General features: G+C 41.8%; 1 protein-coding gene across 4 annotated transcripts; it reads left to right on the top strand.

The window, feature by feature from the left end:
• The first annotated feature begins 6,986 nt into the window (after nt 1-6,986).
• On the top strand, nt 6,987-94,877 carry LOC149311635 (scm-like with four MBT domains protein 2). 4 transcript variants are annotated; one of them, XM_089527512.1, is made up of 21 exons: nt 6,987-7,094; nt 10,918-11,076; nt 16,433-16,527; nt 18,650-18,890; nt 39,567-39,655; nt 46,212-46,458; nt 55,561-55,658; nt 61,655-61,756; nt 62,389-62,536; nt 65,186-65,268; nt 67,193-67,319; nt 71,455-71,568; nt 74,029-74,071; nt 75,411-75,481; nt 76,876-77,015; nt 80,630-80,739; nt 84,433-84,608; nt 85,418-85,599; nt 87,032-87,280; nt 92,114-92,242; nt 93,017-94,877. In XM_089527512.1, the coding sequence occupies exons 2-21, from the start codon at nt 10,971-10,973 to the stop codon at nt 93,155-93,157; spliced, it is 2,691 nt and encodes an 896-aa protein (XP_089383638.1). In that variant the 5' UTR covers nt 6,987-7,094; nt 10,918-10,970; the 3' UTR covers nt 93,158-94,877. The 4 variants fall into 4 exon arrangements, with proteins under 4 accessions (XP_089383638.1, XP_089383642.1, XP_089383641.1 ...); XM_089527516.1 differs by lacking the exons at nt 92,114-92,242; nt 93,017-94,877 and having other exon boundaries at nt 85,418-85,606; nt 87,032-87,109; XM_089527515.1 differs by lacking the exons at nt 92,114-92,242; nt 93,017-94,877 and having other exon boundaries at nt 86,988-87,089.
• Nucleotides 94,878-127,941: the final 33,064 nt, after the last annotated feature.

The raw sequence follows: 127,941 nt of genomic DNA, 5'->3' as shown, positions 1-127,941 counted from the left end.
GGAGTGAGGTGAAGCTCAGTAGGAGAAGAAAGGAGAGCCCCCCCCCAATTTTTTAAAATTAAAATTTGAAATTTAATTTTTTAAAAATGATTTTTAAAAAAATATATATTTATATAAATTTTCTTTAAAAACATTTTATTTTAACCAAATCTTCACTACGTGCACGTGAATACATTTAGGTTTTTGCACATGATGTCGTAATTGGAAGGCATTGTTTTAATTGTGCTATTTGCTTATGTCACAAACGGTTAGCATGACATTCAGTGGTATATGGGGATTACGAGTGACGAGTGACATTCATGCAAAAAGCATGACTAAGGATTCTGTATGGTGGGAAATGGGAGGAAGAGATCAATGGGAGGGTCACCAGGAGTGACCGCACCGGGTGACACCAACCCTGCTTTGGAGACCTGGGTTCAGATCCCATTTCGGCTTTGTAAACCCATTGGGTGATCTTGGGCAAGTCACACTCTCTCAGCTTCAGAGGATAACAATGGTAAACCCCCTCTGAAGCAACTTGCCAAGAAACTCTGTGATAGGTTTGCTTCAGGGTCACCATTTAGTTAGAAACAACTTGAAGGCACACAACAACAATACAAAGGGACAAGCTGCATTTGCAACTTAAATATGAAATCAAATGAATGAAAAATGGGCCTTAGGTTGCTTAGAAACAACAGCGTGATTCAGTTGCTTCAGAGGCAGTGCAAGCCAATAGGAAGATGGCTTCCCACCATTCTGCTCAGATTTATAACTCAAAGGGCTATGATCCTAAGACCATTTTTATGAAATAGGGATAGCAGATTGAAACTTCACAACTTGGTGAAGATGATTCTACATTCAAGTGCATTTTCAGAACTTCTTAAATTATATGATTCTCCCGAGTGGATAATGCAGGGAGGTGAGATCAAAGGGACCACGTTTCTTTTTTAATATATATAGTATGTGGCTACAGAATACATATCTCTTTTTCAACAATGGAGTTTATCACACGTGAGGAATTTCTCTTAATTTTGAATGAAAAGAAAGTGGGGCCAGAACAAATTCACGTGAATTCACTAGTTTAGCGAAATTACGTGAATGCTCATTGCATTCAAACTGGCTCCCCATTGCCCAAAAATAGCATGCCATTGCCTGAATTTGCATGTGGCAGTCTATCACGCAATAAGCTGAAACCCCATGATTGTGCTCAGTCTGACTTCCCATTGCCTGAATTTACGTGTAGTGGGTTATCACGCAATAACATTAAAGCCCATGATTGTGTTCAGATTGCCATTGGATTATACTTCCAATTTCCCTTGTCTGATAAACTCCAATGTGCGGGAGATGGAAAACTCTTTCAGAGCATAATTGGAATGGAGCATTGTGGAGGAGGGCATGCCTGGCTGCCTAGTATAGTGGAGCTTCCCATAGCTGCATCTGCAATGCAGAATTAATGCACTTTGACACCGCTTTAACTGCCAGGGCTCAGTGCTATGGAATCCCACGATTTGTAGTTTTGTGAGATATTTAGCCTTCTCTGCCTGAAGGCTAAATGTGGTGCCACAACAAACCACAAATCCGAGGATTCCATAGCATTGGGCCACGGTAGTTAAAACTGTGTCAAGGGGCATTAATTCTGCACTGCAGATGCAGTCTTCAGTAGCAACCTTGTGCTGCTTGTCTCACTTCTTCTGCTTTAAAGGCAGACCTTTCTGCCCAGCAGGTGGTGCTGTGATGTCAACATATCAAAAGTGCATCCCATTTGTCACTATCATACAGCTTGAGCATTTGCAGAATGAATAGAGAGGAGTTGCAAACTTGGAGAAAGTTGCTTTTGCACTACAACTCCCAGAGTCCCCCCACCAACTGTCCAAAAATCAGCTGTTACCAAATTCTGAAATGTCACTGGTGTGCTCTGGCTGAAATTTGGAATGAGGCACAACCTGAAAGTACAGTGAATCCTTATGGAACATCGACTATACTCTTTGCCTACTGCTACCACCCTTGTTGTTGTTATTGTTGTTGTATGCCTTCAAGTTATTTCCGACTTATGACAACCTTAACAAAGGGTTTTCTTGGCATGTTTCATCAGAGGGGGTTTGCCATGGCCATCCTCTGAGGCTGAGAGAGTATGACTGGCCTAGGGTCTCCCAGTGGGTTTCTGTGGCAGAGCCTGGATTCAGACCTTGGTCTCCAGAATCAGAGTCCAGTGCTCATAGCACTATACCATGCTGGCTCTCGCTGCCAACCTTAGGAGACACTGAACAGCAAGATCTGCTCTCTCTCTTTTTATCTCTCTTTCTCTCATTTTCTGTGCATGTGTGTGTGCGTGTGCATGTGTGCGTGCGTGTGATAGAGAGAGAGAGAGAGTTGTGGGAGGTCAATGACCACGTGCCGGTGTTCGGGAAATGTTCCAGAAGATTTACAAGTTTATTTCAGCCATATCATCTGTCATAGTCCAAGGCGCCAGTGGAAAAAAGGTTAAGAGCTCCCAAGGCATTCCTCTCTTGGAAAGTTAAAAAGACCTAGCAATAAAAACCAGTTCAATTCATTTTCTTCCCATGAATGAACAAGCACCTGGCTGCTCTTGCTTCTTAGCCACTGGCCAGAGAACCCAGGAGGAACAGAGAACACATGCCTGGGATGCAACGCAGAGCATGAGCAAGTTATTTTCTTACACTACAGTTCCCAGAATCCCCTTTGCAATTGATGTTGTTGTTAACTGCCCTTGAGTTGATCTCGACCCATGGCGACCCTGTGGATGAGACATCTCCAAGACTCCCTGTCCTTCACTGCTCTGCTCAGTTCCTGCAAACTCATACCCATGACCTCTCTAATAGTCCGTCCATCTAGCATGAGGCCCTCCTCCCTTTCTACTTCCCTCCATCTTTCCTAGCATTGTTTTTCCAGTGAGTCCTACCTTCTCATGATGTGTCCAAAGTATGCCAGTTTACGTTTTGTTATCTTGGCTTCCAAAGAGATTTCTAGCTTGATCTGCTCCAGGATCCCTTGGTTTGTCTTCTTGGCCATCCATGGGATCTTCAGCACTCTTCTCCAGCACCACATCTCAAATAAATTGATTTTATTTCTATCTTCTTTCTTAATTGTCCAACTCACACATCCAGCGTGGTAATAGGGAAACCAATAGCTTGTATGATTCTAACTTTTGTCCTGAGTTGTGTATCTTTGCATTTTAGGATTTTTTCTAGCTCTTTTATAGCTGCCCTCCCCATTCTTAACCTTCTTCTAATTTCCTGGTTGCAGTCCCTGTCTCTATCAATATCAAAGAACTCTTCTACTATTTCAATGTCTTCATAGTCTAGCTTGAATTTGTGTAGGTTCTCCATGGTCATAAGTTTTGTTTTCTTTATGTTCAACAATAGGCCTGCCTTTGCATTTTCTTCTTTGATCTTAGGAGTTTATCACACTGGGTCTAATTTCGGCATTAAAGAGAGATTAAAGCACATTTAAAGCATCCCACAAATAAAACAAACAAACAAACAAATATAAATAAATAAATGGCTAGTAATTGCTCAAATGATGATCACATGCAATTGCGCAAATAAAGTGATGTCGGAAATGCATTGTTGCTGAAATCCCAAAAGTAAAAAGATGTGTGTTAATGCTTCTTTGTTACCACTTTAATGGCGGGCTTTGTGCGATGTTTCTAGGATATTCATGGGATAAATTCTCAATCTCCTTCGTGTGATAAACACCTTAGCAATAGTGTTCCAGTCCTTTGAGGTTTTCGGCTAGTATTATGGTGTCCTCTGTGTATCTAATATTGTTAATATTCCTTCCTCCTATTTTTACTCTTCCTTCTTCTGTAACCAAGCTAGCTAGCATAGCCAAAAAGTAAATCATCCAAGCTCTGCTTCTCCCAGGCTCCATGCATGATGGACACTCAGAAATGTCATAGATCATAGAAATGTCATAGATCATAGACATGTCATAGAAATGTCATATCAAGATGTGCTTGATATGTTTGCTGTTGTTGTTGCTATGTGCGCCCAAGTCATTTCCAACTTATGGAAATCTAAGGTGAACGTATCATAGAGTTTTCTTGGTAGGCTTTCTTCAGAGGGGGTTTGCCAGAGCCATCCTCTGAGGCTGAGAGAGTATGACTTGCCCAAGCTCACCTAGTAGGTTTCCATGGCTGAGCCAGGATTCGAATCCGGTTCTCCCATTGTCCAAGTCAACGTTAAGGCCACTACCCCATTCTGGCCCTTAGGTTCACTGCTAGTGTACTGACTGGCTGGGAAGGATTTCCAGTGAGTGTAAAGCCTTCCCTTTGAATAAAAATGTGGCTGTTGCTTTACAGATGTTACACAATTTAGTGTAATATTGATTCGTGTTATTTATAGCATTTTCCTCCAGCCTCGTAGTGACACATTGGACCTGCTTACATAGAAAACCAGGGAAAAAAAATCTGTTCCTGCCTGCGGGCTTACAATCTGAAAAAAGACAAGATTCAGAAAAGAAAATAGAGAAAGGAAGGTTCACTCTGTGTGGGGGACAAACAAGTAGTCTTTTCATGGATGCTTGGGTTTCCAGTGGCACCAGGACTTGCTGACAAAGTAGGCTAAAGGTCTCACAAAACCACAAATCCCAGAATTCCACAGCATTGAGCCATGACAATGTAGAGATGAAGCAGTTTGACATCACTTCAAGTGCTGTAGCGCCATCCCCTATGGAATCTTGGGATTGGTAGGCCTACAAGGGCTTTAGCCATCCCTGCCAAAGAGTGCTAGTGCTTCACCAAACTACAGATCCCAGAGTTCTGTGAGGTGGATCTGCGGCAGTTCAAGTGCAGTCAAACGGGATTATTTCTGCAGTGCAGATGCACAGTGGGGAATATGGAGGGAAACCCTGCTACCAAGGCATCATGGCCCCAAAATTGCAATTTACTCAGTGCCATTGAGTAAATCCCAATTTTAGCTCAGCAGGTCTGTTGTTGTTTTTGTTTTTGTTTTTGTTGTGTGCCTTCAAGTCATTTCTGACTTATGGCAACCCCAGGGTGACCTGATGTCCTGCAAAAGAAGACAAGGCCCCCAAAATGTAGGACATTCAAGAAAATGTAGGACATAAAAGCTGAAAACACTCATATAAATGTAAATCCATGCTTCTTAGTCATGCTCAAAATGTCCTCCATTCTGAGCAGGAGTAAGAATGATGGGTTTACATTTATACAAGTGTATTTAGCTTTTCTTTTTAGAACGCCCTACATTTTTCTTGCAGGTCCAACATTTTGCACTTCCTTGTCCTCCTAAACATCCCCCTAGACAGAAGGTTGAAATGTAGGACATGTCCTGGAAAAGGAGGGCATTTGGTCACCCTGGGTGACCCTAAGACAAATCTTTCATGGCTTTTTCTTGGCCAGATTTGTTCATAGGAGGTTTGCCACTGAGGCTGAGAGAGTGTGATTTGCCCATGGTCACCCAATGGTTTCCATGGCAGAGCAAGGATTCAAACCCTGGTCTCCAGAGTTGTAGTCCGGTGCTCAAACCACTATGCCACACTGGTGGTCCTTCACCAAACTGCAAATCCCAGGATTCTGGAGGATGGAGCTGTGGCAGTTCAAGCGGTGTCAAACTGCATTATTTCTACAGTGCAGATGCAGCCTAAGTGGGGAGCTCTGGAGAAACCCTCCTCCTGAGCTTTCATGGCCCCAAAACCATTTTCTGTGGTTTGAGCGCTGGGCTATGGCTGCATCTGCACTGCAGAAATAATGCAGTCTGACACTGCTTTAACTGCCATGGCTCCATCCTATGGGCTCTTGGGATTTGTAGTTTGTTGTGGCACCAGACCTCTCTGACCAATATCTCCCAAAACTACAAATCCCACTAGTCCATTCCTTTGAACCACAGCACTGAAAATGGTGTCAAAGTGCATTATTTCTGTAGATGTAGCCCAGGACTCTGGAGAGCAGGGTTTGAATCCTGGCTCAGCCATGGAAACCCACTGGGTGACTTTGGGCAAGTCACACTCTCTCAGCCTCAAAGGCAAACCTCCTCTGAACAAATCTGGCCAAGAAAACCCTGCCATAGGTTTGCCTTAGGGTTTCCCTAAGTCAGAAAGGCCTGGAAGGCACAACAACACACACAAACCCCAGTTTTAACACACTGGCCGAACACACACTGCAGAAATAATCCAGTGTTAGGAAACCCCTGGGAATTGTAGTTTCATGTGCCCCCAGAGCTATCAGAGAAGGCTCAATGTCTCAATGCAAATTCATGCTTCTTGGGTCCAAAGCACACTGCAGAAACAATCCAATTTGAGATCACTTTGACTATCATGGCTCCATGCTATGGGACTCTGGGATGTATAGTTTGTTAATAATAATAATAATAATAATAATAATAAATTTTTATTTATATACCGCCCTGTGGCGAACCAATCCGGGCAGTTTACAACATTAAAATAACATACAGCATAAAAACAATCTATTCCCCCCCCTAAAAAGTTATTAAACTACATATCTAATTTAAAACCACTGTTGCGTTACCAGAGCACTCAAGGGTCTAATCCACACTGCAGAAACAATCCAGTTTGAGACCACTTTTAACTGCCCTGGCTCAAGACTAGGGAATCCCGGGAACTGTAGTTTTGGGAGACATTGAGCCTTCTTTGTGCAAAGAGTTCTGGTGCCACCATAAAACTACAGCTCCCAGGATCCCCTAGCCTTGAGCCAGTTTAAGTGTTCTCAAACTGGATTGTTTCTGCAGTGTGTTTTGGATCACAGTCCTGAGGCTGATTTCCAAGTAAAAACACCCAGATCTTTGCTAGGAAGAGTTGCAATTTTATTTTATTTTTGCAAAAGCAGAGGAGGAATTTTGGGGGGGGAGGAAATAATAAACAATAATAAAGAATAAAATAGTAACATACTAAAGTAATAATAAAGGGTTGCAAGAGGCAATTCACACACACACACACACACATCCTAGAGGCCACCCAAAAAAGTGACTTAAAAAGTGGGAGGCATGCGCAGTGCGCGGATGCCATATTGGAATGCGAGGAGTAAAGGAGGCAGCGGAGAAGAGGGACGAAAGCGGTTCTGGTTCGGAAGAGGAGAAGAAGGGTGGCAAAGGGAGGCAGAGGGGAAAAACTTCAGGCAGGTAAGACCTTCCACATCCAGCCCTTTGGGCTGAAATGCACCTTTATCGGGGATTTTAAATCCATTTTTTGCTTTCTTGCAGAGGGAGGCAAAGGAAAAAGGCATCCTCTGCCAAGATTTGGGGGGATTTTTGTGCAATGTTTCGTTGGGCAGTGAACTGACCGGGTCTCTTGCAAGGAATCCATTGCACAGAAGGGGGAAAGAAGACACCCCCCAAACCGGGAGAATTGCTGACATTCTCTTTTCTGAAATGCTGGAGATACATATGTATAGATGTATTTCCGGATTTGGAAACATTTGCAACTCTGTATCGTGCGATCGCTTGGAAAGGGAACCCAGTTTGAAGGCTGCTGGCATGGCTTTCTGGTTTTCTCTGCAGCTAGGAACAAATATGTGTGTGTGTGTGTGTGTGTGTGTGTGTGTGTGTGTGTATAATGATTTTATTATACACACAGACACACATATATATTACATATATATATATATATATATGGTTTTTGTGCATGGGTCAAACGGTGTTTTCCTGGGAGCCTCGGAAAGCCCAGGGGTCACACTCTCTCAGCCACTTTTGGAGGATTTCTTTGCAATCCAGGCTAAAAGGAGGCTCTGTAGCAAGTTGTTGCAAAGTGGCTTTAGGTTGTTTTTGTTTTCTGGGCTCTGCCCAGCAACTGCATCCACACTGCAGAGCTAATCTGGTTTGCAGTGCTTTAATTGCCATGGCTCTATGCTCTGGAATCCTGGGAACTGTAGTTCTACAGCTACAGAATTCCAGAGCATAGAGCCATGGTAGTTAAAGCTCTGTCAAACCAGAGTAGTTCAGTGTGGATGCATTTGATCCTGCTTTTGTGTGCGTTTCCTCTGGAGCAAGTTTTCCCTTCGGATCTCAGCTTTTCAGGGCAGTTTTGGATTGCAATCCACTGCATGTCTCTCAGAATCGCATCTACACTGTCGAAATAATGCAGTTTGACACCACTTGAACTCCCACGGCTCCCTCCGACAGGAGCTTGGGGTCTGGGGTTTGGTTGAGGCGCCAGCCCTCTTTGGCAGAGAAGGCTAAAGCCCTTGTGAAAACTACAGATCCCAGGATGCCACAGGACGGCGTTACAGCCCTAAAAGTGGTGTCAAACCGTATCATTTCTGCAGTGTAGATGCACCCCTCTTTGCTGTAGCAGGCTGACACGGGTGCGTGAGTTCCCTCTTTTCCGAGTCGGCACACGCGAGTCAAGAGTCTGCTATTCACATGTCTTGGTTTTTCAAGCTTGGCTCGGAGCCAGATCAATAAACGGACGGTTTTCTCTGTTACTTTTCCAAAAAAGAGTTAGTCCCTTTGAGATGATGGTCCCATCCTCTGCCATGACCTTATGAGAATAAGAATTAACTGGGTCTTTTGAGACAAAGACTTCGACAGGGAGAAATGTAAGGTACTGCACTTAGGGCGGAAAAAATGAAATGCACAGATATAGGATGGGGGACACCTGGCTGAATGAGACTACATGTGAAAGGGATCTGGGAGTCCAAGTAGACCACAAGTTGAACATGAGTCAACAGTGCGATGCGGCAGCTAAAAAGGCCAATGCAATTCTAGGCTGCATCAACAGAAGTATAGTATCTAGATCAAGGGAAGTATTAGTCCCACTCTGTTCTGGTTTGGTCAGCCCCCACCTGGAATACTGTGTCCAGTTCTGGGCACCACAATTTAAAAAGGATGTTGACAAACTGGAACTATGTGTCTAAAGGAGAGCGACGAAAATGGTGAAGGGTCTGGAAGCCATGTCCTATGAGGAACGACTTAGGGAGCTGGGGATGTTTAGCCTGGAGAAGAGAAGGTTAAGAGGTGATATGATAGCCCTGTTTAATTTGAAGGGATGTCATATTGAGGAGGGAGCAAGCTTGTTTTCTGCTGCTCCAGAGACTAGGACCCAGAGCAATGGATACAAGCTCCAGGAAAAGAGATTCCAGCTCGACATTAGGAGGACCTTCCTGACAGTAAGGGCTGTTCGACAGTGGAACAAACTCCCTCGGAGTGTAGTGGAGTCTCCTTCCTTGGAGGTCTTTAAGCAGAGGCTGGATGGCCATCTGTTGGGGATGCTTTGATTGTGATTTCCTGCATGGCAGAATGGGGTTGGACTGGATGGCCCTTGCAGTCTCTTCCAACTCTATGATTCTATGAATTCCAGAAGACATTCTAATATAGCTCTAAACGAGAAGTTCATTGATTCATCTGTTGACTTTCCCAAACTTTCAAGTGAACGAGTTCCCTCCCCCCTCCCCCTCCTCGTTCCTTTTCATGGCTTTAGTTCCTTTTCTCTAACTGGGGCTGCATCCGCACCGCAGCAATGATTCAGCTTGACACCGCTTTAACCGCCATTGCTCAGTGCTGTGAAACGGTTGGAACTGTCGTCCTGTGAAAAATTTAGCCTTCTCTGGCTGCATCCACACTGCAGAAACAGCCCGGTTTGACACCGCTTTCACTGCCATGGCACAGTGCTGTGGGATTCTAGGAACTGTAGTTTGTTGTGGCCCCAGAGCTCTCTGACAGGCCAGGCTAAAGATACAAACTACAAATCCCCAGATTGCAAAGGATGGCGCCCTGACGGTTAAAGTGGGCTCAAACTGCTTTACTGCTGCAGTGTGGATACACCCTGAGGAGGAGGCAAGCGGTGGGCCTAAACCCAGCAACGGACTGGTCGGAAGGAGGTTAAAACCGAGAGAGAGACTTCATCTGGGTTTCCCTGAGTTTAGGGAAGAGGAGACTTGCACGCCAAGTAAAGATAAAGGCACCCAAAATGATCGATAATCCAATCCATCTATTAATCTGTTCCTTCCTTTCTTATTTCTTTCCTTCGTCCTACCCTCGCTTCCTTCCTTCCTTCCTCTTCCCTCCTTCTTTCTTTCCCTACCCCTCTTTCTCCCGTCCTTCCTTCAACCCTTCTTTCCTCCCTCCCCTCCTCCCTCCCCTCCTTCCTTTCTTCCTTCCATTCTTTCTTTCTTTACTCTCTCTCTCCCTCCCTTCTTCCCTCCCCCTTTTCTCTCTCTCTTCCTTCTTTCTGCTCACCCTCATTTTTCTTCTTGAAATCCTGTGCTTGGAAAAGTTATTTTTAGACTTCAGTTTCCAGAACCCCCAGTCATAATTTCTGCCTGTCCGCTGGGGGATTCTGGGAGTTGTTGTCCAAAAAAGTATCTTTTCTAGGCTCTATCCAAACCCCTTGCCATGCAGGAATACACAGTCAAAGTACTCCCAACAGATGGCCATCCAGCCTCTGCTTAAAAACCTCCAAAGACAATTCTGTCCAAATCCGGCTGAGGTCTTTTTAATTCTCCACTCCAACACCACTTTAGCTGCCATGGCTGTATTCTAGGCAATTCTGGAATTTGTAGTGTGTTGAGTCACAGAGCTTTCTGGAAGAATTCTAAATTATTTTTACTTTAAAAATATTTTATTTACATTTATCACCTTTCTCCCAGCATGGGGCCTAAGGTGGTTCGCAACATGTACCATTTCCTGGGTTAAAAAGTAGTCTTATACGCCAGAAAATACAATAGTAAAAACAAGGTGCATCTGAAACCCTTATCAATCTTAATTTTAAATATAAAAAAATTTTTGTTTTTTGGATTTTTTTTACAAGAAAAATGTATTAAAACAGTATAAAATGATTTGTGTTTTTTTTTAAAAAAAAAAAAATCCCACAAAACAATGGATTCCAGGTATTGAAGTACTATAATTATGTAGTGTGAAAGAAACCTAGGTAATGTGGGAAAGAATGTTTGGAGGAGAAGACATTATAATTATTAACCTTTTCAGTCTGTATGCTATCATCTTACAGGAAGCCCATGCTCCAGGATGAATTAGGAGACAGTGAAGGCCTTTATCTGAGTGATGGAGACAAGGGGGTCTGTGATCTTCAGCATGCAAGAGACTCAGCATCACTCTGCAGAGAAGAATCCAAGCCCAGCCAATGGGAATACAGAGCAGTTTGATTCAGGTGGGTTGATTTTTCTATACATTGGTGTTATGAACCAGTGTGTAGTGTAGTGGTTAGAGTTTAAGCCCCACACCATAGTGGCTAGCACAAAGAGGTCTGTGATAGTGCTTGGAGAAGCACTGATCTGAGTTATTCCCTAAGGCTGCATGCTAAACTAGGGCATTCAGAAGCTAGTGGGGAGTTGAGGTGTGGTGCCCTTTACAATGTGCAGTCATGGTCCTATGATTCCACATGAACTGCCAGAGATGCATTCTGTGGAACCCTGGAATTTTTAGTTTGGTGAGGCATTCGATCTCTCTGGCTGAAAATTCTAAATTTATACTGCAAATCCCTGGATTCCAAAACAGGTCAAGAGGAATTGTGGCACTGCAGTTCTGCAGTGTGAAAGAGTCCCAGGGCTCACCCAGAGGGAGGGAAATCATTGCTGGAGCCGTTCCCCCACATGAGAATCAAATATTTTTTTAAAAAATTATCCCCTGTGGGAGAGAGGACACCAACAATAACAACAACAACAAAAATTGTGTGTGTTGCTCCCCAGAATAATTCCCCTGGAACACTTTGGGGCTCTGAAATATAAGGAAAATCCTGCAAAGCAACATTTACGTTTCCCTGCAACAAGTGGAAAACACCAGTTCTTATTTGTTTTTGTATGTAAGGACAAAATAGTAGAAGATTAACATCCATACTCCAGTGTCAGCAGGGTCATGAGTTTTAGTCTAAGCTGGAAAAATGTTGTCTAATGTGCTGATTCTATTGTGGGAATAGGGTTCAGCACCCTGGACAGCTGTCCATTATTGGGACTTGTTCCTTCCTGGGAAAATGGGGAGTGGGATTTGCTCTATTGTTTTCCTGTTGTTGTGTGCCTTCAAGTAATTTCTGTCTCATGGCGACCCTAGAGTGAACCTACCACAGGTTTTCTTGGCAAGATTTAGAATTATAGAGTCATAGAATTCAAAGAGACCCCTCAAGGGCCATCCAATCCAATCCCATTCTGCCATGCAAGAACACACATTCCAAGCACTTCAAACAAATGGCTATCCAACATCTGCTTACAAACCTCCAAAGAAGAGATTCCACCACACTCAGAGGCAGCATATTCCAGAAGGGGTTTGCCATTGGTTTCCACTGAGGTGGAACAAGTGTAACTTGCCCAAGAGCAGCCAGTGGGTTTCCATGGCAGAGCAGGTATTTGAATCCTAGTCCCCAGGAGTCCTAGTACCATTACATCACACTGGCTCCTTTTGTTTTATGAATATACCCTATCCCTAAAATTGAGGTGGGCAGGTACATATTATTATTATTATTGTTACTATTACTACTACTGAAAACATGCAAGGGAAACTGTGTTGGCCATTTAACAAATGCTAACAAAAATCCATCAGTGATACCTTTACTGGCCAGCTGAATTGCACAATACTTGTTGCAAGCTTTTGAATCTCCATGGGCTTCTTCATCAGGCAAGATGTTACAAACCAAACAGGAGGAAAAAAACACAATTGGAGACATTAGTCAGATGCCTGCATGTTGTTTCATTTCTTAGTAAAGAAGCTATACTGGGGAGGATATATTTTGGGCAGGCAGGATCTTCGTCCTTCTGGCTATGCAGCGATAGGAAGATTTTCAAAGTCCAAGAAATTTAAAATCCATTTGCATCTCAACAGGGATACCTGTTTTGCAATCCAGTATGTCTCCATTCCAGTGAGGTCACAGGCCTCTTTGGATTCCTCAAGAAGTCTTCATGTTTTTGCATCAGGAACGACGACGACGACTACTACTACTACTCTTAAACACTTCAGAGGCTCCTGTGGCCCCATACTTTTCTTAAAACTGGATGGGAAATACTGATCAATTTGAATTTTTAAATTTTGCACTTTGACACCTTTTCTCTTGTGAGAAGGACATTTAGAATGCTTTCTCTCTGTGTAATTCTTGGAGCCTCTGGAGAAGTCATTATCTGTTTTGAAGCATTTTGAAGAAATGCTGTTGGGAAAGGCAGGAGCCTCAAAAACCATACAAAAGTCCCTTTTCACTTTATTTATTGGATTTATATATCCTGCCTTTCTCCCTCCCTGGCTGCATGAGCAATACAGTTTGGATCCTTTTCCTAAAGTATCTCCTTTCATCAGAATGTTTGCAAAATAATTGCCCCCTTTTCTCCTTTAAAAAAATTAATCCAGTCTACTGCAATAATTGCATGACAGTTCATAAAACTATCTGGCCAAGTTCTGTAATTGGGTCGGAAAGTCCTTTTAATCAGCTGGTAGCATGGATGATGGATGCTTTTGCAGGCAAAGGTCTTCTTGAAGTTGCCGTGACAAAAAGGCACTTTAAAGGCTTGGCGCTAGCCATTCAATACACTGCTAAAACTGAGCTGAGACTGCCTCAAGAGACTTTTAGGATCAAAAAGAGAAGCAATAAAAATGGTTGGTTGGATTTTTTTCCCTCTTTCTTTTCCTTTCCGACAGCAGAGAGAGCCTTCTTTAAAACTGTTTTCTTGTAAAAATGGAACTGGACCTTAGATGAGTGTTCAAGATCCAGTTTCAAACATTTCCTTCAAGCTGCAGTAAATTCATCTTGTGTCAGCAAGCTTTCCACCCCTAAAGCAAATATCAAGTAAATGAATGCACCAGGAGAAGAACTGGTTAAATTCCCCTTTTAATGCTTTCCAAATGCCTTTAGTGTAATTTGTATTTTTTAAAAAGAAACCTTCCAACATCAATACTGATACCCCTAAGACATCTATGAGTTTGCGTCTTCCCTTGCCTACTCATGCAATTGCTTGCTCATCCTGCACCTCTCATTTGAAAATTGACAATTTTTTATTAGATATCTAGCACCAATATAATGGAGTCAGGGTTTGCAATGTTGAAATGCTGGGATTTTTAATGAAGAGAGATGATGGTTATAATGCCTGCTATGTTTCCCTGCTTTCTCGGAGCTTAGTTGCAGTCCTCACAATAGCTAATGAACACTGGATTTTCTCAGTAAGAATGCATCTTTGAGATACTTTGGTCCTGAATATGCAAAGGCATCTTGTAGCACCTTTGAGACTAAACTGAGCGAAATAAGTTGTAGCATAAGCTTTCATAGGACTTTATTACATGGGGCATTTGAGGGGAAATCAGGTGTTTAAACAGAGATGATCCTGAGCGATATTGCACCTAAGATTTTCACACACATTGCTATTAAATAGGAAGTAAAGAGGCAATAAACAGCAACAAATCATTTTTAGGATTTCCTCATGCTGTTTATTGCCTCTTTATTGCCTGTTTAATAGTAAAGTCATGTGAAAATCTTAAGTGTGATATCATGCTGGTCTTTGACCGTAATAAAGAATGTATGTAAGTGTGACATCACATTTTTCAAGGGATAATCACTGTTTAAACCCCAAATTTTGCCCAGTTTCCCCCATGTGATAAAGTCCATAGGCTTGGTCTGCTTCCTCAGATGCATGGAGTGAACTGGTGCTCAGGAAGGACTTTTGTAATTAAACTGCATGAATAGCCATAGAAATTTATGGGTATGGTCATGCAAACTTATGGCTATGGTGATGAAATGACAAGTTCAGTTTTAACTATGGTCATGGAGGGACAAAGACAGGAGGAAAGATGTCGCCTGAGACCAGATGGGTGGATGACCATAGGAATGTCGGTGCAGGGAGTTTTGGAATTGCATGTGCAAGCTGGGTACCAGGAAGGAGATAGGATAAACTAGTTAAAATTCTGAAATTTTAATCCAACAAATATATTTTATGTTCTCTCAGTCTACATAGCCTGATCATTCATGTGGTGGGAATGAAATGCTTTGTGCTGCCATTTTACAACAGTAAATTTGTTACCACTTATTAATATACATTTGTCATTTATGGAGAAATTGGAGAGGGACACTAGAAAAATGGAGGACTTGAAGTAAAAAATGTGGCATAGCAACTCCAGACCCCTGTTTATTAGGCATTTGAATGGTAATGTTTATCAGGTAGTCTTGGTAAAAACAGAAGGAGCTCATTTTTGGAGATGGAACAGTTCTGTAAAGATCAGATGAAGTAAACAGTAAACATTGGATGAAAGCAGCCAGAATGGCTCTTGCACTGGTGTTAGTGCAATTGAGATTACACTAGTACAGGAGACACTGGATTCTCCTAGGACACTTTTACACTATGCAAAGATTCTACTTTGACTGCCATGGTTACATCTTGTGAATCCTGGGATTTCCAGTTTAGGGAGGGGCATTTAGAAAGCCAGAGCTCTGGAGTTTTACCAAACTATAAATCCCAGGATTGCATTGGGTACAACTATGGTGCTTAAAAGTGGAATCTTAGCACTATAGGTCAGAATCTTTATCATGGTCTATATTACGTAACTTTACATGTACTTAGCTACATAGCAGAGGGGCTAAGAAACCCTGTGAGTGAATTATGAAGACATGTAATGGAACACATTTCCCATATCTGAAATGCCTGGGGCTAGAAGTGTTTTGGATTTTGGATTTTTGCAGGGATTCTGGACTATTTGCATATATATATATATATATATATATAGAGAGAGAGAGAGAGAGAGAGAGAGGGAGGGAGAGAGAGAGAGAGAGATGAGACTCAAGTCTAAACATGAAATTCATTTATGTTTCCTATATACCTTATACACATAGATTGATGGTAATTTTATACACAGTGTCTTTTAAATAATTTTGTTCATGAAACAAAGCTTTTGCTTACTGAGCCTTCAGAACAACCATGTGCACAATTTTGGATTTTGGAATATTTTGGATTTGGGAATTTTGGATAAGGGAGACTCAACTTATAGTAGAAAACAGCTATTGATTTCTGTAGGAGAATGGCTAGTTATACAAAGAGCAAACCAGGCTTTGTGTTGGTTTGGCTTTTTATTTATTTTTTTAAAGTGTGGAATGATTTCTACCGTTAGAATATCTGCTTTTTAAAAAAAAGAAGGAAAAAAAAAAAGAAATACACCTCTGGAATAGGCCCTCTTCATAAGGAAAAAAAAGTAATGGTGTCTTTTTCTCCAAACAAAGTCTTTAGGGAGGCTGATGTTCTTTTCAGAGGTATAAATATCCCCACATGACTTGAACTCTTTAAGGATAACCTAAACACCTCCTATTTTTTGCAGAACCACATATGTGTGCCAAGACAGGGCGAACATAGCATTGCCTTGCTTTTGGAGTAAATAAGCTTCTGAAATCACATCACTAAACACATTAGACATGCAAGGAGGGTTGTTGAAACACGGTTCAGCACAGCAATCCAAATATGTTGCTACATGAGCATTGCAGCTTTTGATTTTCTAGCAGCCAGAGAGACTTTAACCTTCACTGTTTGCTTTTCTTTCTTTTTTTTAAGTAGATGAAAGTTCCAATTCTGAGGATGTTGATTTCAACTGGGATGAATACTTGGAAGAGACGGGATCTAGTGCTGCCCCTCACTCTTCATTTAAGCACGTACGTACTTTAACTGGGGTTTCTAGTCCTCATGGCCAACCTGAAAACGTGGAGGCTGGTGTTTAGATATGGTCAATGTGCAACCCTGTGTCTGTCTGTTCAGAAGTAGTTTATGTTGTGTTCAAAGTGACTTACTCCCTGGTATCTGCAGCCAAGACCTCAGAAGGAGTTGGGTCCACCCAGAGAGGGATCCCAATCAAGGCATCTTGCTCAGGACCCTCTGTGATGGGAATGATGGGCCTTATAGTCCAGCACATCTAGAGTCTGTGACACTGGTAGACTGTTCTAAAGAACGCATGTAGTTTTCTTCATGTTGGCTGGGCAAGGGGAGCAACACAGATCGACCTCCAGCAACTGCCAGCCTCTTATGGTCATAATTTTTTAAATGGATGTGCTGGATTTTAAAATAGTTTCCTGCTTATTTATTATGAGTATAAAGTTTTCAAATTGTTTACACTAGTGTTTTAAGAGTGCAGGTTGATTCTCCCTTACCTGGAGTTCAGAAATACAAAAGAATCCAAAATTGTTCACTTGGGTGACCAAGGTAGTGACAGTTTCTGACAGTTCAGTGTACATACACTTTGTTTCATGCACTAAATTATTTAAAATATTGTATATAAAATTCCCATCAGGCTATGTGTATAAAATGTATACGAAACATAAATCAATTTCATGTTTAGACTTGGGTCTCCTCTCCAAGATATCTCATTATGTATATGCAAATATTCCAAAATATGAAAAACACCAAAATCCAAAACACTTCTGGTCCCATGTATTTTGGATCGGGGAGATTCAACTTTTATAGGCACTTTCATCCATATTTTAATGTGTGTTACTTATTTGCCAGCATCCTGTTAATGACAAACACTGTTGTAAGTTGTGTTACACATGCAGAATTTTTTTTTATTGGACAATGTGCAATGGCTGTATCCGGCTGATGAGGAATGAAGCCGAGATCTACATACCGAACATGTATGCAGAACAACTATAAATGTAACATGTAATGGGTCTCAGCTTATTCTGCAATGCATCCTGAGGCTGCACTGTGGAGCCTACAAAGACCAAATTTAGAACATTTATTAATCTGCATTGTATTGATCGTTGTCATTTAACAAGGGGGTGTTAGCCATGCACACTTAACAGAGACCCAGATATATTACCCTACAGTGATAGCCCTTATAAGGATTCTGTAATGCAGAGGTTCCTGACCTTTTTGACTCATCGAACTCTTATTTCTATGGTGGAGCCCCTGAGAGGCCTACCCTATGTCTTACAAATTAATGGTGTTTAGGAGTATATATAAGAATATATTCTTATTCTTTAATTTCATTCAATTTTTGAATGAACAGGTTCGGAACCCCTGCTGTAATGCAAGTGGAAAACAACTCCGCTAGTGGCTATTTTTGCTAGGACTACTCAAAGTGGTGGTCCACAGACTAGTGCTGGTCCCTGAGTCATTGGCTGCTGGTCCCTGCAAGTTTCCAGAAAAGAAAGAAACGAGAGTAGGCAACAGGAACAAATGATACCAGTCCCTGGCCCATTGCGGAAAAGTAACTATGGCCCGTTACAGACGGGCATAATGTACGGACTGGGTCCGTTTTAGGGTTAGAAAGGGACGTCCCTTCCAAATGCCCCTAATCCTAATACGGACCGAGTCCGTACAAAATGGCGGCGCCCATTCCACACAGGGGGTGCCATCTTTATGTAGTGGACGCGCTGCGTCCACACGTTGCACAGTGCATATGATGCTGCGAATGCGCCATTGGCGCCTTGCGGCATCATATCCACGCCGCAAAGAAAACCGCCATTTTGGCGCTTCTTATTTGCAGCGCGGAGGAGCCCTGCGGTTTGGCTGCTGCGGCTCCTCTGTGCTGCAACTGGCAGTGGTGCGAAACCGCCCATTCTGGGCAGTCTGTAACGCGCCAATATGTCCCCCACACTAGATAGTTGAAGGAGCATTGATTTATGCTATGCTCCTGTGATGTAGGATCTCAGCCCCTGTGTTTTTATTGAAGCCATCTGCACTGGAAGGTTTTCAGTTGGGACCTGCTTTTCATCTCAAACCTGGGAGAAAGGTGGGGTTACATTTAAACAAATAATGATACATCTCCATTTTCATAAGGTTGAAATCAGCCTCCAGAGCAGCTTCCAACCAGGCATGAAGCTAGAGGTGGCCAACAAGCATGATTCAGAGACATACTGGGTGGCCACAATCATTACAACATGCGGACAGCTATTGCTGCTGCGTTACTGTGGCTATGAAGATGACCGCCGAGCCGATTTCTGGTGTGACGTGATGACGGCGGACCTCCACCCTGTAGGCTGGTGCACCCAAAACAACAAAGTACTGATACCTCCCAAAGGTGAGTCCGGTGCATTCCTTTTCAGATGATAGCAAAGTCCCCAAATTCTTCTGGTTAATGTTCTGGAATGGTATACTGTCTTCATTCCACTTGCAAATTTGACTTTTGACAAGCAAATTTCATTTCTAACAGGTTGATTTGGGGGGATGCAATTTGTGAGTCTATGAAAGCTGTTGGAGCTACTCCCATCCAGTAGTAGCTGTTGGCTGCCATGTCAGAGTGGGGTGTTAAATCCATTCTGGTTTACAATCTGAACTCTAAAGAAACTATCCAAGACTGTGAAACTGTTTGGGGTTAGGGTTCAGCACTTTGGACAACTCCTTTAAAATTTATAGTAAACGCTGGAGCTTCTCTACTGTCCACTGATATGGAAGCCCTCAGCATTACAGTTCTTATAATTCATCATCATTGTCTGCGCTGACTAGGCTTGAAGGAAGCAGAAGTCTAATGTCTGATGGACAATGGGCTACTGATGAACTAGAAGACTGTGAAGTTGAAGGCTTTCATGGCTGGCATCCATAGTTTTTTGTGGGTTTTTCAGGCTATGTGGTCATGTTCTAGAAGAGTTTATTCCAGACATTTTGCCAGCATCTGTTGCTGGCATCTTCAGAGAATTCTGGAGTGGAAGATACTCAGATTAACATCACTCCTCCCTACACAGGGTTACACACATATATATACCCCACTCTCTTCCATGCCAACACTCTCTGAAGATGCCAACCACAGATGTTGGAGAAACATCAGGAATAAACTCTTCTAGAACATGGCCACATAGTCCAAAAAACCCCCACAAAGAACTAGAAGACTGCTTACCAAAAAGAAATCTCTCCAGAAAGTCTGTATTCAATGTTAGAATACCTGCTTTGCATGCAGAAGATCTCAGGTTCAATACCCCTTTCCCCCAGTCTCTAGACAGGACGAGGAAAGACTCCTATTTGCAACTGGGAGTTGCTCATATGATAGCAAACTGCCATCTGCAGTTAGATCCCTGCTTGAAATTAGCTGAGATAATATTGAGCTACATGTATCTTGTGAGTCAGGAGGTCTGACTCAGTGTAAGGCAGCATCCTGTATTCCTCATCCAACCTATCCTCATTAATTTCAGATATGTTAAAGAATCACAATCAGCCTTCTGTATCCATGGTTTCTGCATCCATGGATTCAACCATCTATGGCTTGAAAATATTTGAAAAAATGTTTTCCCAAAATGCAAACCTTGATTCTGCCATTTTAAATACCATTTTTATATTGCATTGTACACAATGAGACTTGACCATCCATAGATTTGGTATCCATGAGGGTCCTGGAACCAAACCCTAGAGGATACTGTTAGCTTATTATATTTGAGAATGAAATCATACAAAGCAAAACGACAACATTTTCTTCAGGAGCATCTACTGGAGATAGTAAACAAATGCCCAAATATGAATCAGAGCTTGTGCTTGTTTTTTGGTTGGCTTGTTTAATGCCTTAGATTTTTTTCTTTGTAGGAAGGCTGTGGCTTTCAAACATGAGGCATGTGTACATATATTGTGAGGTGTGACCTGTGGGTAGAAAGAATTGTTGAGGGTTTCTAGTGTATTCTGGGTGCTATATCTCATAGCTGAATCACAAAATTAGGATGCTCCTAGCTTTGCACACCACCTCTGCTAGGTTTCTCTCTTTCAGCCTCAGTCTCTCCATATGCAGTATAGGGATAATAATACAGATTCATTTTACAAGGCTGTTGAAAGTTTTAAATAAGATAATGACTCTGAAGCAGTTTTTTCCTATTTGAAAGTACTGTGTAAATGCAAAAGATTATCCCTTTTTGTCTGTCCTGTCTGATTATTCTTTTGTTGATCAGGCTGTGGTTATTGATGCTTCCAGAGTGATAGCCGTGTTTAGTTTGTCATAGTAAAAAATAGCAGAGAGTCCTGTGGCATCTTAGAGATTAAGAAATTTAATTGGTATGTTTTTGCATGAGCAAAGGTCCACTTCATCAGATGGATAAGTGTTAGCTTCAGTCAGTATGTATGTACCGATATACCACAATTAACAAAGTAGATGTAAACCTGGATATTATTTCTTTATATTTGGTACCAGATGTGGAAATAGCATGGAAAGAATAGGGATAGTTTCTTACACTGTAAAAAAAGAAGAGCAGTTTAACATGTTTGAGCAAAGTTTTCTTTCCATCCAAACAATACACACACGTGAAACGCAACTATCAGGTCAGATACGTCTTGCATAAATAAGCAGAAACATCTTGAAACGCCTAGAGACCATCTGAAAGTTTCTTCCGAAAGGTATCCAATGATATTTTTCTTTCATTAGTTTCCATTTTCTTATGCTTTCAATTTTGATGGCTGTATTTATAGATCTCTGCTTTTTTGAAAACATGTGATTGGCCAGAGTGTCTAAAGGTTTTGTATTGAGTTTATCAATTTTGTCATGTTAATAGAACGTTAAAATGTATCCTATTGGATATGATACCATTTTTGTTTGTTGTTTGTTTGCACTGATGGGTCTATGGGCTGTAGTAACAAAAACTACTACAGATTCACACATGTGTTTATATTTCTGAAAACAGAACTAATTGATATAAGAGTTACCACATGAGAGCTGTCAGACAATTTGTTGTCTGAATGTTAATAACTCTAGTAGAGTCACATGGCGTTGTTAAATGCAGAGAGACAGAGAGAGAGGAACTAACAAATTAAAATGAAGTTATGAATTAAGTTGGAAATTTTCCAACGGAAAGAGGAAACGTGATTAGTTTTTTAAATCAAAGTCGTTGGCTAAAGTCGTTGGAATTTCAGCATTAACATTTCCCCAGAATTAAATTACTCATTAATTTAATGAGCGATGATACTAAAGAGGCAATACATTTTCCATGATCCAGTTGGAATTTTTGAAAAATAAAACTACCCATCCTTTAGCAGTACTTCATGTCAGGGAATTACAAGGTTTAGGTCACAAATAGTAATGGCAGCTTAGAATGGAGGAATATAGAATGTCTTCGAGACAGTCCTTTAATGTCCTGTACCTGACATTAAATAGGGTTTTTTTTAATTACAGGAAACTGGAAACTTTGAAAGCTTTGAGTTTCTGGGATCCACCTTGGAATTAGTCAGATAAAAAAGTCAAGTGGGGAAGTAAGGATATGAGATTATAAGGGATTGAGAAAAGAAAGGCAGGGGGGTTTTGGTGGGGTAGGTGAAAAGTAGACTTTTCAAAAATTAATTCTTTTTCTCTGTCTCCATAACTCAAAATAGGGAAATGGTATTAAAATCATTATTGGATCCCCTTCCCCACTTCAGTCTAATAAGTCTTTCTGGTGTGATAATACAATGTAAATGCAAGCACTAATTTGAAATTAACATAAACACTCCCTTTCAATGTAAATACAACTAAATTAGGGTTGGCTTTATATAAAGTTTATCAGGGTTGCTGCCACACTGCACAATCAATGCAATTTGACCCCACTCTATCCTGTGGAATCCTGGGATTTGTACTTTGTTGTGATACCAAAGCTCTCTGACAGAGAAGGCTAAATGTCTCTCAAAAACTAAAAATCGCAGAATTCCATAGCATTGAAGCCACAGCATTTAAAGCAGTGTCAAATGGCCTTAATTCTGCAGTGTGGATGCAGCCGAGTTTAACTTCAAATGTCATCCTTTCCCCACTGACTTTCCTATGAGTCTTAACATCATCACTTTGCTTCTCCTGTATGATTTTTCAACATCTTTTGCCAGATGAAGAAGTCAGTGGAGCTTTGAAAGCTTGCATGATGTATTTTGTGCACTTCAGTTAGCCAATAAAGGTACTGCTCTTTTGTGGATGTTGACTTTAGCTGAGTATTCCAGCGTAGCCGAGGGATGGCAGTATGGTCCTTCTGGTCTCGTCCATTCAGTATCACACTAAACAGATATAGTGCTATTATTCCACTTTAATTGCTATACCTGCCTACTGTGCAATTCTGGGGTTTGTAGTTTAGTGAGGCTTAAGGGAATTGTAAAAATCCCACAGAAAGCAGCCACAGCAGTTGAAGTGGAATAAGAGCATCATAACAGTGTAGTGTGATATTATCCTATTGAGTCTATCATCCTGGATGTTGATAATTCATCTGAAGTATCATTCCAGTCAACCTGGGATCAAGTCCGCTCTGTTTTGTGAAATGCAGCTGCTGTCGTACCCTTTCCTGCTCTCACCTCTTCCCTTTAAAACCTGTTTTAAAAAGCAGGCCTGGAGCAGAGTAGCTCCAGTTTAACTGGAAAATTATCAGTGCAGGGATACAGCCATACTCTCTCACCATCTGTCCCAGTCCCACTGCCTGTTCATAGCTAATCCATCCCATTTAAAGTGTTATGGGTACAGTTGATAAAACACAGTATGTCATCTGCACTGGGATCAGTGAGCGTACATTGCAGATTTCATTAAAGAAGGGAGAATGACCACAGGGAGCAGAGTTTGTTTTTTTCTGCCAGCAGATTGATGAGGTTTGATTTAGTCTTTAGCTTTCATAAGGTAGCAGCCAAATAACCACATTATACAGTCTCTATAAAATATAGTTGTTTAACTTGCTGGTGTTCATTATTGAGTGAGTGGTGGTGACAGCAACAGAATTTGATTATAGCATCCTCATGTGACACAAGCTCAATGTTTATTTTTTATTTGAGTATTTTATTTACAAAGTTTACATTCTTTCAACATAATAATTACAGCGCTTTAGAAATAAAGTTTAATAATAATAATAATAATAATAATAACAGTATCATATATCATAATATTTTTGTACCCATGGAAGAAACATTTTTATACTTCCCGTTACTAAGCAGCTGTTACATAAAGTTTTATTGCTTCCCAATCCTTTTCCCATTTACCCATATCTTGTTTGTTTATTAATGCTGTTAATCTATCTAGCTTATTATTATTATTATTATTAACCTTTATTTATAAAGCGCTGTAAATTTACACAGTGCTGTACATACAATCTTTTAATTAGGCGGTTCCCTGCCCTCAGGCTTACAATCTAAAAAGACACGACACAAAAGGAGAAGGGAGTGGTGGAGGGGAAGGGGATGAGGGCCAGCAGTTCTTCTCTACCTCCGAGGCCTGGACCAGGGGAGATGGACTGGAGGGAGGGCTTGGCTTCTTAATGGATGGGTAAACTTCTTCCAGGGAGGCCTGTTGGAGTTAGCCTGCCTCTCTAGTGGGATAATACATATAAAATACATAGCAATACAGGAAATGATTCAATAAAACAGGCAACAAAAGAACATCAAATAGCAAGTGACAGTTATGCAATGCCTGGGAATGCTTCTCTGAACAGGATGGTCTTCAACTCCGTTTTGAAGCTGGTTAAAGAAGTGATGGCTCTTGCTCGCAGGGGAAGAAGGTTCCAGGAGTGAGGGGCAGCAAGTGAAAAGGGGCGAATCGAGATGGGGCAGAGGAAATCCTGGGCTGAGACAGCCGACCCTGACTACCAAAATGGAGGGCCCTAGTGGGAAGGTGAGGAGAAATATGGTCTGATAAGTAAGGAGGGGCCAGCCCATGGAGGGCTTTAAACGTCAACAGCAGGAGCTTATACTGAATGCGGAAAGAGAGGGGGAGCCAGTGAAGGGATGCCAACACAGGAGAGATGTGGTCAGAGCGGTGGTCGGATGTGATAATGTGTGCAGCTGAATGCTGGACAGAGATTAAAGGACGGAGGTGAGAAAGAGGAAGCCCAGCCAGGAGGATGTTACAGTAATCAAGTCGTGAGATCACTATGGCATGGACCAGGATCTTGGCAGAAGAGGCGGAGAGATATGGTCGGATTTTGGCAATATTATATAAGTTCTTTCATTGCAAGTATTTCATTTCGCCATGTCTCTATGTGTGGAGTAAAAAGTAATTTCCAGTTTTTTGCTATTATCATTCTGGCAACCGATATTAAATACAATAATATTTTCCAAAATTTCCTTTCTCCCTCTGGTTCCAATAATGAAGTCATGTTTAACAAATATATTTCTGATTGAAAATCAAAAACAATTTTTAACATTAGCTGAATTTCCAAATGGATCTTTTCCCAGTAGGACTTTATATATGTACAGTGCCACCACATATATACGTATGTACCCATTTCTTTTTGGCATCTCCAACATCTATTATCATTTAATTTATATATTCTGTCTGTTGAACATGGTGTTAAATACCCTCTGTTTACTACTTTAAAATAGTTTTCTTTTAATGCTTGTGCAACAGAGAATTTTTTTGCCTTTAATCTAGCTTTCCCCCATTTTTCCAATTCTAAATTATATCCCAACTCTTGTGCCCACTTTATCGTGGAGTCTTTGATTTCCACTTCTTCTAGTGTTCTTTTCAGTAAGGTATTATAAATTTTACTTAGCAGCTTTCTCTCATCCTCATCCATAAAGTTCATTATCTTCTCTTTCAAATTCAAATATAATAAAATAATAATAATAAATTGTTTATTTATAGACCGCTTTTCCTAAGATCAAAGAGGTGTACAGCATATAAAATAGGTACAATAAAAATAAAATGGCACATTAAGACAATTTAACACACATTAATATGAGTTACGATCCAATGTCAATTATCTAAAAACATACAATTCAAAAATATTAAAATCCCAGGTATATATACATCGTAGTCAGTAGGGGAAGACTTTTATTACAAGGAATTGGGAGGATAAGCTTGTAGGAAGAGGTAGGTTTTTAATGCCTTTTTAAAGGTCTCCACCGTTCCACTGAGGCGGATCTCTTCTGGTAGAGCATTCCAAAGAGAAGGCGCTACTGCTGTAAAAGCCCTTTGATGGGTAGTCGCCAGTCTCACCTTAGGATGATTGAGTAATAATGTACCTGTTGTTCTGAGAGTGCGGGGTGGATTAAGCAGAGAGAGGCGTTCCCTCGAGTAACCCGGGCCCAAGCCATTTAGGGCTTTAAAGGTAATAACCAACACTTTGTACTGGGACCGGAAACGGATTGGCAGCCAGTGAAGAGATTTTAAAATATATTCTTGTCTCTTATAAACATGTCCTTAAGTTGTATATAATTCAACCAGTTCATACAACCTATTCTAGTTATGATTTCCTATTTTGGTCTTAGTAGGAGATTTCCTTCATTGTCATAGGTTAGTATATCTCTATATGTTATCCATTTTTGATCTCTCCCCCATTGGCCTAAATAACCTTCCTGTGGGGAAACCCAAAGGGGAAGCCCGATATAAAACAGTATTTTTACAGTTAACCAATTATTGATTAGCATTTTCCTTAGTAGATGTTCATTAAAGACTTTATCCCTTTTTTGCTCATTGTACCAGACGTATGCTTGCCAACCCAATTGTATGTTATATCTTTCTAACCATAGAGAATTTGCTTTACCTATTTTACACCAATCTTTCATCCAGACAATACATGCCTCCCTGTAATATAGTACAATGTCTGGTACCGCCATGCCCCCTCTTTAAATTGCATCCTTCATCATTGTCCACTTAATTCGTGATCTTTTGCCGTCTCAAATGAATTCCTTTCGTTCTTTTTCCCATTGCATAATTATTTTCTGATTCGGGATTATTAAACACAATCTAAATGTTTAAAGCAGGGGTTCCCAACCTGGGGGTCACGACGCCTTCTGGGGGGTCGCCAGGTTGGGAATCCCCCCTCCCTTTCTCCCCGTGGGTGCCGGTGCTGGAGCAGGCACCACGCAGGGGAAGGGGACGGTGCTCCCTCCTTTCCCTTTTCTCTGCGAGTGCCAGCACTGGCACAGGCACGCACAAGGAGGAAGGGAATGGAGGCAGGGCCACCTCCTCCTCCTCTCCCTTCCTTCCCACGGGTGCAGGCACCCGCAGGGAGGAAGGGATGGGGGCGCCTCCTCCCTTCCTTCCCACGGGTGCAGGCACCCGCGGGGAGGAAAGGACGGGGGTCCCTCCTCCTCCTCTCCATTCCTTCCCACGGGTGCAGGCACCTGCGGGGAGGAAGGGACGGGGGGCCGCCTCCTCCTCCTCTCCCTTCCTTCCCACGGGTGCAGGCACCCACAGGGAGGAAGGGATGGGGGGCGCCTCCTCCCTTCCTTCCCACGGGTGCAGGCACACGCGGGGAGGAAAGGACAGGGGTCCCTCCTCCTCCTCTCCCTTCCTTCCCACGGGTGCAGGCACCTGCGGGGAGGAAGGGACGGGGGGCCGCCTCCTCCTCCTCTCCCTTCCTTCCCACGGGTGCAGGCACCCACAGGGAGGAAGGGATGGGGGGCGCCTCCTCCCTTCCTTCCCACGGGTGCAGGCACACGCGGGGAGGAAAGGACAGGGGTCCCTCCTCCTCCTCTCCCTTCCTTCCCACGGGTGCAGGCACCCGCGGGGAGGAAGGGACGGGGGGGCCGCCTCCTCCTCCTCTCCCTTCCTTCCCGTGGGTGCAGGCACCCGCAGGGAGGAAGGGACGGGGGCGCCTCCTCCCTTCCTTCCCACGGGTGCAGGCACCCGCGGGGAGGAAAGGACAGGGGTCCCTCCTCCTCCTCTCCCTTCCTTCCCACGGGTGCAGGCACCCGTGGGGAGGAAGGGACGGGGGGCCGCCTCCTCCTCCTCTCCCTTCCTTCCCGTGGGTGCAGGCACCCGCAGGGAGGAAGGGACGGGGGCGCCTCCTCCCTTCCTTCCCACGGGTGCAGGCACCCACGGGGAGGAAGGGACGGGGGTCCCTCCCCTCCTTCCCGCGGGTGCAGGCACCCACGGGGAGGAAGGGACAGGCGGGCCGCCTCCTCCTCTTCTCCCTGGGGCTGCCAGGCAACCGCGGGGAGAAGGGGACAGGACTGCAAGCCCCAGCGGGCTTTGCAACCTGACGTCCCACCCCTTTTCCCTCAGCGGCCTCCCTAATTGGTTGGGTGACTGGGAAGGGGCCGCACTTCCAGCCACAAAGCCCGCTGGGGCTTGTAGGTGGCCGAAAGTCCTGCCCCTTCCCGTTCTCCCAACCGATCAGGGAGGCTGCGGGCGGGACTTTCGTCCCCAAAGGGGGTCGCGGCCCAACAAAGGTTGGGAACCGCTGGTTTAAAGGGACCAAAATAACTTAAAGTCACTAGATCCTGGTTAGCAGTTGGATAGGACACTGCCAATGAATATGAGAAAGTGTGTATTTCAGAGGGAGAAACTGACAAAACCACCTCTGAGTATTCCTTGCCTAAGTTAACCCTGTGAAATTTATGGAGTTGCCATAAGTCCACAGGTGAATTGAAGGCATATACACATACAAATATCCTAAAGGCACCAAATCCTGTCTGATCTTGGAAGCTAAGCAGGATCAACTTTGGTTAGTACTTGGATGAGAATACCAAGTGCTGTAGGCTATACAGTGGGCCTTTGGTATACACTGAGGTTTGGTTACAGGACACGCACACCCATGGATACCAAAATCCACAAATGCCCAAGTCCCATTATATACAATGGCATAGTAAGATGTTGTTCCTTATATACAATGGCAAAATCAAGGTTTGCTTTTTGGAATTTATATATTTTCAAACAGTGGATGTTTGAAGCAACCGATAAAAATCCATGGATAAGTAGGGCTGACTATAATAAGTTTTTAACTTTTTAAATTGTTTAATTATTTCTTAAACTTTGTAATGCTTTTGTGTTGATTTTCAATTGTACTGTTTTTTAAGCTGGTTGATAGCTGTCTATATTGAAAGAAAGGAGGGATGATGATGATGATGATGATGATGATGATGATGATGATGATGAAGAAGATGATGATGATGATGATGATCATACCTATTTCTTGGGGCTTTAGGACTCAAATTGTGAATAATTAACTTCTCAAAAACAGCTTTCTGAACTTTGAGGAAAAAACCAATATGATGGGAAAAGAAAAGAGTTGCTATATTTTATCATTTGTAGTAGAAAGGGATTTTTCATAGGAATACTTGAAGCTGAAATCTCCAAGTGGCACCTGCTGATATACTAAAAAGAAAAAGTCAAAAGTGAAGATTGAGGAACAGTTTTGGTGTCTGCATTTGGTCACTCTGAGTATGTTCCACTCTGCACTAGCAGCTGGAAAAAAGTTTGTGTGTACAGGCAACTGAGTATGAGTGTTGCATCTCCATCTCTCAGAGAAGAAAAATCAGAGACGCACATGTCATTTTTCCCCCTAGCCTTGCCTTTAATTATATATATATATATATATATATATATATATATATATATCTCCCATTACAAACAGGTGTCATTTGAATTGCAAACGCTTCCTCTCTGGGCGAACAGATTTGTTTACTGTTCAGTGCAAAATGAAATTTATTTAAATGAAGTAATATGCTGCTCATTTCAAAGAAGGGATGCTGACCATAAAAAACTTGCAGTTCCAAAATGTGAAGGAATCCCTATGGACAGTGGCATCTGGTGGCCCTCATGTTAGTGGAATGGTGAATTATGCTTTGGGTTTTAGTACAAATGGTAAAGGAATTGTTCCACGTGCCTGCTTGGGAACAAAGTCCAGCACCTTGGATAGTTCCTTTACAATTTGTAGTAAAGCCTCAGTACATGGAGAGACCATCCTATTGACAGTGGAGTTACACCTGCTAGTGTTTTTTGGTTGGAAGCTGGACTGTGCAGAAACTTGAAGGTTTGGAATTTTTTCATGGCTGACATAGGCATCCACACTGCCAAAATAATCTACTTTGGCACCACATTAATTTCCATGGCTCCATGAGTTTATCATGTATTTTTGCATGGCAGGGGTTGGACTGGATGGCCCTTGAGGTCTCTTCAAGCTTTATGATTCTATGATCTATGCTATGGAATTCTGGGAAGTGTGGTTTTTTTGAGACATTTCGCCTCCTCTGTCAGGGAGCTCTGGTGCTACAACAAACTACAACTCCCAGAATACCATAGCATGGAGCAGTGGCAGTTGAAGTGGTGTCAAACTGGATTATTCCTCAAGTGTGGATGCAGCATAGACTCTGTGATGTGTACCTGTACCTTGAAGAGTAGGAAAGGAGGGGAGCACTTTTCATTTGAGAAAAAAACTAATATGTTTTATCAGGCTATGTGCATAAGGACATACAAAACATACATGAATTTCATTCTTAGACTTGGGTTCTATTTCCAGTAATATCTCATTATGTATAAGCAAATATTCCAAAATCGAGGTCAGGGGGGGGGGGGGGCAGAAATCCATAACACTTCTGGCCCCAAGCATTTTGGATAAGGGAGACTCAACCTGTATCATGATTCTATAGTTGAGAGATGTAATGTGTTCTTTTATCTATGGTTGTTCTGTGATCCTGGTTTCTGGCTTCTCTCGTGGTTTTGTCCAGATCCTGTCTCATTTCAAGAGCATCATCCCTAGTTGCATGGTAGCCTAACAGCTGGGGAAATTGTACCAGTTGCTTCTGTGTCCAAGTTTTCTTGAGTTTAGTGGGTGCTTCTTCTGGGTGGGCAATTAGACTTACTGCTCTTAATAGCTGCTTGAACATGCTGACTGCCAGAATACAGTTCATGGCTGGGTGAATTTTCAATTCCTAGTAATTTGCTTAACATGGGAAGAAAAATGCTCTTGTCCCTTGGCTTCCTACCCTCTACTGATTTTCTTTTGCTGGTGACAGCTGGGGTCACAGTTGTGTTTAATATGGATTATACATTCATAATACAGATTTTTCTAGAGGTAGGAGCTGCCGAGATAGAGCCGGGACAAGACACTTCATTTTAAAAAAATGTGTTTATACTAGTCTAGAAAAGAAAAGATACTAGTATAGACAATGGAGATGGGCAACTCTCAGTGGTTAAAGTGGTGTGTCATGTTCTGGGACCATGGGGAACTGCACCTTAATTCTAACAGCCCTGATCCCAGCCCAAAAGTCAGGGTATTCCCTTTTTGTTTTGAAAGAAGTCCCATCCAAACTAAAAAAAAAAAGAGTCCATTGGCTGAAAATTTGGGGAAATAGCCCATAGTGGTCATCTGGAGGCTTTGGAGGGTCCTGTGAATCATTCTGGGGTGGCAGGGACCTGGGGAGATAGCATGGTGTGGTGCTTGGATCATTGGACTATGACTCTGGAGACCAGGGTTTAAATCCCCACTTGGCCATGGATGGAAGCCCACTTTTCTAAAAATCTTTTTAAAGTGTATGTTTTACATTGTATTTATTTTATTGGTTTCATTTATATGATGCCTTTCTCCCGGAGTGGGACCCAAAGTGGCTCCCAAAAGAAGTTAGTTAAAACTTGGCAATACAGTGATGAACAATTAAAATCATCACATTTAGAATATTTAGTGGTCTGACTATCACTCTGGAGACCAGGGTTCAGTTCCCCACTCAGACATGTGAACCCACTGGATGACCTTGGGGAAGTCACAATCTCTCAGCCTCAGGGGAAGGCAATGGCAAACCTCCTCTGAACAAATCATGCCAGGAAAACTGAACAATAGGTTTGCGTTAGGGTTTCTATAAGTTGCAAATGACTTGAAGGTACATAACAAGAGGAGAGACAAGCTCCATGTGCTCTAAGATGGTCAACTGTTTATTCAGTGTTTATTCAGTGTTTAAAAAGCCCAACGTATTTCAGCCACACTAGGCCTTCAGGGGCTGAAAATAAATGTAATTACCATTAAAATAAATGTTTAAAAAGATAGGACAGCACTCATCAAAATTTTTCTTATAAATCTTATCAAAGTTATGATAAGAGAGAAATCACTGGAGTTGTAAACACTCTCCAAATTACAGGACCATAGGGATAAAGGGACCAGATAGTACAGCATTTCTGTATATATACATATTCCAGATGACAATGGAAGGGAGTTTGAGAGGGTGGGAGCAGCCACTAAGAAGGCAGTCTCTTGTGTCTTCACCAAATGAGCCTGTGATGGTGGCAGGACCAAGAGAAAGCCTTTCCCTGTAGACATTAGGGCTCTTGCATGTCTGTATAGGGAGATAGTCTCAGTCTAAACTGTATAGCGCTTTATAGGTCATGACCAGCACTTGCCTGGAAACAATCTGGCAGCCTGTGAATCTCTTTTAACAAGGAAGTTAATACGATTAATTGTTTAATTCAGTCTTAATGTTGATTGTTTTGTATGTTTCTAATTATATTGTAACCATTTTAAATTGTAAGCTGCATCGAGCCCCAATCTGAGAGAAAGGACAGGATATAAAGAAAGTTAATAAGACTTATAATAATAACCAGAAAACTTGTCCCACATGCATTCAAGCTGCCAACTCTGTTGTAGGCTGCACCCACACTGCAGGAATAGTCCGGTTTGACACCACATTAACTGCCATGGTTCAATGCAATGTAGTTCTGGGAACTGCAGTTTGTTTTAGCACCAGAGCTCTCTAATAGAGAAAGCTAAATGTCTCACAAAACCACAGTTCCCAGAATTCCATAGCATTGACCCATGACAGTTAAAGTGGTCTCAAACTGTATTGTTTCCCCAGTGCAGATGCAGCCTTAGGTACACAGTACTCATTATGTGTGGCATGCGCCTGCCGTGTACCACACACCCAGCCAGTTGCTTGGTAAAACATCCAGTTCCTAAGAGAAATTTGCCTGTTATTATAATAACTCCTAAGCTACTTCTGCCTAAAGGAAAATCTAGTCTGGAAGTGTATGAATGGTGTCAAACAGTATGACCCAAATGGATGGCACATAATGACTTCTAAAGAATATTGTGTCTGCAGCAAAATATGGAGTGGAAATCTATGGAATATTTAATGAATAAATATTTTGTGCCGACATGATGCTTCTCCAGTAGTTTATGATTCAGGCAGAAAGCAATAAACAAAGGAGCCACCTTCAGGGTTTGTTTAGGCTTTAAATTAAACTAATTTAATCAACTCCTGCAGTCAAGCTTGATATTGGTTTATTTCTCTGTGCTGCACTGTATTCAAAGCTTACGGGGGGTGTTCTCCCACTCCTCCTTCAGGTTTTGAATTAAAATGCTGGGTTTGTGTTTGGGTTTTTAAAATGTTTGGAGAGCTTGGGAACAATTGTTCATTTAATTGCTTTTCCCAGAGTGAGTTTGTTGGCTTTAGAGATCAATTTTTGATTATAGTGGGATGAAGTCTGCTAAGGAAATTGATTGGATCGCTTAGTTGCAATGGGAGAAAGAGAACTTTTTCATGGTAAATGAAAAGTACTCCATCTGGTACCCCAAAGACATTGGGGCTGTCACCTAGCCACAGTATGTAGAGAGATCTTGTAGCACCTTAGAGACTTGCTGAAAGAAAGAAGTTGGCAGTTTGAGCTTTCGCAGACTTAACTCTACTTCCAAATGCATCTGGGGAAGTAGACTCAAGTCTACAAATACTCATGCTGCCAACTTCTTTCTTTAGTTAGTCCCTAAGGTGCTACAGGATTTTTCTTCACACTAATTCTACAGACAAAAAAACCCAAATCTTTGAAACCTAGCCACAGTGGTTCTCCAGATGTTTTGGACTTCTGCTCCCAGAAGTCCCAGCTAACATGGCCAATGGCTAAGGCTTCTGGGAATTAAAATCCAAAACATCTAGAAGGCCAGCAGTTGGGAACAATTAACCTAGTAAATGCACCTAAGGAGGGCATTACAAACATGGTGTGCCACCACTGCAAAGGCCCTGTTCAGTCAATACAAATGTGTGATTCTTGAGCTTTTAACCCCATCTTGGATAGCTTGGACTAAAACTCTCAGAATCCCTGACCATTGGCCATCTTGGTTGGAACTTCTGGTAGGTGAAGACCAATATATCATGTTTTTAATAATGTTGATGTTTCATTCTTTTTTAACTTTTGTAAACTGAAGTTTTAGTTGGATCTTTTTAAAAGTTATTGTAAACCGTCTTGGATCCTGTTTTGGGAGAAAGATGGGATATAAGTACAATCAATCAATTTGGAAAGCCAGATATTGACACAATATTGGTATAGACTGGAGTGGGCAAAACGCAGCCCATGAGCCATATGTGGCACCCAGGAGAGGCCTTCAAAAAAGAAGTGTGGCAGGAATTGCAGAGACATATATACCTGATGGAAAATCTAATAGCAAATTTGTAAAAAGATTGGGGACTAGTTCAGGATTACCTGCACTATAGATACGGTGAACCAATTGATTGACAGATTCAAAGATTGAGTATTAACTATCCAAGGTGAACATAATGATATGGCAGAGAAGATTAACCAAAAAAGTGTGGAAAGATAAAAGAAATAAATGTATGTGTGTGTGTGTGTTAACACACCAGGCATGTATACTTTGTTTCTTTTCCTTTTATTGATTGTTTCTGAAAGAAAGGCATATTTTGGAGAATAAGAATTTAGGCTGATGCCTCAATATATTGGGAAGCGCGTGTCTGATTGTTTGTTCAGATTTACATGTATTGATGTATGTTATATATGATGTTATATTATAGTACGGGTGGATGAGGGTGAGAAAGTGGACAAGGGGAGGAAATGTTTTGTTTGTTGTAAAATTATCTGTTTATTGTATATTTGATAATGTATATCAAAACATATATATATATATATATATATATATATATATATATATATGATCTGATCAGGAAGTAATTTCCTGTTGCTTTGTATAAATGGTGCAGGGCCCCCCCAAAATGTGTCAGAAATGGCTGCACATGCCTTTGGAGACCAGTTTGCACCCCATTCAGCCATGGAAACCCATTGGGTGACCTTGGGCAAGTCATATTTTCTCATCCTCTGAGAAAGGCAAAGGCAAACCCCCTCTGAACAAATCTTGCCAAGAAAACTCTGTAGTAGCCATAAGTCAGAAATGACTTAAAAGCACACAGCAGCAACAAGTAGAAATTTCAGCAGATGTTGCTTCTTATGTGGTTCCATGGCAATTAGAAAGAGGCAATATATGTGATGTGGAAAAAAGACAAAGTCACAGAATGTTGAAAAAAGAGATGCTTTTATTCTCGAAAATAGCCCATTGGGTTTCGGCTGGAAATACTGTGATGATGTTATTCAGGGGATTACAACTTTAACATCCACCTGCGAGGGTTTTAAAATGTCTCCAAGGTTTAAGTTTAGTAACTGTTTTCTACACAAAACTATCTACACAAGCATGAAGGGTGTGGGAGCCATCTCCAGATTACATTCTGGCAACTGCATATCCTCTCCATGTGAGAGGATATTTTGAATTGTCATCCTCATAGCAGGATACAGATGGATGGTGCCTGTAATAAAATAAAGAGGTTGGGATTTATGGACCACTAAGAATGAATAAGTGTCACACCGGGATGGAGTGAAACCTCTTTTAATGAAATGACCCTGTGCTATGTTTATGAAAATATCTATCTAACCAACACCAACTTTATTATAATGGGGAAGTTACATCAGGGGGGAACGAAGGAGGTGGTGATGGTGGCTGTAGCCAGAAGGGAGATTTACTGTGTCATCTCAATTTATAGGGCACAACATTCATATGGATGGCCAGGGGAAATACATAAAGTTAAGTACATGCAACTTTATAAGGTAAATCAATATGGACAAGCTTCTTTCTGTCATGGCCCTCCTTCACTCAAAGAGTGAAAGAATTTGTATCAGAAGCTGAATGACAGCCCCTCTTCTTTTTCCTCTTTCTTTCTGACATCCCCTTTTCTCTGACACATTAATTTTGATTAATGGACAAGCCAAGGAAATCTTTAACTATTTCAATGCCTTTCTTACCGACTTTAAAGTTGTGTAAATAGTCTGTTGTCATTATTTTTATCTTCTTAATATGTAGCTGTAACACTGCTTTTGCACTTTCTTCCTTAATGTTCATCAGTAGACATTCCAAATCTTTTCTATTCTCTGCAAGTAACTTGGCATCATCTGCACAGCTTAAATTCTTGATGTTCCTTCCCTCAATTTTGACACCTGCTTCCTCTGAGTCTAATTCTGCTTTCTGTATGATATGTTCTGCATATAAATTAAAGAGATAAGGTAATAAAATGCAGTCTTGTCTGACCATCTTGCCATCTGCTTCTGTGGTGAGAATATACTTGAACCATGGCCATATTGATAGAGTTTTCCTTGAGTCTTATTGATGCTATTTGGTCAAGTTTCATATTGCATGTCCTGACTGTTTTCGCTACAGCTTTCCTCACTATTAATGCCACCCCATTTCTTCATTGATTGTCATTTCCAGAGTAAATCACTCTGTAATTATCTGATTGAAAATGACCCATTCCTGACCACTTTAGCTCTCTTACATCAAGTATGGCTATGCATATTTTTGCCATTTCTTGTTTAACAATTTCCAGCTTTCCCCAGTTCTGCTCCTAGATATCAGATTCCTTCTTTAAATGTTTGTTTTAGTATTTTAAAAAATTGGATTTACAACAATAAGAGCAAAGAGAAAGGTGAGAAAAGAAAAAGATTATATTCATCCCTCCATATTTGCAGCTTTGATTATTCACGGATTTGGTTAATATGTTTTCTCTAGGAATATCTAGGTCCTCCAGTGCAATGCTGTGGTGAACTTTAACTAAAAGTTGCACTGAGAGACCTAGAGATTCCTAGAGAGAATGCTCCACTAAGCATTTGTAGCTCTTCCACCGCAATTCTGTGGTCAGTGTTTGTCGGACATTGACCACAGAGTTGCACTGGAGGACCTAGAGATTCCTAGAGAGGTGTCCTCTCAGGTAAAAACATGGTGTTTTTGTTATTTGTGGTTTTTCCACATTCACAGGGGTCTTGTGCTCCTAACCCTAGTGAATATGGAGGGACAAGTGTAGTATATTTTAGCTGAAAGCTCTGACAGTAACTAGGCATTAGAGAAGCGTTTTAGCCTTTTAGAATGTGGATGGGGAGCCCATACAAAAGCCAGGAAACCATCAGATTATGGTGTTATAGGGAAGAGCATGAGTGCATTTAGAAAATTGTAAAGGCCTGAATTCATCCCCAGGGTTTGGGGTTCCTGTCCTCTTGTTTAAGATATTTGAAACAATCACACCACTTTTTAACATCAAGATCCTTTGTCTTATTTCAGTTGCTAAGAGGATAAAAGTCAAGGAGAATGTTATATAGGATTGGTGAAGCAGTGAGGCTAACTATTTGGAAGTTTCATCATGTCATAGGAGTTGGCAATATTCCTGATTCTAAGATCAGGGTTAGGTAACTAGAGGTACTCAGGAAAATTCCTTTCCAGTTGCAAACAGTCTGAGCTTTTATGTGTGTGTTTTGATGAACTTAAAAAGTTTCTTCCCATTTGAAAAACTAAGTAAGACAAATAGGCTTGGTGAAGCTGTAGGGAGCAAGACTGAATCTGCAGAGGGAAGAAAAGGAGCCATTTATCCACATGAACCCTCCAGCTGCATTTTATTTTAAGGACCATAAATCTGTTAATTCCTCCAGAGACGTTATTCAAAGATAGCATTAGGTAATACTTATGGTTAGTTGTTTCAATTTTTTTTTAAAACAAGCATTGAGTGCAGCCACCTTGTAATTTTGGTGGTTTAAATACAATTTGCACATACTCATAAAACCAGAAATGTAATAACAATAATAATAGACATATTTTCAGGAAGGTTAATTTAATGGAGTGGCACGTGTTAAATTGACCTGAGCCGGGAGCCAAAGTGTGTCTTGCAGGAAAGGAGAAGAGCTAGCTTGTGTTTTGGACTGACCAGGCCAGTAAAGGTTCAATTGGCTATATTGTCTGGGGACAATTTATTTATTTGTTTGTTTGTTTGTTTGTTTATTTATTTATTTTATTACTATTCCACCCTTTCCTTGCGGAATCAAGGTGGATTACAAAGCAAAGGGAGCAAAATACAAAATACTAAATACAAAGCTATATTGAACTCAATATACCTCATGACCATGTGATTGGGAAAAACAGCCCTGGGCAAATAAGCTTATTATCTTTCTCCATGGCTTATTGCAGACTTTCCAGGTTGATGTAGCTACTAGCCAGGTTCTGTTTATGTAGTAAATTTCAACAGAATTTGAAATATTCCTTTTTGGGATTACAGTGGGGAAAGATTCAAGAGCCAGCATGGTGTAGTGGTTAGAGCATAGGGCTGTGGCCGCATCTGCCCAGCAGAGATAATCTGGTTTGCCACCACTTTAACTGCCATGGATCAAGGCTATGAAATTCTAGGAATTGTAGTTTCTTGTGGCATCACAACACCCTACTGTTCCCAGAATTCCACAGCATTGAGCCATGGCAGTTAAAGTGGTGTCAAAACAGATTGTCTCTGCTGTGAGGCTGCAGCCTATGACTCTGGAGACCATGGTTCAAATCCCACCCAGCCATGGAAACCCACTGGGTGACCTTGGGCAAGAAACATTCTCTCAGCCTCAGAGGAAGGCATTGGCAAACCCCTCTCTGAACAAATATTGCCAAACTCCATGATAGGTCCTCCTTAGGGTTGCCATAAGTCAGAAACCACTTGAAGACACCCATCAACAGAGGGATTTTAGTGCATCTAACATGGTGCTTGCGTTATTTGTATCAGTGCTTGAGATCAGCCCTGAACATGATGCCTCAGATAATTTACTAGATTAAATACCAGCTTCAGGCTTCCTTGTTTGAGCCTCAGAAACTCAAACATATTGTTATAAGTTGCATTCAACAGAGCTAGTGGTATAGCTAAACAGGCCACATGTACCAGGTCTTAACTTCATGGGAGTTGCAATGAAGGAGATGCTGCAGTTGCCCAATGGGGAATTGTGATTACCTCTTCAGTTTGAAAAGGCTGACGGGTGTAATGCCATTTCAGGTTGGAGCAAGACCATTCTGGTAACAGAAGGACAACTACCTCCACTTGTATCCCATATCTTGCCTCTTGCTGGCACATGACACTTTTTCCTTAAGAACCAGCTGCATTACAGCGTAATTAAATAGCTAATTTGTAATGGTTCCATTTTGCTGCTTCATTACATCTTGTTTCCTCTTCAGCCTGCAAATGACATGAACTATTGAGTCTTGTTGTTGGTAATGTTTCCAGCCTTTGTCATCTGAAGTTTGATTGATAGATTTGCTGCTAGTTATTAATGTCTCAGCTTTGGTGGAGAGTGTAAATCATGTCTACTTGCTTGTTGGTTTTTTTAAATACGTTCTTATTCATGGAGTGATTTCCAAGGGTTATGTGCTTTGCATTGCACTCTGTGTATAGATTGTGCTCCCCTGATCTCAGCGCCTAAACTTTCTTCTTTGGTCTTTGGAGCAATGGGAAGGAATCTCCAGGCAAGAGCCCTGCCTTGAAAAGTATGTGTATATAGATTTGCCTCATTTGTTACATTTATTTGAATGGCATACTTGAGTGGCTGAAGCTTAGTTGATGATATTACACCAGCTTAAAGGCATCACCAGAGGCTGCCCTTTATAACTTCACATGATAGGTTCACCTTAGGGTTGCAATATTTTGGAAATGTCTTGAAAGCACAACAGCAACAACTTTTAATAATATTGTGCATGCAATAAAGTTTGTATACATTTGAACCATCAGAAAGCAAAGGTATCACTATCTCAACCACCCATGAAAAAAAATTGGTTTTCAGAATATTTCAGAATTCTGGATAAGGAAGACTCAGTTTATATTTTTAATTGTGTTATTAATTTTTTTGTGTTTTAATTGTATTGGTTTTGGAATTGTTACCTTCCCAGAGTTCTGTTCCTTAGTAAAGATAGATATTACCTACCTACTTTCTTTTTTCCTTCCTTCCTTCCTTCTTTTAGGGATATGATTCTGAGTCAGAATCTTTGTTCTTAAGCTAATCATACCTTCATTTACTTTTTTTCAGCGATTAAAGAGAAATACACAGACTGGACAGAGTTTCTCATACATGATTTGACTGGTTCACGGACAGCACCTGCAAATTTATTGGAAGGCGTATGTATTGAGTTAATACATTTTCCTGAGTGCTGTTATGTTTATGATCAAACATTTTTTTAAAAAAAAACCCTACAGTGTAAGGTTACCTGTGTTTTTAACCTATTGAACATAATAATTGAAGCTAGTGAATGTTTTAACATACAGTAATGATCTATTTTATAAGGTCATCACATTCTCAGCAGATGATAATTTAGGCTGATGGAGAAAGAGAGAGGAAGAGAAACCGACCCAGAGTATATCTGCACTACACAATTGCAACATTTTGATACCTGTTTCATGTACATAGCTCCATTCTGTAGAATCCTGGGATTCATGGTTTGATCAGGGGTACTCATAATTTGCTGCCCTATAGCTCCAATATTGTAGTTCAGATGAATGCACCTCGCCAGAATCCCAGAATTCCATAGGAGGCAGCCATGGCAGTTAAAGAGGTGTCAAATTGCTGTGATTTTGCAATGTTGATACCCAGGTTTGGTTTGTGTGTTTCCTTGAATGCATGGATGTAAATCCTCTGCAACTTGTTCAGAAGACTGAATATGATGGGATAGCAGTATTCAGAATAGCTGTCTGGAGCAGAAAAAGCTTAGGGCATGATACTGTCTTACTGTTGCCTAGTCCTGTTCTTGAAGAAGTAGAATAGGAGTTTTGAATGTCCTGTATCAATCCCCCTAACCGCCATATTCAGGACCTATGTTTCCCTTTCTGGTATGCCAAGCAAACTAGACAAATGAATGTGACTGTGGACCATTGTAGATTGATTCAAAGAAAAAGCCACCTTGGGTCCTGAAAAGTGGGATATAAAATAAATAAATAAATAAATAAACAATAAACAAACAAACAAACAAACTTCTAGTGATATAGCTTCTTGGATTTTGCCAGGATTTGCCTGTTGTTGCTGCTGTTGACTCCATGTATATTTGTTCCATTTTGGAGGAAAGCTGTTTATAGCAATTTCTTGGATCTGCACTAGGGCTTCTTCAAAAAGTTTTATTTATCCAAACTGGGCCATGGTTTGCTAAGGTGGTCCTGTGGTTTAAAGGGCAAATTTTATTTTAGCATTACAATGCAAACGTGCCATTTCACTGAAGCACTATAGCAGTATAACTTTAAATTTAAAGAATAAGAGAGGAGAATATATTGTTCCAGCATGTATTAGAATTGAACATAAACCCACCCGAGGAAAGGAGTAAAATGTTGTACCTGGTGTGAGGAATTTCCAAAAAATAGTTCAGGACAACAGTAATAATAATAATAATAATAATAATAATAATAATAATAATAATAATAGTTTATTTATATTTCCTGTCTCTCCCTACGGATCGAGGCAGGATTACAGAGATAAAATTACAATTACAAATGTTGCCTGGACATGCATATCCTGAAAACTACAGCAGCGACTATCTCCTCACACTTTTACCAAACCTGGAGAAGCCCTGTGTAAAGAAATCCCAAAGGAACACAAGCTTGTAGTATTTATGGAGGTTGGAGTTATCAGGGGCTATATGCATATAATATTTAAATGGACCTGTCATAGTTAAGAGGTGGCAAACCTCTCATTTAAGGTCTAACTCTCCTTTTTTTTTTCATTTCTGCATGCAAGAACTGAAAATGTTCTCCCCCTGCCAGGAAAGATTACAAGCATTTTTGCACTGTCCATGATATTTTTCACATTTCAACATTTTTGGTGAAAATTTCACATGGAGGTTTAAGACATTTTTGCTCACAATACATTGCTTTTTTTTTATCCCAAAGTCACCAAAACATTGGGGAAATTGCAGACCTTTTAGCAAAAGCCTACAAAAATCTCAGTAATGCCCCCCCTTTTCCATTCTTTCCCATTCCTCTTTTCTTTCCCTCCCCTCTTTTTCTTTTCTTTTCTTTGGATGAGGTTTCTTGACTTGTCAAGGGGAACAAGGGGAAGAAAGCATGCTAATATTCTTTGCATGCCTAACTCTGGCTGCATTTGCACTACAGAAATAATACAGTTTAACACTTCTTTAACTTTGTTTTTAAGGCTGCACAAAACTGCACTGTTTTGCTGTGCCAAGAGTAACAGCAACAATGTTCCCACAAGTAGTGAGAACTTTCCAAGCACTGCTTTTCTTTCCATTAGTGTTGCCTAAATGACTGGAAACACCAAATTTTGACCACACATGGGATATTGTTGAATATCCATTCCATCCCTAGTCTACAGTTCTATCAGTCTATAAATTCTCCATTTTTATCCTAATGGATCTTCTAGGCCCTATACAGACGGAGCGGAAGCGCTGTCCTAGGGCCAAAACCAGGGCTGGGGAGCGCACAGCAACCGCACGCTTCCCAGCCCTAGTTTGTATGGACAGTGCCATTTTGAAGGTGTGCCGTCCATACACAGCGCGGGACGATGGCATCATGCACGTGCCACCTCCACACGGACCGGTGTGTGATGTCACTGCACCGCTGTGAAACGGAGCTCCTTTTGGGCACACGCTTCATTCCTGCGGCAACTAGATTGCCACAGGAATGAAGCCAGGGAGAAAGGGGCTTTCTCCCGTGGCTGCGCCTGTTGGGGTGTCTGGGGGCATGCAGCCCCAAGGATACTCCTTTTCCAGGCCATAGGGAAACGGCATTTTGCTGCTTCTCTGTGGCCTGGAAAAGCACCAGATTGGGGGCGCAGAGGCTGTCAGTGAGGCTGCCCTGGCCCCAATCCAGTGCAGAAAGGGGCGGCAGAGACCTGCCCCTTTTGGGCTGTCTGTATCGGGCCCTGGTCCCCTTCCTGCTTTTCTAAAATCTCTTTAGCTCTTTCATTTATGGAGCCATAAGGAGTACTATTAGACAATATTCAAACTACTTAGGTTATGATGCCCAAACTTACTTCTTCCTCCTAGTATTATTCTTTCCAACAATTTCCAAGTTTATTTTATTAAATATAAGCAGGGGAATGGTATTTCACTTATAGCCTGCTTTTTATTTATGACATGTTTCCTGATTTTCGACAGTGAAACACATTAATATAACTGAGTGGCAAGTGATAGCATTCAGCTATAATAGATTGTTTTCAAACACCAAAAATGTAGGCAGCTGGAACAGAATGAGATGTTTGTTTTTCCTTGTTGTCTTTCAAAAGCCACTGTTCATAATTATAGTATTTACGTGCTAGTTCATTTCTGTATTTGTTAATTGGAAAGTGCCTGCCAATTTTATGATGAATCTCTCCATTCTCTCGTGTGTTATTAATGTGTTTGTAAATCTTTTTGTTGTCATAATTTGTACCCAGGGATTTTATTAAAATAATAATATATAATAATAATTTCTATGTCTCTCTCTGTGTGTATAGATTTAAACACAAGTTATGACAACAAAAAGACTAGGATAAACATGGAGAATCTGTCAACTGATAGACTTGTAGACTAGGGATGGAATGGGTATTCGACAATTTCCCAACTGTGGTCAACATTTATTGTTTCCAACCACTTGGGCAACACTGATAGCAATAGCAGCTACAAGCAGTCTCCAAGTGATTTACAATGTGTAAGCCAATTGCCCCCAACAATTTTAGAAGTATGCAAAACTGAGTCAACCCTGAGCCCCTGGCTGGAATTGAACTTACAACCTTGTGACTGTGAGTGAGTGGCTGCAGTACAGGCATTTAACCTCTGTGCCACCAGGGCTCCCTAATGGGAAAGTTCACTGATGGAAAGAAAAATAGTGTTTGGAAAGTTCCCACAGCTTGCAGGAACATTTAAAATGTTTTTAGTAGTTGTATGCTGCCTTGAATACTATGCTGGGAGAAAGATGGGCTATTGGATGGGTGGATGGATAGAAGGATGAGTGGGTGGATGGAGAGATAGATAGATAGATAGATAGATAGATAGATAGATAGATAGATAGATATTCCCCCCCCCATCTTTATTGTATATATAGTTCACTTGCCTTGTATGGATAGGAAACTGACTTCTGAGATTCCCTGGCTTGTGGGATTCCCATAAACATCTGGTTAACCACTGTGAATCCAGAATGATGTTCTGAATAGACCACAGCTGGTGTAGATACATCCCTCTGGCAGTTTTTGAATTGTATCTCCTCTCAGTCTTGGTTATGCTGGCTAGGGCTGATGGGACTTGCATTCTATTTATATGTAAAGGACCACTTTTCTCCACCCTGAGAGAGACTTTTAATGAGAGCCAACAGGCCTTTTGTGGTGCAATTTGGTTCCCCCCCCCCCCAGTGTTAAATTACATAATCTTTTCATAGCTTTGGATCTAAACATGCAGACCACCTGCATTTAGGTCTGTGCTGTAGTTCTGCTGAAATCCAAAGCCTGGGAAAGTTGCTGATTTGGACTATTCATCCCAGGATCCCCCAGTCAACATGGCCACTGGCTGGTTGTTGGAGTTATAATCCCCCAAACCCTCTTGTCCAAGCAGTATTGGTGTCCAGTGCCTCTTCATCACCACACCCACTACAAAATCTATGGTCCCAGGACTTTTTCAATGAGGATATCAGAGTCTGTAGATTCCTTGCTACAAGGATAATCATTGCATTGTTTAATCAATAGGCATGACTGAGGACCTAAAAAAATTTCCACAACAGGCTGCAGTTGCTGCCAGGCATTTGTTAAGGATTATGATTATTTTATGGCTTATTGATTTAGCAGTAAAGCTGTCTAGGTTTCTCTAGCAGTTCTCGAAAGGCTCCCTTTACTTTGAAAATTAAGTCAAGGCAGAGACGGTTGATTATTGATAGCAGCAGCCTTGTTCCCCTGGCTGCTTCCAGGGCTGTGTTCTTGCAGGTGTGCATCTTAAAAGAGATCTGTGCCTTAAGGCGCATCCAGATGTCATTCAAGAATAACGATGTACATTTATGAATGAGAGCATGTGGGACCATATTATCCCCTTATGCCCCTGTGATCAGTTGTGTTGTGGGTGGGGAAGAAAGGCTGTTACAAAGTCAATCCAAAACTTGCCCTTTTTTTGAATGTCTGGGTGGGAAGATGGCGGTGGCGGCAGCGTTTTAGTGCTTCCCCTCAAAGGAGTGCTGAGAGGAATCAGTCATGGAAGGATTTGAATAAGACATTTGTGTATGTTTTGTCAGCTTTTCTTGGTTAAAATCAGGCAAAGTTAACCCATTAAATTCTCTAATCACTGCTAACATAGGCGTAATTTTCTTTGCTTCACCTTTTCTTTTTTGACATGTATGCATTTTCTTAGCCCCACTGGTGCCTGGTCGCCTCCCCTCTATATTGCACAGCCACCATTAGCTGCTTTTAGGGTGAGCACAAACAGTTATGCCTGCCAGAATTTTATAAGTTCTTTAGCATTATATTCTTTTGCTTCACCCTTTACATAATTTGTTATATGCCCCTAGGTTTTACCCTCAACTTGTCCATGGGGTCATATCAAAATCCATGATTTTGGCCCCAAAATCTGCCCTCATCCCATGGGGTTGAGTAACAGTTGAATATATATGGTATATATGCTTTCTTGAAGTGTCTTTGAATGTCTTGAACATTCCATATACAAGATTTTGATAATACAGTACATCTGTTTCAAGGATTATTGTTCTTGTTTCATTCATGCGAAACACACAAATACTCTACAAAGGATATAGCTGACATCAATTTCGAAGGGTTTTGGGATTTTGTTATTTAAAAAATTGGAAGTGAAACCCCTAGAATTCATATACTTAAATACTTAAAGTCACCCCTCATCAGGTGACTTTTGATCTGAATCTACTGGTACATCTCTTGATGATTTCCAGCAAGTTTTCAAGTGGGCCATTGGTATCCACTGGGGTTTGGTTCCAGGCCCCCCTATGGTTACCAAAATCTATAGCTGTTCAAGTCCCATTATATAAAATGGCATAGTAGAATGGTGTCCCTTATCTAAAACAGCAAAATCAAGGTTTGCTTTTTGGATTTTTGTCTGTATGTGAATACTTTCAAACCATGGTGTGCTGAATCTCCAGATGTAGAATCCATGAATACAGAGGGCCAACTGTAACAGCAACAAATGGCGCCACTCAGCTCAGTTATATTGCTGAAATGAAGGAACACTGCAGTGTCCAGCGGTCAACTGTTTTTTAAAAAACTGTTTATCTGGAAGGACTGTCAATGGCCTTCAGTTCTGGCATGATAAACAAATGCTTGGGCTCAGGAATCATTGATTTGAAGGACATATCTTCAGTGCATGGTCCCTGGTTAATGGATTCTAGTTTTGAAAAATGATCTGGTAAACACGAAGTCTGCCCTAAACAATTCCTCTCTGCAGCTAGGAAAATTTAAATAGCTGGGAATAGAAAGAAGAGAGCCATTTCTGAAATATATGATTGCTTGAGAAATAAAGTCCAGTTGTTTTTATCTTCCTATTTTTCTTCTGCTTTTGTGCTTGGAATGCATGATTTGGGTTAAAATTAGGAGGAAGGAGACACTGCTGATGTAGCTGGGATAAAAGTGAAGAAAAGCATCATCACCATCTACCAAAAAAAAAAATTAACAATCTTCTGCTGTGTCTGTTATCCTTAAGAAGACTTCAAATAAAGTTTAAAATAAGGAGTTTTGCTTCTATTCAAACAGCCTCTGCGAGGGAAAAATCCTGTAGACCTCATTACAGTTGATTCCTTAATAGAGCTGCAGGATTTCCAGAATCCCTTTCAGTACTGGATAGTTAGTGTGCTTGACAATGTTGGAGGAAGATTACGCCTTCGCTATGTGGGACTGGAAGAGACAGAATCCTATGACCAGTGGTTGTTTTACTTGGATTACAGACTTCGACCAGTTGGTTGGTGTCAAGAGAATAAATACAGACTGGATCCACCTGCAGGTAAATGAGGAAGGGGTGGCGGCATTTTGCTTTTCTTGATCTGATTTTTAAAAGACAGCCTGCTTGCTTACAATTGATGCATGTTTCATTTATCGATTTTTGAAACAAAGTGACGCAATTTGACTTTCCTTGAATTTCTATGCTGTTAATTTGGGGTGTTGAGAATACAAGGCAGTGCTAGTGATCTGGAACAGATCTGTAAAAATGGGTTGAAACCAGTCTCCATTCACTAGATTAGAAATGGCACTGTTGTGCTTTGCTGACTTCTTTGAGTGGTGAGGGGTCTGTCTGGCTTCCTTACCCAGGTTTGGCTTCCTTCAGAAAAGGGGTAGGAAAGTGTGGAAGACTTTGGGAGTGGGAAGCTGTTTTGTAGGTCCCCATGAACTATCAATTTGAGGGTAATTTATTTTGGGGGGGGGGGTTTCATCCCCCAAATGATCAGTTGCACTCTAGGCAAATACCAGACATATTGTTATAGGAGATTATCGCACTTTTCTTTTCAGTCCTTCCCTCTCAACCTTGGCTCAGGATGAAAACTTTTAAGCACAGATTTTATCACACACTTCTGTGCCCAGGCCAGGCACATCCTGTACCCAGTCATGGCATCCTGTACTCGATCCAGACTTCTCCCGTACTTTGGAAAGAACAGGAATATCCCATTCTTTCAAAAAGTGCTGGAGAAGTCTGGACCAGGTACAGGATGCCCATTATCAGATACAGGATGCCTCCAGCCTGGGCACAGAGGTGTGCAATAAAATCCATGATTTAAAGTTTTCACCCCAAGCTTAAATCGGGAAGGAAGGATGGAAAAAGGCAGTGCGATAATCTTTATATTTGGAGTTCTTTTTGCAACCCTAATCCATGCCCCTCTGTGTAGATAGATATATAGAGTGGGGGGAGAGAAAGAGAGAGGGTGACCAGATATCATAACTGCAAAAGAGGATAAGGCATTGGAAAATGCAGGCCATTCAAGAAAAGTGTAGGACATGACAAAATAAAAGCTAAAAACACTCATATAAATATAAATCCATGCTTCTTAGTCGTGCTCAAAATGGACAACAGCCTTATTTCACATCTGTGCTATGATGAACAGGCACCTGCAGTAATTTTGTCTCCCTTTTTATCCTAAACCTGAACTGACACCAGAATGCACTTGACAAAATTACCTACAAGCTATTTCTTCATAGGAAGCAAAGCCTTTTAACATCATAGATTTATTATCTGTAAAGTTACAGACATAACTCAACAACCACAGCCTAATGAAATGCCTGCACTGTAGTGCTTTGTTTCACTCAAGCATGCTATTAGACAAGTCTTTCTCTTTCTTGTGACAAATGCTATTAAGTCAAGAGGGTGCATCTAATTTTCACCTGCTCATACTCAAGAAATAAGAAAATTCTGCACACTTGGATCACTGAGTTCATTCATACATGCATGTTCACTGGCTTTCTTAGCTGCCAAATCACATTGCTTAAACATGCCATCCTGTGGTCCATTCCTAGATCCCTTTTGCACGTACTTTTGCAAGCCAGGTCTCACCCATCTTATATCTGTGCATTTCATTTCTATGTCCAATTGTAGCATCCTGCATTTCTCCCTGTTGAAATTTACTTTGTTAATTTTGGCCGAGCATTCTAATCTGTTAAACTCATTTTGAATTTTGATCCTCTCCTCTAGGGTATTGGCAACCCTTCCTAATTTAGTGTCATCTACAAATTTGATAAGCATGCCCTCTATTCCATCATCCAAGTCATTGGCAAAGATGTTGAATAACACTGGGCCCAGGACAGAACCCTGTGGCACACAGCAAGTCACTTCTGCCCAAGATGAAGAAGAAGCATTGTTTAGTAGCCTTTGGATTCAGTCAGTCAGCTAATTACAAATCCACCTAATAGCCACATTGTCTAGCCTACATTTTACGAGGGTTTTTTTTTTTTTTTTGGCAAAGATATCATGAGGGACCTTGACAGCGGCCTTACTGACATCAAGATACACTACCTTCACAGCATTCCCTTCATCTACCAAGCTGATAATTTTATATATAAAAAAGAGATATTATATATAATTTTATATATAAAAAAGTCTGGCATGACTTGTTTTTGAGAAACACATGCTGACTTTTAGTGATCATGGCATTCTTTTCTAAGTACCTAAAGACTATTTAATGATCTGCTCTAGAATCTTTCCTAGTATTGATGGGCTGATTGGGCAGTAATTATTTGGGTCCTCTTTTTTCCCTTTTTTGGATATGGGGACCACATTTGCCCTCCTCCAGTTTGCTGGGACCTCTCTTGTTCTCCAGGAATTCTCAAAGATTATTCACAGTGGGTTTCCGTGGCAGTGCCACAGTCTAATACACCACTATACCACATTAGCATTCTCTCACCTACCTACCAAAGTAGAATGAAATTCAGGTTGTGGGCGTGGTAGATAGCTGGTAGACCTGTCAGTGGGATGTTGATTCCACTTTGGGTATTAGTCTGAAGTTAAAAGGGCTATCTTGGTTCCTGGCTCTTATTCCCAAATAGGTTCAGCACCTTGGAAAGCAACGTGGATACTTTGGGGTGCCAACAGCTGGTTGAAAACACTGGGGGTGTTCCCATACTGCAGAAATAAAGGAGCTTCAGATCACTTTAACTGCCATGGCTCTGTCCTGTGGAACCTTGGGATTTGTAGTTTGGTGAGGAATTCAGCCTGGTGTGTCAGAGAACTCTAGTGCCTCACCAAACTATAAACCCCAAGATTCTCATACTCATAGAATCATAGAGTTGGAAGTAAAGTGGTGTAAAATGGCTTTATTTTTGCAGTATGGCTACATCTTGGAGGTCCTTTCATACTACACAAATATCACTCTATAATTTCCCTTTAGCTGTCATACTCCCTCCTATGGAATCCTAGGATTTGTAATTTGGTGAAGCACTTGAACACTCTGGCTGAGAATTCTAAACTGCAAATCCCAGGATTCCATAGGGCAAGAGCTATGTTAGTCAAAGTGGAATTATAGCACTATAATTGTACAGTGTGAAAGGGCCCCAGATCTTTGTATTGTCACTGCTTAACCAGGAAGTATAAATGTGTGCAGTTTGTAATTGTAGCCTTGAAAGATGAATGCCCCCTTTTAAGTGTTTATATGTGCACACATATAAACTCCTTCATCATGTTTGCCTGGCAATGAAGTGTAGTGATATAGTGAATATATAAAACCCACCTCTTTAAATAAGCAAGTCTCAGAATGTTTGCTTCATAACTTCTTCAATCTGCTCAGAGCATCACGTAAAATTACCTTCCAGCTTGAACGCCAAAGCAAATTACAAGTGTGCTTGCTTGTCTCCCCCTCTTTTCCCCACCTAGAAATATAGAACAGAAGTAATGAAGTTGCCACTAGCGTTCTTGCACCTGCAATCTTTTAAAGTAACAAATGGCAGGTTTGCCATTTGGGGTTTTTATAAAGCAACAATCCAGATTTATTGCTCCTTTATGAAGCAGCAAACAGTATTTCTTGCAACAGCCAGGATCACATATAATAGCTGTAGAGGAGGACTTTCTCCCACCAAGAGCCCTAGAGTGTGTGAACTGTGTTGGTTTCCATTGGCAGATTTGGGTCCGAGCCTAAATGGCCAATAGGATTTTTGTTCTAGCCGTAGCCATTCATTCATCTCAGAAAATAAAAGCTGAGATTGAATGTTCATGCTCAGTGTAGTTAATCCACAACCATCTGTCCCTCTTTCCTACTCTCGGGCCTCATTCTGACATTTATTTTTACATGGTTGAGTGAAACATTAACTAGCTGCGGCACTGGATGCGTGATGGGATGCATCATACATTGGGGTTGTAAAATATTAGTGTAGTTTAATTTCATTACGATTGCAGTGAGGAGAAGAGAAATTTAACCCTCACCTCCCAAGCCAGGATCCTAACCAAAATCAACACACCCACAATTTGAGTCTTAGGGATAGGGAAATTTTCCATTGAGTCATTGAAGGCACAGAGTTTAGACCACAGGTCAATCACAACTTGATCTTGTCAAACTCCTCCAGAGTTTTGGAAAAACTTATAATAAATACTGGAAGCTCTTCCTGGCTGCTCAGTCTTTCCTAGAAAGATTGCATTCTCTCCAGGGATTTCATGCCATTGTTATATGGTTGTTAGAATAAGTGGGAGTGAAGGTAGGAGAAAGGGATATCAAGAATTTGAGATATGTGGATGACACCATTCTCATAGGAAAAAAACATCTCAGACTTGGAACAATTACTGAGGAAGTTAAAGGAAGATATTGCAAATACAGGCTTACTGTTGGTCTTTCAGTGCTGCTCACAGACATCTTGAAGAAACCAGAAAGGGATGTGTGACAGTTAATAGCAGAATTGCATCTGATAGATTTGATTTGGTGATTCATAGAACCTTCCAAAGTTCCATTGTCCTGTCTTTGGTTTTTTGCCTGTTTGTTTTCAGTGATGGGAGGGCTGTGTAAAACTACACAAAAGACCTCAGTAGGCCACATGCAGAGTGTGGGTTGCACAATTCCCACCCCTGTCTTAAACCTCAAAATGTGATCTTGAAAAAAGTCTTCAAAAATTGATAGAAATGGAATCCTCCTCCCTTGGGACTGGCCAAATTTGATAGGTATACATTCCCAGCATACAGGAGACCATATTGGTCTCGCATTGATCAGTCACCATATGTTGACACCAACTTGATGGCAAGCAACAACATAACAGTAGAGCACATAGAATATAAGTAGAGTACAAGTCATTCAAGAACTTGGAAGACATTCCCTTTAAAGGTATTTAAAGCCCTCGCCTTTCATGGATCAATATTCCAGTACATCCCATATTTGAATATTTAAATCTCAAATACTTTTCATCTTGAATAGGAAGGAATCTGCAAACATTGGATAATTCTTGTCAAAGGCGGAGTGAAATGAAATTCTCACCCATCTTTAGTTAGGAACAGTGATATTTTCCTGAAATTTCTTTTTTTTTTTTTTTTTGGGGGGGGGAGGATTTTCCAATGCTCTAAATAATGTTAGCTGCTTTGGTATACTTGATTTAAATGTTATATTTAAAGCTTGATGTGGAAATGGAAATGGTTTTATTGGAATATTTGAAACAATGAAAAGAGAATAGTAAATAAGCTTAGAAGTGTATTCATTTGTTACTCTATTCCACTGTTTGTCTCTTTAGAACAATAACTAGAAGTTCATAGCCCTATATTTAGCCCATGTAACAAGATTGGTTGGAGTAGATCAACCCAGATAACTATGGAGATGAAAGAAAGGGCTGGTGTAATCCAGTATGGTAACTCATGTGGTCACCCCACCCATTGGCCTCCTCTCATACCACACCCTACAGAATCCTTAGTAATGTTTTTTGTACCAAAGTTACTCATAAATCCTAATTCCAATATATCAATGAATGTAGTGGTAATAGTTGTGACATAAACAACTATCAAAATTAAAATTATACCTTTAAATTACAATATCTTGAGCATGGCATAAACGTATTTATATTTACATAGTTTCACATGATTAAAGTGAAAATTCAGTAAGATGTGATGCTTTAAAAGAAAAATTAAAAAAAACTGAGACCTCTCCGTTCTTTACCCACTGAGCTTCACCCCACTCATGCCTTCTCTTCCACTGAGCTCCAGGATTTTAAAGTGATGCAGGTGAATGCCATAGCCCCATTCTGCCAAAAGGCAGAGCCAGGGGGAGCCCTGGCATCACCCCACCTGAGGGTATCACCCCCGCTCCCCCCTAATGATGCTCCTGGGTGTGGGACATTGTCCATGGAAAACATAGAATCAGAAACATATCCATCCTACTACCTCTCTGGTTAGGGTTGCTTTACCCACTCCAGAACATGACAGGAATTTAAAGACTTGATTGAAAAAAAGAAATGAGTGTTAGAGAACTTCCAAGTCCATAGCATAGATCAGGGGTAAGGGATAGTGCAGCATCTGGCTTGCATAAAGTACCCCTTTTATAATTTATTTTTATAAAATAATTTTGACTTTTCCCCTCCAGCTGTTTTGGGCTAAAGACAGTTCATTTTTTTTAATCTTCCAGGTTACATCTCAGTTGCGGGGAAAGGCCTCTCTTGGGTCTGAAATGGCCCATGGTGCCAAAATTCCCATACCTGCTAAGGGGCACGGGAACTATTTTGGCCAAAAATTATTTGAGAGGGGGGGAAATCCATGTGGTCTCATGGAGAGCCAGTTTGACATCCCCAAACTTTGGCAGTTGCCACCCTAGCATAGAAGCAAGTATATTTCTCACCTTCTTTCTTTGAAAGGTTACTAGAATATCCCAGTTAGATTTGTGTTGGAAATGAGCTCAGCGTTCACTATAGCTATGTTGCAGTTAAAAACAGCACAGGGTAACTAACGTCTTTCAGGCAATGTACCAAGTGTCTTGTTTGTTTTAATCTTTATAAGCAGTCAGATTTACTGACCTTGATCTGCAGTGACTAACTAGATTGAGGTGGAAAAATTGCTTGCCTCTCCCGTCATGTTGCATTCTGGGCATGGTTTGTGAGGCTGGCTGGTGCAAGCAAGGCAGATCACCCCAGAAGAAAAGGCTTTATTCTAATCTCATTTCCCTTTGTGAAAGGATTTATTGGCTTTTTACAAACCCACAGCGAATTGCTTTAAAGCTTTGAGCTATACAACAAACACGACTGAAACTGTTTTTGTTTGTTGATTTGCGAAGGTACTTCGCCAGTGTAACCCAACACAGCCTGAGGACAATGTAAAATCCACTTGGAATTGCAGGTAGTTGTGTCAGTCCATTAGACCAAACCCAGAAGCTGCTGAACAGTAATCCTTTACATTAGGACCAAAATGTCAGTAAGTGCCACATAAGCTTTTGAGTTCTTCAGATGCCCTCTTAAGTGCAGAGTGCAGAGGGGAAGATGTTATGCTGACTTAACTAGTTTAGGCCAATTTTCCCAGCCTGGCCCCTTGGACTACAGACTCCATTAACCTGTGGTTGGTCTGTCTGAGGATGATGGATGCTATAGTTCAGCATATTTGAAGAAGGCCAGTCTTAGGATTTTTTTCACTAAAGATGGGAAATCTTCAGGGTATGGGGAGTCCCCCAGACTCTAGGAACCAGACTGGATCCCTGTTTTTGCCCCAAGAAATTATCCAGCTGTATAGGATGGATGATACCTGGCTTAAATGTCCATGTGAAGGGGATCTGGGAATTATAGGAGATTATCACATTCTAAATAAAGTGACTTAGTCCTACCGCATTACGGGAAGCTCCCGTGTTTGCAAATCAGCTGCCTGATCATGACTGGGAGCCGGGATGCAATCACCCGGTGACAGCGGCGGTGTTTTTGAATGTGATAATTCCCAATTGCAACCCAAAACATGGCTGTATCCCGGCAAGGGTACAACTGTGTACAAACCTATTGAAAACAACCAAATATTGCCATTTCATCACAACCTGAAATTAGCAGCCCAGGGCAACCTCAAGTTGCGTTCTACTGGGGTTTCCTTACATCTGAATGCAGAGGGGACCTTGCAACAATGAAAGGTATCAATCTACTGACATAAATTAATGGGGAGCTAACCTGTTTTGGACGGGAGCAGATTTCATAATGTGGTACCACTACATCATGCTTCTCACTGCCACAAAACATACTTAGGTATGTGCTTAGTAACACACGAGGCTGCCTTATACTGAGTCAAACCCATTTAGCCCAGAACTGTTGGTAGCAGTTCTCAAGGGGTTCACTTAGCAATCTTTTCCACTTCTATCTGGAGATACTGTGGACTGAACCTGGGACTTTTCATACACAAAGCAAGTGCTCTAACACTGACCCACCATCCCTACCCTGGCCTCTCCTCTTAAATTCTTAAATCAAAATGTTGAACCAAGGGTATCCAAAGTGTGGTTAGATGTCAGACAAACTACATTAAAAATGAAAAGGGAAAGAAGTGAAACATTTAGGATCCTATCAATTGGGGTTAAAACCCCGGTTTACCTTTCCCAAATTCAGTGCTAATTCGGGAGGCAGCCAGGTCCTATCACACAGAAATTGCTGCCGAATCACTGCCCGGGTCCATCCTGGATGCAGCCTGGGTCCTGCAAACCACTTTGGTGGCCATTTTTAGAAGTCAGATGCTTCTTACAGGACCGGAGCAACATCCAGGACGAACCCAGGCGGCAATTTCTGTGTGATAGGACCCAGTTGCCTCCCAAATGTGAGTTAGGACTGTCTGCCTCCCAAATTAGCACTCAATTTGGGAAAAGTAAGCTAGGGTTTTAACCCCATGTGATAGGGTCCTTAGAGATGTACAAGATTCATATTGTTAACAGCCAAGTATTTAAAGGCTCCATCTTTCCTTCTCATGTTCAGATCCCTTATAACTGTAAGCTGATCTCCCTTACGTTGTACAGGTGGCCCTTAGTATCTGCTGGAGTTTGGTTCCAGGACCCACCATAGATACCAAAACTGATGGATGCTCAAGTCCCATTATGGCATAGTAAAATGGCGTAGTAAAATGGCGCCCCATATATAAAATGGCAAAATCAAGGTTTACTTTTTGGAATTTTACAAAATATATATATTTTCAAGCTGTGGATAGTTAAATCAGTGGATGCACTATCCATGATACAGAGGACCAGATATATTGTGATATCAAAACAGAGTATACTATAGTAACTTCTTACCTTTAGTTCTTGATTAGAAATTGGTTTGCAGACCATGGTTTGGAGTTTAGCAGTAACAGTCATTTACCCAGTTTAGTTGTTGTGCCAAACTTTGGTTAGAGCAACCTGGAACAGGAAGAGGAAGAAAGGGGCTCCCAGCATGCTTATGATCTTCCATAACATGATATAGATTAGAGCAAGAACAGGAATGTGTAGCCCTCTAGATGTTGTTGGACAGCAAGCCCAAACCAATATATCCAGTACTGAGGACTGCTGGGCATTGCAGTCTAACAACATCTGGAGGACAGCATGTTCTCCATCCCTGTTCTAGATGTTTTATTGAGATATTTTGTTATTGACTGACTGACACTTTTAATAAAGTTTTACATAGCATGTGACTGTTCCATAAACGCCTGTGTCATTTCTGATATCATTTGTTGTAGAAATCTATTCTCTGAAGACTGTGCCAGAATGGCAAGCCGCTCTGGATAAATCCCTTATTGAGGCAGCAAAGTTTCCCCTCCCAGTGGAAGTATTTAAGGTAAAACATCTATTATTCTTACTGAATTTTTTTTAAAAAATGCACACAAAGGAAACTACTTATTTCAAATTTAGTGGTATATAGTGCTATTGTACATCCAAATGCCTGATGAAATTTTGCTATTTTGAACTAAAAATGTGGCTAGGAATTGGTCTTTATAGAAGCTGCCAAGTCCTTGCTGTTCCCACTGCTGCTATTTTTAAAGCCAAATATGTCTCATGAGCTAAATGTTGAATTCCGGTTTGCCTTTGGGCATCACACTGGAAAATTGTCCATGCTGGAATATTTGTTCATGTTGGCCTGTTACAGACTGCCAAAATAAAGCTGCTTCGGGTCTCTTTGGAGGTATGTTGTTTAAATGATGCATGCATCCTAAGAATCCGGAAGCTGCACCAAAGCTGCACTCAGTGCTTAGGAATGGAGTGTGGCTTTGGCACGACCTCTGGACTCTTAGGACCCATGCATCATTTAAATAGCATACCTCCAAAGAGACCCAAAGCAGCTTTATTTTGGCAGTCTGTAACAGGCCGTTGTTTTTCTTTTAAAGTGGGAGAGCTCAGCTTGACTCTTGAATGCATGACTGGTGTTTCTTCCAGCCCAAAACATTACACATTCAAAATACAATGCTCCCTATGGATCCAGGATAAGCAAGTGTCGAAGGCAAGGAGCCCCCCAAAAGATCTTAGAGGCTCACACCCACCACAAAAAAAAATACAAATTTTGCTCCCAAGTGATCTCTAGGAGGTGTGCGTCATGTTTTTGTCATGTTTTTGATGCCCCCAAGCCATTTTAGTCCCAAGTGAGTCCTCTTTTGTAATAGCAATAGCAGCTTCATTTATATACTGCTTCATACCACCTAAGACAAAAAGCAACCTGGAACTCTGTTCACTTCCTGATTTTTTTAAAAGGCCTTTTCTGCATCTAAATTATCTGTTGGATGAGAACAAAAACAGTTTTTTTGTGGTTACCCACAAAAAAGGTCCTGCGGGACATGGAGACTACACTTTGTCCACCAGTCTTGTCTAGTCCAAAACTGTCCAACCTACTTGGAAGCCTCTGTCCAAAGTTTGAGGCAGATTTTCCATCCAGCCCAGGTATCTAGGGATGGAGGAGAAATTTGTTGACACTGGAATGAAAATTACCTAATTCAACTCTTTGAACTATGACGTGAATCAAACTGCACTTATTTCTTAAATTTTCTCAAAATGTTGTTCAGGTATATGTTAAGAAAAGGTGCAAACAAAAATGGCAATGTTATTCAGAGTAATATAAAATGCACTATATTGGGGGAAATGATTTGCAAAAAACAAATGTGCACATTAAGCAAAATGGGGTGGAAGAACATGCGTGTCAGGAACAACATACATAAAAACACATGGAAATTTTCTTGAAAACAATTCCATGGCTGCACTACACAAATAATACGGTTTGATGCTGCTTTAACTGTTGTCCCTGAATACTATGGAATTCTGAGATTTGTAGTTTTGTCTGATGTTTAGCCTTCTTTGTCAGAGAGCTCTGGTGCCACAACAAACAATAAACCCCAGGATTCCATAACATTGGACCATGGCAGTCAATGCAGTGTTAAACTGCATCATTTCTACAGTGATCCGGAAACAAGATGAAGTTAAGAACAGAAAAATGAGAAATGAATAGTAATCAATACTGGTGAATTCATCCATCCATCCCCTACCAAAAATACACAAGGCAGACCATGTATATGCAGAATTTTCACTCTGCTGCTGAACTGTGAGCATCTGTCCAATAACTTTCTTTTGGAGATTATTTTCATCACTGGCTTAGTTGCATGCTGCCTTTCTATGGTAAAGCCATGCTGAGAGCGATTTCCAACAACATCAAAATTATTCCATTTATAACTGCCACTGAGGCCTAACAAAAAAATTGAAAAGGCAGCAAAAGAATTTTTTTTGCTATAGAGTCAACATGATGCTGTGGTCTGAGTATTGGACTAGAATTCCAGGAGACCAGAGTTCAATTCACTCCTCTACCATGGAAATCCACTGAGGAACTTGGGCAAGTTACACTCTCTCAGCCTTTGAGGACAGCAGTGACAAAACCTCAGCTGAAGCAATTTTTCCAAGAAAACACAAGGATAGGATCACTATAAATTGGAATAGACTTGAAGGAATATAGCAACAAATATCTTTGCTAGGTACTTTAGGATGAATTTAAGAACTGGTTGCTGCTTTTGTATTATAGTGGATTTAAAATATGAGCCTTTCCAGATCATTTCATAACTGATTTAAAATATTTGTAGCCTAATAAATAGCCTAAAACAACTAATAATAATAATAATAATGATAATAATAATAATAATGTTTTATTTATATTTTCCCACCTTTCCCGAGTGGATCGAGATGGGATTACAACCAGTTAAAACAAATACATCAAAATAAAATACATTTAAAATATATCAATAAAATGGTACAATTAATATAAAACTAAGTCCATTGAGTGGTAATGCAACAATTTGTCCAGTGATATAATGGTGATGTTACAACAGGTCAGGTGGATAAGCTCGCCGGAAGAGATCCGTCTTAAGTGCCCTCTTGAAAGAGTCCAAGGAGGCAATAAGACGGATCTCTTCCGGGAGATCATTCCATAGTTTTGGAGCAGCCGCTGTAAAAGCTCTTTGAGAAGTCGATATGAGCTTAGTTGGAACATGTTCTGATACATTCTTCCCAGTTATTCTAAGAGCACGGGGCGGATTGTGTAGAGAGAAGCGTTCCCTCAAGTAACCCGCACCCAAGCCATGTAGGCCTTTAAAGGTAATAACTAACACCTTGTATTGCGCCCGGAAGCTGATCAGAGTCAGTGAAGAGATTTTAAAACAGGTGTTATGTGGTCAAACCTGGATGAACCGGTGACCAATCTGGCAGCTGCATTTTGGACCAATTGAAGCTTCTGAACTTGGTACAAGGGTAGCCCCATGTAGAGCGCATTACAGAAATCAAGACGAGAGATTACCAGTGCAAGTACTACTGCTTCCAGGTCCTCTTTGTCCAGGTAGGGGCACAGTTGGCATATCAACCAAAGTTGGTACCAAGGACTCCTGGCTGTCACATCTACTTGAGATGATAATTGTAGCGACGAGTTCAGGAGTACTCCCAAACTGCGAACTTTGTCCTTTATACACCAAGTTTAAACAGTCCAGTAATAATTGGCTCTGAGGCATAACAAGATTTTAAAAACAAAACAAAACTAATAGCAGCAAAAATGTGAAAAGAATATCTTTGCTAGATATAGCAGAATTGGTTGCTGCTTTTTGTCCTACTGTGAATTTTAAGAAATGCATTCAAACATTTAATCTATTCACAATATCTTTTGGAGGCCTGATATTTTTGCAGGGGGAATGGATTAAAATAAGCAAGTATTAATTAAAAAATAATGTTTATTTCATGATTTTTCTTGGTCAGGAACAGTGTCCTCCAAATTAATCTCATGTCCTGTGTTTATGCCACTATATAAATAAACATTAATAATAATAAATAGCTTATGCCTTCCCCAATTCTTGTCCTTGGGTAGATTTGAGTTTCTTACCAGCTCTGATTGTCAAAACACTGTATTCTTGAGCAGAGCTGTCTAACTTTGAATTCTGGCTTCCTGCAGTGAGAATATAGCTGTATGGGAAATTCTGCAGGTTTAATAAAAGAAGATGATGAATTGCAAAAAAGTGCAGAATATCTTAGAGTATAGCTCTTAGCAGGGGATCGTTGCTCCTGCTTTCAAAAAACAGTGAAGAACAGGTAGTGGAATTACTGTTATTAGAATACTGTCATTGCTATAAAACATCTATTGGTGCTGGAATCACACAGTTTCTTTAATTAAAACCAGTCTGTTGGAAGCAATAATTTTCCAGCTGGGATTGAGGGGAGAAATCCACATGAATACTCTATGCACACAGTTGTGTTTAGTACAATGAATTTTGTGCCCTCTGGAACAAAGTCCTTGACATTGGACAGAATACTGAAAACCCTGCTTGCTTTTAAAGTACCAGCCAAGTGGTTTTGCCAGAGGCAAGTTGTTCTTTCGGAGATGGAGACAATGCATATGCTGGTGGCAGAAGATTGAACAACTTTATTAATTTAGCAGACAAGATCTGTCGATTCCAAAGACTTATCCATGTCGATATAAAAATATCAGTATGCAAGGGGATCTAGTAGCACCTTTGAGCACCTAAAAATTGGTACTGATATCTCCCTTTCCTTCACAATCGTACCAGCCTTGCACTAAAGATTAACATAAGTAAAAGCCAAGGTTACATCTGCTACAGTTAGCTAAAGCCAATACTGCATAGACTTTAGGAGAAAATAGCCAAAGTGGCTGGCATGATGCAACAATTGACACATGTCACCTAATTCACCTTGTACAATATCCTTCTGCTGTATTGCCACTACATAAGTGTCTATCTCTCACACAGAAGCTTGCAATCAGAATCCTGTTGGGGTTTATGAAAAAAAAAAGAAGGTTACACTATCAGATCTAATTTTCCAGTGTTAAAAAAGGAGATATCCAGTACCTCCTTACCCAAAAGGTCTGTCCAGCAGCACAATGAGTGCAAGACAGCATCCAGTCACAGTTCAAACAGCCATTTATTGGCCATACGAATATACCAGGAGTGCTCCCTCATGGCACTGCTGGGCTGGCAACCTTCATCCTCCCTCTCTGGTGGAATTTTATGTTCTGACAGACTCAGTAGGATCTTGGCCTATATGTACATTTCAGTCTTTCTTCTCCTCAACTCTCATTATATAGTGGTTGAAATCCCAGTTTGTGCTTACATAGTGTAAATCTACATTTACAAAGTTAGACAATAGCTGTGCTACATCACTCTTCAGAATATAATTATTGGACAGCTGATGATGTATCAGCCAAGGTGACTACTTCTTCTCCTATTGAGTTGTGGGAAATGCACCATCAAATTGTACATTGAGGGCACTGGTGAATCCAAGAATTTGCAGCTGCATGCATCTATTGATTAGTCCCAGCTAGAGTAGATATCTTGAACCAGCTATTATAGAATCATAGAATTATAGAATTGTAGAGTTGGAAGAGACCACAAGGGCCATCCAGTCCAACCCCCTGCCATGCAGGAAATCCAAATCAAAGCATCCATGACAGATGGCCATCTAGCGTCTGTTTGAAGACCTCTAAGGAAGGAGACTCCACTACACTCCGAGGGAGTTTGTTCCACTGTCGAACAGCCCTTACTGTTGAGGTGGAATCTCTTTTCCTGCAGTTTGCATGATGAGTCAACACTTAGGTAAATCCAGTTGATTCAATGATTCTACTCTAGTTGGGGCTAATAGGATTTTAGTGCCTGTGAAATGGATACATTTTTGGAACTCTGCTTCCATAACCATGAACTGAATATATCTGTTGCACAATGGCCAAACAAGTACAACCATATATATAGGGAAACTTACACATGTGTATTACACCACTAGGATTTCACCCAATATGTACACTAGAAAAGTACAAAGCAGTCAGAAAGGTGAAACACCCCATAAAAATCTCAAAGAAAAGGGGATGAAAGAAGGAAAAACCTGATAAGCTTTTTTTAAAAAAGTAACAATAAACATTTCTTTCTTTGTGAAGTTGAAGGCTTTCATGGCTGACATCCATGGTTTTTTGTGGGATTTTCGGGCTATGTGGCCATGTTCTAAAAAAATTTCTTCCTGATGTTTCACCAGCATCTGTGGCTGACATCTTCAGAGAATGCTTGCCTGGAAGAAGTGGGTGTATATATACTGTGTGAGCCTGGGAATGTAGGAGTGATTTGCATGTGTATTGTTCTGTACTGATGGCCGGCCTCAGGCTGGGAGGCTAATGCAGAAGAGGCTGGCCATCAGCACAGAACAATACACATGCAAATCACTCCTGCATTCCCAGGCTCACACAGTATATATACACCCAACTGGAATCTCTCAGTGGCCATTGGTAATGACCTGGACCTCATGGTTTATTTTTCATAGGATCATGCTGACTTGAGGAACCACCAGTTCACAGTGGGAATGAAGTTGGAAGCAGTAGATATAAAAGAGCCATGCAGCATTTGTCCTGCCACAGTAACTAAGGTGAGAAATCTAAAGCAGGGATGACAGACAGAGTTATTAGGAAGGAATGAGGGGTGTCCGACTTTTTTATTTTTCTTTCCCACTCTCCTGTTTCTTTTAGCTTTAACAAGTATTGGGGTACACTTCTAGGCCAGGCACTGGTCTCTATCTACTATTCTACTACATGAGACTGTGGTCCTATATGATACCCCAAAGTATTCCAGGGCTTGTTTTTGTAAAGTGCATGACGGCCAGGCAAAAAGAAAAAAAATCCAAGTAGAGATAGGGAGATATAATGGATGTTTGGAGTGAGGGCAGCATGGAGCCTGTAGTCCCAGTGGTGGCAAACCCAGATGTGCTGTAAGGAAGTAGATTGAAGTCTACGAAAGCTCATGCTGCCAACTTCTTTTTTTAGTTAGTCTGAAAGGTTCTACAGCATCTCTCTACATACTAATTCTACAGACTAACAAGGCTATATCTGTGTGTTTTAACTTTTGTAAGCCTCCTTGAGTTCCAGATTGAGAAAGAGGCAGGAAGAGGGTGGGTCTGGATGCAGCAGAACAAAAGAAAAACATGTTCCCTCCAAAGAATGCAAAACTGAATATTTAGCATTTCCATGAGGAATTAATATTGGGTGATTTGGTTCCCTTCAGGTTTTTAGTAACCATTTTGTTCAAGTAACCATCGACAACCTCCGTCCAGAGGCAAGTGCTACAACGATACTTTGCCATGCCGATTCCTTGGGGATCATGCCAGTCCAGTGGTGCCTTAAAAATGGAGTCCATCTTACACCTCCCAAAGGTTTGTAAAAGCTTCTCTTGATCTCTATCGAATTTTGATATATTTTACTAGCAGCTTCAGGATTGTGAAACTGAGACCTGGAGATGACCTGTAGGTTCTGAAACAGCTGAAGGCATTGTTTTCCATGGTGTTGAACACTCATTTCTTCTATCACATTATCTAGCGGCATGCTATGAACAACCATGAACATGTATGCATACAAAGAAACATATGATTCCCTAACTTCTTTTAAAACCCTGCAGGTTTACCTTGTATTTTCTTTGAAACCCCTAGCCAGGTTTGGAAAGGGGAGTTAGGCTGCCTGTTTGTAACTGACTGTCTCTTTTTCATTTCAAGCTATTTAAGTCAGATTAATAGTAGACATGAAATGAACACTAAACATGGGTGGGGGGAAGCTGCTTATGTTTTTCCAGGGCCAGAAATAGGCCTTATGCACTTGCTGTTTGGTGCCAGCCATAAAATTAACATTCATTAACTGCCACCATATGTAAGCACTGACTTGGCATGGCTTATATTTATTAAGCTGGATTTATAGACCTCTTGCTTTCTTTAAGTGTTAACAGTGATTGTCTGTTTTATGAGCTATTAAAAGGAGAGCACAATTCCATTAGCCGCTCAAGGAAGCTTGCACTTTGCAGAGTGTTCATCTGTGTGTTTTGCTGTGGCCATGCAAGTCTTGGTTATAACTTAACTCCTGTAGCAACTGAAATCTTATACAATGCATGAGCTGAGATTGTTTATATTTAATAAACAGTTTACATTTTAAAACTTTCCCTGAAGCCCCATCTGACCCTCTGTGAGTTTTCTAAAGGCTTGTAAGTAGAAATGAAACAAATGAAGTGTATTTTGGGTTTGTAGTGCAGAACAAGAAGTGCAGTGAGAAACCCTATATGAAGTGCCACCTTCTGAAGAGTTTTCTATCTCTTTCCCTCTACCCAGTGATGCCTGGAGCTTTCCTTATCAGTAACACAGGGACTCTTGGTTTCTGTCAGAACCATAAAGTGGCTATCCAAGTTGGCAAACCCTATGCCCCAAAAAGTGAAGCACTTTGGATAACTCCAGAAGGACTGTCCAGTCCAAATGTGATTTAAAATAAAGAACTTTGAGAAACATGAGCAGACAGGTCTTGACTTTGCCAATTGACAAACAGAACCTAATAATAATAATAATAATAATAATAATAACAATAATAGGCAGCCAGCTCAGCAATTAGGCCCACAAGTCAGTGGGGTTTAATATATTTGAATTTCAGTTACAGTAGTCCTTGTTAAATGTGCATGTCTAAAATGGAGACTATAGTCAAGAAATCAGAAGAAGGATAAGATGTGGAAGGTGTCAATGAAGGGATTAGATAAGATCTCCAAGCATAAGGATATGTCATTAAATACCAAAATTAGATCATCCATGCCATAGTATTCCCAGTTTCTATATATGTGAGTATGGACTGACAAAAAAGATAAATGAATGGGTTCTACGGCAAATCAGGCCTGAACGCTCACTAGAAGCAAAAATGACTAAACTGTGGCTCTTGTATTGTGTATTTGGACATATGTCCAATATGTATTTGGACATATTGTGAGGTGATGTGACTCACTGGAAAAGATGATAATGCTTGGTAAAATAGAAGGCAGTAGGAAAAGAGAGACTGCACTACAGATGTATTGACTCAAGCAAGGAAGTAATGGCTGCCCTGCCTTTGCAATACCTGAGCAGGGTTGTTAATAATAATGCTGGCCTGATGGAAAATAACAACAAAATGTATAAATAAACATAGCCATGGCTTATAAAGAAAAGAAAGAACCTCCAAACATGTATTATAGTTTATGCAGTCACCATACTACAGGTTATACAAATCTTTTATTTGTGTACTTCATAGGGACTGTGTTAGTAGTATTAGGAATTGAGATATTTACATTGGGGATGATGTCCATTTGCACTATGCATCTTGACATTCTTTACCCTCACATGCAAGAGTGAATATTTCCCATAATGTTGCCTCTGTAGGAGATGTTGAAAGTGTTTGTACAGTTGTACAGTTGCACCTGGTGAAATCTTTGAGGGAATTATTTTGTTCATTATTTTCCTGTGCAAAGAATACAATTTTTCACAGGAAACAGTATCCAGTGTTCTCTCTGCAAAAATACTGTCTCCTGTACAGCTAACACATATTTAGCAGTGTATGCACGTGTGTGTGTGTGTGTGTGTGTGTGTGTGTGTGTGTGTGTGTAAAGAGAGAGTGAGAGAGAACACATTTTCTTCTGCAGAAAAACCACATATATTTTTGTACAGAATAATTCCCCTAAATATTTCACAGCGTGTGATGAATCTATACTGCTGCTATATTCTTTTCTCAAGGGTTTCTGAAGCATCAGGAAATGCTTTATTCTGCAAAAAGTTGAACAGTAACAAATTATGTTTCCATCCTCAACTGCATCATGAAATTATTTCTGTGTAAAAAAAAAAAGTGCCTGCTTTATGGAACACCATTCCCAAACCTGACACTTTCTCGATGCATTGAACTACAAACCCCATCATTCTAGACTAGTACCACTAATGTTGACTGGGGGTGATGGGAGTTGTAGTTCAACCGATTTGAGAAAGCTGCATTAGCAATCAGTAACAGTTTTTGTGTTTTGTGTCATCACTTAGGTTATTCTAGCCAGGACTTTGACTGGGCAGATTACCAGAAGCAATGTGGGGCAGAAGCAGCTCCCCAGTTATGCTTCAGAAATGTAAGATTTCCTTTTATTCTGTTACATTCATTGTTGACAGCATTGCTAGTCCCATACTTGTGTCACCCCACAAAAAGGGACTTAACTTCCCTTTTTTCATTACATTACATTATAGTATGATGAAGCCTTAATCAGTGTTGAACTGCAATGAATAATATAGACAGGCAGACAGACAGACAGATATTGATAGAGATATATTGATGTGTTGATATATTTTTGATGTTCTTGCCTTCCCCTGAGACTGAGAGCATGTGACTTTCCTAAGGTCACCCAGTGGGTTTCATGGCTGACCTGGGAATCAAACCCTGGTCATTTATCAGCCATGGATGTGGAAACCCTATCTGTACCTTTGAGCTTTTCCAATGGTGTGGATGATGATCACGATCAGAAGGATAGCGTCACATGCTTGCTGTCATAGTGTAGGTGGACAATGCATTTTTCTGAATTTGCAACAACTGCAAAAGCCATTGCACCAAGAGTCTGCTGCCTGTCTGTTTTGGAAAAAAAATATTTTCTATCACTTGAGCCAAATTTGAAGTTTTGAATGAATGCCATTCACTTATCTTCAATCTTCCCACTGGTTGCCAGCATGAGATCCTTGGCAAATCAGCACCCATTAGTCTGCCCTCCTTTAGCAGCTCTGTGTGGTGATGAATCTTGAATGCCCATTACAGAGTTAAAACAGCTGCTGAAATTGCTGCCCTCAGCATTTAATGATATTTCTTAGCTGGCATGCAAGAGCAGACAGTAACTGCTGAGTTTCCATTATTCATTTAAATATTTGTGAGCTCCTCTCCCTTCCAGCTCACAATAGCCATTGAACTGACACTATAAAATAATTTGAATAGTGAAGGTTGGACTAATGTTGCTTGAGAAAGTTTAAGTAGCAGGTCTTGTAAGAGAGAAGAGAGAGAGAGGAGGAGGTATGTCTTTTTCATATAGATAGAAGAGGAGGGATAAAAACTAGTCCTTTGAGAACTGCATGGCTAAGGCTTCATCTGCACTGCAGAATTAATGCAGTTTCACACGGTTTATCTTTCATGGCTCAGTGCTATGGAATCCTGGGATTTGTACTTTGTTGTGGCACTACTGCTCTCTGACAGGGAAGGCTAAATATCTTGTTGCATTGCATTGAGCCATGGCAGTTCAAGTGGTGTCAAACTTTGTTACTTCTGCCATGTAGAGGTAGCCTAAGAGATCTGTCTGAGCATTATTGCAATCCACTTCCTCTAATGCAATGATGATATAAAATGTTCAGCCATCAGGTATATAGTTACAGTTACATTTGCTGGGGGTAAGGATAGTATGGACTCAGCCTGTGCTGTCCTGGTCCTGATGCACACTCAGTTCAGTCCCCAGGTCAGCACAGGAATGGGTTGTTGTCTGCATGCTCATCCCCATGCTGACCCAAGACCCGCTACCAGCATGCACTCTTAAGATTGCTGCTCCTTAACTCATACTCAGAAACCCCTTATCACTGCATCTGACATGGAAATGGGGCACCTCGTTGTGTCCAGCACCCGATTTCCTTGTCAGACGTGGCAACAGAGGGCTTCTGAATATGGATGATGGTGCAGCAAGATAGGAAGCAGAGAGGGCCATCTGAACAGCCAGGGTTTGCCACAGAGTTCCCAGGAAACTCCATGGCAAACCAGGGGTCAAATTACCCTGTGGAAATGGCTATTTATCCTGGGGTTGGGCCAGATCTGTGTCCAGTCTGGCAGGATCAGGCCCAATCCTGCACCTGGGTTTTTAGCCTGCATTGTGTGAACTAGATGATGCTAGGCTAGGGGGAATCTATGTGGGATGAGACAGTTGGGGATGAGACAGTTGTGACTAGTCTGCATATCCCTCATGTCTGCACAGAAGATAAGATACAAAATTAAGGAAAACTGTTCAGAGCTACATGGTTGGCCTCTTTCAGGTATCCTTCAGCCGAGGCTTTACGAAAAACATGAAGCTTGAGGCTGTGAACCCCAAGAATAGAGCTGAAATCTGTGTGGCATCTGTTTCATCAGTAAAAGGAAGGTTAATGTGGCTCCATTTTGAAGGTAAGTTACTAGGCCTACTCCGCTCAAGTGGGCTCTTATCTTGTTGTACCCCATTTGGTACCCATGGGTGGCCGTAGTACCTAGTTTATTGCAATATTATAGTGGTCCCTTGGCTTACGCAGGGGATCCGTTCTGGACCCCGCCGCATAAGCCAAAAAACGCATACGCTCGAGTCCCATTCGATTGAATGGGGTTTGTGCTTGCATTGTGGGAGAATGAGTGCACGCGCCATACACTCTCCCATTGTGTGGCTTCCATGTAAGATGGAAGCCGCGTATGGGGGCGCCCACTTATAGTGTGGGTGCACTGTAGATGAGAACAAATGGAAGGTTACTTTAGTAGTTTTGGGTTCAGACCATGATGTAACCATCACCCATGGAGAGCCCTCTTTGAGTGTCATTCCCCACTAGCTCCCCTTCCTCTTCATCCTCTGGTACCACTAGGCCTCTATGACAAGAAATAGAAACATGTGGGTTACTGCAAAACAGAAGTCAAGGTGATCTCTGATTGTGCAAGAGTCACCCAGAGTTTGGTGGTGATTGAGTAGAGAGGTGAAGGACTGGGCAGTGCTGTTGAAAGAGGGCTCATTGCTGTTGACTGCAGCAGCATGTTCATATAGTGAGATTGCTGTCAATTGCCATGAAGTTGACTTTGACTTACGGCAACGCTATGAATGGGAGCCCTGCAAGTCTCTATGTATATAGGGAGATATGGTTCTTCAAATAGTAAAGATCCAACCCGGACTCCTACCTCTTACCTTCATAGGTAGTAGGCATGGTGGCTGGGGGATTCCAGAATCTGTAATAAAAATGTAACGTTCTGAAGTTTTTAACAACTGCAGCACCTGCTAGGCTCCTGCCCCCACCCAACATGCCTTCCACAACAAGAAAATCGAGTATTTACCATTTTTGACATTATTTCTCCTCTGCTGTTTTATGCTACTTTCTTTCTTGTGATCCACACTGTTAATTTTTACTAGTCCATGGTAGGACTTAATACTGAGTTTTAGAGTTTACATTCCATAAGCAATAGCATATATCTTCTACATACTCTAGGGGGGAAATCTATTAATGAAAGGGGGGGAAACTTATTCCATCCTCGTAAATTTATAGAATACAGTTCACAGTCATATCCTCACGTATCACTCATAAAAGCAACTGTTTCACTTGTTCCTTAAACTGAACATTTCCTAAGGGCTGGTTTTTTCCCCCCTACAATTTTTGTCTTCTACTTCTCAGCATACCCACTCACTCTTCAACCTTTTGGTTCTCTTTGTCTGCATTCATACTGCAGAAATAATCCACATTAATTGCCATGGGTCAGTGCTATGGAATTCTGGGTAGTGTAGTTTGGTGGGGCACCAGAACTCTCTGACAGAGTAGACTAAAAGTCACCCAAAACTATAATTCCCAGAATTCTATAACATTGAACCATGGCAGTTAAAGTGTCAATCTGGATATTTCTGCGATCCAGATACAGCCTCAGTTGGGTTTTGAAGGGCCCCATACACCTTAAAATGAAGAAAACAACAACAACCAGCAGTTATATGCTTCCAATAATAATAATAATAATAATAATAACAATAGGTTTTATTTCTATTTTCCCGCCTCTCCCAATGGATTGAAGCGGGATTACAACAGTAATTCAACAATAAAATATCTAAAATTACAAAATAGCTAAAATTACAATTTAAAAACAATTTAAAACTTTCTAATATCAAGTGTGATAGTACAATATTAAAACCACAATACATCCTGCGATAAAGTTATCTTAATTTTTCCTGAGGTGAAGTTTTCTTCAGATCTTATAGAAGATCAGGAGGGTATGCTTGCCGGAAGAGATGTGTTTTTAGTGCCTTCTTAAAGGCATCTAAAGTTGGAATCATTCTGATCTCTTCCGGAAGATTGTTCCAAAACGTGGGAGTCATAGCTGTGTATGCTCTTAGGGAAGTAATTACTAGTCTGACTTTTGTATGAACTAGTAGATTCTTCCCAGTTCTGAGAGTGCAGGGCAGATTGTACCGGGAGAGGCGTTCCCTCAAGTAACTCGGGCCCAAGCCATATAGGGCTTTAACGGTGATAACCAACACTTTGTACTGTGCCCGGAAGCTATTTGGTAGCCAATGTAGAGATTTTAAAATAGGTGTTATGTGGTCTGACCTGGAAGTTCCAGCGACCAATCTGGCTGCTGCATTTTGGACTAGTTGAAGCTTCCGAACTTGGTACAAAGGTAGCCCCATGTAGAGTGCATTGCAGAAGTCTAAACGAGAGATTACCAGTGCGTGTACCACAGTTTCAAGGTCCTATCGGTCGAGGTAGGGGAGCAAGTGGCGTATCAGCCGAAGCTGGTACCAAGCACTCCTGGCCATCGCATCTACTTGAGATGATAATTGTAGAGATGAATCCAGGAGTACTCCCAAACTGCGAACTTTGACCTTTAGGGGAAGTGGGACCCCGTCCAGGACTTGATGGCAAATTTCCCTGCCTGGGCTTGGGGTACCTATCACAAGTACCTCTGTTTTCTCTGGATTCAATCTGAATTTGTTTTCCCTCATCCAGCCCATTACTGACCCTAGGCAGGTGTCCAGAGGAGAGATGCCATCCTTAGACACTGTGTCAATTGGAGACATAGAGAGATAGATCTGGGTGTCATCAGCGTACTGATAAAACTGCGCCCCATGTCTCCAGATGATCTCATGCAGCAGCTTCATGTAAATGTTAAACAGCATGGGGGACAGAACGGCGCTCTGAGGGACGCCAGATGTCAGCTCTCTTTTACGAGAGCAGCTGTCCCCCAGCCTTACCATAATAATAAATAAATGTTTTCTAACAATGCTCCTGTACTTTATATAATACTCACTCTTTTTCTAGATGTTCATTCCTAAACAAAATAATTGTGAAACAACTGTATGAGATCAAGAACTTTTTCATCAAAGTACAGGAGCATTGTTAGAAAATCTAAATAATGTCTAGTTTTAGTTGTCTAATTATGACAAACCTCCAACTTAGATTATTGTATTGTCCTTTCGATGTGGATTAGAAGACGGAACTAGTGCACAGTACACTACCTTTGTCTGTAAGTGAGAGTGGTAGACAACTCTAAGACCTAGTCCAGGGTTCGATACCACCAGAAGGCCAACTGAGTGATTGTTTGGTCAATCAATATTTTTAAAATAAAATTAAAGAACAGGAGGAAGGCAACAACTGGGAGGCAACAGTGTTTGAGTATGGGGGGACCCAAAAACAACCTCCCAGAGTCCAGAGAATGGCAGATATAGTTCAACATGGTATGAAGTGAGACCTTTGCAAATTACAGTGATCCCTCCATGTTCGCAAGGGTTAGGAGTGAAGGACCCCCATGAATGTGGAAAAACTGCAAATAAAAAACCACTATTCTTTTTGTCTGCAAGAACACCTCTCTAGGAATGTCTATGTCCTCCAGTGCGAGTCTATGATCAACATCTGCCAGAAAATGACCATAGAATCATGTTGGAGGACCTACAAATGCCTAGAGAAGTGTTTTCTCTAGGAATCTCTTGGTTCTTCAGTACAGCTGTGTGGTCTGCTTTCAGCTGAGTCGCCTTGGAGGATCTAGAGATTTCTAGAGAGAACATATTAATCAAATCCACAAATAATAAAAGATGCAAAAGTCTAAGCCACAAATGTGGAGGGTCAACTGTATCACCATCATTTTCACTGCATGGAGCACCTTCCTTAAACAAGCCATGGTCTCTCATGTTACCAAGCTATCTTACAAGAGTGTGGGAAGATTGCTAAAACAGTATATGTGAAGTAATCCAGCAGAGGGGCGGTGGGAGATGAACAGCATAGGCAAAGTTATAATTATGCTGGTATCAACATATAGAATCTAAATACACTGGGAAATGCTTATTTTTTTAAAAAAGAATAAGGCAGTTTTCTTTATGTGTGGAGCATAAATGATGAAAGATGATTGCTGTTGCTGGAGAGAGATGATTTGCCTTCTCTGCTACTACACGTGTCTCTCTCTCTCTCTCTCTCTCTGTGTGTGTGTGTGTGTGTGTGTGTGTGTGTGTTTTAGAGAAAAGCATGCTTCTTTGTGTCCTGTCACCTCCTTCCTTAGCTTTAAAAATTGCATTATAAATTTGTGTTTATAGGTTTACAGGTGCCTGCTTCAGAATACATAGTTGACATAGAATCGATGGACATATTCCCCGTTGGGTGGTGCGAAGCGAATGCTTACAAGCTCTTGGCACCACATAAAGCAATTTGTAAGTACATGAAACAGCAAATTTATACGGTTAACCTTCCCCATAGTGTTTCACCATTTACAGCCTGATCGGCAGAAGGGAATTAGATTTTGCAGAGCTCTATAAAGTGGCCTTGATGGTGGCTGGGGACATGAAGAAGAAGCAGTCCTTTGCCGTTGTTGCTGGACTGCAGATCTCTAAAACAGGAGTGGGCAAGTGTATAGTGTTGTTCCAGCATCATGTTTGTGGCTCCAAGGGACAATGAAGGGTCATTTTTTAAAAAGAAAGTTTGAAAAAAATGCCCCCAGATACCCTGTAGAGGGTATGGGAGACATTTCAGCTAAATTAGTCCCCTTCCCCAGACATTTTAGGTCAAGGAAGGGGCTTTACATACAGCCGCTAAGGTGCAGCATGTTGCCATCCCTTTCCTAGCCACATGAGGCCGTGACAATCACACGCCGCAGCTCCGATTCAGCCTTTCCAGGGTGCAATAGCCATGGCGCCATGGCTTTAAGGTGCTCCTTTGGTGCTGCATCGTAGGGATGCAGTGGCAGAGGAGCGCTGTGATGCTGCGAGCCATGTGGAATCCCCCCCCCCCGGACTCCTGAAATCCCATAGCAGCATTGAGCTATGGCAGTTAAAGCAGTGTCACACTGCATTATTTCTGCAGTGCAGATTAGACCTATGATTCTTGGCTTCCATATTATTGTTGTTGTTGTTGTTATTTCTTACCTGCCTTTCTCCACTGATCGAGGTGGGGAACAACAATTAACAGACAAACATTTGTGAAAAAAGACATTGTTTAAAACACACATCAATTAAAAGAACACACAAGATGTACACATATTAAAACAATCTGCATTTAAAATTAATCATTTGAAATTCACAATTTGAAATCATCTGAATAAGCCCACTGGAAGAGATTGGTCTTTAATGCTACTTCGAATTTAGACAGCGTATTCAGCTGTTGAATCTCTTCCAGCACATCATTCCACAGGCTGGGAGTGACTGACAAAAAATAAGCCAGAATATGAATAATAAACTTGAAGGCATGACTTCACGTTTTCTTCTCACCTTCTTTAGAGAACCAAAGTCCAGGAAATAGAATAGATGGGATTGTCCGCAAGGGTTAAAAAAAGGATCTTCTTTCTGTTTACATTATTGTTTGCTACGTGGATTTTAAAATATATTGCTATTTTTGTTTTGTTCTAAAACATATTTGACTTTTCAAATCAAAGATCCGTACCTAATTTGGGTGAGCGCAGCAGAAGCTAAATCGTTCAGTCTTGCTTACTGTTAATGCACTGAGTTAAAAAAAAATGCCTGGGGGTAATCAGGCTTGCAGCATTTAATTGCATTGCATGTTCTTCTGAATGTGAGAATATTGGCATTGCTTTGGTATTTTAGTTAAGCACAGATCCCATAAAAATAAAATGAGCAGAGATATAAAGTATACCATAGGGTCTTTTAGTATAATGTTTTAACAAAATAGTAGCACTAACTGTTCAAAGCAGACACAACAGCAGACAAGATTATAGTGTAAGTGAAATTAAGCACACGTAATATTCCAAACCATGCAGTTACAAAGGATTAGCCATGTTAATTACCATTCGCTCCTATATAGGCCTACTCAGGAGGAATTCCTTTTGGGTTCAGTCACATTTAGGGTGCATCTACACTGTTGCAGTAATGCAGCTTGACACCACTTTAACTGCTGTGGCACCATCCTACAGAATCCTGGGATTGGTGGTTTTGTCAGGCACCAGCACTATTTGCAGAGAAGGGTAAAGACCTTGTAAAACAACTAATTCTAAAATTCCATAAGATGGAGTGATGGCACTTAAAGTGGTGTCAAACTGCACTATTTCTACAGTGTAGATTCATCCTTAAATCACAGGTAGGTGTATATAGGATTCTTTTTTGCAGCAAAAGAAGTGACTTTGTAATATTTTATGGTAGTGTGAGTTCTCCTAAAGTGATAGGATTAGATCTGAGTTCCAGTCTGAAAGTTCTCAGATAGAATCTTAGGGTACTACATATACAGAAGGGAAACTGGACATGCTCTGGTTTTCTCACTCAGCCTTAGTAGTTGCCTTTGCCTTTGTGTCAGACTGCTTGAGGAAGAATTCAAACCTACCTCCCGAGGGCATACGAAAATGCTTTACACTGGTCCCTTTCACCCTAAACATTTAAAGCATTTTGATTCCACTTTAATTGCAATAATTCCATCCTGTGCAGTCCTGCAATATGTAGTTTCATGAGGTATTTAGAATACTCTGCCTGGGAGTATAGACAAAGATTGCCTCACTGCTTCTCCTAACACACAGGAGCTGCATTCTTACAGGCTTATAAAAGAGGGAGAAGATCTTTAATGTTGTGTATGACTTTGATGTCCCTACCCCTGCACAGACAATAGAACCTGTAAGACATTTGCAAACGTACATTGCCCAAATTGCTGTTGTTCTCCCTTTCCTTTTGCAGTACAAAGGAAGAGAAAGGTTGCTGTTGTACAACCCGAAAAGCAGTAAGTAGGCACTTAACATGTAAATAACAAAGCGGCTTTAATATGTAAATAAATAAGATTTATGCTCTAGGATGGCATAGAACAGCTAAGCCAAATGGCTGGCATTTTGCAACAAAGAATGTTCTGCATGCAGAGATACCATCTGGAAATGATGTTGCCAGTGTAGGCAGAATGTGCATCTGAGAATGATATGTTTGTTTGTGCGTACATGCATGCATGTGTGCAAATATGTCTGTTGAGCCTAAAGGGATATCTTGTTAATTTTAAATCAACAAAATTTGTTGTCAGGAATGAGGGAAAATAAATTCCTTTCCCTACCTGTCTCAGGAAAAGTGCAATCAACAGGATAAACGTATGTTCCTGAGAGATACAGTAGGACTACATATGCACTACAGAAATAATCCAGTTTGATACCACTTTAGCTGTCATGTCTCCATGCAAAGGAATCTTGGGAGTTGCAGTTTATCATGGCAGAGAGGGCTAAATTGCGCAGAAAACAGCAAAAAACATTTCTACACATTGATTTCTGCCCAGTTGGTGACAAAATTGGCACATGATATTTTTATCCAGACACCATTTTTTTCTGTGCAGGAATTTTTCTCCTCAAGAAGTAGAATTTTGTACTAGAAATTTTGTAATTTCTTGATAGCACTCTGAAAATACTCTTTCCTGTACAGAAAAGGCTGCTTTCTGTACAAAAAATACCACCGAATAAGTTCTGAGCAGCAAATAGTCTTGATAAACTGAAGTTTTTTGTAGACTTTCTTGTACCAAGAAGAAAACTGGAAAAATTATACATTGCTTTCTCTAAAAAGTCAGTTAGTGAAGAATTTCATCCCTAAGTGACACTAGGTCAAGAAAAAGACTCAGGTTATAGTCCTGTACCTATTTACCTGGGAGTAAGACCACCTAAAATAAGTAGCGTTGATTTTTGAGTAGACATATGATTGCACCGTTAAACATAATGTTTCTGCAGAATTTCCAAGTGTTCAGAGTGCTTCAAATATATGATTTTGTTGTAGTTCTTACCACAGCCTCTAAAGAGCTGGAAATGTCTGGCCCATGGGTTGTATGTGGCCCTTCATATTTCTGAAGCTCTCAAAGGCACCTTAGTGCCCTGGAAAATATTTAGGGGGGAAATGTTTAATGAAAACATGCTTGCATCCTGTGAGTATCATGAGAGGGAGTTCCACTGTGTTTGTACACATGCCCTCTGGGGTTTTTAGGCCCAGAAGAGGCCTTTTTAAAACTTGGAAGTACACTGAAAATAGGACATTTTGTCTTATGTCAAGCAGTCCTTATGCACCCCCAAGTTTCACATATTTTTGTCATCCAATAGGTTACCACCTGGAGTGCCTGTTAAGAAGATAATGCATGGCCCCTGTGTAATTCCACAGACAGATGCAATGAGTGAGTTTATTTATTGAGAAAATAAAAAGGGCCAGAATCCTGTTGGTGCTTATGTCTCCGTAAATGGATGTTAGTCTGTAAGAATTAGAAATGGGCAATTCTGTAACGTCCGTATTCAGTAAGGGACCACTGTTATGTTACTACATAGAAGAGCCAACAAAGTCACTGATGCACATCAGCACTTCCTAGCTGGTGTCCCAAAGCACAATGGGACTGATGCATAACTAGGCAGCAGCATCCCGCACCAGGGTTTAACCCCGTGCAGGTGGTGGGGCTTTGGGGCAGAACCAAAAGGGCCTGCTCCCAACTCCTTGCCTTGCATGGCTTTACTCATGAGTAAAGCTGCACATGCAAGGGATGGTGGGAGCACATGGCAGGGAGGTGGGGGTGCTCATCAGGTGTCATCTCTCCTGCAGTAGTGTCACCCCTTCAGTGGTGTCACCCGGTGCAACCTGCACCCCCCGCACCCCCTAGTGACGCTACTACAACTAGGATGTTGCCATGAGATTTAAAGTGGAACATAGTCCTATAATTGTGTGATGTGAATGTACCACTATATTATCTGTCACTTATTTATTGGAACAAATTCCTAAAATGGTGTTCAAATTACAGCTCGCAGGTTTGGGCAATGTGTGCCTCCTTATAAGCCATTTTTTGGTGTCTAGGCACCTCTCAAGGGGTAAAAAATATGCCACTTATTGGCTTAAAAACAGGAAATACCTAGAAAAGGACCCCAGCTCCTGTTGTTGTTTTTAAAAGGTCTTTTCTGGGTCTAACATTGCCCAGTGGGCCCTAAAACATGGTAAAAATGCCCTCCATGCCTCTTTGGAGCAAAAAAAAATGTGGAGGATGTGGCGTTCCAAGGTCCCCTGTGTGGCTAATGTGGTTCCTAGTCTCTGACAGTTGCCTACCCCAACCTAGGGAACACCAAACATTCCTGGTTTCAAATATTTCAGGTTCAATCCCTTATATCACATCAGAATGTTGAAGGACAAGGTTCTTGTCCCCTGTCCTTCAAACTACTTCTGGCTCTGCCCATTAGGATTTATTGTCAAGAAGGTGGTGGTACAAATGCATCTTTAAGCACCAAGTTAAACACCAGACTAGTGTAATTATAGCCCCCAGTTTCACAAATAGAACCAGTAATGAAAATTTGAATTCATGTTCTGCTGATGAAGTTCTTTTGAAACAGTAGAGGAGAAAAGAGAACAGGCCTTTTCATTCTTTAACCATCCTGATTCTGAGATGGTGAAAGAATGGTTCAATCTTGAGCAGTTTTTTCCACATTGCTCTTACCTCTCACTTCCAAGAAGATGGATAGGAGCTGGGGGAGAGAAAGCAATTCAAAGTGAGGATGGAGGAAGAACCTGAGACTGTGTACATCATCTTTGCAGGTACCATCAATGGGAGATACAGTTGTCCAGCACTATTCATCAATCATCGTTGCTTCTCAGGACCACATCTGAACAAAGGAAGATTGGCAGAGCTACCCCAGTCTGTTGGTCCGGGCAAGTGTGTGCTTGTTCTTAAAGAGGTGAGGATTGTGTTACGTGGCAACTTTGGTCACACACCCATCTCTCTAGTTGATGCTTTCCTTCCTTCCTCAGTGTTTATATCCTTGCTGAATTAAAATACAGCAATCCATCAGTCTAAGGGGAACAGGGCCTCCGTGGCCCCTGTTATACTGGATCACTTTGAGTTTGTTAGTACCGAGGAAGTGGACAAGATCCTTCAAAGTGTTAGGAAGACGACCTGCTCCCTTGAGCCCTGTCCCTCATGGCTGGCAGCTCAGGGGGGAGATACAGTGTTAACACTTCTGCATCTCATCATTAATACATCTCTAAGAGAGGGCTTGTTTCCATCCAAATTAAAATTAGCAGTGGTTAAACCCCTGCTAAAAAAAGCCCTCCTTAGACCCCCTGATTCACAACAATTATCAGCCCATCTCGCTGCTGCCTTTTTTGGGGAAGGTGATCGAGAGAGCAGTCGCTCTTCAGCTTCAATCGATCTTGGATGACACCGATTTTCTGGACCCATTTCAAACCGGCTTCCGGGCGGGCTATGAAGTTGAGACTGCCATGGTCGCCTTAGTTGATGATCTCCGTCTGGGCATGGACAGGGGTAGCGTGTCCCTGTTGGTGCTTTTGGACATCTCAGCGGCTTTCGATACCATCGACCATGGTATCCTTCTGGAACGCCTGAGAGTTGGGTATCGGGGGCACTGCTTTGCAGTGGTTCCGGTCCTATCTCTCGGGCAGATTCCAGATGGTGGAGCTGGGGGACTGTCGCTCCGATAAGAGGGCCCTTACATCTGGTGTCCCTCAGGGAGCGATTTTGTCCCTTATGCTATTCAACATTTACATGAAACCGCTGGGAGAGATCATCCGGAGACACGGGGCGCAGTGTTATCAGTACGCTGATGACACCCAAATAGTCTTCTCTGTGTCTCCGACTGATGCAGTAACTAAGGACAGCATCTCTCCTCTAGATGCCTGCTTGGCGTCAGTAATGGGCTGGATGAGGGAGAACAAACTCAGTGTGAATCCAGGGAAAACGGAAGTACTGGTGATAGGTTCCCCAGTTTCGGGTGGTGAGATCTGTCACCCGGTCCTGAATGGGGTCACGCTCCCCTTGAAGGACTCGGTGCGCAGCTTGGGAGTGCTTCTTGATTCGTCGCTCCAGCTAACATCTCAGGTGGATGCGACGGTCAAGAGTGCTTGTTATCAGCTTCGGCTGATACGCCAGCTGCGTCCCTACCTGAACCGCGGGGACCTTGAAACTGTTGTACATGCTTTGGTAACCTCTCGATTGGATTTCTGCAATGCGCTCTACATGGGGCAACCCTTGTACCAAACCCGGAAGCTACAGATGGTGCAGAATATGGCAGCTAGGTTGGTCGCTGGCAGTTCCAGGTCGGACCACATAACACCTATTTTAAAAGATCTTCACTGGCTGCCCATTTGCTTCCGAGCTCAATACAAGGTGTTGGTTTTGACCTATAAAGCCCTAAATGGCTTGGCCCCAGGGTACTTGGAGGACCGCCTCTCCCCATATAATCCACCCCGCACTCTTCGTACATCCGGGACAAATCTGTTGCAGGTCCCTAGGTCACACTTTGTGAGGACCTCACAGAGGGCTTTTGCCATCGCTGCCCCTTCCCTTTGGAATAAGCTCCCTGTAGAGCTCCGCTCCGCCGCTTCATTGGCTTCTTTTAAGAAAAATCTAAAAACCCATTTATTTCGGTTGGCTTTCCCACCTTAGTTAATTGTTTTCTCTGCCCCTGTCCCCTTCCTTTTTTGACCCCGGATCATTGTAAATTGATTTTTCCCTTTCTTGCCTTGATATATGTAATTTATTGATTCCTGTTCTTATCTCTTGTAGCTATGTTTTTAACTTCATATTGTCTTGTTTTATCTTGTATTGTAAAGTTTTTAACTTTTGTAAGCCGCCTTGATCATTTTTTATGGAAAGGCGGGGTAGAAATAAAAATTATTATTATTATTATTATTAATAGTTGAAGTAGGAGAACAGTCCCAATTCTTCAGGGTCCCAACTTGGGAGAAAGGTGGTATAAAAATAAATAAATAAAATTCAGTGAACAAATCCTGCATTTTGGGCTAAGAGAAAATCTATTTTCTTTCCAACTGACATTTGCTTAAGGTGGGTGGGCTTTGGATTTGGGGACAGTTTTTCTGTGCCAAGGAACCTCCTGAGGCCACCAGGATTGCCAGGTTTATCCAAAAAAACAAAAAGTGTCCAGAAGTTCTTTTTGCATTTGCCCCACCTACCTCTAGAGTATGACCCCCCATAACCTCCATGAAATTGAATTCTGCCCTCATGAGACCCTCTCGATAAGGGGGGGGGGGCACATTAGTCCCCAAGAGATCCTAAAGGGCAGCAGTCAACTCACTCTCTACCAAAAAATTAATCCAAATAAATCTGCTCCCAAATGCCCCCAAACACCTTTAAGGGGAATGTTTTTGGGGCAGCCCTGGTCCATTTTAACACCAGGAGATGCCATTTTAAGTGACAAGGGTCTAAAATGACTTGAGGCCAAAGGCTTAAAGAAAATGTTCTCTAGAGAGCTTTTAAGAGGGGAATTTACCCCTGGGATAATACAGAACATTGGTCACACATTGCTCACCCTGGCTCTAATTGTTGGAGTACAGTTTCCAGCATTCTTCACCATTAACTTATTATTATTATTATTATTATTATTATTATTATTATTATTATTATTTATAAAGCACTGTAGGTTTACACAGCGCTGGACATACAATAAAATAAAATAAAATATAAAGACCTGCTAGTGGCATACACTATTATATACACAATTATAAGCAATAAAATAAACAACACAGGTTAAAACAGTGTAGGCTAACAATCATGTAATTTCATGTTGGCTAAGGACTGATGTTAGCTGTAGTCCAACAACAAGCATGAATGATCCCATATATGTTGGTCCACAGATATATATAAGGAAAAATTGGGCAACTGCACAGGGGCTGGAGGCCAATTTTCTCCTCCAGTCCTAATGCAAACTAACCCCTCCCTCCAACAGCTTCTATCTACATCTGAAGTAAATGCTTCTATCCAAATGCTTCCGAATGCTTATAACTTCATCTGAGTCCTTCCCAAAATGGCAACTGGAAGTGACTTTGCATCATTCCTGTCACTAGAAAGACTCTGATAAAAATAAAAGTACGTGAGAGGTTTTCTTGGGGGGAGGATGGGGGTATTTTTGCACATTTTGGAAGCTTTTTTGCATAGTTGTTTTTTGTTTTGTTTTGTTTTACAACAAATGGCTGAATTTTTTTTAAAAAAATTGGCGGGGGCACAGTGAAGGGACTTGGGGGACTGACAGGAAGCTGATAACCCTGATATACTTGCACAGATATGTACAATGTGGAATTTGCCTTTTTCATAGCAACTGCAACCTAGATCAACATTTCCATCAACCTATCCAGGCCAAAATATCAGGACATTCAAAGGTTCCCTGCTTCTTTGCCCCCTGGCTCTCTGCAGCTGAAGTGGCAGGAGCTGTACCCAAATTTATCTTGCTTGCACTGAGCTTCCATCACATGCTCAAAAGCACAAACGTGGACAGGATCCTCCTTTAAAAAAGGATCTTCTGCTATTTTTTGGCAGGTCCTTAGCATGGTAATCAATTCTGCATACAGACCTGGGAGTGTTTTGCGGGAATTACAGCTTGTGGAGGATCCCAGATGGAATTTTCAAGAGGAGACACTCAAAGCAAAGTAAGGGGTACTTTCATTTCTTCTTTAAAATAAAATAAAATCTGGGGATGTTTGAAAAAAAGCTATTTTGGAGAAGGAGCTGAAATGGTATAAACCTAGTGTCTCATTTTTATTCCCATTCACTTTGTGAGTTTCTGTCTAAAAAAGCAGATGCATCATTTATCTGATGGGGCATCCAAGCTGTGTCTGGCCTGGTACATGTCTCTTCTGCCCTGGCTGTTAGTCTAAGAGTGATTTTGGAGGTCTGATCAGAAGTGTCTGAGGTGTCATTGCTTTGCAGCAATGGAAACTAGGATGGTGGATGGGGAAATTGGCAGGAGAGACATGTTTCACCCTCCTGCCACTTATTCCTTAAAACCTCCTGTTCACACTTTTCCCTCTTTGTCCTGCAAACATGCAGCTGGGAATTATGGTGGCTGCATGGAAAAAAGAGCAGGTCTTCTATATCGTTAATAATGTGGAAAGGGGACTTTCAGCAGCTGTAACTTGCATGACAAGGCTACATGTGCTGGAATTTCCTTGTCTGACCCCTATTAAAAGTACAGGAGCCCTGTTCTCTGTTTCATGTGGTCACCCTACTGGGCAGCAGCTGGTACAAGAGACTCTGGCAAAGGCAGCCAACAAATGAAAGGTTGCCCAAGATGGACATCATTAGTAATGCCCATCAGGCCTAGTCAGCATGACCAAGAGCAAAAGATTATGGTAGTGGTTCTCCAAGAATCTGGATGCCATCAGGTTTCCCCACACCTTGATTAAGCCTGCCTTACTTTTAAGACCTTCAGTGGAGGACATTTCTCTCCATCCCATCGCTGTGGTGAGGACATAGGAAAGAGACATCTCAGTGGCTGCTCCCAAATTTTGGAACTCCCTCCTATGAGAGGCTCAGTTGGCCCCTTGTCTGCAGGCAAAGACTTTTCTGTATAGGCAGACCGTTAATTCTTATGTTTACAAATGAACTTAGTAGCTTGTGGGCACAGGATAAATCATACAATGATGTACCTATGTAATTTACAACACAAATGTAAATTTACACATTTGTAAACCACACAAGCTACACAAATATAGTTTACATAACTTATGAAGACAAAACGGCATGCCTTTCTAGGTTGGGCATAATTTATTCTAATTGATGCCTAACACCAGGGTCCTTCTGGTTTCTGCTGCCATGATGTCTAGAAACATAAAAATAGATCTGATCATTCTTACTTTTTTCTTTCTTTTTCTCCTCCTCTTTCCTTTTACTTCTGCTTTCCTATGAAACTCTGCATTGTGTTCATCACACATATGATGTGCACAGAATAAGCGAGCGAGTCCAATTATAAATCCCCCCCTTTTCCCCAGAACAAGACTTTCTATGTATTCTTGGTTGTCTAAGCTTGTTTTCCTTTCAAAGGTTCTCTTATGTAGGTCATTACTTTGATCCCTGCCCCTTTAGCTTCAGTTGTAATACTATTAATTAGAAAAGCAACATGGATTTTACTTGTGGAATCTTTAATGCTACAACTCTCACAAAACCCAGTGAACTTTTACAGTGCTCCCAGCTAATAGTGTCTGAAGTGTCCTTTTTTTTTTAAATTACTTAAAGATAGCTGGCAAAATCTAAGTCTCACTGGAACAACGATTATGCTATTAATAATATGGCTATCTAGGGTGACATCATTCAACATAGTAGACTTTTTAATGCATAACTACTCCAGCCCTCAGTGGCATGTTGAAAACCTGCATGAGAAGTGGAGACAAAGAGAAAGACTCTTTAAACATTCACACTATGATTCCTGAATCCCTTGGAGGTTTGTCAAGAATTCCTTAATTACAAGATGAGTAATAGTAAATACAGAGAGCCAGGATGGTGTAGTGGTTTGAGCTTTGGACTATGACTCTGGAGAACAGCATTCAAATCTCCACTCAGCCATGGAAACTCACTGGGTGACCTTGGGCAAGTTACACTTTCTCAGCCTCAGAGGAAAGCAAAAGCAAATACGCCCTGAACAAATCTTGCCAAGAAAACCCTGTGATAGGGTTGCCTTATGGTTGCCATAAGGTGGAAACAACTTGAAGGCACACAATGACAACAACAACAACAACAAATTAATGCACTACGTAGCATGACCACAAGATGATTTTGGGAGCTGTAACTGAAATAAGTAACATTTCCAAGCTTTGTTCCAAGGGACATTAGCTCAGTCATGGAGCACACAATGAGTACTAGTGAACACATTTGTGAAAACAAAAGATCAGTTGTTTGGTCTTCAGCATAAGCAGTATCTGGTACAAGAGATGGAGAAGAAATGGTCTTGCAACCCTGGAAAACTGCTGCCAAATTTGTCTTTACCATGACCAGTATTTGTGTACAAGAACATGCCTGATTTATGTGATCCTCCCTCTCTGAAAAAAAAGTGAGCAAGGAGTCACAGAAATCAGGTATATGCAAGGGATGGAAATAATATTTTAAAAATTCAAAAATGGTCTGAAAACTTGTTCTTCAAATGACAGGAAACTCTGAAAAAAGAATCCTGGACTGCTGAGAATCTTCACAGTTTTGGATTTATTCTCCCCAAAATTGGCATGTGGGGAAAAGTGCAGATTTTTATGCAGCATAAGTCCTGAACTATGAACGGTTTTCAAAAACTGCACAGTTCTCACAAACATTCTTGCAGGAGGAACAAAATTGATAAAATGGCTTTCTTTGAGAACTAAATTAATGAAGAATTTTATTCCCAGCATATGCACCTATATTGCAATCCAGGACAGAGCTACAGCATCCCTGATGAATGACTGCATAGCCCCTGCTGGAAAAATCTCTGGCAAAAGTGATGGCTGATGTCTTTCTTGTCAGCGGGGTGGTTCATTCTAAAACCCAAGGGAGATTCACCATCCTACTGACATGGAAGTAATTGGTTGCCATTGTCTGGCAAAGGAGGACCTGGCATCTCTTGAGGATGCCTGTTCCACTGTTGTACAGCTCTCACTGTTAGGATGTTTGCCCTAATGTTTTGCTGAATGCTGCTCTCTGCAAAGATGATTCGAGACTAGTCTTGCCCTCTAGAGCAACAAGCAATGTGTCTGCTCCATCTTCTACATGATAACCTTGCATCTGCAACACTCAATATCCTGAGCCTGGTGTCGGAGGAAAACATATGTGGCCCTAAGCATAGGAGGATCTGTAGCTCAGTAAGCATGTAAGCCATCTTTGAAACAAAATCTGAAGTCTGTAATAGGAGTAGAAAGAATTTTTCATAATAATTTGCTCCCAGATTGAAAAAATGGTCCTCCCAGCATGGAGAGTTCAAACATCCTGAAATGTTGTCAGAAATTATTCTGAGAAGAAGAAAAATATTTTTCTTGCCCCAAAAATGTTTTCTGCACAAAAGGGTTTCTTACTCAGAAAACAGTTCCCTGCATCGGAAATCTGTTTTCTCTGCAGAAAACGGGATTTTCACCACCACCCCAAAAAAACCTCCACATGTTTTTGCCTGCAGCACTTTGGGACATTCAAATACAGGGAAAATACTGCAGAGCAGTATTCATTTTCTCCTGCAGTTGGAAGAAAACTATCATAATTATTCATCCTCAAATTAAAAGATGAAATAGCTGAGGATTGGCATCTCTAATCTGTAACTCCAGAAACATTATTTTGTTTTGAGTTCTTGTTTCATACAGTAAGGTTTGCCATGTTGTTACTTGCTACTACAGATATCGAGGAAAAACCTACAGAGCATCAGTCAAGATTGTCCGTACATCTGATCAAGTCCTGGATTTCTGCCGGAGGGTTTGTGTTAAATTGGAATGTTGTCCAAATTTATTCAGCCCAGTTCCAGTTACTGAAGCCTGCCCAGAGAACTGCTCCATTCACACCAAAACTAAGTACAGTAAGTATGAATTAAAAACAGTGTTCTGGACTACAGCATTGGAATTTGCTTTGTAGAAGGTGACCATTAGTTGTCCAGGTTCCTTTTGGCCAACCAGCACTTCCTAGGTCAGTAAGACAATATCTGTCACCCAAAGAGCAAGTAAATGTCAGCTGCTGATCATGAGATGGCTGACTGTGTCCCCTGTATGGGATTCAGTAAGAAGGGTGTCTCCTTTCCTCCTGGGTAATTGTTTGGATGGGCAAGACTGTCTTGACAGGAGACTGGGCACATTTAGCTAGAGAGAAATGCTGTTGTCCTGTTCTTTTGCTTGTGCATTTCACATCAGCAGCTGGTTGGCCACTTTTGTGAACAGAATGCTAGACAGGATAGACCTTTAGTCTCTTCTAGTATAATGTTTGTTACATGTATACACCATCTTTCCTTTTTGTAACTTAAGTCTTTATACTTTATCCTCACAAAGGGTTATCACTTTATCTTCACAACAGCCATGTGAAATAAATCAGGGAGGGAGTGACTGAAGGTCAACTCGTAGATCTCCAAGCTGAGTGAGGGCTTGAATCTAGATAAGAAGAAAATACTATTGGTGGCTTACACCAGGGTAATGCTCTGTTAAGTCAGTGTAAAGTAGTTTTTAGAGTGATGCACAGCAGTGGTGGGAGGACATAAGATAACATCTGTCTATGTTGTTGTTTTTAAGTGTTTCCATCCTGCTGTGCTGCTGCTGCCTACATTATGCCTACATTATTTCCCCAGACTTTGGATGGTTTGGTAGCTAACCAAATTTTGACATACATGTTTCATTCCAGATTATTATGATGGAAAAAGAAAGAAAATCATTAAGCCTCCAACTAGTGGAAAGGGCAATCTGCAGAGCCTGGTGAATAGACATGGCAAGCCAGCGAGGCGTAGGAAGAGGCGGAAACTCATTTTAGCACACAGGAAGAGGCGTTCATCTACAACAGATCTGAACCCAACAGAATCTGCAGAGGTGAAATGTAAATTCCGATTTCCCTTCCCTGAAAGATCAACAACACATAGAACACAATGGGTCAGAAATCAAATGGTTGAGTCAGTGGTTCGCTAGGCTTGGTGTCACCCAGTGCGGGTGTCCAGAATGGGCTGTCGGGGGAGCAGTGGTGGTGGTGGTGGTGGTGACCTGCCCTCCCTCCCCTCTCACTGCCTCACTGTCCTGGCTGCCCATCCACCACCCGTCCAGACCTGGAGAGGACTGTGTTGGGTGGGGTGCATGGCCAGGCAAGGAAGCAGCAGGAAGGGAAGGAAGGAGCTTGTGCTGCCACTCATTCTCTGCTGCCTTGGCTCTGTCAGTGGAGAGAACCAGGGCAATGGAGAAGCTTATTTTCTGCTTCTCCAGAGAGTAGGAAGATTCAAGCTGCAGGAAAAGAGATGCCACCTAAACATTAGGAAGAATTTCCTGATGCTAAGAGCTGTTCAGCAGTGGAAGACATTGCCTCAGAGTGTGGTGGAATCTTCTTCTTTGGATATTTTTAAACAAGACTGGGTGGTCATGGGAGTGCTTGGATTGTGTCTTCCTGCATGGCAGAGATTTGAAATGGATGACTCTTGTGGTCTCTTCCAACTCTATAATTCTCTGATAATTCTCTATAATTCTATGATAAGGTGGCAGACCTGGAAAGACATCTGGCTTTGTTATCGTGTTTATTTTCAATCTTTTCTCACTGTTCTCATTTATGCTCAGCTGACCTGCACTGGCATACGACTGTTTGCCTGTCATGTTAAATTTGTAGAATTTCGAAAAATTGACATTCAATTTGTTGTGAATTGATGTTAGTTTTCTTTTAGTGTGTATATATTTTTGGTTGGTTGACCTTGGGTAATTTTTTTCTAAATTTATTTAAATTATTATTTTATTATTTATTTTAAAGTCTTTATATATTGCCTCGCAGCCCACAAGGGCTTTATTATTTAGAAATGATATTTCTTGTCTTCTTTTAGTTTGTTGGTTGTAAGTTATCAGTCAGGTCTCCTGTCTCTCCCCACCTTACTCTGCTAGCTATTTATTTATTTATTCATTGGCTATAACTGGTCATAAGACAGTTTGATTTCTGAGCCAAAAGACAAGATGGTAGTCCCTTTTCATTCCATTCTTCATAGAAGGGGCTAGCTTAGGGGACCTGAAGAAAGGATGGAGAAGTATCGACTTGCCCCCAACATGCTTCCTTCTACCTAATGATAGGAAGGGCCCTGATAGCTCAGTATTTTGTGCCACAGAACACCCACAAAAATGGTTAATCTATACAACTATTTCCTAATTTGTTCAGTCAAACCTTAAACAGAAATCATGGCTATTTGAAGAGCAAATTAGAGAGCTACACTACATCCACCTTGTTGTTACAGAAGCTGTTTTGTCATGGTTCATGATGGGCATGACTTCATTGTAGGAGAGTGAGGAGGAAGAGTCAGAAGTCCTTGACGACGAGACTTGGAGTGAAGAGACCAGCCCAGACTTGCATTCTGACCAGATGGACATCTCTTCTGTAGATCTGCCTCCGAACAAGTCTACAAGTACAATGAAGTTACGCAGCAGTGCAGATATGGATCGAGTTGCACGCTCTGAGAAGAGAAGAAGAGCGCAGAAGGCATTGTCTCTCTTATGTGCCAAAGGAGAGAAGAGGGCTCGGTTTAAACAAGTGAGTGTGTTACCAACGAGAAGCTTTTCTCTGCAAGGGATCCCAAATTAGGCTCCAAAAAATAACCAGATTTTGTAACCTGCATCACTGAAACAACTCATGCACATTAAACTGTATTTTTTTCATTTGTTTTATTCTCTTCAGTGTTGGGTAGGATTAGCTAGGCAATGAAACTCCACCATCAGAGAACCTGTGGTCTCCTTTCTTCTCTCTCAAGCAGAAAAGTGGCATCTTTACCGTAAGAGCTATTCAACAGTAGATTTGATGGACTCTATTTAAACAGAAGTTGAATGTAGTAGTGTATTCCTGCATAGCAGAGAGCTGAACTAGTGATTCCCAAATTCTAGCCTTTCCAATGTTTTGAACTTTGGTACTCAGAATCCCAGACAATTGGCCAAGATGGCTAAGGCTAAGGCTTCTGGAAACCAAAGTCAAAAACACCTGGAGAACCAGAGTTTGGGAATCACTGGACTAGGTGGCCCTTGTGGTCTCTACCAGCTCTCAGATTCTGTGATTTCTGTAGGATTTCACAGGGATTGGCCTCATACCACAATAATGTTCTCATCAAACATAGCTAATAGAAACCTCATAAGCCATTTTGGTCATAGACAGAAGCAATGGTGGCAGAGGTTGCCTTGGTGGCTTCCTGAGACACTCATAAAGTGCCTCTTGGAACAGCCAGGAGTTGGCAAAGTGTGGCCTGCAGATCACAAGTGGACTGTGGGAACCCTGTTTGTGGCCCCTGAAGCTCCCCCCCTGAGCCTCTAGAGCCCCCCCCCCCCAATTAAAAATAGCTTTGGGACAATTTTAAGACAATTTTTTGCCCCCAAATCCCTCAAAAGATGCCAAAATGGCCTGAAAATGTGGCAGCTTTCTTCCTCTACCCCTCCAGAACCCCCCAAACTTCTAAAAAAATAAAGAAGAAAAATGAGCCAAAAGTTAGCTCAAAAAAGTGGGCAGAAATGTCAATGCATCACTTGGGATGTTCTGAAATGCACTGGTGCAACCCACTAGGTGGACACAATGTTGCCGTCCCTGGTCTAGACCAAATTCAGTTTGCTTGTAGGGCTAAAAGATGTAATGAAACCCTTCTCTATTGGGGGGGGGGGCTTGCTTTATTAGGATTTTTTTGACACATGGAGGTTCCTAGCTGTATTCAAGTGAACGCTCTTTCATATTTTCTTTCTCAGCATGAGGAAATCAGGATTGAAAGCGATGGGCACTCTGAGAGACACTTTTTCTTGTGTGTCCACCTCCCCTCACCAGCTGTAGCCCCGCAGAAGCAAGCTTGCTGCCTACATAGAACCTATAGAATTAGGTTGTCCCCATGTCAGTAAAGCAGTGGCTCCATTCCAAGTTTTCATTCAAGCTTTGAAGGAGATCTCCAACAGGGAGATCTCTACCTAAACAGCTTCAGAACTCCTTTAAAACTAGCTAAACCCTACAGTGAATTCAGTACCCCACTGTCATGGGACCTACCAGTTACCCTTCATTATGTCAGACAATACCAAGCAAAGCTTGCCAATGTCTCATCTGTTGACAGCCCTCCCATATCATCACTGCCGCTGATCTATTTTCTGCAATACTGGGAGGCAATCCTAGATGCCTGACTGTAAGTGGCCTTGTCTCATATCCAAACAGAGTGAGAGAGTGGCTCACTCAGCCTCAAGCAAAGCAGAACACAGATTTTGCAGCTCTCTTTGGCAGTGCATCCTAACCTTTGGCCCTCCATTTGTTTTGGACTTCAGCTCCCAGAAGCCCCAGCCAACTTAGCCAACAGTTAGGAATTATGGGAGCTGAAGTCCAAATTGTCTGGATCAGTGGTACTCAAACTTTTTACCCTTGGGCCCCACTTTACATCTACATGTAGATGTCACATTCCCACACCACTTGACCTGGTATATAATTTAAAATATTTTGTTTATTTAGTGTGTGTTTTTTTCATTTGCACCTCCATGTATATCCATATTTTAACATTTTATCAGGAAATAACATCATCAGTTAGAAAAGATTATTTAAGTAAATTCAAAATTTAAATCAAAGCATGTGCAAATTTTACATATTTAAAAAAATGGGAAGAGGAGGAGGAGGAGAGAGGGATCAGAGCATCCCAAGTCTTGTACCACCACCCTCTTGAGCAACAGAGAAGGTCCCACCCCACAATTTGTGAGCCACTGATCTAGATAACCAAAGGTTGAGAACCACTGCTCTAGAGCAACCACTGTAATCCAACAAGGAGCAAGATTTGGAGGAGTCATTCTCTCAGTAGAGTCAAAGCACTCAATTTAGTACTTCTCCCCTTTATCCCCTGAGGCCTGTCCCTTTTGGAGGATCAGCTCTTTGTAGTAGCATCATTCCATTTGGGGGGTGAGAAATCATGGAAAGAGAAGAATGAATAGTGAGTGGGTGAACTGGCTGTCATCAATGCCAAGTTGTAACCCTTTCAGGAGTATAGCTACAGGGTGAGTAGACTGAGGGTATTGCCCCTGCCAATAAAAGTTTTGCCCCCAGGATTTTAACCCTCAAAAATTAAATTTTCCTTCAGTCCCAGAACTTCTAGCACTGCACTAACTTGAAACTTTAGCTGAGCAATTAACATTACAGTTCACATCCAAAGTAAAGTGACCAAGGAAGAACACAGGTTCAAGGTAGGAATGATGATTTTTCAGGGTCTTACTCGCTTCAATGTTACAAATTTGTGGACTGAAGGAAAATTTCATTGGGGGATCAGAATTCTTACTGGGGGGGGGGGCAGTATCCTCATCCCCCTCCCTACTTGTAGCTACAACTTTGTAATCCCTATCTTAGTTTTACAATATGCCCCCATATTGCCTCCTTGTCACCTCCTGCCCCCAGATTTCCAGAAAAAAGTGTGATCCTAAAGTGGTCTATGCACTTCTTCATCATTGTTCCCTTAAAGAAATACACAAATATGCAAAAAATTCCTTTAACCTGTCCTATTTCAAAGTCTATCACTGCTGTGCAATGTGACATTTGTTTCTCTCTGTGTGTTTAACACACACCGTTATATGTGTTTTTAGTTTTCACACAGTTTTCACACAGTGCAATTAAGTGAGCGGCAGGAAATGGAGCCATTCATCCAAGCTACTGGGGTTTAAATTACCCTGACGTGGTTAAATCTCTCCATTTAACAGTGTAATAGCTACTTTACATTGATGCAGCAATTAATAGGAAGAACACTGACCATTCTCTATTGATTTACACTCATAGCTCTAGGCAGTTTTGAGCCAAAGAAAAAGGGGCATGAATTAAGTATCTCTACAGCCTGTGAGAGCCTATGGGCACACTAGATACCATTAGTATGTTTATGTTCTATTGAAATCATTGTCCAATAAATCTCATTGTTCCATTAAAACTGCACCATAATTACTGTATATAGACGGTTATTTCTGAAATTTTGCTGAAAAGCAATTAGAACAATTTCCCTCTTCACAACCCAGTTTAGTGGCTTGTTAACTGTGTGGGAGATGGAACAGACCATTAATTCCTGGGCTAATTATTGATGATACTTGCTGCCTAGACCCCTGCAAGTCAAAGGGGTAGTGAAATTAACTGGACCCAGATACTTGATGGTCTAGTTAATTTCATGCCTGTAAGAAACTCAGAAAATATCTATCAATGGAGGGCCAACGCTCAGGAGGCGTGCGTCTGTTTTACAGCAGTATTGAACAGTTGGAAGCTATAGTTTTGTGAGCTTTTCAAGATATGTGGCCATGTTCTAAAAGAGTTTGTTCCTGACGTTTTGCCAGCATCTGTGGCTGGCATCTTCAGAAGATCTCTGAAGATGCCAGCCACCGATGCTGGCAAAATGTCAGGAACAAACTCTTCTAGAACATAATAATAATAATAATAATAATAATAATAATAATATGTTTTATTTATAGACCGCTATTCCACAATGATCATAGCGGTGTACAGTAAAAAATTGTAATACAATACAAAATACAAAAAACATGAGCTCGTAGCCTGAAAAACCCACAAAAATCTATGGATGCCAGCCATGAAAGCCTTCAACTTCACAGTTGGGAGCTAGTTTACATTTTTCTAGAGTACTTTAAAAACATTCAGGACAGCTAGAAAGCAGAAAACATGGTAGGGCTGGTGAGAGAAATAAATGTTTGAACTGCTGATATTCAGTTGGGTCCTTTATCTGATGGTAAGGGTCTTCTTTCAGAGGACAAAAAACTTTGGATCCAACCCACTGGTAGCTCCAGTATCCCATCTTCAAGTCTCTGATAAACTGTTTTCTGCCTCCAGCATGTAGAGACTTTCAAAATATAATAGTTCAGCATTGCAGTGAGGACACAAACTACAGCAGGGCTGGGAATCCTATGGTTCTCCGGATGTTGATGGACTTCAGCTCCCAAATTCCTCACTCTTGGCTAAGCTGGCTAGGTGTAATGGGAGTACAATGGTATTTGGAGCTAGAATTCAGAGACCCAGCCATGTTAGTCAGAATATCAGTATGCAAAAGGAACTTGTAGCACCTTTTGAGGCTAACCATTTGAAAGAAGTTGTAGCATAAGTTTTTGTAGACTTGGTTAACTTCCTCAGATAAGTCTGTGAAAGCTTATGCTACAATTTCTTTCACAGTTAGTCTCAAAGGTGCTAAGAGATCCCTTTGCATAGCAGTGTCTGGATGTAGACATTGGTCCTACATATTCTACAAAGAATATGGTTTTCCAAAAATAGACTGGCTTGGGTAGATAGCTGATTGTTGTTTATTATGGGACATTCCATCTTAGGAGGAAACTAGATAAGATAATGCAGAAGATCCCTTAAAGCTGAATGATACCATTTTTGCTGTCATAGGAGATAAAGCAAGAACCAGATGAAAAACTCATTCTGGAGAGTAACCCCTTGGGATGGAGTGTGTCGGACGTGGTGAGGTTCATCAAGCTCACTGACTGTGCTCCTCTTGCCAAAATATTTCAGGAACAGGTAGACTGTCTTATTTCAATGCTGCTTCACTGTGTTAAGAGTACAGATTTGAATTCCAAGCCTTCCTGGGTCATAATTATTGCGGCTGAGACTAAATTGCCCCCAGGTTTGCTGACTGGTGTGAATTTTGCTTGTGAGTTTTGAATGTTCTCTATCTTATTCAAAAGCTACTTTCCCTTTGTGGATTATTCTTCTCTCCCACGCATGAATGGGAAGAGCATAAATATCCCCCTTGTTATATTGTAGAAAACCACAAAGCAGTAATGCTGCCAAAACTCATAATTAGCACTACAATACCTATTCAAATCACAGTATTCAGGTGTGTGATAATTTCACAAAGACATTCTTCTCAGGAAACAAAATTTTTGCATGTGCTGTCTGTGAGTTTTTAAGCAAACTTCAAAACTCTCCCTATCCCCACCCCAAATCCTAGGGCAAATTTACACTGTAGAAATAATACCTGACACCACGTTAAGTGTTGTAGCTCCATCTTATGAAATAATGGAATTTGTAGTTTTACAAAGTCTTTAGCCTTTTCTACCAAAGGGGGTTGGGGCACCACAAAACTACAAATCCCAAGACTCTGTAGGACAAAGCCATGGCAGTTAAAGTGATGTCAAATTGCATTATTTCTACAGTGTAGATGCACCCTAGACTCTTACTGCAGATCAAATACACATATGTGAACTTTCTTCCCTTCCTTTAAAAGCTAGTGTTTTGAATGATGGAGTCACTAAAATGAAGGCCTTTTTCTGTTTCTTTTCCTTTCTGCAGGATATTGATGGCCAAGCTCTCCTCCTGCTGACCCTTCCAACAGTTCAGGAATGCATGGACCTCAAACTTGGCCCTGCCATCAAACTCTGCCACCAGATTGAGCGGGTCAAACTGGCCTTTTATGCCCAGTATGCCAACTGACAACCACTACTCCATATTCTCAAAACACTGAACAAATCTAATAAGCATCTAGGCTGTTGCTGAATGGACCAAATGTTCTTCTTGCAAGATTATTGCTGGCTAACCATTATAGGAAGGACACAACAGAGATGGTGTGAAAAGAAGGAGAGAGAGGAGTGACATGGGTGACTAGCCCATGAACCATGGATCAAGAATCTGTGCTGTTGACTGTCTCTGTTGTGCTCCAGGTATGGAGTCTATGATGTGGACCCTTATTTCAGAGAATACCTATATTTTTCGACAGTTGAAGATGTTCATTTAGATGAAGAGCAAGGGAGTCACCTTGCTCCCACCAGACCACCTGTGGAAGCTGACCAGACTAGTCACCTCCACACCTCATCCTCCATTGAAAGCAGTTGCTTCATTCTCTTTAAGAGAGTTGGACCTGGAAAGTTATGTTGGTTTGATATCTCTTTAATTGCCAACCTTTCCCCCAGAGAACTCGGGGAAATATAGTTTGGTGAAGGTTGCTTCAGCATTGTTGAAATGTCTCCCTAGCCCCTAAATTACAGATCCCAGTGAGAATTACTGTTAAATCGGTGTAGGTCTGTAATCAATATAATGGTGGTGGTGGGTGTTAATATGGGGATTATGTGTTATTTTTTCAATGGTTTGGTTTAATTTGTTCAGCCATTTCCATTACATGTTATTTGTTCAGCTGTTACACATTTTATTGTAAGGTACTTGTGAGGGCCTGGCCCAAAAAGTCAGAAATAAGCAACATCAGGCAGAGAATTTTCAGGGTTCTGTAGTGCAGGGTGTTTTGATATGCTCTCTGGATTGTTTGCATATTGATGATTACTTGTGCTATCAAAAACCACTCTGAATCTGTTCTGCCTTGCTTTCCTTCAACAAATTTCACCCATGCCCACCCAGTCAATGATGGGACATAAACTTGGGAAGTCCAGGAAGGTTAGAAATCAGTGGAAACATCTAGGCACTTGCTGTGAATGAGACTGGGCTATTGAATAATGCAAACCTTGTTGCATTCAAAATAGAATAATTCTATTTTGAAAGCAAAGATGAAAAGAAGTATTTAGCAGGATATGGAAATGGGACATTTTCCCCTTTAGATCAGGTATGGCCTACCTCCAGGGATCCAGGAGACACATCCAGCCCCTCTGAGCTTTGAAGAATACCCACCAGCCTACGCAGACAGTTACTTCCAATCTAAAACAGGACTAACAACAGGAGTTAGTCAGGACTAATAGATCAAGACTAACAGTAGGAGTCAGGTCTCTCATGTGTTTATCTGGTTTGGAGCAAGTGACTTATTGTGCCACTGTTGCCCTGTTTTTATTATTAATTGCAGGAAGATGGAAACACTCAAGAGTCAGTTACCCTTCTCCATTCCAAACTCCAACTTTTTTTTAAAAAATCACAAGCATAGCAAGTTACAGTTTGAGGCCATACAGATCTAGAGAGACCAGGAGAAATGCTGGCATCTAATGTTTGCTGGATGCAAGTCAATGAGGCATGTTTGTTAATTTTTATGTACAAGGTTGTATTCCATTGGTGTGTATATGTATCTGTATATATGATTTCATGTAAATAATGGTGGGGAGGGAGAATCTATATTCAGAGCTTTATTTTAATTTTTATTCAGAAAGGAACATAAATCTTTTTACTTGAAGAATTGTAAGCCAGGTTGTTAATAAAGGCACTCAAAAGAATAGCAAAAGCATTCTGTGTATCAGTTTGCCAATTTGCCAAATTGGAAAGAGAAACATTGGCCGGTTACAGACCGGCACTTTAGTGCGTGATGAGCACGCACTAGGGTTACAAAAGGGCGGTGCTTCCGCACTGCCCTAACCCTAGTGCGTGCTCGTCACGCACTAAACGGCGGCGGCCCTTCCATACGGCCGCCGCCGTGAGGACATCACGGCCGCGCCGCCTCTAGACGGGGCGGCGCAGACGTGACGTCCTTGCTCTGTGCCAGGGCGCTTACTGCGCCCTGAACACGGAGCAAGAAGGAGCTCCGTTTCGGAGCTCCTTCCTGGTTTAGTCCGCTGGGCGCAGCCTTCAGACAGCTGCGTCCAGCGGACTAAAAGAGAAAGGGGCCAAGCGGCCCCTTTCTCTTCTCCCTGCCGCCGCGGGGTGTCCTTGGGGCTTGAAGCCCCAGGGACACCCCTTTTCAGGCTGCGGGGAAGCGGCGTTTTGCTGCTTCCCCGCAGCCTGAAAAGCGACGGATTGGGGCCTCAGCGGCTGCTGCTCTGCACGCTGAGGCCCCGATACACCGGGGAAAGAGGCGGGTGCAGACCGCCCCAAATGGGCGGTCTATAACCCGCCATTGTAACATTCGCATTGTAGCATTCATTCACAAAGGAAAAAAAGTCTTGCAAAGTGCCCTTTGCAGCATTTTCCCTTTTCTGGAAGCAAGGAAATGAAAGGGAAAGTGAGCAAGCAGCTAGCCACATTCTATCTAATATATTTCCACTTGAAGCAAAAACCATGTGCATTTTTTGCCAAAAATAATTTTTAAAAATAAAAGTAAAAAGGGAAAGGTCCCTGCTGGAGAGCAGAGGCTTGGCTTGCTCTGTCCCTCTGACCTGCCCTGAACTGACCCTTCCTCCCGCCTCTTCCTTCGCCTACTCCTGCTCTGTTATAGAATGCCCTCCATGGCCCCCTTCTTCCCCCAGCTCCTTCATCCTCATCCTCCTCTGTCACTTTCTCCAGTTCCCCCCTCTGCCCTCTCTCTGACTGCCCTCTGCAGCCCCCATCAGTCACCCTGATTCCCCCTTTTTGCCTCCTGTCATTTGCCGCCTGTCAGATTCCCCTTTTATGCATCCTTCCTCCGGCTCATTCCTCCTTCGCCCTGATGAAGGGAAGTATTGCCCTGCCCACTGCCCTCCCTCTGACCTAAACCTCTCCCCTGAACTTGGCCCGATCATGATCGGGGGCAAGTTCATATTCGGCAGAACCCGGTTTTTTTCAAAAAAGACGGCTTTTGCCCTGATTGCAAATGACCCGCACTAAGGGACATTTGACACGAAACGCTTGTGCATGCCTCTGATTCGCTTGTGGGAGATTCGGGGCCAATATGAACTTCACGTGAAAAAATCGATTTCTGATCCGGGGTAAAGTGTAGTCTGAATGGCCCCTTAGTAGGCAAGAGGTAGCTAGTTCTTATGGTCTTTGGAGGAAATCTACTTTAAACTTTGAAGGAATTATACAAAATGCTGAACCTTTTGATAAGAGAGGGTTCAGCCTAAGAATAGCTCTTTTAAATTCCAGACTGAACCTTGATCTCCAAAGCTGTAGTCCAAAGCTTAAACCACTATGCCAGACTGGCTTGTGGGAGGTGGGGGATTGCTGATTCCTCAGACCAGGTTGTCTGAAAAGTATTGATCTGAAGAGTCTTGAATCCAGTTTCTGCCTTGTATACCAGTTTCCCTTTGGTAACAAGACCAAATGAATTTGCACACAAACACACATCTTGGGGAAACTGCCAATGAGAATTTTGGAACAACTGCTAGTTAAGACAAAAGGAAGGGGTGAGCTATTAATTATGGCCTTTGGAGGAAATTACTTTTTTCCACTTCTTGACTGTGAATGGAAGAATTTCCCAAGAGAAGGTTCCAGCAGCTGGGTATTCAAAACATCTCAGCAGATACAGAAACAGTCAGGAGAATCAACAGTATGGTAATTTCGGATTCAGATAGAAATTCTCTCCTCTCCCGAGTTTTAAAATGGGTGGGCAAGCGAATAAGGAATATGGAGGGTTTGGCACAGTCTATGAGCAGCTCACACCAGCAAGTCATCTCCTTAAGGTTGTCCCTTTGGTGGCTCCCCATAAGCTTTCTCTTAGGACTCCCAGGCATCCCATTTTGTATAGGATATCCCAAATTTGGCGACTGAAAATCCTGTCCCATATGGGATGCACAAGGATGGCTTCCAGGCTCATGTGAGTTCTCCAATTTCTCAGGAGCCCAAAACTCTCACAAGATGCCCTTCTTCTTATGGGACTGGTTGTTGTTGGCAAGAATGGGGGCTCATGCGATAATCTCCTAGGACAAAGGGAAAAGTTGGAGGGAAGAGAAATGTGGACATTCAAAACCAGCTGGAAAAGGAGAACAAAGAGGATTAATTGGGACAGTTCCTGCCAACTCAGGCAATTGGGAGTGGTATGCCAATGGAATATGCAGAAGAACCTAGACACATATCTCAAAATGCTCAACATATGCTTGTTTTATCAATTTAAAAAAACCTGGTGCATTTTGGCCTATGTGTACTCTTAAGACCCTCTTCTGATCCTCCTTAGAATCAAAGGTCAGACATTTACTGGACATGTTTTCACTTGTTTGTTTTGAGAGTTTTATTGAAACAGTGAAAAAGTGAAAGGTAATATAAACCATGCCAATAGTGCCAAATAATCTTGATCTATTTCTGACAAAAGGTAATAAACAATATGTGTAACAAAGGATTCACAACAAATACAAACAAATGATATAAAATGAACAACAGCAACAATTGCAAGCAAAATCATGCAAAATAGCAAATATGCCAAACCATAAAAACTACATTGAAGCAAAATACAGTGCAAAAGGAAAAAGCTAAGAGAGAGCAAGCCACACACACACGCACACACAAAGCTATCCTTATAAAGGCTCAACAGCTGAATAAGATAATACATACAGGTGAAGGCTATTTCCATCTCAGCAGCTCACCATTAACCCTATAATGACTGAAGTTCTAGATCTTGTCCATATTCCAACAAGTTTCTAATCCAGAAATCTCTTATGGGCATGTTGAGATGTGTCTCCTATTTCTTCTGTGTTTGGAGAACCTGGCAACTTTCCCGATCTTTTCCAGGACAGGTAAACAGGTATACTGAGCACTTGCGGAGCCAGCCCCAAAACGAGGCCATCCAGAAGTTGCATGGAAAACAATGGAAAACTCTTTGCACAATTATAGAAAAAATAATTACACTACAGTTGCATTAGTACAAGTCACTGAGACTGGGTGAACAGATGTCATCACCACATGGCATTGTCAAACAGAGGACATTCAAGAAAATGTAGGACATTACCAAATAAAAGCTAAATAGAAATAGGCATGCTCAAAATCAGGAACCTTTGGAAATTCCTCCTGGACAGAAGGTTGAAATGTAGGACATGTCCTGGAAAAGGAGGGCATCTGGTAACTGCTCTGAGAAAATTCCTGATTACAGAAGGTGCATCATAGGATCAAAAAATTGGCAGGTCCACTACTGAAGAAGCAGTTATGTTTTTTATTTAAAGTAATTTCATGTAGGAGTACTCCCATTAAATGTGCTCCATCCCTCTCTCTTCTGAGTAATTTGCATCATGGTAGAGTCTGCTTGAGAGTAAGGTAATGGGAAGGAGGGATGGAAAACCCAAAGTGTATTTAAGTTATATGGCTTTTTGCGACCATTAAGCAAACCACTCCAGTAATAAACAACCCTGCCTTCGCTAATACTCAATAAACAGCATGGTTTATAAGCAATCAGGGACACTGAATTACGGAATGGCACCATAGTGAAGGAATAATGCTACCCTAAGAATGCATGGGAAGATAAGTGGTTTGTAAAAGTGCCACTGCTTTGCATTAAAAAAATCAATTAACACTATGGTGTATTTTGGTTCTTCCTTCAATGCTTCTTTTAAACAGGAGTGAATGGGCTAGCATAGCCCCCTCTTTTCATCCTCCTGCCTCTTCAACATTCAATTTTTTCTCCTAGCCCAAAAGAATGACTGAACGCTCCTCCTGCCATCTTAAACAAATGAACAATTTTGGTTATTTGTCAGACTACATAGGCTCCTAAGGATGCTGTGATGAGTCAGAATGCTTTTTGCAGAGAAATATAGAACATGTATACCATTTCTTGGAAATTCTTGATATTAACAGGTGGTTGTTACTCTCTTGGAAAAGATCTTTACTGGCCAACTCTCTTAATGGGGTGGGGACAGTAATTTGGAAAATGTACACAGCTTCTGTTTTTATTTCTGCTACCAGTAGCAAATTTTAAAGTGGAACAGCACATCATGCCATCTTTCATAACTATCATCACCTCCCTACAAGAATCATCTTAATGATGTGGGTTAAGATGTTCCTTTACTCACAGGGTTTGGGGTGGGATTTGATTGTCTGGCTTTGTTAAAAGATTGGCACTGTATGAACTGATTGTCCCTGTTGCAGATATTTTTTGTAGATCTTTTGATGTATTGGTGGTTGTTTTAATGTGGTTTATTGGGACCTTGGGAGGTGAGAATTCAAATTCCTGCTGATCCACTGGGTGGACGTGGGCAAGTCACACACTCTCAACCTGAGAGGAAGGCAAAGGCAACTTTCTTCTGAACAAATCTTGCCCAGAAACCCCAAGATAGAGTTAGATTTAACCTGGAGGCGAATAACTAGAAAAGCCAGTGTGGTATATGGTTTTTATGTTGCGCTAGGACTCTGAGAACCTGAGCAAAATGTGTTGGTGCTTCCTCTTAAGGTGTTGCAGAAGGCTGCTGGTTCTGTAATACTGTTTAACCCCAACAAAATTGTTGCTTGCACCAAAAGCAGATAGCACTCATTGCCACCAGAGTCACACTACCCATCTTTCTGTTAACATTTAAGTAGCAACAACAATTAAGGACAATTGGATAAATGACAGAGAATATGTTTTGCTACCGAATAAAGAGATTTATTAAACACACACATTAACAAACAGAATATTAATCTAGCTAGACTATTCAACAAAACAAAGGGAAATTAAAGAATGACATTGATCTTGCACAGCAAAACAAAGTGAAAAATCAGCCTCAGAGGGAGCCATCAGGCAGACCAGCAACATCTTGGACTGCCTGAAGGAAGAGGCCCCTCCCTCCTCAACTGTCATCTCGGCCTCAGAGGGAGCCATCAGGCAGACCCAGCAACATCTTGGGCTGCCTGAAGGAAGAGGCCCCTCCCTCCTCAACTGTCATCTCGGCCTCAGAGGGAGCCATCAGGCAGACCCAGCAACATCAGGGACTGCCTGAAGGAAGAGGCCCCTCCCTCCTCAACTGTCATCTCGGCCTCAGAGGGAGTCATCAGGCAGACCAGCAACATCAGGGACTGCCTGAAGGAAGAGGCCCCTCCCTCCTCAACTGTCATCTCGGCCTCAGAGGGAGCCATCAGGCAGACCAGCAACATCAGGGACTGCCTGAAGGAAGAGGCCCCTCCCTCCTCAACTGTCATCTCGGCCTCAGAGGGAGTCATCAGGTGGACCCAGCAACATCAGGGACTGCCTGAAGGAAGAGGCCCCTCCCTCCTCAACTGTCATCTTGGCCTCAGAGGGAGCCATCAGGCAGACCAGCAACATCAGGGACTGCCTGAAGGAAGAGGCCCCTCCCTCCTCAACTGTCATCTCGGCCTCAGAGGGAGTCATCAGGCGGACCCAGCAACATCAGGGACTGCCTGAAGGAAGAGGCCCCTCCCTCCTCAACTGTCATCTCGGCCTCAGAGGGAGCCATCAGGCAGACCAGCAACATCTTGGACTGCCTGAAGGATGAGACTTCTCCCTCCTTTAACTGTATTTTGTATTGTATTACGATTTTACTGTACACCGCTATGATCATCGCGGAATAGCGGTCTATAAATAAAACATATTATTATTATTATTAAAATTATTATCCGCTTCCAAGCTCAATATAAGGCGTTGGTTATTACCTATAAAGCCCTAAATGGCTTGGGCCCTGGATACCTAAAGGACCGCCTCTCCCCGTACATTCCGCCTCGCACCCTCAGAACATCTGGGCAGCAATTGCTGAAAGTGCCTGGGGCCAGGTTAGCTTCCACTTCGAGAAGGGCCTTTTCCACAGCTGCCCCAGCCCTTTGGAACACGCTGCCCACGGAGCTCCGCTCATCTACTACCCTGGCCCAATTTAGGAAGGACCTCAAAACCTTCCTATTCAAGCAGGCGTTCCCCGATTAAATATCCCGTGGGCCTCCCTCCTCTTCCGTGGCCATGAGGTTGGGCTAAGGGGCTGTTATTGTTGTTTTTAGATTGTTGTTGCTGTTGTGTATATGTTTTTAACCTTTGTATTCTGTTTGCACTTGTTGCATCATTGTAAGCCGCCCTGATCGTTTGGAAGGGCGGGATACAAATAAAGATTTTATTATTTTATTATTATTATTAAAATGAAGCTGGAGAGCAGGAGCTTTTTCTGTAGCTTAGGCCCTATACAGACTGGCACTTTGTGCCAACCTGGGGCAGAGTCGGGGTGCAGCATCTTGATGACGCATGCCTGACTCCGTCCCCCAGGGTGCCCTGATGCACCACTCCAGACAGAGCGGAGCATCACGAAGCACCTCCAGCACTGTGTTCAAATGATGCAGCACCGAAGGCGCACCTTACAGGCGTGCTGTCATGGCTATGGCACCCTTTGGAGGGTGCAAAAAGAAGCTGCTTTTTGCAGCTCCTTTTTGCACCCTCCAGAGTCTGGATCGGGGCTGTGGTGTGAGGTTGCCGCAGGCCCCATCCAGCTGAAGAAGGGGCAGCTGCATGCCACCTCTTCAGGGCTGTTTGTACAGCCCCTTATTGCATGATGTCGTAGCACTTCAGTTCTGTTCCTGTGGGAGATGGTTGTAGAAACCCATCTTTTTTCTAGCTGGAAAAATCCATTCAACAAAAACACACACATTTACAACTGTCTCTGTTGGAAAGAGATCTGAAGCAGAGAAGAAGAGGCCTGTTATTACAACATTTTGTAGTAAGGCATGAAGAAAGCTACTACTCTCCAGCTCCATTTTGGTTTTCTTTTCTCGTGTGATAAGGCTCTGATTCAGTAAGAGCAATAACTGTCCATCCCTCACCACAGCTCTTTCACATTTTGCTAGTAACACAGAATAAAGAAACACTGAAAAAAACCTAATTTTATATAATTTCAGTGATCTCATATAATCTCTTTCCATAAACACTGTGATTTAAAATGCTGAGAATCTTGGCATAAATTGAATAACAAAGCTGTCAATATGCAAAGGCCAGTTCTTCTCTTTACCTACTAAATCACATCTCCATAGCAACATGGGAGAGATTTCAATACAGACTGAATCTCTTTTATCTAGAATCCCAAAATCTGAAATATTCCAAAAACCAAAACTTTTTTCCTGGTTGGCTGAAACAGTGACACCTTTGTTTCCTGATGGTTCAATGTACACACTTTGTTTCATGTACAAAAACATTTAAAAGACTGCATAAAATTACCTTCAGGCTATAAGGTGCATACGAAACATAAATGAATTTCATGTTTAGACTTGCGTCCCACCTCCAAGGTATCTCATTATGTATAGGCAAATATTTCGAAATCCAAAACAAGACTTCCAGTCTCAAGCATTTTGGATAGGGAAACTCAACCTTTTTTGTTTTTAATTTTGCAAAGAATATTGATTATTTTTAGGGGAAAGATCAATAAGCGCAATAAGCGTAACATTTGCAAAATCCCATCAATTCTAGCTAGTGTTATCTGGTGTAATCTGATGCCAAAGGGATTGGCATTAGCTGCTGAATCACCATTGTTGTGGGTAGCATGTGATGAGAAGTAGGTGGGATAGTTTTAATGCCCATGTGTCTTGCTTTCAGAGGAGGGGGAAAATACACTGAAGAATGATGGCTGGCATTCTGTATTGCAGTCAAACTAGTTGGGTCTTGCAGCCTCTTCCAAGCCTAAGATTGTAAAATTCTACGAATCCCCTAGCCAGCTTTTCATGCTGCATGGAAGATATATTACATATGGATTCTAAATCATGTTGCTTAAAGGGGAAAACAGATAGTTGTGCACTGGAGCTTGTTATAAATCTTTCCTGCAGTGCTAGGCTCTGTGTCACAACTAATTAGAATAATAAAAATTCTGATGCTCTTGATGACTGCCTAGGGAAACTGAAGAGAAAAGCTGAGATGATGAAGTTTTCAAACTGTAGGCCAAAATAAAGGCCAAACAGGCCAAAATAAAGCTGCTTCTGGTCACTTTGGAGGTATGCTGTTTAAATGACACAAGCATCTTAAGAAGCCAGAAGCTGTGCCAAAGCTGCGCTCTAGTCCTTAGGACTGGAGCATAGCTTTGGCATGGCTTCTGGCATGCAACATTTAAACAGCATACCTCCAAAGTGACCTGAAGCAGCTTTATTTTGGCCTGTCTGTTTGGGCCCTATATTACAAGAAAAGAGAGGAAACAAAGCATTTTTAAAATTTATTTTATGTTAGCTTTAGAAAACCAGCCAGTGTGCACATTGGGCTGTGACTATGGAGACCAGGGTATGAATCCCCCCTTGGCCATAGACACCTACTGGGTGACTCTGAGCAAGTCACATTCTCTCAGCCTCACATGAAAGTAAAATCAAAACCCCTCTGAACAAATCTTGCCAAGAAAATCTCATGACAGGTATACCTTAGGGTTGTCATAAGTCAGAAATGACTTGAAGGCACAAAACAACAAAAGCTATGTCCTGTACTTGTCACTTGACTCCCTTTGAAGCAACATCCCAGGAAAGAAATGAAAGGGAGGGGAGAGAAAAGTCCCACATATCCAGTTAAAGACCACCAAGCCCAACATTCCTGCTTCCCATTGCAGTATACCAGATTCCAGCGTGGAGCCCAAAAGCAGAAGTCAGTGTGATGTAGTAGTTTGAGTGTTGGATTACGATTCTTGGAGACCAAGGTTCAAATCCCTTCTTAGTCATGGAAACTTAGGTTTTCCCTTTTGCAAGAGTCATTTAAACTGGAGCGGGGAGGATCAGAGCAAGGGTTAAAGTAAGGACTGAGAACCTTCAGCCTGGAGACCAGATGGGCCTGCAGGAGCCCAGACTTTTTTTTGCTGTTATGTCTGATGAAAGATAATATAAAACCCCAGTCTCCTGGTTTGCAGACTGAAAAACTGTTGCATAGAACTTTTCAAAGATATAGCTATATCAGTCTGTAAAATCAGTATGTGAAGAGATCTTGTAGCACTTTTGAGACTAACTGAAAGAGAGTAATTGGCAGCATGAGCTTTCACAGACTCAAGTCTACTTCTTCAGATGCCTATGGTGAAGTGGAAAGTCAGGGACAGACATATATATTCCAATGGGGCTTGAGCATACGCGAAATTCAGCTTACGCGAGGGGTCCGGAACAGATCCCCCATGTAAGCCGAGGGCGCGCTGTACCACTAGTGTGAGTGAAAGTCAATTCAAATTTATTGACTCATAGAATCATAGAATTGGAAGAGACCACCAGGGCCATCCAGTCCAACCTCCTGCCATGCAGGAAGTCACAATCAAAACATCCCTGTCAGATGGCCATCCTTTGTGTATGGAAATGAAGTAGCAAGTCCAGTTTTAATGAAGGTAATTGGTAAATAAAGGCAGTGGAAGCCATAGCCTGTAAGTGAGGAGACTGAATGAGTTGTTAAGGAAAATGCAACATGGGATATACAGTAGTAGAAATAAAACATGTATGTGAAAGTCACAGTGACTAAGCAAGAGCAATTAAGAAGCCACACAGGTGAAAAAGCTAATGTAATTTAGAAGTCTTGAATGTCAAGGACAGAATTATAGAATGTACAATTGAAAACACCTGAGATTCATTAAGTGTACAAGGTGAAATGATGAAACTCTTAAGTATGGGTTGAACTATGTGAACCAATCAAAATGAATGTACACGCCCACTGGGTGGTGATTAACAATGGCTATAATAATTGCTATGTTTGCCAATGTATTTTGTGGGTAGTTGGAGTAGTTTGGAGATTGTAGAGATTGTGATTTGTAGGGCATATAGTATTTGTATATAGTAGAATAAAGTAGATCTTTTATATAAGACTACTGAGTTGTCTGGTGTCTTGGGTGAAGATACAAGATTCAGCAGAATCCTGGAGAAGTTTGGAGACATCTGAGGAAGAAGAGTGAGAAGGCTTGGAGAGTTTGTCAGGGTCTTCAGCCTATTATCTGAAACTCTGCTGCTTGGAAGAAAAGCATTAACCACTGATCAAAGCTGATCAGCTCTGCTGCATAACAAGGTGGTGAGTTAGAGCCAGAGGTGAAGAGCTACAACTCCCATCATCCCTGACATGAGTGTATACAAAAGATTTTGAATTTGAATTGATATTCCCACACACTAATAGCAAATGGTCTGTCTTTGGCTTTCCACTCCACCAAAGCATCTGAGGAAGTAGACTCAAGTCTTCAAAACCTCCTGATGTCAATTCCTTTTTTCAGTTAGTCTCAAAGGTGCTACAAGATCTCATTTGCATGGAACTTCGTTAGGTTTGTATCTTGAGAAACTCTTGCATGACATGGAGTTCTGATTTGGAGCCCTGGAAAAAGTTGCATGGAACTAAATTCTGATTTGCACAGTCCTATTTACTGCTAAGGAAGCTTTTATGGAACTGAGGTCTGGCTTGCAGCTCAGGAAACTGTTACATGGAGGCAAGTTCTGCTTTGCAGAACGAGAAACTGTTATATGGCACTGAAGTCTGTTTTGCAGCCCAAAAAATTATTGCATAGAACTGAGTACTGGCCTGCAGCCAAGGAAACCATGGCATGGAACTGAACTCTTCTTTGCAGCCTGAGAAGCTGTTGCATGGAACTCAGCTTCAGTTCCCACGCCACAGAAAACTGTTGCATGGAACTGAGTTCTGGTTTGTACTCGGAGAAACTGTTATGTTGGAACTCAGCTTTGGTTAACAACCTGGGAAGCTGCTCCACTACCAATATTATAAACATGATACATACAGCTTGACTGCACTATGAAATAGATTTGGACAGGGGGGTTGCCGAAGGCACTCTCAGCCACAACATCTTTATTAGGTGTAGCTCTCCCTCCGAGCAATGGATTGACAGTCAGTTGCTGGCCCCACTCTATGGATTTCTGCTTTCTGCATCCCTCTTCGTCTTCTGTCTTCTAGTTCCAATGAACCAGCTCATCAGTAACTCCAGATGAAATGATTTGACACTCTGGGATAACTTGCTTTGAATGTTTTGATTGATTTACATACAGTGAAAAATATGCATCAGTGTACACCCTTGTGTTTGTTACTCTGCCTCCATCGCACATTAGTCTCCCAAGCTTGCTTTCTTCATTTATATGTCTTGTGTTTAATATATTTTTATATGCTGCCTTCCTCTAATAAATGAAATTACACTTCAGTGGTAAAATGTTTCCCATAAGCAATCAAAGGCAGGTAGTCCTTGTGTGTGAGTGCCATTGGTGCTGTTGTCACATCATCAAAATGTAATATGTGCTGGTTATCAGTTTTATCCTTATCTGACAGTTTCAATGTTGGAACTCAAAAGGAGTATTTGTAACAAAGGCCAGTTACAAACCGGCAGTTTAGTGCGTGACGAGCACGCACTAGGGTTACAAAAGGGCGGTGCTTCCGCACCGCCCTAACCCTAGTGCGTGCCCGTCACACACTAAACGGCGGCGGCCCTTCCATATGGCCGCCACCGTGAGGACGTCACGGCTGCGCCGCCTCTAGACGGGGCGGCGCGGACGTGACGTCCTCAATCCGCGGCAGGGCGCCTAGGGTGCCCTTTCCGCAGACCAGGAAGGAGCTCCGTTTCGGAGCTCCTTCCTGGTCCGCGGCGCCACTTTGCTTCGCTGGGTGCAGCCTTCAGACGGCTGCGCCCAGCAAAGCAAGGGAGAAAGGGGCCAAGCAGCCCCTTTCTCCCCCTCCCCACTGCCATGGGGTGTCCTTGGGGCTTGAAGCCCCAAGGACACCCCTTTTCAGGCTGCGGTGAAGCGGCATTTTGCTGCTTCCCCGCAGCCCGAAAAGTGGCGGATCGGGGCCTCAGCGGCTGCCGGTGTAGCCACTGAAGCCCCGATACTCCGGGGAAAGGGGCGGGTCCAGACCGCCCCAAATGGGCAGTCTAAAACCCGCCCCCGTCTCTCTGGCCACACACCTACATCGTGCTTGTATACCATAAAGTTTCTAACCCCTAAAAAGCTGCTCTTTCTGGTGAGGGGTGTAGTCAGATGATTTTCACTAACAGAAGAGGCAGGCACAAAAATTGGGGGGGGGGTTAAGAAGGATTTGGATATAAGTCACTAAAAACATGAGAACAAGCATGTTGTGTTTTTGTGCTTTCAAGTCATTTCTGACTTATGGGGACCCTAAGGCAAACCTATCATGGGATTTTCTTGGCAAGATTTCCTCAGAGGGGGGTTTGTCATTGCCTTCCTCTGAAGCTGAGGGGGTATGACGTGCCCAAGGTCACCCAGTTTCAGGTATGAGCTGGGAATTGAATCCTAGTCTCCAAAGTCATAGTCCAACACTCAAACCACTATGCCATAACCACGGTTCAAATCCCTGTTAAGCCATAGAAACTCACTGGGTGACCTTGGGCAAGTCACAGTCTCTCAGCCTCAGAGGAAGGCAAAGGCAAAGACAAAAGCCCCTCTGAACAAATCTTACCAAAAAACCTCTGTGAAAGGTTCGTATTAAGATCTCTGAAGCTGGAGACAACTGGGAGCCACACAACACTGAAAAAGAGGTCTGTGTAAGAGAATTCCATGGGTAATGATAAAAATATAACCCGACTAATCCATTTTAATTTGAAATTGTATCATGAAGATTTCAACAACATCAAAAAAGTAAATTGCAACATTTTCCACATGAAAAATATTTTTGTAAAATTTTGTAAAAGTGACTGGGAAGTACATTTATATTTTGCAAATCATCTTACTCTAATGATCCGAACTCTTAGTAAAGTCTCACACACCATGATTACTGTCCTCTTGAAATTCCTTCAAATGGGACTAACCAAGTGGGTTCCAGCTATAGTTCAAGCACTAAAAATATGTAGAATCCTGCAAAACCCCAACACTAACACTGCATGAACTTAGCAAAACATTGTACATGTACAAGAAAGCCTCTCCATGCAAACACACTTTCTATGCTGCAGGATACATGTTTGGTGCATCTACAGTTGAGTGAGAAAATTCATTCTCAACTTTGGCATGTGTACTGACACCATATTGTCGTTAAGTGCTTCATTGGAAAAAGTAAATTCATTAAACTTGGCTTTGGAAAGTAACATATGTAAAGGAAGGAAGACTTAACACAATTAAAAACAAGAAATCACATGACATCACCTGCAATCTTTAGCTGCTGTATCTCCCAAGTATGGTTAGCGAGTCCCTTTTCATTGATGGGGAAACCTGTCAATAAGCTCTCAATCATACTCCAGTTCCATTAATTATCAGGCGCAAACCATTGGCTGCTGTGGCAATTGCAACATTTGCAATCATGTGGCATCACAGTCTCCTCATCTCCCCCTGTCCCCCTTGGTATTCCCAAACAACTTGATTTCCTTTAATTCCCCCCCCCCCCATTTCTCTTAAATTAAATTAGCATAACTATGGAATTGCATTTAAAAGGTAAAAATAAAACAACCCCATGAAAGGCATTAATCAGAACAGTGGGGCTAATGGGGGAGAGAAGAAGAGAGGCAAATGGCAGAGACATGTGATAATGGCTGCTCTGAAATATGTTTCGGTTTTTTAAAACTAGCACAATTGCAGCAAGAACAGGATTCATGTTATAATGTGCCTTCATGGCTGGATACTGAATCAACACATTGCTACATCCTACTGTTTCCATGGGTCCACTCCAGTTGACACTAACAATAGGCTTTAGGTCCCTCTATTGTTTTTGTTTGTTTGTTTGTTTTATTTTGGAGTCAATGGAAAGATAATAACCAAACCATCTTTTTCAGCCATTGTTGTGTGGGGAGGGGGGATATACCAATTGCCATGGTAACACTTCTAAATGACCATAGCATCCAGAAAACCATACTGAATCCCTTGGACAGAAGGACGCATAATAACATGCACCTGAGAAGCACTTTAAAGTTTTTGTTGTTGTTTTTAAAAGCATGTGCACCATCTGAGAGGGTGAAAAATCTGAAATATTTTACAAACCAAGATGCATGAAACATTCATGAGAACAGAGAAAGGATTGTTTACTGAACAAAGTCTTACAGAGTGAAGAGGGACCGTTGGCTATTTAATAAGACTGCATTAACATGTCTTCTTTGTCTAGTGGCTAGTGTATCATTAGGCATCAGAGCTGTATCCACACCACAGCATTACAGCACTTTGATAGCACTTTAACAGCTATGGTTTTATCCTATGGAATCCTAAGAGCACTGGAAATGCACTTGGCTATGTCCCTGTAGCCAGATGCAAAATGATTACATCATCTGCTGAGACCTCAGGTGCATCCCAGTGAATCTCAATGGGTGATGTTATTGTTCTGTGTCTGGCTATGGGCACATTGCAAGAAGCTTCTCCAATTCTGCCTCCACTTCACTAGCTACTGAACAGCTGGGAGAGGGCTTCAGTGGCTAAATAATGACCCAAGCATAGGGTAGGGTTAAGTGGAGAGAGATAGTGTAGTTTCACTGCCTCAGCCATGGCATCATGTTGCATTCAATAAATCTACCAGCTGCAGAAAGCCCTGGCTGAGATCCTGGATAAGACATACAATTATGGTCTCTTCCACCTCTGTGATTCTGTGACATCAAGGCAAAAATGGAAAGACTGGTTTAAGGAATCCATTCATAGATAGGCAGGATGAAATGTCCCTAAAAGTATTTACCGAAGCCCCTAAAGCTGGCTTTCTGGCTTATAGGTCTGTTGGCAGCCATCATGGGAAAGCTATGTGAGCTGGCATCACTCTAGCTAGAAAAACAAAACAAACAGGAAGTGTCCTCAGAGGGAAATGGATCTAAGGACTTAATCACATGGGGCAAATTGGTGGAAAATCAGGGGTTTAAATAGTCATTATCCCAGGAAATTGCACAAGTGCTTTTAAGATTTTCACACACATCGTGATTAAAGAGCCATTATCCCAGGAATAACCAGGCAATAAACAGCAACAAATTATTCACAGGATTTCCATATACCAGTATATATGTAAGTCCAACAAAGACAAGAGGGCTGTCTACCTCCTGCCCTTATGATGCAGACTACTTACTACATGTGTTAACCTCCTCCAACAGAACATACTCAGACTCTCCCTTCCTGGTTTCATGGTGATAGTCATACCACCATCAGGCATGCAAGGCAGGGGGGAGATATTATGGGGATGAGGCTGATATGAGGTGACTTGCTCCCCCCCCATTTATTCACTGGAGAAACATACTCCATAAATGTGTGTTATCCTATGTATCTGTACTAAGCCCCAGAGATAGGGTTGCCATAATTGCCCACTAAAACCCGGGACAAAATGTAGGACAAAATCTAGACCAAACTGTAGGACAACTGCAGGACAAAACTCAGCCCAAAATGTAGGACATTTAAAGTCCTCCATTTTTCTTAAATGTCCTACATTTTGGGCTGAGTTTTGTCCTGCAGTTGTCCTACAGTTTGGTCTAGATTTTGTCCTACATTTTGTCCTTGGTTTTAGTGGACAATTATGGCAACCCAACCCAGAGAGTTCAGTGGGACTGACTCCCATCCAAATATGCATCAGACAGCAGCCTGAATGCATTTTCTTTCCTTTCTTTCTTTCTTTCCTCTATCATTTCCTTTTCTTGCCTTTATATCCAGCTTGTGCAGATATTTTTAAAAATGAATTTCGATATTCATATCTAAATGAAAATGAATCAAGAGGAACCACCAAATGAGCTACAGTGTTCAAAAGAGCCTATAAATCATTTACAACCATATTGAGTGGCTTATAATAAAGGAGTATAATGAAGGAAAATGAGCCATGCTACTTAATAAAAAAGAACTTTGCAATTATGGTGCTATCCAGTCATCCATCTTCACAGATCCAGTGTGATGCTTCACTAGAATGATGGATTGTCCTTCTCCCTTTCCTCCCTCCCTATAGAGATTTAGCATATTAGGCTGAGGGTGTAAGATGTTTTATTAACATGTTTATTAACCTTGGAATAGTTTACTTCCTTCATTCTAACAGTGAGCAGGTTCAGCTCTGTAAGATACAGACAAAGCTGCTGTTGCTGTTATGGTCTATCAGGTCACTTTGACCCATGGTGATCCTATGAATGTGAGACCTCCAAGACAATCTGTCATCAAGACAAGACAACCTGCTCAGGTCTTGCAAACTCAGGGCAGGGATGGATTCCTTTATTGTGTCTATCCATGTATAATGCATTCAGGGGGTGTATCAACAGGAGAGGCAAAATGGGGTATTGCCCCTCCAAATAAGAATTCTCTCCCCCTCCACTGCCACTGTTAGGAACTGAATTGGGAGTTTTTATATACAAACCATGTACTCAGCCATTGAACTAACAGCCTTCCTGGTTTATATGCTTAATTATTTTATTTTATTTTTTACAAAAGGTAAATATTCAAGAAGGGCTGCAATGTTTCTAATGATAATGGCTCCCAGTTTCCTTTCCCTTATCCCGTGGCTCCAGCGATGAGAAGAAAAACAAATAAAGTAGAACTTGATTGAAGTGAAATTAATTCTCTTGCCCAACTAGCTGTCTTCACTTAGTGCCTTTCTATCCTGCCTTATTGAATCAAGGCAGCTTTTCACAAACCAAACAGTATGAGAAATATTCAATTTCCAATGAGATATCAGAGTTTAAAACAAATAAAACATGGAAATTAAAAGAAATTGTGCAAGATGCTCCTATAATGTAGGAATGTGTGGTTGTGTGCCTGTATTTGCTTGACTCCTAGAATGATTGCTGCGTTAGACTCTGGTGAATCTTCTTCCAAATAACTCCTCTGTGCTCCAGTGAGGCTGGGTGCCCTTCCAGGAGAAGATGGGAGCATCCTCTCCTGGTGACTGAATGGCTGGTTCAGAAAATAGGTATATGTCCCAGGAAGGCAGTCATGACATGGTGCCCCTTACCACACCAGAAGAGGTGTGAGACTCCAGAGAGGAAGGAGACTCCGCCCTCCATAACTGCCATCCGCTGGCCAGAGAGGAAGGAGACTCCGCCCTCCATAACTGCCATCCGCCGGCCAGAGAGGAAGGAGACTCCGCCCTCCATAACTGCCATCCGCCGGCCAGAGAGGAAGGAGACTCCGCCCTCCATAACTGCCATCCGCCGGCCAGAGAGGAAGGAGACTCCGCCCTCCATAACTGCCATCCGCCGGCCAGAGAGGGAATTCACCAGGCAGGTCCAGCTCCATCAGGACTAGCCTGGAAGAAGGAAGAGCCCTCCCTCCAATCCATCTGCCTTGGTCCAGGCCTCAGAGGGAGAGAAGAACCACTGGGCCTCATCCCCTTCCCTCCACCATTCCCTTCTCCTTTTGTGTCGTGTCTTTTAGATTGTAAGCCTGAGGGCAGGGAACTGTCTGATTAAAAACAATAATTGCCACCCTGAGAGCCATTAGGGCTGAAGGGCGAGATATAAATACCTAAATAAATAAATAAATAAATAAATAAATAAGATGACTTTACTACAGAGCCAGTTTTTGAGGACACCTTCCTCTTACCAGGTCAACATACGCTCCAACATTTCATAGATGAGTGAATGTGGTCATAATGACAAAAGTTACTGATGAGGAAAAACAGACAAGCTAGGAGGGGCTACAGCAGTTTTCTTTTGCCTGGGCTTACAGGGAAGGAAAAATTCTGCCCTCCATCTTCTTTCCTTCCTGCAGATTGAACTGAGTACAAAGTGCTTTTGCACTTTGAACACAGTTTGCAACAGCTGAAGTAAGATGAGCACAAAGGCAGAAAGTGGAAGGAGGAGAGAAAAACTGGGACAATGAAAAAGTAGGATAACAGAGGGTTAATGAGGACTCTTCCTGCCAAATTGGGAAAGGGTATGCTGCCTTTCAATTCGATGGAACGATGTGTTCTCAACAAAATGAACACTTTTGGCACCTGAGGAAACTTTCAGGGGTGGGATACAGACTGCCCAAAAAGGGCGGTCTCCCGCCGCCCTGGTTTGCTCCGCAAGGGAGCCGCAGTGGACAAACGGCGCGGCTCTGTCACAGAGCAAAAAGAACCCGCAAAAAGCGGGTTCTTCTTGTGGTGCCTTTGTGATGCTGCAAGGCGCCAATGGTACACTTGCAGCATCACAAAGGTGCCGGGACGTGCAGACGCTATGTATCCGTCACATCAAAATGGCGACACCCATGTGTACCGTCATTTTGACACCCTCGTCACGTGCAAGGGGCAAGTCGTGTCTGGAAGCACCGCCCCTCGCACGTAACGACAGCACCCTGTAGGGCCCGTCTGTACAGCGCCTGAGTTTGGACTGACTGACCTAGATCCACTGCTATTGCTGTTAAAAAAAGCTTTGTTCCCATTTTCATTTGCACACTCCTTGATGTTATACAAACTATTGGATCTGTAGACAAGTGACATTATTGCTCAACCAGTCCCCATCAATTCAAATGCACTGCTATTTTCTGTTCTATTTATTTTATTACAGCACAAAAGATCTGAGGATAAAACTAACATATTTTCAGTCTCAGGCAGTGGAGCTCAAAGAGACCGCATGCCGAATTCTTGGAAGCAGGAAATATTAAACAACTCCTGAGCTCCCAGAATTTTAATATGCTCCCTCCAGCAGATAACGGTCTGGTGTGTCTGTGTTTCCCCCCTTTTTTCATTAAAATTGCTGGAATAGCTGTAAGCTAATGGATAAACAATGAAAACAGAAAACTGTTTGTTGTTTAGATACTCCACTATGATTTTGTACTCGGATTAGTGCAGTAACCAGGGACTCAATTAAGGGCATAAAAACCATGCTGTCATTCATTCTGCAGTGGCTCAGAGAAGGACAGAAGAGCCGATAAAGGGAATAGAGGATCAAAGCTTCCATGAAATTGTGGGCAGACACATAACCGAGGCCTGTTACAGACTGCCAAAACAAAGCTGCTTCGGGTCTCTTTGGAGGTATGCTATTTAAATGATGCATGGGTCTTAAGAGTCCGGAGGTCGCACCAAAGCCACACTCCATTCATAAGCACTGGAGTGCAGCTTTTGGTGCAGCTTCCGGATTCTTAGGATGCATGCATCATTTAAATAGCATACCTCCAAAGAGACCCAAAGCAGCTTTATTTTGGCAGTCTGTAACAGGCCTATGTTGCAGGACCCTGCCCCAAGGCCTCTGCAGTGAATATTGCAATAAAAATGGGAAAAGAATATTGAGAGCTGAGTGGAAAGGAAGAAAGAGAATAAATTACAGAACAGGCTGCTTCATTCTGGCAAGATCCTATGCAGAGTTAGCACAGCTTAATGAGGAAGAGATTGTTGTCATTCTTCTGCTGGGATTAGAGAAAGACAAGGAAACGAACAGATAAAACTAGATCTGGAAGGAGGATAAAGAAGAAATTCAGTATTGGTGAAGGCACAGTATTACAACAGACTGAATAGAGGGCTCAAGATATCCAAGCTGAAATAGCAGACAGGGAGCTGGAAATACATGGAGACAGAGACATAAGGTATACTGAACTTGACTGGGCTATTGTAACACACTTTGCGTGGGGCTGCCTTTGTAGAATGTTCAGAAACTTCAGCTGGTTCTGGATGCCAAGGTTATTGCCCAGAAGTGGTTGTACAGACTATGTGGCTGCCATGTTACAATAATGCCACCAGATGCCAGTGGCGTAATGCTGCATCGCAGAACATCATCTTTCTAAACCATTTAACATCATTATGATCATCATCATCATCTACACTTTCTTCCATAATTTCATATGCAATCAAAACCACCCAGAGCAATGGACAGATGGCCTTCCAGCCTCTGCTTAAAAACCTCCAAAGAAGGAGATTCCACTACACTCCAAGGCAGCATCTTCCACTGTTGAATCAGTCCTATTGTCAGGAAGTTCTTCCTAATGTTGAGGTGGAGTCTCTTTTACTGCAATTTGAATCCATTGCTCTGGGTCCTAGTCTCTGGAGCTGCAAAGACTAAGTTGTTTCATCTTCAGTGTGACATCCCTTCAGATATTTAAACAGGATGTCACCCCTTAACCTTCTCTTCCCCAGGCTAAACCAACCCAGCTCCCTAAGCCTCTCCTCATAGGGCAAGGTTTCCAGATTTTTCATCATTTTAGCCAACCTTCTCTGGAGACAAAGCTTTCCCCTGTTTATTATACGATTTGGGCAGCCTTATACGTGGAGATTACGAGCTTTCAAGTAGTCTAGATCCATAAGTACAATTGGCTGTGGTTTATAACTGGCTGTGATTTATAACATCCAGTGTGACTTGGGACAACTAAGTTGACTGAAAGATTATATTCTCCTTTACAAGACTATCCAAGCTTTCAGTTCTTTTGGAGAGACCTTCCTTTTTGTCCTGCCAACAACTGGAGAACATTTCGCAGGAAAGTAAGACTCCCAGGTTGAAAACTGGAGAGGGAGTCTATATCTTTATAGTGGTGTAAAAGAGGAAATTTAAGCAGGTGTTGCTTGTCACACAATGAGCTATCAGGCAACACCAACTGAAATTCCTTAAGCTAAACAACCATTAAAGGTACAGGAGCCCTCTCTAGTTTTCAGTCTGGCAGCCCTTCCAGAACGGGCCTTCTTGGTGGCTGTCCCAGGCTCTGGAACTCCTTGCCAAGGGAGAACTGCTCTAACACAAGCAGTTACTTTTGTGGACATTCCTTCTTGTCTTGTGCCTTCATGTCATTTCTGACTTATGGTGACCCTAAGGTAGACCTATGATGGGGTTTTCTTGACAGAATTTGTTCAGACGGTTTTGCCTTTGCCTTACTCTGAGGCTGAAAAACTGTGACCTGCCCAAAAGAGTGTGACTTGCCCAGTGGGTTTCTATGGCCAAGGAGGATTCAAACCCTGGTTTCCCAAATCATTTACAAACTGTGAGACTGGGCTCTTAATGCTGTGTCATGCTGGTTCTGGTGTTTTTTTTTAAGGGTCTGCATATTGGATTTTTATTTTTATTGTTTTAATGCATTTTATTATTTTTAACTATTTTAATATATGATTGTTTAATTCTGGATTTCATTAAACCTTTATTGCGTTTTCAACCTGTATTGTTCAGAATGTTGTTAGCTGCCCTGAGACCCATCATTGAGAGAAAGGTGGGATCTAAATGAAAATAATCATAATCCAACTTTCAAACCACTACATCACACTACCTCTTCTTTACAACAGTTAAAGGCAGAAAGGCCTTGTCCCTTATTTGCCCTCGAAATCTGAACCATGGAATCCGCTAGGTACAGAGCAGCAGTGGCTGATGTTTCCTTGTTCATAGGGACAGTGAGTCAACTTTGGGCTTTCGTCCAAACTGCAAAGGTGCTGTCCAAGATGTTGAACCTGTTTAGGGGCTAAGGATTTTGTACTTTGGAGTTTTGAATTAAATCCAGAGCAGATTGAACACACACACACACACAATACCCCAACACCAGCTGCCACTCATACTGAGTCTTTCTTATTCCAGCAGTGACTAATAATACAGTTTTGAAGGCCCTTTTTGTGTTTTTCAGCTGCTTTGCATTCAGTTCTTTTGCCACCATACCTTCTGCATCGCACTGAATACAAATGCCATGTGCTGGTTGTTGATGATTTGCACTTTGCTTTTGGAGCAGAAAACCAAACTCTTTCTGTAATAGAGTAAATTGGATTTTGCTGGTTTCTAGACTTTTGATGAGTTGAGTAATTCTCCAAGCTGACAAGGTTTCAAGAAATGAAGAACAAGAACAAGAGTAGCTATAGTAACACCAACAGGATGATGGAAGCTAGAAACATTGTTGTACAATCTTCTGTACAAAGAACACAGCAAAGTGAGTGGAGGTAGTAGACTCTGGACCAGAAGAGCTTCTGAAATCATACTTAAAATAGCAAAATTGAATGGATGAATAGTAAAACCTAATCAAAGAGTCTGGGTAGAGGAGATCACCTTCAAGAATAAAATGGCCCCATAAGCTTCCATAGGTGTGAGTTTATGACAATGCAAGCTGACCCTCTACATTTGTGGCTTTGACTTTTGCAGATTTGATTTTTCATGGATTTGATTGATATCTTTTCTCTAGAAATCTCTAGGTCCCCAGCATAACTCTGCTGGAAGTTGACCATAGAGTTATGCTGGAAGATTTAGAGATTCATAGATTCTCTAGGCATTTGTAGGTCCTCCAGCACGATTCTATGCTCACCCTCAGGCTATTGACCATAGAGTTGCACTGGAGGATCGAGAGATTCTTAGAGGTGTCCTCTAAGGTAAAAAAAAATGTGGTTTTATTTATGCTTTTTTCCGACTTTCGCAGGACTCCCATACCCCTAACCCCAGCAAAAGTGGATGGTTTACTGTATTGTACAGTCATCGAGCAAAGAAGCTGGCTATCTGAACATACAGATTTCCACTTTAAAAAAAAATTGAGTCCCTAGATCTTATGCCACTGGGAAAAAATGTGAAGCTGTATCAAGGGAAAAATACACAACTGACTTGAATACTGTATAAGGGATACCAGACATCAGGGATCAAAACCCCGCTCGGCCATAAAAACCCACTGGGTGGCCTTGGACCAACCACACTCTCTCAGCCTCAGAGAAAGGCCATGGCAGCCCACCTCTGAATAAATCTTGCCAAGAAAATCCCATGATAGGCTCACCCTAAGTCAGAAATTACTTGGAAGCACACAACAGCATAAATAAATAAGAAATTGAAGTAATATAAATAGGCACTGTGCCATTCATCTGGAGTTTCCTGAAGTCTGACAGACCTTAGAATACATATGATCAATGCTAGTTGAGGGGTGCAGGGAGTTTTAAAACAAAAAAGCAACTTTTCCAAGCTCTGGTGTTTGGACATCCTCCCCCCGCAAAATGTAGGATGATAAACAAAAAGAGCCCAGCTATAACTCCTTACCATTTTGAAATCATTTCCTCCCTGCTCTTTTTAATTTTGGGGGGGAGCGGGGAGAGAATGGTGGCTTAATGTAAAATGATGCTGTGTGAAATAAAACCCTTCCTTAAATGGGACATTAGTTTTGCAGAACTGGGATTTCCTTTATTAAATGTTAGAACAGAAGAACATCTGTAAAGCAAACAGGTGTTGTCACTGATTTTCTTCTCAGCAAAATTGGAAACAAGGATTTTACAGACGTCCGTTTCCACAGGGAATAAAGCTCCAAGTTTGTTTTGCCTCGGCCAGCTTTTATTTTAAGAATAAGAAATCAACACAACTGTGAAAATGCAGGTTGCTGCAGCTGATAATAACATTGACTACTGCTGCAGACTTTAAAGGAAGAGCTCATAGGAATCCTTGAAACTTAAGGTGCCTCTACACTGTAGAAATAATGCAGTGTGACACCACTTTAACTGCCATGGCTCCATCCTACAGAATCCTGGGATTTGTAGTTTTGTGAAGGACCAGCACTCTTTGGTAGCAAAGGCTAAAGATGTTGTAAAATGACAAATCCCAGGATTCCATAGAATAGAGCTCCAGCCCTTAAAATGGTGTCACATTGCATTATTTCCACAGTGTAGATGTACTCTTAGAGCTAGAAGAGACCACAATGTTGATCTAGTCTGGTGGTCCTCAACCTTTGGCCCTACAGTTGTTTTGAACTTAATTCTCATACTCCCCTATCCATACTAGCTGGGGCTTTGTGAGCAGAAGTTCAGGATAAGAAGGCTCAAAGACAGTTCTGCCTTGTGTACTATTTGTATTCATCATGAACTTTCCACCAACATAGTTCTACACACCAACTTAGTGACTATTCTAGCTCCGGAGAAACCACTGTGATGACTCCATTAGTCACATGATGATGATGATGATGATGATGATGATGATGATGATGATGGTGGTGGTGGTGATTTTATTCATTTGTATCCCACCTTCTCCTGATAATGGGACTCAAAGTGGCTAACAACATATTTAAAATGAATGAATAAAATGCAAATTAAAAAAATACAGTATGAGGTTTTCAACAGCAAATTAAAGAATTTATGAAATTAAAAACATTAATCATGAAAAATATTAAACTACCTTAAAAGACTGTATACCAGCCTTAGAAACAGAACCACACAGCATTAAAAGCCCAACCCTAGTAATTTGGTAATAGCTTGATGGCAGAGAACCCACCCTGCCCTTGGAAGAAGATCAAGGATGGGACCATCCTGGCCTCTCTAGGGAGGGAGTTCCAATATATGGGAGCAGCCACCGAAAAAGCCCTCTCTCTTCTTCCGCCAAACTAGCCTGTCAAGGTGGTGAGACAGAGAGATAGGCTTCTCCAGATATTCTTAGAGCTCTAATGGACTCATAAAGGGAGATCTGGTCCTTCAGATAACCTGGACCCAAGCTGTACAGAGAACATTCAGGAACTGTATGAACTGCCTAAACCAAATTCCCATTCCAAGGTCAACTACAGCCCGGTCCAGACCGGCGCTTTGCCTGGCATGTACTAGGGTTGTACAGGGACGGAGCATCCACATGTCCTGCAATCCTAGTACGTGCAGTGGCATCATCATAGAGGCTTCCCATCCACACGGAGGCCACCATGATGTCACGCACGCACCACATCCAAATGGTGTGGCGCATGCGTGACATCTCCGTGCCGCCCTAGGCTGCTTATGGCGGCCTGGGCATGGCGTGGGAAGGAGCTCCGAAACAGAGCTCCTTTTGGTCGCCGCAACATTCCCACAGCAACGAACAGCTGTGGGAATGATGCCAGGGAGAAAGGAGCCAAGCGGCCCCTTTCTCCCATGGCTCTGGCTCCCAGGGTGTCCAGGGGCATTAAGCCCCAACAACACCCCTTTTCTGCACCATGGAGAAGCGGCATTTTGCCGCTTCTCTGTGGCCTGGAAAAATTCCAGATTGGGGCCGCAGGGCTGCCGGTAAGGCTGTCCTGCCCCCAACCTGGAGACAAAAGGGGTGCTACAGACCCTCCCTTTTGGGGCAGTCTGTACCACACCTACAACACCCTACTTAGGCATGTGAGAAGGGGACTACCCTAGGCATCACTTATCTCACATGATGAGTAACAGTCTAGTCTTTTGCTGCTTTCTCCATAGTCAGAAAAGAAGAACCTCCACTTCATTGGGAGATTCCTACATAATCCAGAACTTTGAAAAATTGGGTTCTCAACCACATGAAGAACCTACACATATAGAGGAGGGTCTCTTCTTTCATCTGTGAACAGAGTAATGCCACAGTGGATGACACTAATATTTATATTTAGATCCCCCTCACATTCACCTTGGCCATATTCTGAACAACTGAGTAGGGCTTGACAGATGTGGTGTTTATAGAGATGTCGAGGTTAATCAAAAGGATTGTGAGCATCGGTTCTGTTGTACATTTATTTGTTGAGGTGTACATCCAGCCATCTATTCTAAACTGACTTGGCAATGGCAAATACCTTGAAACCTGTCCAGAAAACCCCGTGATAGGTTTACCATAAGACAGAATCAACTTGAAGGCACACAACAATATACATATAGTGGGTTAAATTGTCTTCCCATCCCTCACAAAAGGGGGATGGTAAGACAATTCAACCCACTAAGTTTCTTCTGGAAAATTTTGAAGCATCCTGCAGATTGTGTAACTTAGCACTAATCAAGCAGTATAATACTGTGGTTTGTCTTGCAAACAATCAAAATGAAAAGTACAAGAACCAGATGCTAAAAGAACAGAATGTGTACATATGTGTGTGTGCATGTGTGTATGGATTTTGGGCAATTAATAACAGTTAGTTTGGATTAATATACGCTTGAAGCCCAGAAACATTTTGTAATTACACATCTGGCATAATTCATTTTGAATGCAGAAATCCATAGACATATGTATGTTGCTGTTGTTGTGTACCTTCAAGTTGATTCCGTCTTATGGCAAACCTATCACGGGTTTTCTTGACAGGTTTCTTTGGAAAGGGTTTGCCATTGCCATCCTTTGAGGCTGAGAGAGTGTGAGTTGCCCAATGTCCCATCAGGATTCAAACCCTGGTCTCCAGACTCAGTCCAACACTCAAACCGCTACACTGCACTGGCTCTCTCATATATTCATTCACACACACACACACACACACACTCCTTCCTTCCTTCCTTTTTTTTTGTGGATGGACAGCAGTGCTGTTGTGCAATGCTGACAACTTCAGAATGCTGTGGATTTTCCAGGGTTAGATTGTAGTTTCCAAGACAACCATTTGTATGTGAATTTTCATTTGCAAGGTTTTTTCCCCCAGAGAAGCAAGAGCTGGTCTAACAAACAAGAAAGCCAAGCCAAAGAGAAAAGTAATGTGTATCCTTTTACAGGCTTAAAAAAAAATACAAAAATATAATGATGGATTTAACATGCCTGTTTTATGAGAGACTTCAAATAAATTTCCCGACTTTCACAGTTGGGGGGGGGGGAGGCATAGAAGAGCTGTAACACAGTGAAATGTTGTTTGTCACATATGCCACAGGTTTTGTTTATATCAGTGGCCACAGGTGGATCCCATGTCAATGAGACAGGGAATCCAAGCACCTTGGCTTCTCCTTTAAAATTCAGAATAAAACCTGGAGAAGATTCACAATCCCATGGACTTGGAAGCCAACAGCTCCTGTCCATGCAGGGTGGGGGGGACTACTGCAGCCGCTTGCCATGCCAGACTGGATGTCCAAACAAGTAACTTCCCAAAGCTCTCCTCAAATGTAATCCCCATTGAGCTCAACAGGACTTATCCAAGGCAAGGGTGTGCCAGATGACTGCCTAATACTATTATTATTAGCAGTCATATTTAATTGCTTTGGACACATTTTAGTTTGGTGGGGTGAGGAAAATCTGATTAATTTTTTTTACTGCATGTCCTTATCTTATTTTTACTCATAGGAGCTGAGGGCCACCAGCATTGACAGTATCCTATTAGTGACATACCCAAGCATCAGTCCAGTTTACACCCAAATATGTATTTTTCTAGCAGTTGCAGAGATAGGTATTCCTTTCCTCCTTCCATAGCCATCCCAGGATTCACTGTATTGTTGTGATGGATGTTCCCAGTGGACTTTTAGTTACTGGTGAGAGCAGATCAGAGAAACATCTGGCTATGGTAGATGCAGACTATTAACATCATCCAGATCTTTGTAGAAGATGTCTGCAGTTTGCAGCTCACCCTGGGAACATAACCAGTCATTTCTCCCACAAAAAGGGGGAGGGAACTATTGTTGAAACAATGGATTTGAAAAGACCAAAAAACAAAGGGCCCTATAAATAAGCTTTATCTATATTTGTGTAAAAGGGTAGCAAACTACATATATAACAAAGTATACAAAACCAATATATACAAAGGTTATAAAATAAACTCATAATTATAATGGCATGCACAATAACAAAATAGCAAATAATACAAACTACAGTATATTGAAGCAAATAATACAAATATAATACAACAAAGAAGAAGGCTAAGAATAGCATGAGTAAAAGAGGGAGAAAGAAACTCACAACTAAAGCTAGCCTTATGAAGGTTCAAAAGTCTATCAGAGCTATCCATGCACAGCTGAAGATCATCTGTATTCTCAGTACCTCACCACTAACCCTATAATGGTCATTAACCCTATAATGACTCCAATATAGATCTTGTTACTATTCCAACAACTATCACAGGATAATGGTGACTCCTGGGGGTAGTGAAAAGGGAACTGCAGTGCAGTTCTACATAAGGCATTTGGATACTACACATGGCTATGTAAGGTTGTCAGGTCAAAACCTGAGATCTAGGGACAATGTTGTGTTATCACAAGAGGCAGGCCCTTGGCAATATCATTAGTCTTGATAAATGAAGCATGAACCACAGTTGCACAAACCATGCCATTCAAATAAAAAAACCCTCCATGCCTGACAGCTGAGGAAAACATATATGGTTACATATTTTTCAAGGTAGTCCTATTGCCCTGAGGAGTAGAGGAGAGGGGCCAGGCCCTAAGATCTGGAGACCCTGTGGCAATGTAGGATCTCATTCTCATAGCTTGTTTAGCTTGTTGTCATATTCCTTTTCTTTTCATCTTGTGTAAGCTAGTTATTGTTTCAATCTGGATTTGTTTTGAATTGTTTATTGTTTTGTCTGGACAGACATACACAGGCTGGAATCCTGTTGGTTTGTCTAGAGCAGATTAGTGGAATCAATTGTTCAACCCATAGGTAAATCTAACTGACTTCATGGCTCTACTCTAATAAGCAGTAACCATAGGATTTGGGCTGGATCAGATAGTAAACATGCACAGCTAGGGGTGAAAAATAAATCCATTGAGTTCATTCTGTGTTTTTATTATTCTAATTTTATCTTTCTGTTTTCCTATGACAAGATACACAAACTACAAAAAACCAACACTTTTGATTGTACACTTTGGTAGGTCCCACTGTTTTTGGTTGTTGCACCTGTATCATGCATCATGCAAATTGATGGTGCAATATGAAAAAATGATGATGATTATGATGGTAATAATGATGTAGATGTACCTCAGGGGAACTACATACAAAAAGCATACACACATTAATTTCATGCAAGAATGGGAAGCAAGCCTTGAGTCCCTGGTACAGAAGTAGCAAAAGAAGAGGAGACACAAAGATTTTCACACTCCTTAGCATAGCTTGTGCTAGTGACAATCCTTCTCCCCCTATGCGCTCCCCTGTGCAAGTATGTTCAATAGCTGCACAGTGCTTTTGACTGCCTAATCTGCCCTAAGGCTCCACTGGGAGACATTTTCAGCCCCTGCTCAAAGATTTCTTTCCATCTCGAATTGGGGGTGCCCCTACCATTAGCGTGAAGGTCAGTTTTTATCTCTTTCTTTTTAATCTGAATTTTTCATTTGTATGTTTCACCAGTGGTCTTGTTGATGCTTTCCCTTTAATGTGCCTAGGGGAGTCAAGGAGAAGCAGGGAAGGCAACAGAACAATTACGCTGTCTCTTCTAATACTTAAGGTCAATGCTTCAGCATCCATAAAACATCTTATGTCCTATCAGCACTTCTCCATTTACCTTGGTTCTCTTTACAGCTGACTTTAAAAGTATATCTCAGCCCACTGTTGAAAGTCCTCTCTCCAGATTTGATTTTTTGTCGACTCTTGTTTTCCTGAATGTTACAGCCTGAGAACACTCAGAGCATTTGGCTACTAAAGTACCACTGGGAGAGTTTTATATTTATGGCAGCCCTGACAAGGAGATCCAAATGAACTGTAGCATGAGAAAATTAAAAGACCATAGCCTTCAGGCAAACTTACCAGAAGCTCCCATACACTAGGCATGAAGGTCTTTCCCAAGATGAACATTTTGGAATGGGAAAGCAGCTCAGAAGGAAGCCTGCTTAAGTCTGACTGGCAGAGGTAATTTAATGTCAAATAAAAACACTGCCATGCAAAGTGGAGGCTGACCTCAAAGCAGGGATGGATGGATGGATGGATGGATGGATGGATGGATGGATGGACGGACAGATATTTGGTAGTGTTCAGTTGGACATAAATGGGCAATTGGGGGGAAACTACCCAGTTTGAAAACTGATTTATTTCTTTGCACCTGCCCACTCTGAGTTGAATGCTTTCAGCTTGCAATTCACAACAAAGGCTTCATATGCAGTGCATTAACTGACATGGCTCCATCATATGGAATCCTGGGATTTGTAGTTTGTTGTGACATCAGACCTCACTGACAGAAAAGGCTAAATATCTGATAAAACCACAAATCCCAGGATTCAGTAGCAATGGGCCATGTCAGTGAAAGTGTTGTCGAATTGCATTACTTCTGCAGTACAGATGCAGTCTAAGGTCATTTCCCCTTATCTACCCAGCTGCTCAACAAACAGCTGAGCATGTGGAGCTTTCCCGTGTATGCCTGGTTCTAATGGTACATTCAAGACCAAAAAATGGGAGATAAGCAGTCTGTGAAGCTCCTAACTTCACCCCTGCTGTAACTTTCATACCCATTTCTCTTTCTGAGTCTTTCCCTTCCCTTTTCATTGTGAAGTTTGGGCATCCTTTGATCTCCTAAGGGCATGTTTACCCAACATTGAACAACATTGTTCTTGGCAGCTGCACCACTTCTGCTTACAAATGGCAAGTGTCATGTTCAATTTGATTAAAACAATAGACTTTAATTACAAGCCCTCTCCAAAGACAAGTGCAGAGAGTACAGCTAGTTGCTTGTATTATGGAACAGGACTAGCAACTCTCAGTCTAAAATGTGGGAATCATGGTGCATCCAACAAGTGTGCCCAGGCTATCACACACCTCAATGGTCCCTATTTACTTATTTATTTATTTATCTCTAGAACATTTTAATATCACTTTTCATTTTTTTTAAAAAAAAATCTCTAAAAACTAAAAACTATTGAGATGCAATAAAATGAATTCCTAAAAATAAAATGATGATAAACTATAGATAAATGATGATAATGGCTGATGTCTTTATGCTCACAGTACTACACAATACCATTTTGTTAGTGAACTGCAATGGCAAATACGCATCAATGCACATTAAGGATGTTATTCTTCTCTAAGTTTTTTCTCAAAAGAAACAACAACTAATTTCAGCTATTTTTTCCTGTTGCTAAAAAGTCTTCAACTCTTTTTGAAGCCAATTCACAATTTGGATCCTAGTCTGCACAAAACTTGAGTATGGTTATCTTGTACAGAAACTAGCATCTTCTGACCAGGAAACTGCTTTTTCTGTGCAGGATATAATATTTCTTCACATATATGCATAAAATGTTGTTTCCAGCACAGAAAATGCTGCTTTGCACACAAAACAAGCATGTATGAATTTCGTGCAGAATATGTCCCAACCTGCAAAAATTCTTGCCAGTCCAGGGTTCTTCTCATAGGGTTTCTTGACACTCAAAAACAACAACAAAACTCCCACATTTTTTTTACCATTTTTGAATATTTTCAAAATATTTTCCCCATCCCTCATGAACATCCATGCACAATGTGCAGTGTGTATTCATATGTGATAACATCACATGCACAACACCTTTTACAGAATCTTAAATTGAATACAGCAGTTCCACGTTGGACAGCAATGCCCAACCACTTTCAAAATTTCAGACACATTCTCCCAGTCATTTCATGTATATAGTAAAATGCATTAGTGACAAAACTGAGCCTTGAGGGACACCACAGTCAACAGCCATGGTGCTGAAGAGGAATTGCCCAGCACCACCTTCTGAACAAATCCATCCAGGAAGGACTGGATCCATACAGTCTTAGAACTGGAAGGGACTATAAGGGCCATCTTGTCCAACTCCCTGTCATGCAGAAATAAAGAATATTCATCCAACCTCTGTTTAAAGACCTCCAAAAATGGAGAGTCTAACACCCTTCCAGGAAATCTATTTAATGATTAAACAGTTCCTACAGTACAAAAATTCTTCCTAACGTTTAGATCAGTGGTTCTCAACCTTCCTAATGCCGCGACCCTTTAATACAGTTAATAAAATAAATAATAAACTCGCCGGGAAGCGAGTTCCAGAGCTTAGGGGCCGAGATGGAAAAGGCCCTCTGTGCGGTGGTAGAATATCTAGCTTCTGGAATTCTCAGCAGTTGCTTCCCGACCGACCTGAGTGTGCGGGGCGGATTGTATGAAGAGAGGTGGTCCTCCAAGTACCCTGGGCCCAAGCCATTTAGGGCTTTATAGGCGATAACCAACACCTTGTATTGTGCCCGGAAGCGAATGGGCAGCCAATGAAGATCTTTGAGCACAGGTGTTATATGGCTGGCCCTGGAAGATCCAGAGACCAGTCTGGCTGCCATGTTCTGAACCAGTTGTAGCTTCCGAGAGTGGTACAAGGGTTGCCCCATGTAGAGCGCATTACAGAAATCCAAACGAGAGGTCACTAGAGCATGTACCACCGTTTCAAGGTCCCCCCGGCCCAGGTAGGGCCGCAGTTGGCGTATCAGCCGAAGCTGATAACAAGTGCTCCTGACCGTCGCATCCACCTGAGATGTAAGGTGGAGCAATGAGTCAAGGAGCACCCCCAAACTGCGAACTGAGTCCTTCACGGGGAGCGTGATCCCATTCAGGACAGGTGGACAAATAACCATCCCCGGGCCCGGGGAACCTATCACGAGCACTTCCGTTTTCTCTGGATTCAAACTGAGTCTGTTTTCCCTCATCCAGCCCATTACCGACTCCAGACAGGCATCCAGAGGAGAGATGCCATCCCTGGTCACTGCATCAGTCGGAGACACAGAGAAATATATTTGGGTGTCATCACCGTACTGATAACACCACACCCCATGTCTCCGGATGATCTCTCCCAGCGGTTTCATGTAAATGTTGAACAGCATGGGGGACAGAATGGCCCCTTGAGGGACACCAGATATAAGTGCCCTCTTATCGGAGCACATGTCCCCCAGCTGCACCATCTGGAATCTGCCCGAGAGGTAGGAACGGAACCACTGGAGCGCAGTGCCCCCGATTCCTAACTCCCTCAGGCGTTCCAGAAGGATACCATGGTCAATGGTATTGAAAGCTGCTGAGATGTCTAAGAGCACTAACAGGGACACGCTACCCCTGTCCATGCCCAGACCAGGGCAACCATGGCAGTCTCAACTCCATAGCCTGCCCGGAACCCGGTTTGAAATGGGTCTAGATAATCAGTATCATCCAAGACCAATTGAAGCTGGATTGCAACTGCCCTCTCAATCACCTTCCCCAAAAAAGGCAATAGCGATACAGGCCGATAATTATTATGCATCAGGGGGTCTAGGGAGGGCTTTTTTAACAGCGGTTTTACTATGGCCAATTTTAAGCTGGATGGAAATTGCCTTTCCCTGAATGATGTATTGATTATGCGGTGTAACAAGGAAGTTACTACCGCCCCCCCCTGAGCCGCTAGCCACGAGGAACAGGGATCGAGAGAGCAAGTTGTCTTCCTAACACTTCTAAGGATCTTGTCCACATCCTCA

This window comes from Sceloporus occidentalis, unplaced genomic scaffold (genome assembly GCF_023333645.1).
Source record: "Sceloporus occidentalis isolate IW3139 unplaced genomic scaffold, rSceOcc1.0.p SCAF_5, whole genome shotgun sequence".
Classification (NCBI taxonomy): Eukaryota; Metazoa; Chordata; class Lepidosauria; order Squamata; family Phrynosomatidae; genus Sceloporus; species Sceloporus occidentalis.
Note: the sequence above shows the minus strand (reverse complement) of the source record. Positions and strands in the feature narration are given on the sequence as shown.

What these genes read in the sequence shown, in the direction of transcription:
- LOC149311635 (XM_089527512.1), top strand. Translation starts at nt 10,971, where the DNA reads ATGGAGACAAGGGGGTCTGTGATCTTCAGCATGCAAGAGACTCAGCAT. An exon ending in CTCACTCTTCATTTAAGCAC is followed by an intron (nt 16,528 to 18,649) that starts GTACGTACTTTA and finishes CATTTTCATAAG; the next exon opens with GTTGAAATCAGCCTCCAGAG. An exon ending in AGTACTGATACCTCCCAAAG is followed by an intron (nt 18,891 to 39,566) that starts GTGAGTCCGGTG and finishes ACTTTTTTTCAG; the next exon opens with CGATTAAAGAGAAATACACA.